We start from the raw sequence: 144,179 nt of genomic DNA on the forward strand, positions 1-144,179 counted from the left end.
TCCTCTCACTACCTCAAGCTAAATCTCTCCAAAACTGAGCTCCTCATTTTCCCCCCTTCTTCCAAAATCTCCACCCCCAATATCTCTATAACTGTCGACAACTCCATCATTACCCCTACCCCGCATGCCCGATGTCTCGGGGTCACATTTGACTCAGATCTTTCCTTCGCTCCTCACATTCAGTCCTTGGCTAAAGCCTGCCGCTTCCACCTTAAAAACATCTCCAAAACTAGACACTTCCTTACACAAGACACAACTAAGATTTTAATCCACTCTCTCATTCTTTCCCACCTTGATTACTGCAACTCTGTCCTCTCTGGTCTCCTCACCTGCCGCCTAGCTCCTTTACAATCCATAATGAATGCCTCTGCCAGACTCATCTTCCTTACATGTCACTCTCATCTGCTGCTCCTCTCTGCCAATCCCTTCACTGGCTTCCTCTTGCCTCTAGGATTAAACACACAATTCTCACTCTGACATACAAAGCCCTCAACTGCACTGCTCCCCCTACATCTCAGACCTTGTCTCCAGATACTCTCCCTCCCATCCCCTTCGCTCTGCTCATGACCTCCTACTCTCCTCCACTCTGGTTACCTCATTGCACTCCTGTTTACAGGACTTCTCCAGACTGGCTCCCATCTTGTGGAACTCTCTGCCTCGCCCCACAAGACTCTCCCCTAGTTTTGAAAGCTTCAAGCGCTCCCTAAAGACTCTACTGTTCAGGGATGCATACAACCTATGCTAACCTTACTTTATACCAGTTCCACTCCTCCATTGCTATCCCTTGAACCCCCTTAAGTCCAGCTGTCTGTAGATCACCTTCTTAAGAGCTAATTACAACAGTGCAAGTCTTGACAGGGCCCTCTATCCATTTGATCCCTTTAATTGTTTTGTTGTACTACCCTCTGTTTACAGCGCTGCGGAATCTGTTGGCGCTCTACAAATAACCGATAATAATAATAATAATAATAATTTTAGAGATATAAGATTCAAAGGTGTGTTTTTTAAAGCCGTGTTTGCACGCTTTGCACTTATGGCAGGGGAAGAAGCCTTTTAGTATATTACCCTGTATCCTTTTGGCTGTACCAATTTGTTTTATGGTTACAATACTTGGCACCAGGATCGTTTTTAGATTTCTGGTCTTTTTGTATATGAAGTGGGGTTTGTCAATTAGGGTTTCTCCTATAATGTTGTCCTCCTTCAAAATGTGCCAGTGTCTTTTGATCACTCTCTCTATTTTATATTTGTTTTGACTATACTCAGTTATGAAGGGGACATCCAGAATATTTTTATCAGTAGTTTTGTTTTTAATTTTATAACTAAGGAGAGTATTCCTATCTATATTGTCCACTTCTTCCACAATTTTATTGATGGCTGCCATATCGTAGCCTCTGTCTTGGAAAGATTCCAAGAGAATTTTGATTCTGCCAGTCCTTTTTGTCAGAACAATTTTTTCTGACTCTTAACAGTTGACCCTTGGGGATGTTTTTAATCCAGTTGACATGAGGCAACTCATCTGATGTAAATAGTTGCTACAATCTACTTGTTTGAAGTAGGTTGATATATTCATTTTGCCATACTTGGAATTAATGTTAAGATCTAGAAAATTCCCCTCACCATAGGAATATTGATAAGTAAACTTTAAATGTGTCAAGTTATTATTCATGACATAGATGGTGTGTTCTAGATCCTCAACACTGCCACTCCATATCATCAGAATGTTGTCTATGTACCTGCGATAGAGGACCAAGTCTGCACTTGCCGGGCATGATTCCCAGAATATGGATCCCACTTACCCATATATAAGTTGGCATAGCTGGGTGCGAACTTGGTCCCCATCGCAGTGCCACATAGTTGGTTGAAAAATTTGCCTTAAAAATTAAAATAGTTATGCTTTAATATATACTCAACCCCACTGAGAAAAAAACTCTTTCTGAGTCTGAGGTATGCTGGGATCTTTATCCAGAAAAGACTCAACTGCTTATATACCCTCTGTATGAGGGATACATATGTATAAAGATGTTATGTCACATGTTACCCAAATATATCCCTTTTTCCATGGGATTTTGCTCAATGTATTGAATGCTTCAGTTGAGTCTCTGAGATATGAGGGTAAAGTTTTAACATAGGGCCGGAGTAGTTTATCTATATACTCAGAGAGATTACTGATAAGCGACCCTATTCACAAGATAATCGGTCTACCAGGGGAATCGACTAGACTTTTGTGTATTTTGGGTAGCTGATAAAAAACAGGGATTTTAGGATAATCGATATTGAGGTAGCTATGTTCTTTTTGATTGATAATCCCCATGTTTTTTGCTTCCAAAAGTAATTTTTTTAGGTCTTTTTTGTAAATTTTTGTGGGATTAGAATTCAAGAGTTTGTATGTACTACTATCCTGTAAAATTCTGTTGGACTCTTTAATGTAGTCTTCCCTATTTATGATGACTAGGCCCCCACCTTTATCCGCAAGTTTAATGGTTAGATCCTGATTGTATTCTAGAATCTTAATAGTCTCAAGTTGTTTTCTAGTCAGATTTTGTTTACAGTTACTGGTGCAACTAAGTTTTTAATGTCATTGCACACTAATCTTTCAAAAGATTAAATGGCTGCATCTTTATTGGTGGTAGGATAAAAGGTGGATTTGGGTCTTAAAGTAGTGTGTACAAAATGATATCTATTACTAGAGTAAGAGCTCTTAGAGTTGTCTAGAGGTGATTTCAGAAAGAACCTTTTTAAGATTAATTTCCTTACGAGTGCCTTTGCACTTAAATATGTTTTAAATTTGTTTAATTTGGACGTGGGTGCAAAGGACAGTCCTAAACTCAGGACTTCTTTGTCCTTTTCTGACAACGACACCTTACTAAGGTTAAAAATCCCTTTATGTTTATCTGAAGGGAGTGCTGTCGAGCCCGAGGCCTTAGGGCTAGAGACTTCACTGGGCTTCATATTATTGACTTCAGGAGAGGGAGTGTTTAGTTTTTATTTGGTGTTGACTCTACTTCAACCTCTTCTTACTCTATGAGTCTTCTTTTTGGGCTGTCCATGTTTTCTAATCCTCTTTGAGGGTTGGGCACTACGGTTTAGACTTGGCCTTCCCCTAAAAAAGAGTTTCTGGAGGGAGTAGATATGCTATTGTTCTCCACTCCATTGGGTTTGGTAGTGCTGGTAGTGGCCTGAATATGAAAAAATCTATTAGGGGCTTTTTTAAAGGTCTCTTGCCAGTCTGTGTGGTTATATCTGGGGGTCTCTTGCCAGTCTGCGTGGTTATATCTGGGAGTACCGTCTTGTCTCAAATTTGGATTGAAAAAAGATGTACCCTCCTGTCACCAGTTTGTCTTATGCTGATGGTCAGAGTATGTGTTCTCATAAAGATCTGGATTGTTCCCACCTACTCTACCACCTCTGGGGGGATAGGAAGAAGTATAACCTCTATTTCACCGATAGTTATTACTATATGTGTTGTAATGATATATATAGTTATTGGTATTATCATTTCTATGATGGTTTCTAGGTGGAGAATAATTATGAGAGTTATAACGTGTGTTATCGTATGGATAATAAGTCTCAGATGGAGGCCGTTAGTGTCTTTTCCATATCGTGCCATTGGAACAGAAATGTTTAATTCTATACCCATGTGATCTATTGTGTGTATTAATTCTCTCCCAATTTTTGGTTCTGCTATATGGGATTCTTTGATTTTTCCCTTGATTATTCCCTTTAGTCATGGAATTATTTTCCTCAGCAGATGTATTATGCATTAGTCCCTCTGTGTTAGTGGTGTCATCTATGTGGTTTAAAGCAGCTAGATCTCTATTTAGCTTTCTAGTTTTTATAGAGATGACTCCTTCTTTAAATGTGTTAATTTTTTAAACAAATGAGCCATTTTTTCTTTAAAAGTTTTAGAGCTTTTAAAAGTTTCAGATCTCAGTTCTTCTGACACAACAAAACTCCAGTTAATGTTCCTTTTTATGGCCGCTTTAATATTAAGATTACAGATAGTGCTGTGCGCTAATGATAAACAGTCTATTTAAATCAAGCGAAACATTAGCATGAAAATTGATATTACAAGTCCCTGGTAAATCATTTACCAGAGAAGGGTTAGAGCAGTCAACATTGCTCTAGTCCACTCTATACTTTCAATGGATATTGCAACAACCCTAAATAGCGCTCATATAATAAGCTTAAAGTAATAGGTTGCGCTCGAGAGAAAACGGAAATTGCGCTAGAATATTTAGAGCGACTTGAGACCTGAAGTAAAGTGTAAGACTAAAAACAAGAAGTTTCATAAAACACATGCAAAACATATTAAAATAAAGTTTTATACTCAAATATTTACTTTTTTTTTTTTTTTAAATATCATTTTTATTAGGGAAAGCAAGAACAAAACGCACAGAGGTTACATAACATCAATGTATAGTTTACAATTAGTAGGCAAGGTTACAGTGAATAACATTAGCAGGAATGAACGCAATCATAAAGAGTACTATTCTCTGATACATATTGACAATTCTGCCAATCATTGACCTATGAGTGGGTATAAAAGTTACCTCTGTACGTGTCTATTATCCCCAAACATTTTAATGATTTTAAACCAAAACATTCCTAAATACACTAATTCAATAACTAAAAGATAGACTAAACTACTGCTAAACCAGGGGCCCTACTGTGGGGCCAGTCGAGGTCGAGGCCTGGCGGAGGAAAAAAAAAAAAAAAGGGGGGAAGGAAAGGGGGAAAGAGGAGGTAGGAGGAGGAAAGGGGCAAGCGCAGGGCGGTTAAAGATGAAATGTGGGTGTTTGTGGAGCACAATGTAGGGCCTAAAGCTAAGACATCAACCATGCTCCTAAAACAGGTGGGCCCAGTCACCCCTTAAAGTACTTTCCATAAAAATCACAGAGTCTTTAAATGGTTTAAGAATGAGCCTCTGTATTTCCAGTTCAAAGGTGAGGATTAATCTGCGCCACTTGCGTAAGAATAGGCTCAATCTGTTCTGTAAATCTATCCTGACGTCCATTTGCTCAATAAATAATTGGGATTGTAAAAGGTTCTTAAAACCTTTAAATGAGGGGCCAACTTTTTTTATCCAGTGTTTCAATATGTGTTTCCTAGCCACAAGCATGATTAAGCTCAGTACCGAATCATGTTGTTTGTGCCGGTCATCCCAGCACAGGAATATGATAGTTTTGGGTCGTATTTCAAGCTGTATCTGGAGTTTTTGTTTCAGCCAAAATTGGATTTTACCCCAATATTGCCTGATCGGAGGGCAATCCCATACATAGTGGAGGAGATTAGGGTTATCTAGTGTGCATTTAGAGCATTTATTTGTGTGGGTAGGGATCCATTTGGCCATGACTCTGGGCGTGAAGTACCCCCTGTGTAAGAAGCGTACTTGTGATTCTCTAAACATGGCTGATAGAGTTGCTTTCCTGGTTTTTTCCATACTATTCTTAATCTCCACCCACGTGATCTCCCCCAGTCCCTCTCTGACCCAGCCTGTCTGCATAGATGGTTGTAACTTTGGGAGATGATGTTGCAATAGGATTTGATATATTTCTGAGAGAGAAAACCTGCCCATGGCATATAGTGACTGAGTGAGATGGAAAGGGGATCATTCCCAGAAATCTGTTGTGTCTCTGACCAGTGTCCCAGCATAGTGACGTATCTGGAGGAATGCATAGAAGTGAGTTATTGGCAAGCCATAGTCCCTCTGTAGGGCCCCAAATGTCATGAAAGTTTTTGTTAGCGGATCAAAGAGGTGCTTGAGAGACTTTATTCCCTTCGCCTCCCAAACCCTGAAAGGCAAGGTATCAGACCCTGTCGGAAAGTCTGGGTTTCTCCTGATGGGGAGATAAGGCGAAGCGTGGCAGGTTTTGCCTAGATATTTGTGGGCGAGGTGCCAGGCCTTCAAGGGGTCCCTGAATAGAGCGTTGAGACCCAGGTTCTTCAAGGCCTTCGTGTTTGCAAGATGCGGAAGGTAGGCCAGGGAGATGTCTCCCAGCACTGCCTGCTCCAGATCTAGGTGACAAAAATTATGGGTGCCTACCTGCCAATCCACTACCAAACGGATCAGAGCGGCCCAGTTGTAAAGCCGATAATCAGGGAGTGCTAAGCCTCCATTAAGGAATGTCATATTAAGTTTTTCCCTCGAGATCCGTGATTTTTTCCCCTGCCAGATGAACTCTCGTGTTGCAGCGTTTAGAAGCTTGAGATCAGATTTGCTCAAGAGTAGGGGAAGCATTAGAAGTGGGTATAGAACACGGGGGAGCACCACCATTTTAAGTAGGGCAATTCTTCCCGTTAACGACAGTGGCAGAGATCTCCAACTGTTCATTTGGGCTTGTAATTTAGCACATATGGGGGTTAGATTGTCAGCGTATAGCCTATTGGGGTTGGCTGAGATCTTAATACCGAGATAGGTAATATTATGTTTGGCTATTGTGAAGGGATAGTTCACCTCAGAGGTAGTTTTTCTATTTAGCCAAAGGATCTCCGACTTTTGTACATTTATTCTATAACCCGAGAATAGGCCAAAATTCTTGAGATCATTCATGATATTAGGCAGGTGTCTTTGAGGGTCCTGCACAAAGAGCAACATATCATCAGCATATAGTGCCAGGTGCTGTGGAGATCCTGCTATATCAACACCCGGGAAGGTCTGCCGCAGTTTAATGGCCAGGGGTTCTAACGCTATATTAAAGAGCAGGGACAACAAGGGACACCCCTGTCTTGTGCCCCTGTGCAGTTGGAAATCAGGCGAGAAGACGTTGTTAACAATCACATTAGCCGTGGGCGAGTGGTAAAGATTTTTGATGAGCGTGAGAAAGGGACCCGAGAAGTTGGCTTGGGACATAGTGTGGAGAAGGTGGTCCCATTCCACCCGATCAAAGGCCTTCTCTGCGTCAAGCGACAGCAAGAAGGCCTCCGAGTCATCTGACTCCGCACGCCTCCTTGAGCCAGACCAGAAGAATTGGGCTATCTATAGGACCCTACGTACGTTTACTACTGAAGAGCGTGCATGCATGAAGCCCGTCTGATCTTCATGAATGATAGTGGGTAGAATGAACTTAAGTCTCTCGGCGAACAATTTAGTGAGGATCTTATAGTCCGCGTTTAGCAGGGATATCGGTCTATAAGATTCAGGCAACAGGCAGTCCTTCCCTTCTTTATGAATCAAAGTGATGGAGGCCGATAAAAATTCTGGGGAGGGTATTGACTCCTCTCTAAGATAGATAGAAAATAGATCTACGAGAGAGGGGGTAACCTGTGACTTAAGTAATCGATAAAATTCGATAGGCAGTCCATCCGGGCCTGGCGCCTTACCCAGAGACATGGCCATGATGGTTCTCTCAACCTCGTCCCTCTCTATCGGAGCATTCAGTTTGTTCAATTGCTCCTCCGAGATTTTTGGGAGCTCAACAGATTCCCAGAATTTGTCTCTCACTTCATTTCCCAAGGGGAGCTCACTTGCGTAAAGGGTAGAGTAGTAGGAGGCAAAAGCCTCCGCTATTTGATTGGAATCCTTAAGCACTCTGCCACCCGCTTTTAAAGCAGCAATGTGTCTGGATGAGTTATTGAGCTTCACTAGGGTAGCCAAAAGCTTCCCTGATTTATCCCCATAGCGATAATATTTACCGCGAGTCCGAAGGAGCGCCTGTGAGGCCTGGTGCACCAGAAGCGCATCATATTCTGTTTTGGTACCAACATATTTACGGTAGGAATCATTGGAGGGAGTAGAGCAATATTCACGGTAGGCCTCTGCAAGGTTGTTTCTTAAGTTAACAACCTTTTCTAAACATTGTTTCTTTCTCCGAGCTAGGTAAGCGATAATATCACCGGAAAGCACCGCTTTGGCCGCAGTCCAGAAAAGTTCTGGAGTATGTATGTGTTGGATATTATTTGCCTTATAATCATCCCAGCAATGCGTTAGGTAGGCTTGGAATTCCTGAGATGTTATAAGATATCTCGGGAAGCGCAGAGTGCGTCTGTTACCAACCCTGGGAGTTACATCAAGAAAAAGTGCTATGGGGGCGTGGTCAGAGACAATAACCTCGCCTATTTTGGTATCGATGACTCGGGTGATTAGAGAGTTTGAGATCATGAAGAGATCAATGCGTGACATAGAGGGTGTGGCTCAGGATACGCAGGTGTAGTCCCTACCATCCGGGTTAAGCTGTCGCCAGATGTCTGAGACATCAAGGGAGGTGGATAAGCCCCCAAACACATCTCTCTCAAATTTATCTGATACCCTAGGCAGGCTTCTCTCCGTGCATCTGTTGGGGTCTTTAAGCCTATCACAGTGAGGGTTTGGGGCCAAATTGAAATCCCCCCCTAAAATGATATGAGTACCTAGGAAGGGTGTGAGTGTCGTCAGTATGGAGTCCCAGAATTTCCTATCCTTTTGATTTGGGGCATAGATGTTGCATAGCGTATAAATGTTGTCTGAGGTGCGGATCTTTACGACAATGTATCTACCTTCAGGGTCTTTAAGCGTTTCTAGGACCTCATAGTTCAATTGTTTACCAAAAAGTATGGCTACTCCTCTACTGGCTGACTTGTATGAGGCATACTCTACTCTACCCACCCAATCAGTCCGTAGTTTACTGTGTTCCAAGTCCGAGAGGTGTGTCTCTTGTAGAAACACAATCTCCGCTCTTTTTTTCCTGAGGTGTGTCAGGATCGATTTTCTCTTGATGGGGGAATGAATTCCCTCTATGTTCCAAGAGTACAGATTAAATGTTTCCTAATATCAATGATCCTGAAGTGGAGGCTACATGGATGGCAAGGAAGTGTACAATGCATGCGGCATAGTAAGTGCAAAAGAGAGACATCAGAGAAAGGGTAAGAGCGTTGATAGTGGAGGGGGGAAGGGGGAGGAACGGGAAGAGAAGGGAGAGGAGAGGAAGGGGAAAAAAAAAGGGGGGGAGAGGGAGTTCACACCTCGTAGTTTGGTGACCTCCCATGGTGTGTGGCAAGACTCCCGGTTCAGCCTCACAGCACACCATTCCCTCGCCAGACCTCACCAGGAGGAATTTCTCAGTTAATGTGCCATGGTACAGGTTTGTCACGGAAAACCATTTCAAAACATAACCAATAAGAGGTAGCATGTTGCGACAAGGACATTTACCTTTAGATTTATGCATAAATAGCAGTAGTACAAACAAGGCAACTCTAACAAAGGACTCAAGGTGGTCCTCATAGAACAGTTTTACCATTGGATTCCATAGCAAAGATTTTTTTTTAACATAATTAAAAGTAAGTAATATATTGAGACAAAAACAGTGTTCTTTATGCTGGGATCTGAATGGAGGTGGTATCCAAGAGGTAATTATAACAAAAAGTTCAAAACATTTCATGCAAAACTGTGTAAGGGGGGAACACCTTAGTTGGTCCTCACTATTCCTCATCTGGGGCTTACATTGCGCTCCTCCCTCCCGTATCTCACTAGGGGAACCAGAACCAGGAATACCAGCCAGATCCAGGTTTATCCCCAGGGAGAGGCTCAGTAGCAATGTAATCAACTGGATCAGTGCCATTACCACTCCAGCCATAGCGTTAAATTGGTGATGAAGTAATTAGGTATAAGGGTTTAAATACGCTAAATATGAATCTACCAGACCCATTCAACCCTCACCTTCTCTCATCTGTCTCAGTGGGCTACGCGTGGGACTGCGTACAGGGGGCTCATAGTTATCAAGGAACTCCTGGGCGGCCGTTGGGGAGTCAAAGAATCTAAGGCCCCTGGGGGTGACCAGTTTGAGTCTGGCAGGATATAAAAGATACGCTTGTCTGCCCTCCCTATGCAGTCGAGAGCAGAGAGGCGCAAACTCCCTGTGGCGTCTCATGAGATCCGCAGAGTAATCCTGAAACAACAGCATCTCGCATTCTCAAACACCAGCTCATGCAATTTCCTGTAAGCTCTCAGGATGGCTGTTTTGGTCTGAAAATGCAAGAACTTTATCATTATGGGACGGGGTTGTGCCAGGTCCTGACCCACCCTGTCCGGACCCACTTTATGTGCCCTCTCCACTCCTCCGATTAAGTATTTGGGGGAAAGTTTTAACAGAGACGGCAGTGTATTTTCTACAAAATGAATTAAATCAGATTGTTTGATGGATTCGGGAAGGCCAAGGAGACGCATGTTATTGCGCCTCGATCTATTTTCTAGATCATCTATTTTTGATTGGAGGGTTGCGGTTTGCCTCTCTAGCTGCTCTATCTTATGAGTGGTGGTGACATTTGAATCCTCCAGGTCTGAAATTCTACCCTCTGCCTCCCCCATCCTGGTGGAAAACTGTTTAACCTCACCCACAAGGGTGTCTACTCCCCTTTGAAGGTTGTCAATTTTAGGCATAAAAAGCATGGTGATTTGTTTGACAATGGGGTGGGTATCTAACAGTTCGCCTTCTAGTGGAGAATCAGAGCTGTGGCCCTGTATAATAGGGTCATTTGTAGCCCTGTGACGGCGGTCATTAGCTTTATTGCGGCTTGCCATTGGTGTGTTAGTTAGGTATTTCTCCATAAACCAATGAAAGGTGTGAGATAGGTGAGTAGTGATAGAAAGGCAATATCAGGAAACAGTGTCAAATTTGGATGAGATTCAGTTATAAGCCTCGCTAACAGAGGTACTAAATCACAATCAGGCAGTCAAACCTCACAAGGAGCAGCATCCCTGAGTATGTCTAGACTAAGTGAGATACAGTATGTATGTATAAGTGCCAGTGTGAACAATGTCAATATCTAAAATATAAGATTCAAAATCCCACACAGTATATGCAGACAAATATTCACAAGGTCTGAATAAGCACAACAGTATACTCTGGCTGCTAGGGAGGAGAAAAGGTTATGAACAGAAATTATTAGCAGTGCAAGGTTTCAGGTTCTATACAGTGGGTTCCACAGAGAAACACGTGTGGTGATTTTGCAGCAAGGTGGCCACACATTCAGTACCCTAGAACTAGGAGACCAAGAACCCCTGTATGTACAGCTCAGTAAAACAGATGGCAGTAAGTTCCACAGCCAAGATTCTGGGGTCGCAGGGTCAGATCTGCCTCAAAGCAGCTGAAGGGTGACAGTAGTCTATGCGGTTTAAAGGAGGCACGGTAAGGTAGGTAGGCTCTGTTAGTTTAATAAGAGGCTCTGTAGGAGTTGGAATCAAGCCTAGATGTATTTGCAGTGTCCCGGAGGAGCGTGGGCTAATTGCACTGTCAATATAATCCCGGGGCCCCTCAACAGTCAGTGTCCCCAGAGGGAAGAAAAAGGAGAACTGTTCATATGTAAATGGGCCGTGAGCGGAGCGGGTATGCCCGGCAGTGAGTAGGGGGCCTCCAGATAGGGCAAAGTAAAATAATCTTACCCCCGATGGGTCCTGTGGCTCCTGTTTGACGTCTGATGCAAGATGGGACCCCCCGAGAAGGAGCCGTGTCGTTTCGCGCCAAAAGGGAAGTTCCGTGGCGGAGGTGATCTGCGGTGTGAGTCCCTTCACCAGACCGTGCTGGCCAGTCTGGGGGGTGATGCGAGATACCCCGGTGCTTGTGGCGGCAACTGCCGCAATCCCTGGTTGTTACCAAGTGCCCCGCTTCTGCTCGATTCAGGATGGGGGTATGCCACGTGGGGCCAAGATGGCTACTCGCCAGAAAGGAGGTAATCTCACCCGGTCCAGGGGGTGTCTGATCAGATGGATCTAGGCAGGGCTCTAGTGGTGTTCAGGGAGCCGTGTATTACTCCTTGGCTGTGATCCGTATCCCGGTGTTTGGCAGCTCAAACGGCGGATCTCAGTGGTGGAGCGATGTTAGCTCTCCTGAAAAGGACAGAGGGGGCCTTAGTTTTAGCGATCCCTCCATTCCGGGCAGCTGTATCTGCCAAGGATTTTTCAGTGGGCACCCGGTCAGCAGCAGGGCAGGCAAGAGGTAGTTTTAGGGTGAAAATAAGTGTTCCAGGCCACTTTTTAAGAGTTTTCAAGCAGAATTTAAGCGGAGCTCAATTCACCTGCTGCCGACCGCGGCGCCCGCCCCCCGGAAGTCCAAAATATTTACTTTTTAATAAAAAATATAATTTTAATATTGATAGAAAAATCTAAAATTGTTAAAATGGATATGGTATATGGCAAGGTGTTCGATTTGGAAGGGCTTCAATGTAATATATAGGTCTAAATATGTTTATCTGTGTATGTATACAGGTGTATAAAGGTGTATAAATGTGTATAAATGTCTATATATGTGTATGTATGTGTATTTATGTGTTTATGTAAATATGTATATACACCTATATACACCTATATACACATATACAGTATACACACTTGTTTGCTCTTTCCAGTCAAATACCTTGAAACATGCAATATCATTTTTAATATGTTTTCATGTGTTTTGAATAGAAATAGAATGTATATATTCATATGGATCTATAGGTATTGATATATATTTTACAAAAAATATTCATATATAAAAAAATATATATTTAAAAATAAAAATAATAATTTCTTCTAAGGGAAGAACATGGGAATTTGAAGTACTACTAATGCGCCTACAGCTTTAGCAAAGTTGATCTAGCTCAGTGTTGGGTCAGCTCACGTGTGATAAATAGAAAAGCCTTTCTTTAGTGCGCCTCATAGAAGTCTATGGGGAGAGGAAGTTAGCGCAGTTGCGATATCTGGAGTCCTAAAGTTATTGCACCAGAGTCTTTCTCTTGCATGCTAACTTTTTACTTTCAACTTGTAATACCAGTGCTAATCCAACTGTGCTAAATTCTTACCTTGAGCGCTCAAGTGCAAATAAAATGAGCTTGCCATTTGTAATATAGCCCTCAAATTGTCATGAAACAAATTGTTGTAACCAGACAAGGAAGTAAACATATATTGTTTTGTATTGCTTTATGTTAGTCTGCATGCTAATGAAACGGATGAAAATAAAAATCAGAAAACTAAAACATGCAGACATAATGCTTGCTACCCAAGAGTGATGCATATTGACTTTGTGTCCAATATATAAGGGTGTGAAGAAGTGATTAATGTGACAGATTTCTATTAGAAATCTGAGATTTTTGTGATCACTATTTACTGACAAGCAGCTCTGAGCAAATGTATGTTACACTGTCATGGAATAAAGTAACTTCTCACCTGTAGTACTGATCAAAGTAACAGCTTCTGGCATACGGCCTATGTTTGACATGTTGCTAGACAAAGTATGTAGCTGGGTTTGGGTCACTGAATCTACTGTTCACCATTTTCTCTTTGTGGTTGCAGACGGAGCATTACACTCTGAGCTGCTAGCAGACTGATTGCCTGTCTAACAGCAGCACACAAAGCACGTTTGCCTTTAGAAGATTTCATTCTTGTCCTTTTCCTTTCCCGCTAAAGATAATGAGGTTACTTTACTTTTTACACAGAGGGACACAATTTAAAAAAAAAGTAGAATGTTCTACAATCAATAAATCTGCATTTCCTTAAACACTTTCAAACAAAAACAATATACATAAAAAAAAAACTTTAACACAGAGAGACCTTTTTAAAAAGTGAGTTGTAAGTATGGATATACCAGAAACGACTAAGCTAAAGTTTAGAATAAATAAGATCAAATTGATTTCTCCAAATAATGACACTGAGACCTTAAAGGACCACTCAATGCAGTAGAATTACATAATAAACAAGTACATAATAAAAAGACAAAAAGTAGAATGTGCCTCATGCTATAGATCAGTTGAAAACAAAGTGGGGGTGAGGGGGTTAATCAGACCTACTCACATGTAGAAACGCACTATTATGTGCTTAATAGGCAAGCCGGATCCTCTGAGTCATCCAGCAGACTCACAAACAGCACCACAGCAGGAACAATCCTCATCTAACGATCCCAGGGTACAAGGGAAAGCCGATATACAGGACAATCAGTGGATCAATGGATCACAGGAGGGCTTCTACGGTACCGTTTCCAAACAGAATTTACTTAGCAGCAAGATAGGGTTAAAAGGTTTTATTAAAACACAGTTAAAACCATACAGCAATGCAAGTCTCTGTGTCACAGCACCGTTTCCTCAGGCTATACAAACAAACTATCAGCTGCTAAATTAAAAAAAACCACATAAGCAATCAGGAGGTGTGCCGGTTACACACCCATTCTTACGTCAAAGGGATAACTACCCAATAAGCTATCTATTTAAGGGGGGCGTGATTAGTACTTGTCTAAACAGAGCGCCATATTATAAACACAATAGTAAAAAATATTTTGCAGAATTAATCATGTAAACTGGGGGACATTAAATCTACCTGTAATATGTTAAAAAGTACTAATGTTTCCAATACCACCCAATATCGGGTAACAACAGAGTTCTTAAATCGTGGGAATGATACAGAATCCTAGCTTAAAGAGATATAATCAATGCAAAAATTGCACATTCGGGTCTATCCATTCAGAACTGCCGTATTAAAAACCGATGACAGAGAGTGGGGAAGATATATAGAAAAACAGCAATACTGAAGATAATATGTATATATACAAAAAGAGGTCAAAGGGACAAGTGGTATCAAGAGCTTAAAAAATAGTAATTAATATCAGAACATGGCCAGAAATGGAATAAAAAATGGTATTTGTAACTTACTAAAGATAAACAATTTGATGTCTTAACAATAGTAGATAGTGTCTAATATCAAATGTAAATAAATAATAAATATATGGGGATAAGCGTAAAAAATATTGAAAATAATTCCTGATCTAAATATATAAATAGGAAACAAATAAATGTGTACATATGCTTACAATTAATAGTGGATACATATATAACATTACAAGAGCCATCAGCTCAAGGACATATATGTGTAGTGGAAAGGGATAAAGGGATATACAATAATAAATAATGTGTTGAGACCTAAAAAGTGTATAAGTGGAGTGTGTGAAGCGAAAAATCTACAAATCTACAAATAGTCAGTGCTGAAAGGACATATATATATATATATATATATATATATATTCAGGTCAAACCAAATAGTCATATATAATAATAAGTCCTAATAGTGAATCAAAAAATCTAATTTAAATCTAATTAGAAGATACAGCTAAAAGATGTGACTAAAAAGTATGGTGTAGTGTGATACTAAATCGAATGCTAAAACTACAATAAATATGTGATAATGGAGATAATGTGTAGAAAAAATCAAATCAAAAAGCAGCTAAATTCATGTTCATGTTGAGTCCAAAGGGAAACAGAGTTTTCAACTTGTAAATCAAATATGTCTCCCTTTGTCTCAACCTATTATATCTATTATATAAATAAGTTTTCAGAATAGTCTTTATCGGACAAATAGAGAAAATATTCAAATTGCCATTGCGGGTCATATGACAGTGTTTGGGTACACTATGAAATTTATAGTTGTTCTCCATGTTTCTGTAGTGTTTATTCCACCTATTCCTGACCAATCTGCAGGTATGACCCACATATTGAATCCCACAAAGTTTACACGTTAAAAGATAAACTACAAAAGTGCTAGTGCATCTGAAGTGTTGAGAAATAGAATATTTTTTTAGTGGTATGTGAAGAAAATTGATTGCAACCAAGGCTAATATATTTACACATATTGCAGTTTCTTAGCTGACACTTAAAGATACCCTTAGTGGAAATCAATCATCTGGATACAAATGTGTTATCATTAATCCTTTGGTTGTTAGTATCAGTAGTAGCCTTCTCTTCTTGTTTCTGTCATTGTTTACAACAATTTTGCTAGGGGCTAAGTGATTTTTCAAAGTAGGTACTCATCTAAAAACACATCTTGATGCAGGGTCCAAGGATTTGCCCAATATCGAATCCCTAAGTAACAAACCCCAGTGTTTTTTTACAATGTTATTGATTTTCATGTGGTTTACATTATATTAAGTAATACACATTGGCCCTTTTTGATGATTACCATTGGGTTTCCTAATTTTATTGGGCAAAAAATATGATTCTCTATCATCGGTCTTTGCACGCTCATATCCAGCTTTGCTCAGAGTTTTGCCAATTTATTTATGGGCCTATTTGAACGCATTTACATCTATGGGTCGGCATAGATACTATGGACAGTATATAGATGATCTGTTGTTCTTATGGAAGGGGGACATATGCTCAGCAGCACATTCATTTGTGGAACATCTAAACTCCAATGATATTGGGCTAACCTTCTCTAGTAATGTGGATAGAGAATCTATAGTTTTTTTTAGATCTGTGTTTATCATTCTCTGTTGAGAATAAGATTAAATCCACTACTCATTTTAAGACCGTTGATTGCAATAGCTATTTAAACTACAAAAGCAATCACTTCATTCCTTGGAAAAATAATATCCCTTACGGACAATTTAAAAGGATACATAGGAACTGTAGCCTACTAGAAGATTATGAATCCCAAAGTACAGTCCTTAAAGAAAGATTTCTAAAAAAGATTATCCCAGAAAAATTTTTGAAGCTGGATATGAGCGTGCAAAGACCAAGGACAGACAGTCATATATTTTGCCCAATAAAATTAGGAAACCCAATGGGAATCATTAAGAAGAGCCAATGTTTATTACTCAATATAATGTAAACCACATGAAAATCAAAAACATTGTAAAAAAAACACTGGGGTTTGTTAATTAGGGATCCGATATTGTGCAAATTCTTAAACCACACACCAAGATGTGTTTTTAGACGAGCACCTACTTTGACAAATCACTTAACCCCTAGTAAAATTGTAAACAAAGACAAAAACCAGAAGAAAAAGGCTACTACTGATACTAACAACAAAAGGATTAATGATAAAACATTGGTATTCAGAGGATTGATTGCAGCTAAGAAACTAAAATATATTATAAATATAATATTAGCCCTGGTTGCAATCAATTTTCTTCACATACCACTAAAAACAATATTCTGTTTCTCAACACCTCACATTCACTAGCACTTTTTTGTTATTGAATTTTTTATAATACAGAAATAAGAGTTTGAAAAAGTACAGTATGAGTAATTTGAAGTGTACACATCAATATAATATTGTTTTACATACAAACTGGTTATAACGTTAATTCTTTGTTACCCAACTTTTAACATAGCATTATAGAATAAGATTATTTTGTTCTTTTAGTATTATATAATTTCTGTAGCTTAGGGGATGAGACCTTTATATGAGGAGTTTAGAGTGGATATCACTGAGTGATAGGCGTTTAACCATATCTACAAGTTTCCAATGAAAACAGCAACCAAAATGTCTAATAGTGTTGGTATAGAAGTAGGTAGCAAAAGCAATTGACAAAAAAAGCAGAGACAGATGTAAATATCTTCCCGCTGTTTTATTAAACATCATATAAGACTCCATGATCCCTTTGCACAAACAGCCTGTGCAAAGTAAGTCCCATTGGCAAACCCATTTATATTTCCATAAAGTATTGAATTCTCAGTGTCTCATACCCTAGTATGATTAATAGATGTTGATTTAGTTTATCTTTTATATGAATGTAAAATTATATATAATCAATATAAACTGTAAACTCAAATATATAGTAACCTTTTATAAATAAAAATGATCTGTTTTCGCCACTTCAGTGGTTTCTGTTAGAAGTTGATGTCTTTTAGACTATAAATTATGGTAATAAGCAAGAAACACAGATATATATACAGTAGTGACCAAATATAAGTAAAACTTATGTTCTGTTGTTTCCTTTTTCCCCCCACTATGATGGTTTCTATAGGTTGCATCCTTTAAGCTTAATCAAATAAAAAAAATAAAAAGATGATATGAAATGCGGTAATTACGAGATTTACCGCTCTACTTGACACCAGGTGTAATCAAAGGGCGCCCGGGTACATATAATGGTTAGCGCTGCGGCATCTGTTGGCACTCTACAAATAACCAATAATAATAATAATAATGGGGGGAAAAGACATCCGGGCAGGCAATTGGGTTATAAGATAAAATTATATATGATCTATTCAGGGCTGAGTTGAGGCTATGTTGTTCTGTGTAGAACAGATACAACTTAATTATATGAAATATCGAGTTGTAATGCTGACTGAGTTTCTCAAACTAGGGCAATCGGCCATTTAAATAAAACAAATAAGAATTGTTAAACCATTGGCTGTATTTCTCATAAATAAGATCCATAGTGGTGGTATAATAACTGAACTATATATCATATCCTTACACCTTAATTAGAGAGCCATACTGTCTCGGCCACAGACAGCACAGCATGGATTAAAGTAGTCTAAGGAAAAGGCTTACTATAGTAGTATAAGTAAATAACATGTTCCTATCTCATTAGTAAACCGTGAATTGTGCAGTAGTCTAAGAGCATATTTAAACAACAGTACAATACCAGCTTCTACAGAAAATTTACAAATGCAAGCACATATGGAAAAAAAAAAAGAATATCAGTCATTGAATGAAGAGGGAAACACATAAAATATTGCTATAAACATAGAGAGCAATACATCTTACATTGATAATATACCCAGGGTAAATGGCTACTTATGATGTAAGGCTATGGGTACATATATTAAATATTTTTATCCGTAATATATTTTTTGTTTTTCAACAGATGCGAGTGATTGCAACATGACTGCATAATGTCCTCAAGTCCATGGACCATCATATATTGACGGGGGAGTTAGAATAGCAGTGTTTATTAGTAATAAAGTACAGGACAGTTCATTGCAATATTGACAGCCCTAGATACTTAACTGCCCCACTCCGAGTTTGTGAGTAGCCTGAGAGAGTGAGTTGAGGCTTGGAGCATTTAGAGAGCAGAATCTTGCAGCATTCAGGAACAGAAACGTTTCCCCAAGTCCAAAGAGAGCTATTAAGGTTTTTAGCAGTCCTAGGGTCTGTAAATTGTAGAGCCTAGATGTACCATCATTATCTGCTGTGAAACCGGGAGAAGACACTGACATCATGTTTAGTGCCACGGTATAAGGAGAAAAATTCCCAGTAGGTGCTACCAGCGAAAGTTGATTTGTAGGCACTCTTTTGTTTGCGGCACTCAATAGATACTGCGTAACGACTGGGCCGTTGAAGGCCTTATCTTTAAAGTTTCTTCAGGCACGAATGACTGCAAGGTTTTTGGTGTTATTGAGCTCCTCAGCCCCAACTTCCTATGCAGAACTCAAATCTATTAATACTGTGCAAAGATGAATCCTCTGAAAGGTGATATTATATCTGTAGTTTATCTTTTAACATGTAAACTTTGTGGGATTCAATATGTAGGTCATACCTGCAGATTGGTCAGGAATAGGTGGAATGAACACTACAGAAACATGAAGAACAACTATAAAGTTCATAGTGTACCCAAACTCTGTCATATGACCCACAATGGCAATTTTAATATTTTCTCTATTTGTCCGATAAAGACTATTCCTCAATCTTATTTATATAATAGATATTATAGGTTGAGACAAAGGGAGACATATTGGATTTACAAGTTGAAAACTCTGTTTCCAAATGGACTCAACATGAATTTAGCTGCTTTTTAGTTTGATTTTTTCTACACATTATCTCCATTATAACATATTTATTGTAGTTTTAGCATTCGATTTAGTATCACACTACACCATACTTTTTAGTCACATCTTTTATCTGTATCTTCTAATTAGATTTAAATTAGATTCTTTGATTCACTATTAGGACTTATTATTATATATGACTATTTGGTTTGACCTGAATATATACATATTTATATATATGTAATTTCAGCACTGACTATTTGTAGATATATTTTCTTTTGCTTCACGCACTCCACTTATACACTTTTTAGGTCTTCACACATTATTTATTATTGAATATCACTTTATCCCTTTATACTACACTTATATGTCCCTTGAGCTGATGGCTCTTGTTATGTATTTATCCACTATTAATTGTAAGCATATGTACACATTTATTTGTTTCCTATTTATATATTTAGATCAGGAATTATTTTCAATATTTTTTACACTTATCCCCATATATTTATTATTTATTTACATTTGATATTAGACACTATCTACTATTGTTAAGACATCAAATTGTTTATCTTTAGTAAGTTACAAATACCATTTTTTATTCCATTTCTGGCCATGTTCTGATATTAATTACTATTTTTTAAGCTCTTCATACCACTTGTCCCTTTGACCTCTTTTTGTATATATACATATTATCTTCAGTATTGCTGTTTTTCTATATATCTTCCCCACTCTCTGTCATCGGTTTTTAATAAGGCAGTTCTGAATGTATAGACCCGAATGTGCAATTTTTGCACTGATTATCTCTTTAAGCTGGGATTCTGTATCATTCCCACAATTTAAGAACCCTGTTGTGACCCGATATTGGGTGGTATTGGAAACATTAGTACTTTTTAACATATATTACAGGTAGATTTAATGTCCCCCGGTTTACATGATTAATCCCGCAAAATATTTTTTACTATTGTGTTTATAATACAGCGCTCTGTTGAGACAAGTACTAATCACGCCCCCCTTAAATAGATAGCTTATTGGGTAGTTATCCCTTTGACGTCAGAATGGGCGTGTAGTTCTGTGTACCTCTTGTGAGTTTGCCGGATGACTCAGAGGATCCGGCTTGCCTGTTGAGCACTTAATAGTGCTTTTCTACATGTGAGTAGGACTGATTAACTCCCTCACCCCCGCTCTACTGTATTTTAACTGATCTATACCATAAGGCACATTCTACTTTTTGTATTATAGAGCTTTTTAATTGTCTGGTGGGACATTATAGAAGAGCAGCCTCATTTCTAGTATTTCATTATCTGCTGGGAATTTTTTCCTTTTTTCACCATAGGCCTGAGGAGAGATCTGGTGAATTATTGAACTGTGTCCCTATATACGCTTATGCTCTTTGGACTTACATATTGATTGTATAATTTATTATTGTATTTTAACATTGTTATTTTTTTATTTTTTTATTCTTATTTTGGATATATGTTTTGTATATTTTGTTAGATTTTTTTAACTATGGTAGGCGCCTCTAGGACATAGGAATTGCTGTGACCTGACATATCTGTGTTTTTATAAAAAAAAGACAATGCAATAACACTTACTTTGAATTTCAAAAAAGCAGTAGATTTTTTTCTGACAAATTTATTTTTTCTCCCATTTACAGACCCCTGTATCATGTGACAGACATCAGCCAATCACAGACTAGTATATGTATACCCTGTGAGCTAATGCACATGCTCAGCAGGATCTTGTTCCCCAGAAAGTGTGCATTTAAAAAGACTGTGCAAAATTTAATAATGAAAGTAAATTTAAAAGTGTCTTAAAACTGCATGATCTATCTGAATTATTAAAGTTTATTTTTTTTTCTACTTTATTAATGGAAGTCTAAAATACCATGGGAATTTAGTCTAAAAGGTGTGCATATCAATATTAATAATGGTAACAAATCTGATTACCTCACATATCGAACGTTGATTTGGTAGATTGTAATATCAAACTCCCATATATTGAAATGTGTTAGCTAGCAAGGCTAAGAAACCATTGTTCCCACCATATGTAATTCCCTGTATATAGCTATTTGTCCTGCCTTAAGTATAGAGATGAGGTAAGGTAAATAGGAGGAGCTCAAGCAGAAAAGTGTTGATAATTTTGTTGTTAAAACATTACTGTTGGTTATTGGATCAGCTGGGGATAGCAGTATGCATTTTTTTCTGCAATATTAGCCAAAGCTATCAAATGCCATGCTCCTTCCATCAATGCCACTAGATAGTCCTAGTCATAGCATAGTTCTGGAAGTCAACTGCTTGTTAGATAATTACTCACTCCATCACTATACAGATAAAAAACACCATATCAATGTTCTCTCAGTTTACAGTGTCTCCAGTTAGCTCCAAACTATGGCCTGTTGTCATTCTGGAAATTGCTGGGTGTATTAGTGTAGGGGATAAACAATTAGTAATTCCTCACACAACATACAGGGGCCTATTTACTATGGTGCGAGTGGACATGATCCGATATAGCGGATCATGTCCGCTGCGCATCGATAAATGTCAACAGCATACGCTGTCGGAATTTATCATTGCACCAGCAGTTCTTGTGAACTGCTGGTGCAATGCCACCCCTGTAGATTTGCGGTCACTATCAGGGGGTGTCAATCAACCCGATCTAATTCAATTGGGTTGATTTCTGTCCGCCGCCTTAGAGCAAGCGGACAAGTTATGAAGGCTCGCTGGAAACAAGGGGCCTCAAGCTCCATACGGAGCTTGATAAATTTGCCCCAAAGTGTGCAAATATATATATAGTGCAGCAGTGCTTAATAAATATGTTCAAAATCTAGGAGCCAGCCCAAAAATTTAGGAGCCAGGTATTTTTCATAGTTTATGTTTGTGTTATACATACAGGTGCCTTGAATAACATATCACATCTGACACATATATGCCTTTAAAAATTATGACTTTGAGAAATGTTACAATGGTATTTCACTCTATTGTTATGTTCACAAGCAGTGTTGTCATCTAGAAAGAGTGGCATGATACATTCCAAGAGAGAATGATGTAATGCTCTGCTGTGAGAATATTTGTTTGTTTTGAGAACACTCTCATTTTGCTAAATGCTTAAATAATATAATTGACATAACATTAGACATGGCAGCTAAACTGTTGTTTAATTATTAGAATTGCTTAGAGGAGAGTTTTTGGCAGGAGTTTTCAGGAAATATCTTCAAGAGAAGTCTTGGACATTAGCACCTGTGAAATCTGCTGCATGTGTCCCACTGAATGATGACGCTGTATGTAACTGCACTCCTCTGCCTGTCTACTCTTGTATGCTGATATTATTGCCTTATTCAAAACCAGAAGATAAGTAATGCGTTTATAGTTTAATTACCACATTGCTTTATAAGCTGATTACTGATTAATGTTAATGTAATCAGTTCATAATAAACAATGTTATTGTCATGCCACACCGCTCTAGCCATTGCTAGGGGTGCAGCGTTTCCTTCCCTGCCCATTTTCAGGGGCAGTGTCGACACTGGATGCGTGCGGTGCTGATGTCATTGACGCATGCTCCAGATGCCGGTCGGACCTCAGTGGCGCGAATCTGCGCCTATTTAAATCTTTGTAGAACGATCTGTCACTGCCCAAGTATAGGTGTTATTTTGTGTGCTCCTGGGTGTGACAGATTGTTCTTTCTTGTGCCTCATATTGTTACTGAACCTGCCTGCCAGACTACTCTACCTGCCTTAACCCTTAAACTGCTGGATTAATTGCTGTTGCTGAACCTGCCTGTCTGACTACTCTACCTGCCTTAACCCTTACCTTGCTGGATTGATCACTGTTGCTGAACCTGCCTGTTTGACTACTCTACCTGCCTTAACCCTTAATCTGCTGGACTGTTCTACTGTTGCCAAACCCTGCCTGCCTGACAATTCTAGTGGTGTGCCCTTGGACTGCTGTACTGTTGCCAAACCCTGCCTGCCTGACCATTCTAGTGGTGTGCCCTTGGATTGCTTTACTGTTGCCAAACCCTGTCTGCCTGACTATTCTAGTGGTTTATCCTTGTACTGTTTTACTGTTGCCAAACCCTGCCTGCCTGACTATTCTAGTGGTTCATCCTTGGACTGCTCTGTGGTTGCTGCTGGGGACTGTCCTGCCTGTGGTGAGTCCCGCCTTCCTCATCTCATTAACTTTCTCTGCTCTGGGATATTCCCTATCATTCCGGCTCGATGCCAGGATAACAAGACTACTGGCTGAGTTTGGTCTGAGGAGGAGTATCCCACAAGCGTTATATTATACTTGGGCCATGCAGCCAGATGAGGTGGCATGAGCTGTTTGTCTTCAGGGACAGATGTTGGGAACCCATACCACACAGTTGCAGAATATGGATTCCAAGCTAGAGGCTATTATCGCTCAACTCTCCTTACTAGTTGCAGCGAGGGATGCCGCTCCTGTTGCTACACCACCAGCCCCTACTCCTAGTGCTTTGACTTCTTCCTCTGCTTCTGGAAGTATACCATGGATACCCTTGCCTGACAAGTATGAAGGTACTACTGACTGCAGGGGCTTTCTAAACCAATGCAGGCTGCACTTCCGCAATGATCCTCACACCTTCCAGTCTCATCAGTCAAGGGTAACCTTTATCATTTCCTTGCTAAAGGACAAGGCTCTAGCCGGGGTCTCTCCCATTTTGGAACAGAATGCTACACTCCTGCATGATGCTGATGAGTTAATTTCTGCTTTGTCTTCTGGGTTTGGGACTTTTGGCCGTACCTCTGCTGCGGAATATTCTCTCCTGGATCTCCGCCAAGGCAATAAAACTGTGGCACAATTTGCCATCAAGTTCCGCACCTTGGCACTTGAAACCACTTGGGATGGCAGTGCTCTCAAGGCAGCCTTTAGGAGGGGTCTCCATGAACGCACCAAAGATTAACTCACTTATCGTGATACTCCTTTTTCTTTGGAAAAATTTATAGTGCTTTGTATCAATCTGGACTCTTGCTTTCAGGAAAGGCAAGCCGAGAGAGATAGAACTAGGAGGGTCCTTCCCTCGAGTCCTCCTGTTCGCCCAGTTTCGACAGCAACCGCTACCCCTTCAGCTATTTCAGTTACCTCAGTAGAGGAACTCATGGATCTCTCCTCCTCCAAACCTTCAGAGTCTGAAAGACAGAGAAGAAGGAGACTGAGACTATGTTTTTATTGTGGATCTAACACCCACCAACTGAAGGACTGTGATATTTGGCCGGGAAAAGCCAATGCTTAGGGGATAACACTGGGGTATCTCTAAGCATGGTCTCAACAAAATCCCCTCATTCCTCTCGGATCATGGTACCTGTTACCCTTACCTTCCTTCAGAATACTGTCCACACTCAAGCCTTCATTAATTCAGGGGCAGCTGGAAACTTCCTGGATCACTGTTTTATGATTCAAGCTGGTTTGCTTCTTCTGCAGAAAAGACATTGTCTCAAAATAACCACCCTGGTTGGCACTTTTGAGTCAGCACCCCTGACCCTGACTGTGGGAGTCCTTCACACTGAACAGCTGCAATTTGAGGTCATTCATTCCCCAGCACAGCCTGTCATCCTTGGTCTTCCTTGGCTTCAGGTACACAATCCACAGTTTGATTGGGCTGAGGGACAACTGGCCTCCTGGGGTACCTCCTGTTTCCACTCCTGCCTTGCTAAAGCCATTCCTCTGCCCTGTATTCCCATAGCCAGTATACAGACTCCTTCAAACCTTCCTTCAGTATACACAGACTTTGCGGATGTGTTTGAGAAAAAAGCAGCCGAAGTGCTGTCACCCCACCGTCATTATGACTGCAAGATCGACCTCTTTCCCGGAGCCCCACTTCCAAGAGGGAGGACTTATCCACTCTCCAAGGCTGAAACCAAATCCATGGAGGAGTACATCCAAGAGAAACTATCTAAAGGGTTCATTTGCCCTTCCTCCTCTCCTGCTGGGGCTGGCTTCTTTTTTGTCAGTAAGAAGGATGGTGGGCTCAGTCCCTGCATTGACTACAGGGCCTTGAACAACATAACATCAATAATTGCTATCCCATACCATTGATCACCAAACTGTATGACTCAATCCAGGATGCTTGCTTTTTCACCAAATTGGACTTACGTGGGGCATACAATCTGATTTGCATCCTTCCAGGCCACGAATGGAAGACCGCCTTTAACACAAGATCTGGACATTACGAATACCTTGTAATGCCCTTTGGGCTGTGTAACGCCCTTGCAGTCTTCTAGGCATTTGTCAACGATGTCTTCCATAACCTCCTCAACCGCACTGTCATCGTTTATATGGATGATATCCTTGTTTTTTCTTCAACTTTAGAGGAGCATCATAGGCATGTGAGGCAGGTGCTTCTTCACCTTAGAGAGAATTCCTTGGTAGCCAAGCTAGAAAAGTGTGAGTTTGATCAAGAACAAATCAAATTCCTTGGTTATGTCATCTTGAAGGAGGGTTTTAGCGATGGATCCTGCTAAACTCACCACAGTACTAGAATGGCCTCAACCTACCTCTTTAAAGGAATTGCAGAGGTTCTTGGGATTCTCCAATTATTACCGCAAGTTTATAAAGAACTTTTCTCAAACAGTAGCTCCTCTCACTGAATTGACAAAACTCTTGTCTGAAAAAGGCTTTTTGTTCAGCTCCTGTGCTTCGCCATCCTGATCCTGACTAATAGTTCACTCTAGAGGTTAATGTCTCCGAGATAGGGGCTGAAGCAGTTCTTACCCAGAGGGACCCTTTGACTTCCAAGTCACACCCTGTAGCCTTTCTCTTTAAACACTTTACTCCTGCTGAGAGGAACTACGATGTGTGTAATCGTGAACTCTTAGCCATTAAGATGGCCTTGAATGAATGGCGTCACTAGTTAGAGGGCACCACCAATCCTATTTAGATTCTCACAGTCCACAAGAATCTGACTTACCTAGAGACTGCTCATCGACTCAATCCTCAACAGGCCAGGTGGGCCTTATTCTTTTCCCGTTTTAACTTTGTGGTCTCTTATCTTCCTGGGACCAAAAACAAGAAGGCGGACGCCCTTTCCCGTCAGTTCCCTCACGCAAATGATTCCTCAGAAGCTTCTATCAAACACATCATACCCCCCTCCTGTGTGGTTGCTCAACTAATACCACCCTTCTGCAAAGATTGCAACATGCTCAGTCTAGTAAACTTCCTGGTTCCATTCTAGTGGAGTACCCTTGGACTGCTTTACTGTTGCCAAACCCTGCCTGCCTGACCATTCTAGTGGTGTGCCCTTGGATTGCTTTACTGTTGCCAACCCCTGCCTGCCTGACTATTCTAGTGGTGTGCCCTTGGATTGCTTTACTGTTGCCAAACCCTGCCTGCCTGACTATTCTAGTGGTTTATCATTGGACTGCTTTACTGTTGCCAAACCCTGCCTGACCATTCTAGTGGTTTATCCTTGGACTACTTTGCTGTTGCCAGCCCCTGCCTGCTTAACCATTCTAGTCGTTCATCCTTGGACCGCTCTGCTGTTGCCGCTGGGGACTGTCCTGCCTGTGGTGAGTGCCGCTTTCCTCATCTCATTAACTTTCTCTGCTCTGGGATATTCCCTATCATTCCGGCTCGATGCCGGGATAACAAGACTACTGGCCGAGTTTGGTCTGATAGAGGAGTATCCCACAAGCATTACAGTTATTATTATACTGAATTTTCCTGTCTGTTTCCCTTTTTCAGTACCATTGTGAGACCTAGCTTGCGTGCCCCAGCACCAGGGATAACATTCAGTTTGCATGAAAGCTTCACCTCTGAAAGAGGTCACGCATTGCTTTCTGGTGCTAAACTTTGTGTGCATGCTGATATACCATGGACAGCAAAGAAATGCTACACTGAGCATTGACTTATTCCTCATATAAGAAATATACATCTAGATTACGAGTTTTGCGTTATGAGTGAAAAAGCATTGTTATGCTTCAAAACACTGCTTTTTCCCTAACACCGCTATTACAAGTCTTGCAGGTATAGGTGTACCGCACACCATTTTGGCCATCACGCAACGTCAGTACCACACTTTTAAAAAGTCCTTTTTCAATGGGACTCCCATAGCGTTGGTATTACAAGCTTGCCTGGGAGGCCAAAAAGTGAGCGGTACACCCTATAACCGACAAGATCCGTACCGCCATCTAAACTCAGTAGTTATGAGTTTTACGTTACAAAGCTGTAGCATAAAACTCATAACTAAAGTGTTAAAAAGAACACTAACACCCATAACCTACCTATTAACCCCTAAACCGAGGCCCTCCCGCATCGCAAACACTGAAATAAAATTATTAACCCCTAATCTGCCACTCCTGACATCGCTGCCACTATTAAAATGCATTAACCCCTAAACTGCCACCCTCCCGCATCGCTATTTAAAGATTATTAACCCCTAATCTGCTGTCCACCCACACCACCGCTATAATAAACCTATTAACCACTAAAGCACAAGCCCCCACAACGAAATATACAGGGAGTGCAGAATTATTAGGCAAATGAGTATTTTGACCACATCATCCTCTTTATGCATGTTGTCTTACTCCAAGCTGTATAGGCTCGAAAGCCTACTACCAATTAAGCATATTAGGTGATGTGCATCTCTGTAATGAGAAGGGGTGTGGTCTAATGACATCAACACCCTATATCAGGTGTGCATAATTATTAGGCAACTTTCCTTTGGCAAAATGGGTCAAAAGAAGGACTTGACAGGCTCAGAAAAGTAAAAAATAGTGAGATATCTTGCAGAGGGATTCAGCACTCTTAAAATTGCAAAGCTTCTGAAGCGTGATCATCGAACAATCAAGCGTTTCATTCAAAATAGTCAACAGGGTCGCAAGAAGCGTGTGGAAAAACCAAGGCGCAAAATAACTGCCCATGAACTGAGAAAAGTCAAGCGTGCAGCTGCCAAGATGCCACTTGCCACCAGTTTGGCCATATTTCAGAGCTGCAACATCACTGGAGTGCCCAAAAGCACAAGGTGTGCAATACTCAGAGACATGGCCAAGGTAAGAAAGGCTGAAAGACGACCACCACTGAACAAGACACACAAGCTGAAACGTCAATATCTCAAGACTGATTTTTCTAAGGTTTTATGGACTGATGAAATGAGAGTGAGTCTTGATGGGCCAGATGGATGGGCCCGTGGCTGGATTGGTAAAGGGCAGAGAGCTCCAGTCCGACTCAGATGCCAGCAAGGTGGAGGTGGAGTACTGGTTTGGGCTGGTATCATCAAAGATGAGCTTGTGGGGCCTTTTCGGGTTGAGGATAGAGTCAAGCTCAACTGCCAGTTTCTGGAAGACACCTTCTTCAAGCAGTGGTACAGGAAGAAGTCTGCATCCTTCAAGAAAAACATGATTTTCATGCAGGACAATGCTCCATCACACGCGTCCAAGTACTCCACAGCGTGGGAAAGGGTATAAAAGAAGAAAATCTAATGACATGGCCTCCTTGTTCACCTGATCTGAACCCCATTGAGAACCTGTGGTCCATCATCAAATGTGAGATTTACAAGGAGGGAAAACAGTACACCTCTCTGAACAGTGTCTGGTAGGCTGTGGTTGCTGCTGCACGCAATGTTGATGGTGAACAGATCAAAACACTGACAGAATCCATGGATGGCAGGCTTTTGAGTGTCCTTGCAAAGAAAGGTGGCTATATTGGTCACTGATTTGTTTTTGTTTTGTTTTTGAATGTCAGAAATGTATATTTGTGAATGTTGAGATGTTATATTGGTTTCACTGGTAAAAATAAATAATTAAAATGGGTATATATTTGTTTTTTGTTAAGTTGCCTAATAATTATGCACAGTAATAGTCACCTGCACACACAGATATCCCCCTAAAATAGCTATAACTAAAAACAAACTAAAAACTACTTGCAAAACTATTCAGCTTTGATATTAATGAGTTTTTTGGGTTCATTGAGAACATGGTTTTTGTTCAATAATAAAATTAATCCTCAAAAATACAACTTGCCTAATAATTCTGCACTCCCTGTACTAAATTAAACTATTAACCCCTAAACCTCTGGCCTCCCACATCACTACATAAATATATTAACCCCTAAACCTAACCCTAACACCCCCTAACTTAAATATAATTAAAATAAATCTAAATAAACCTTACAATTATTAACTAAATAATTCCTATTTAAAACTAAACACATACTTACCTGTAAAATAAAACCTAAGCTAGCTACAATATAACTAATAATTATATTGTAGCTATCTTAGGTTTTATTTTTATTTCACAGGTAAGTTTGTATTTATTTTAACTAGGTAGAATAGTAAATAGTTATTAACTATTTACTAGCTACCTATTTAAAATAAATAAAAATGGCTAGATTACGAGTTGTGCGTTAGGGTAAAAAAGCAGCGTTAATAGGTCCTAACGCTGCTTTTCTACACCCGTTGGTATTACGAGTCTTGAAGGTTTAGGGTCAACGCACACTTCTTTGGCCTTACCGCAAAACGACTTACGTAAACTTCGTAAAGTCTTTTTTCTATGGGACTTCCATAGCGCCGGTATTATGAGTCTGTCCTGGGAGGCCAAAAAGTTAGCAGTACACCCTCTCCTGTCAAGAGTCCTACCGCATTAAAAAGGCAGTAGTTAACAGTTTTATGGTACAATGCCATAACATAAAACTCATAACTAAAGTGCTAAAAAGTACACTAACACCAATAAACTACCTATTAACCCCTAAACTGAGGCCCTCCCTCATCGCAAACACTAAAATTAAATTATTAACCCCTAATCTGCCGCTCCGGACATCGCTGCCACCTAAATTATATTTATAAACCCCTAATCTGCTGCCCCCAACATCACCGCCATCTACATTATATTTATTAACCCCTAATCTGCCTTCCCCAATGTCGCCGCAACCTACCTACACTTTTTAACCCCTAATCTGCTGTCCCCAACATCGCCGCCACTATAGTAAGGTTATTAACCCCTAAACCTAAGTCTAACCTTAAACCTAACACCCACTAACTTAAATATAATTTAAATAAATCTAAATAAATATTCCTATCATTACCTAAATTATTCCTATTTAAAACTAAATACTTAGCTATAAAATAAACCCTAAGATAGCTAAAATATAACTAATAGTTACATTGTAGCTATCTTAGGGTTTATTTTTATTTTACAGGCAAGTTTGTATTTATTTTAACTAGGTAGAATAGTTATTAAATAGTTAGTAACTATTTTATAACTACCTAGCTAAAATAAATACAAAAGTACCTGTAAAATAAAACCTAACCTAAGTTACACTAACACCTAACACTACTATATAATTAAATAAATTAACTAAATTAAATACAATTACCTAAATTAAATTAAATTAGCTAAAGTACAAAAAAAACACTAAATTACAGAAAATAATAAAAAATTACAGATATTTAAACTAATTACACCTAATCTAATAGCCCTATTAAAATAAAAAAGCCCCCCCCAAATAAAAAAAAAACCCTAGCCTAAACTAAACTACCAATAGCCCTTAAAAGGGCCTTTTGTGGGGCATTGCCCCAAAGTAATCAGCTCTTTTACCTGTAAAAAAAAATACAAACAACCCCCCCAACAGTAAAACCCACCACCCACACAACCAACCACCAAAATAAAAACCTATCTATAAAAACCTAAGCTCCCCATTACCCTGAAAAGGGCATTTGGATGGGCATTGCCTTTAAAAGGCCAGTTAGCTATTTTGCCGCCTAAACCCTAACCTGCAAATAAAACCCACCCAATACACCCTTAAAAAAAAACTAACACTAACCCCCTGAATATCGACTTACCGGGAGACGTCCAAGCTGGGCCGAAGTCCTCAGCGAAGCCGGGAGAAGTCTTCATCCAAGCCGGGCGAAGTGGTCCTCCAGACAGGCAGAAGTCTTCATACAGACGGCATCTTCTATCTTCATCCATCCGGCGCAGAGCGGGTCCATCTTCAAGACATCCGACACGCAGTCTCCTCTTCATCCGATGACTAAAGCTGAGTGAAGGTACCTTTAAGTGATGTCATCCAAGATGGCGTCCCTTAGATTCCGATTGGCTGATAGAATTCTATCAACCAATTGGAATTAAGGTGGAAAAAATCCTATTGGCTGATGCAATCAGCCAATAGGATTGAAGTTCAATCCTATTGGCTGATCCAATCAGCCAATAGGATTGAGCTTGCATTCTATTGGCTGATTGGAACAGCCAATAGAATGCAAGCTCAATCCTATTGGCTGATTGCCAGTAGGATTTTTTCTACCTTAATCAGCCAATCGGAATCTAAGGGATGCCATCTTGGATGACGTTACTTAAAGGTACCTTCATTCAGCTTTAGTCATCGGATGAAGAGGATGCTCCGCTTTGGATGTCTTGAAGATGGACCCGCTCCACGCCGGATGGATGAAGATAGAAGATGCCGTCTGGATGAAGACTTCTGCCCGTCTGGAGGACCACTTTGCCCGGCTTGGATGAAGACTTCTTCCGGCTTCGTTGAGGAATTCGGCCCGGCTTGGATGAAGACGTCTCCCAGTAAGTCGATCTTCAGAGGGTTATTGTTAGGTTTTTTAAGGGTATATTGGGTGGGTTTTATTTGTAGGTTAGGGTTTGGGCGGCAAAAGAGCTAACTGCCCTTTTAAGGGCAATGCCCATCCAAATGTCCTTTTCAGGGCAATGCGGAGCTTAGGTTTTTTTAGATAGGTTTTTATTTTGGGGGGTTGGTTGTGTGGGTGGTGGGTTTTACTGTTGGGAGGGTTGTTTGTATTTTTTTTACAGGTAAAAGTGCTGATTACTTTGGGGCAATGCCCCGCAAAAGGCCCTTTTAAGGGCTATTAGTAATTTAGTTTAGGCTAGGTTTTTTTTTTTATTTTGGGGGGGGCTTTTTTTATTTTAATAGGGCTATTAGATTAGGTATAATTAGTTTAAATATCTGTAATTTGTTTATTATTTTCTGTAATTTAGTGGGGGGGTTGTACTGTAGCTAATTTAATTTAATTTAGGTAATTGTATTCAATTTAGTTAATTTATTTAATTATATTGTAGTGTTAGGTGTTAGTGTAACTTAGGTTAGGTTTTATTTTACAGGTACTTTTGTATTTATTTTAGCTAGGTAGTTATTAAATAGTTAATAACTATTTAATAACTATTGTACCTAGTTAAAATAAATACAAACTTGCCTGTAAAATAAAAATAAATCCTAAAATAGATACAATGTAACTATTAGTTATATTGTAGCTATCTTAGGGTTTATTTTATAGCTAAGTATTTATTTTTAAATAGGAATAATGTACTTAATGATAGGAATATTTATTTAGATTTATTTAAATTATATTTAAGTAAGTGGGTGTTAAGTTTAGGGTTAGACTTAGTTTTAGGGGTTAATAACTTTAATATAGTGGCGGCGACGTTAGGGGCGGAAGATTAGGGGTTAAAAAGTGTAGGTAGGTTGCGGCGACATTCGGGAAGGCAGATTAGGGGTTAATAAATATAATGTAAGTGGCAGCGATGTTGGGGGCAGCAGATTAGGGGTTTATAAGTATAATGTTGGTGGCGGCGATGTCCAGAGTGGCAGATTAGGGGTTAATAATATAATATTGGTGTCGGCAATGTCAGGGGCAGCAGATTAGGGGTTAATAAGTGTAAGATTAGGGGTGTTTAGACTCGGGGTTCATGTTAGGGTGTTAGGTGTAAACATAACTTTTATTTCCCCATAGGAATCAATGGAGCTGCGTTACTGAGTTTTACGCTGCTTTTTTTTTTTCAGCCGGCTCTCCCCGTTGATTCCTGACTTAAGCAGCACTGGTATTGAAGTGAGATTTGGAGCAAAATTTTGCTCAATGCTCACTTCTTGTCTTTTAGCGACGGGTTTCTGAAAACTCGTAATACCAGTGCTGTATGTAAGTGAGCGGTTAGAGAAAACTGCTCGTTAGCACCGCATAGCCTCTAACACAAAACTCGTAATCTAGCCGAAAGTTACCTGTAAAATAAAACCTAACCTGCCTTACACTAAAACCTAACATTACAATAAAATAAAATAAATTAAATTATTAAAATACAATTTTCTAACTTAAAAACAAAATATACACTAAATTACAAAAAATAAAAAAACACATTATCAAAAATAAAAATGAATTACTCTAATCTAAGAGCCCTATCAAAATAAAAAAGCCCCCCCAAAATAAAAAAAACCCCTAGCCTACACTAAACTGCCAATGGCCCTTAAAAGGGCCCTTTGTGATGCATTGCCCCAAATAAATCAGCTCTTTTATCTTCATCCAAGCGGGCAGAAGTCTTCATCCAGACAGCATCTTCTATCTTTATCCATCCGGCGCGTAGCAGGTCCATCTTCAAGACATCCGGCCCGGAGCATCCTCTTCTTCCAGTCGTCGCTGGAAAATGAAGTTCCCTTTAAGTGACGTCATCCTAGATGGCGTCCCTTACATTCCAGGTTTTTTTTATTTGGGGGGGGGCTTTTTTATTTTGATAGGGCTATTAGATTAGGAGTAATTCGTTTTGTTTTTTTATAATTTCCTTTTTTTTTTAAGAACTTTTTATTGAGAAAGTGAGAAGGATACATACATAAGCATCAAGTGTATCCACGCAGGGATAAGAGAACAAAAAATAAACAAAAAGAAACAGAAACAACATGTATAAATAGTTACATGTGATGCATGACCCAGGGCAGACATATTAATTTGAGATAAAACAAGCATAAATGAAGACAAAAATACTAACTAGTAAAAGTTAACGAGCCAGAAATTACCCAGTTTACATGGTGAACAGTTTGTAAGAGTTAAAATGTGGTTACTGGTCTTCAAGTGGGAGCTAAGTAGGAATGCCCTGGGTTACGTAATTGTTTTCAATTTTACATTTTGTACCTCAGAATACAGTATCTCTCGTAGATTGTTAGGGAAAGAGAAATAAAAAAAAAAAGAGGGGAAGAGGAGGGAGAAAGAAAGTTGGGGTTATCTATGTGCCTCAACGGAAAATTTCTCTATCCAATGGTGCCCATATTTCGTGGTAGATGTCTACCCGATCTAAGACCGAGTAAGAGTATGATTCCAACCCCTGAAGGTAGTGTACCATTGCAATGATTTGAGAGATTGAGGGGGGTGATTTTTGCTTCCAAGCTTTTGCAATTTCGAGCGTAATGATCATTAGTAAATAAATGGTTAATGATTTTTAAACGGGGGATATTGCTGGAAAGTCTAAGTGAAGGAGACAAATTTGCGGACTGAGTGTAGGGGTAATGTTCAGAGAGCTAATAATGTCTAAGAGTTGTATCCAGAGAGGTTTAATTATTGGGCAGGACCACCAGATGTGACTCTGTGTTCCCAACTGGCCACAACCTCTCCAGCATGTAGGGGGTGAGTATTATAGATTTTATGTAGAGCTGTAGGGACTAAATGCCAGGGTACTGTAAGCTTGTAGTGAAGTTCCCATAAAGTTAGGGCCGTAGGCATTCACTAGGGTGACCTGTTTGTCATTTAGACTGCATATTAGAATAATGAATCTTGCTTGTGGGTCCCGCTCTATGTATATAGGTTCATATGTAAGAAGAGAGTTAATAAAAGCCACATCGATTTTGGAATGTTGGAGCATATTCAATAGGAGACTGCATTTAGTGGGGGAGTTAAGGCCTTGTGAGTTGAGAGTCAGGATGCGAAGTTGCGTCATAATGAACAAGAGATCTATTCTACGAGATTAACAAGTCTCTATACAAGTTTTTAGTATGTTATGTATAGGAGGAGCTGGGGTGGGGAAATCAGCGGGCAGGAGCCGCTCGAAGGTTGTTGGGGGATGTGGGGGGTGGTGCTCATGGAGGGGCACTGAGCAATATAGATATATGGCGGACCAGGTGCTCTGGGGGTCTCTGTTAAACCAGTGGTAGGGGATCAGTGGGGGTAAAAAAGTTGTCAAGGGATATTTCGGGTTCGAGTGGTTTAATAATTGAGGTTCTTAAAGAGATAGAGTGGGGGGGTGCCATGGGAAATGGAGAGGAAGGGAGGTCTCCACCTGTGGTGAGAATTATCTTGTGGTCATTTAGAGGATGGGGGGAATAGTAAACAAAGCATTTTAAGTTGGTATACATCAACAACAAAATTTGACAAAGTCAGAATAGCAGACAGAATCATATGACAAATATGATTATAAACCCCCCTGTTCAATAACCCCCATCAGGAGATATTAACCCTTGATTCCTAGATACAAAAAGGAGCCTCACTGAGACCCTATGTTAAAGTTATCCCCAAAATGTTGTAGCCCCTCTCGGATAAACAGTTGTAATTAAAATACATCCATGATGAAAGTAAAATGAAACGATCTTACTGGAATCTATGCCATGGAACAGCAACATGGTTCTTCAAGTGTGACAGATAGTAGCGTCGCTTCTGCCATGGACTAGAGAGAAAAAAGCAGGCAGTGAAACTCGTCAACGCTGATTGCTTGTGGAGCTGTTAATATGATTTGGGATGGTTTTGCAGAAAGACTCTCCCTGCATCTTCGGACTCTAACTTTCACCCTAGCTCTCACTGAGAAGCTGACAGGACTACTTAAAATTCCAGTCCCATGCCAAAGAGTACTTCCCTCCATAAGAGACTAAAGAAAACTTCTGACACTTCTCTGCCAACCTCCTGGGATGAAAGGCAAAGAATGACTGGGGGATGAGGGAAGTTGGAGAGGTATTTAAGCCTTTGGCTGGGGTGTTTTTGCCTCCTCTTGTTGGCCATGTTCTGAATTCCCAAAAGTAATGAATGCAGCTGTGGACTCTTTCCATTTATGAAGAAAAACGGTATGTTTAGCAAACCTAAGGTCATTTTTTCATCCGGCACCCCAAATTCATATAATACCACCATACATTTTGAAATAAGTTTTTTTGGCCCTCAATTTTTCAGGCCTGTGTTATTTATTTCTATCCATTCTTTGCTGCTGTTTGGAACTCAAAGGGACATGAAACTCACATTTTTTTCTTTCATGATTCAGACAGAGCATGAGAATTTTAAACAGCTTTCCAATTTACTTCTATCATCTAATTTGCTTTGTTCTCTTGGTATCCTGTGTGGAAAAAGGATAGCTAGGTTGGCTCAGGAGGAGCTGCTGATTGGTGGCTGCACATATATACCTCATGATATTGTCTCATTCAATGCATTCCGCTAGCTTCCAGTAGTGCATTGTTGCTTCAAGAAAAGGATACCAAAAGAATGAAGCAAATTAGATAATTCAAATAAATTGGAAAGCTGTTTAAAATTATATACTCTATCTGATTTATGAAAGAAACATTTTGAGTTTCATGTCACTTTAAAGGGACAGTCAACACCAGAATTTTTGTTGTTAAAAAAGATAGATAATCCCTTTATTACTCATTCCCCAGTTTTGCATAACCAATACTGTTATATTAATATACTTTTTACCTCTGTGATTAACTTGTATCTAAGCATCTTCTGACAGCCCCCTGATCAAATGACATTTTATTTATTATCTTTTGACTTTAATTTTAGCCAATTAGTGCAGTGTTTGCCACAAGCCACGGGCGTGATCACGTTATCTATATGGTTTACATACACTAGCTCTCCCCTATTGTGAAAAGCCAATAAAAAAGCATGTGATAAGAGGCAGCCCAGCTGTGAATGGCCGTAGGAGGTAAGCCAGCACGCCACTTAGGCATCCACCCTTGCCTTACTGAGCCGCTATTAGATAGCCCTCCACGGCCCCTAACCCATGCTATCATCCCTTCTTGGAGCTTACTGGGGCCTCTATAAGCCTGTCTAGACTGCGACCAAGCGTCTCTCTACCCCTCAGCCTCACATATATACAATTGGGGACCGTGTGAAGGCTTAACAGTTTCCCACCTGCACCCCTTTATTATAACCCCAGGGCCATACGGAGAACTAAGTAGTCTGGCTCATATATATAACCTGCCTACACTACTGTGGTGATCTGAAGTGCATGATTAGGGACAAAAAACAAAACGGAAAGGGGAAAAAAAACATCATCCTTCTACTAGAGCTATATTACACTCCCACTAACATACTCTTCGTGGTAATTCTCAGCACCTGTGACCTAGTTAGCCACAAGGCCCCTCAGTGCCAACCTAGCCCTCTGTATTTGGTTCTTTCTAGCCACACGTCTGGTGCTGTGACTCTCCCTTACATAGGCCAAAAATCTCTCTTACAAGACGACAGATACAGGGGATCAGCCTTTGGACTTTATTCCTTAAACCATCTGTTCCATCAACAAGCAAAATAGGGCAGTCCTGTATAGTAGCTCTCTGTTCTCTCTCCCCCCTTTCCCGTCGGCCCTCATTGCCTATGGGTCATACCCCACATCCCCTTTACTCTACTCGCTCAGAATAGAGCAACCACCCCTGGAGAGAGGCAGCCTACTAGCAACGTATGTGATCCTCCAACAGACTACCCCCCGGCAAACTAGAACTCAGTAGTAATCTTTTCCAAGATCTACCCATCTTCGGCACTATAATGTTCTAAGCCCATCATTTAGGGGGGTGCAGGATTTGATCTCTCCACCTGATAATCTCCTCAGAGGCCTTCTCACTTATCCACAGGAAGAAAGTTCAAAATTTTTGTTTCTACTTCTACTTTCCATAACATGCCTCACTCTCAGAAGAAGAAGCCAAAACATGGTGACGCTCCAAAAAGGACTCTCTCAGATAATTTCTCTAATAAAGCCCTCTATGAACAAGACATGTCAGATGAGAACTCTAGGGATTCAATAGCTTCCTCTAAAGGTCCCCATAGGGTCACAGCCCACCCAAGTGATTGGTCCCCCAATACCTACGCCTCTATACTAGACTCCATTAAGGAGTTATCAGACAAGATAAACTCCCATCATTCCTCTCTTAAACAGGAACTTAAAATGTCAGTTTCAGAATTTAAGAGAGACATCTCCTCCCTAGGTGACAGAACAGAAACCTTGTAAAAGAAACAGGAGGATCTTCACTTAGATCATTCCAATCTTCTCGCCTATACCCAATCTCTCGCTGAGATGATTTCAGACCTAGAATCCAAAATTGCAGACCAGGAGGACAGGTCTCGCCGTAACAACCTTCTTCTCTGGAATTGATACTCACGATTTTGTGGATGCACTGTTTACTTTTACAAAGGTTTGTTCAAGTGTGAGGACGTACTAGTCCTATGCTGTCTGACTGTTCTTTATCCCTCCATCTCAGGGGAGAATCTATGTGGCCTTGACAGTGCTAGGGCCCTTGGTTTCAGGCTGGTCCTGACTGGGTACAAATCCTTCTGTCTTTGAGGCCTAGTTCAGACATGTGGCGCCTTTTTATGTCCGGCTGGTCCGGTGAGGGCGCCTAGTGATCACAATATGATTTGTGTTGTTTACTTGTTTTATTTTACAAGCTTCAACTAGCATCCTGAGTGGAATTGATCCTTCCTGTTGTGGGTTGAAGGTTTGGAGGATTTAGGTCTTTCATACCGCCGTTCTTACAGTTTTGCCTTTCGTGGTCTCTTTGGAAGTGTCCTTTTAGGACTTGTTCCTTTTAGAGGTTCTCTTCCTTTTGGTCGAGACTTTCTGGACTTCGTCAATTTTTTCTGGCGTCTTTGACCACTTAATTAGGAAGTCAAGGCCGTGAGGCTCTGTCTTCCTTCGGGAGTTAGTCGTCTCCATATCAGGGGCAATAGGAGGTGGTGTCTCTTTTTCCAAGCTTTTTACTTAGGGGATGTTTTTCTGCCTGGGTTTGGGATGCTTTGCATTCTTCTCTCTTGGGTGTGGTCCTCTGGAACGTTAATCTGAAAGGATTATGGAGACTAGCCTTTCTTTTCTACTCTCTACTTCGGGTGACTCTATTCTCATTCTCATTTCCCTTAGTGTTGCCCTTGGGGCCTTCGGGCTCCAGAGAAATTTGGGGGGGTGTTGACCTCCGGCTAAGGGTGTTCTCTTCCCTTTGGGCTGGGAATTATGAGTGAGTCCTGTACCCGTTCCCTGGTTTTTATCCCCTGTGAGGTCTGATTGCTTCAGATGGGGTATCTTGTGTTCCCTGGGGTGTCATTCGTTCTAGGACGATTTTGGGTCCAGAGTTCTTGTCTTGGATGTCTGGAGACTTATGATCCTGTGGAATGATTGGGAATGACACAGTGTTTTCAGGGACCCTATGTTGCGACATAGGGGCTAGCTCATGGGGCTTGCAAGCAGGAAGGCCAGAGTTCACATCCACCTTCGGGTACTGGTTATACACTTTAAGGCCTGACTTGTCCTTTGGACGGAGTGTGCTCCTCTTCATTAGGAGTTTTTTCTCTGTTGGGTCAACAGTGGTGTCTGAATGATTTTTTCATTCAGTCCGTGTTCTGATCATACTATGGCTTCATGTCTTGTGGACATGTACACTGTTCTTATCTGTGCCCTTCTCTTTTGAGGGGATAGTTTGTCTTCCTTATGAGCTGGGGTTTTCTCTCTCTGGAGGGTCATTGTCCTGCCCTGTGTGTAGGAGGTTGGATCAGGTGGCTTATTTCTGTAAGGGGCAGCATCTGCTGCTCTGTGGGCTCTGTTCCACCTGTTGGAAATTGATCTCTCTACATAGATACTGTTTAAGAGAGTTGTGACAGGTCTTCCTACGGATTTACTGCACTTTTCTCTGTTCCAAGTCCTAGTGGTACTCCTTGAGAGTACCTTATTTTGGAGGAGCGGATTGGGTTGGCACCCAAGTTCTGTTGGGGTGGGTGAGTCCCCCTTTTTCTTTCCATCCCCTGGGAGCTTGGGGTTGGGGTCTTTCTGCCCCCCCCTGTCTATAAGACATGTCTGTCGTGTCCTCTGAGCATTCTAGGTACAGTAAGCCTCTTTGAGGTTTATCCTGTCTCCACGTTCAAGTTTGTGGGAAGGACTGGCGGCTCTTAGATAGCCTGCGATGTTATCTGCTGGTTAGTGGATTCTTAGCAATCTGAAGGATCCTATCTTCAGCTGCTTTCTACTTGCCATGCAAGTATTTAAGTTTCAGGGTCATTTTTAGATGACTGCAGAGTGCAGTGTTTTTGCTTCAGGTGTTGTTCGTCAGACCTATCTTAGCTTGCTACACGAGGTTTCATTTCTGAATATTTTGGTATTCTGAGCTACCTTTTGTGACTTGGGGACCTTCCTCTTCATTTGCTTTTTAGAGTGCGGTTGCACTGTGTTAGGGGAAGATCCTCTCTCTGTTTCAGACTCCCGGCCTTATCCCGTGGTTTCTGTATTTCTGGAGTCTGGGTGTTGCCTCCCCTTGTTTCTGTGAGACTGGTTAGGTCTCTGTTAGCCTGACCTGGTTTCTCTTTTTTGCTCTGTGTTTTTATTTAGGACTCGTAGCTGGACAAGCTAGCTCAGCATACTAATGCACTGTGGCTAGTCTGCACTGTAGCATACCGAGGGTAGCAAGGTAAGATCTACTCAGCCTTTTCTCCTTTCAGGGTTGATAAGATGAGTAGCGCCTTGAGTCCCTTAAGGGGGATTAGCCGCGCTTTACAAGTACAATTATGTTTTCTCTGTGTCTTTTCTTCTTTGTGGAAGAATACGGTAGCTTGTTCCCTTTCTTTAGTAAGGGATGTGTTGTTTGGAGACCGACTGCTGGGCGACAATGTTTCCTGGAGGCTGTTGACTCAGTTGAGTCTAGTTCCTGTGGTCTCTAGCAAGGCTTGTGGACTATCTGTGGGTCAGTGTCCTTGGGCTTTTTCCTTTTTTTTTCAAAGTTGTTCTCAGCTTTGGATGAAGCAGGATTTTGTTGCGTAGGGGTTTTCAGGCCTGGTGCCCTCAGAATAATTTGCCTCTTGTACCCTCCCGTTTCTGCACTCAGTGTCCTCTGTAGCTTGGGTATTGTTTTCCCAAAAGTAATGAATGCAGCTGTGGACTCTTTCCATTTATGAAGAAAAGCTTAAATTATGCTTACCTGATCATTTTCTTTTCTTTAGATGGAAAGAGTCCACAGCTCCCGGCCCATATTTTTTCTGTGGGGTGTCTGTATTTTTGTTCTTCTGGCACCTAGGAATATTGTTCAAAGTGCACGGCTTCTAGTTCTGTGCCCTGAAAAATCAATAATAGCTCATCTGTATACCTTTTTATAAAAAATAATATGTTGCCTGTGTTCTTTAATACAAAATGTTGGACTGCTCCCACCAACCCATATAGAGGTTGGCATAGGAGGGGCAAATGTTGCCCCCATCACAGTTCCACATTTCTGGAGGTAAAAGACTCCTTCAAACTGAAAGTAATTATGGGTCAGCAAACATTTAATGACCCGGATCACATATTGAATTAAATTGTTATTATACTCTGGCACTTTTTGTAAAAAAATAGGATATACTGCTATGATCCCCTCCTCGTGTGGAATAGAGGAGTGTAGTGCCTTAACATCTACCGTTAACCAATGGTAATGTGGCTCCAAAGTGCAATTTTTGGTCAGATTTGGGATATGTTTTGTGTCTAACAGAAAATTCTGAAGTCCCTGCACCAATGGCTGTAATATGGCATCTACCCATTGTGAGAGGTGCTCCAACAAGGAGCCAATACCACTCACAATGGGTCTGCCCTCAACCTGTTCCAGTGACTTGTGCACATTTGGTAGGTTATTTAAGATTGAAATCACTGGTTATTGGACCATTAAGAATTCACTGGTCGTCTGGTTAAAATAATCCTAGATCCCTGCCTTCATCTAATAAATGACTCAATTCCCTAAGATATTTGTTAGTCGGATCTGAACTTAGGACTACATAGTTATTACTGTCTCCTAAATGTCTTAATGATTCAGTTACAAATTTTTCTATATTTTGGACTACTACCATACCTCCTTTATCACCTTTATCACCAATTCCTTATTGCTTTGTAATTTGTACATTGCTAGCCTTTCTTCCCTGCTCAAATTGTCATGTTTCTCTTCGTCCGGAGTATTGTGCAACTCAATCAGGTTTCTTTCTACTCTTTTCTGACAAGTCTCTATGATGTTTCCCCTGCTCTGTATAGGATAACATTTCGATAGATTCTTAAAAATAGGCCATCTTGGGTTGACCCCTATGTATCCATCACTAGTTTGTCCTTCATCAAAAATACTTTGTAGACAAATCAAAGTCCAATTCTACTCTATTGTGTTGTTTGGTGTTGTTCATGCTTTCAGCACTGTCCCTTGTTCACATTCATTAAAATGATTTTTATGTTCCTGATTAATCTGTTTACATCCACAATTGACTGTAATAAATCACATTTTTCTTTAGGGACAAAGCCCAGGCCCAAACCTAATACCTTAGTCTCAATTGGGGAGAGGGGATAATCAGAAAGATTTATAACGCTATTCATTTGTATTTGGACTGCAGATAAGTTCTGCCCTGTTTCACTAGATATCTGTTTTGTTTTACTTTTTCCCACCACCCCCTTCTGGTTTGGCAATTGGCCTGTGAAAAACCTGTTCTACTTCTTCTCTCAAAGAAGTAATTTTCCAGCCTCCAGTAAGATTTAAAAGACCTTTATTATTCTCTTGCAGGATCCATCATATAAACAACGTTTCAAACCTATACTCGGTTCTTAATCATGTCTATTGAATAGTGTACAGGTGTGCCTTTTATACCTGTCCAACATATATCAGATTACACAATAGGGCCATCTTGTGGTTAAAATTTAAAATTACATGTGATAAAACAAAATAGAGTACTCAGTTTTTTTCAATTTTTGTGTTTAGGATTCTTTTAAATCTATTCCTCCAAATTTTTTTGTATTTATCACATGAATATTAAAACCAAAATGTTATACATATGCAAATAAACCTATACACGTAATTAAATCAGAATCAAAATTGCTGCTACAGATAATGCTACAACCATCAATCAGAAAAATAATGACCATTCAAATTCTTTGTTGAGACCATCAGGTATCATTGTATTTAATTTATTTATCCAAAACATCTCCCTTGGATCCATTACGAGTTGGAGCGTTATGGAGCCAAGACCGTGGGTGATGAGCAATGAGTGTTACCCACTCTAGATGTCAATGGAGCCTCTGAAGGTATGGTGTTTCGCTTATGTGGCAGAGGGGCATTAGCCGGAGAACTGCCAGGAATTGTACTGGGGAAATATGGACTGATGGAGGTAAGCCAGTCTGATATGGCTGATACATATAACTAAGTGTGAGTGACTTTGTGAACATCAGAACGAACATGGAAACATTCCACTAGTTTGCACTGTTGGCATTTTAAAATAGTGGATGGAGTGTTATCTTGTTTAAAAGGTTTCCCTGTACATTGACTGACCACTAAGAATTTAATAGCACAAGTATCAAGGTGCCCAAGCCTCCTCTTGTCCTGTGAGACGTTAGAAGTATTAACCTTTACAGCTCTGTAATACTACAAGATTCTCTATAGATCCAACCAGAGGTAAATCTTTGGCTTACTAGATACTTTACAGGGCAAAGGGAGTTTTTGTCAATTTCTTTTGTGTCTTTGAGGTTTCCAAGACACGTTTCCATCTATCCAGTGAGACTAATTTCTTTTGGCAACTTTACAAGCATCTATAAACTTTGCCCTTGTGCACGTTTCCAGAGAAAAATTGCAGTACCTGTCTATGTCTGTCTAGGTTTTATTATACAAATAAACCTATGTTATTCATTTGAACCTGTTGTGCAGCCTTACGTTTGTTCATGTTGCTTTGGGCGGATGGTTCTTGCACCCCTTGGTTTCGCACCTTGCATGGATACAGTTCTGAGGGCTGTGGCTTACCGCGTTTGCTGGGGGATGACGTCATCAACCTATGACACCGCATCCTTTGAGGGACCGTGAGCTGTAGCGGTTGTAATTTCACTAAAAATTGCAGTACCTAGACTTAAAAAAAAAGTATAGCATTTTTAATGTACATTAGTTACAAAATGAATTATACTATTCCATGTGTACGTTCCTTTAAATCAATCTTCTTTGGATGGATATTTTTTTCCGGGGTCTTGGAATATCTCTGGAAAAGTGTGAATTTATAATACATATTATCCATATACTAGACTAATTGCAGAAAATATCTTTATTTAATAAATAATTAGCAATTTGAAGGGTTACAATTTTTGTCTATATTCAGTAATTCAATTTCTTGGTAGATTCTATTTTTAATTGGACGTTGATATGCTGATAAAGTAAAAAAATTGATAGATTAAAAAATATATATCATATTGTTGCTTATTTATTTTATTTTTATGTATCTAACAGTTTATATGAATCTTTCGTTTCTTTACTATACAGGTCTTTAATCCATTGTCCTTGCAGTCTCTAGGGGAAGGCTTTGCAGCAGAAACAAAACTATGTAGGGAATGAAGCTGCAGACTGTGTGTGTTAACTTTCTGAACACATATATGAATGAGCAAAGCCATTATATTACTGATCCTATTGACCTTTTTGTTGACTGGAACTGAGACTGCCTCGGTTAAAGGAAGAAGTTGCTCACACTAAAAGCATTAGCAGACTGCTGCTGAGTGAGGAAAAAGACAAAGAGATGAAGTGCAGACTGTGTCGTCTGATGCCAGTTTCTTTTCATTTCCATTGAGCTACTTAATGAGATTTTTCATGCATAAAATTAAATTTTGCACTATTCTATTGGCTTCCAGCTCTAAAGAATGTACTTACAAATGTGTCAGATTTTATTTATACATGCTATAAATGGTTCAAAGTCATAATGAATCCTTTTATTGGTAATGGCTTTCACGACAAAAATTGTAGGCTAGGCAGCTGAACCGCTTCTGCAATGACTTTGTATGCATTTGTGATGGTGGCTGTGCCAGTCCCATTAACAAAGGCACAGTTTATCAACTAATAATACAATTATATATGATATAAGCTATATGCTCTTAAACACTCTGGCCTAGATTTAGAGTTCGGCGGTAGCCGTCAAAACCAGCGTTAGAGGCTCCTAACGCTGGTTTTGGCCGCCCGCTGGTATTTGGAGTCAGTGATTAAAGGGTCTAACGCTCACTTTTCAGCCGCGACTTTTCCATACCGCAGATCCCCCTACGCCATTTGCGTAGCCTATCTTTTCAATGGGATCTTCCTAACGCCGGTATTTAGAGTCGTTTCTGCAGTGAGCGTTAGAGCTCTAACGACAAGATTCCAGCCGCCTGAAAATAGCAGGAGTTAAGAGCTTTCTGGCTAACGCCGGTTTATAAAGCTCTTAACTACTGTACCCTAAAGTACACTAACACCCATAAACTACCTATGTACCCCTAAACCGAGCTCCCCCCACATCGCCGCCACTCGATTAAAATTTTTAACCCCTAATCTGCCGACCGCCACCTACGTTATACTTATGTACCCCTAATCTGCTGCCCCTAACACCGCCGACCCCTGTATTATATCTATTAACCCCTAACTTGCCCCCCACAACGTCGCCGCAAGCTACTTAAAATAATTAACCCCTAATCTTCCGACCGCAAATCGCCGCCACCTACGTTATCCCTATGTACCCCTAATCTGCTACCCCTAACATCGCCGACCCCTATGTTATATTTATTAACCCCTAATCTGCCCCCCTCAACGTCGCCGACACCTACCTACACTTATTAACCCCTAATCTGCCGAGCGGACCTGAGCGCTACTATAATAAAGTTATTAACCCCTAATCCGCCTCACTAACCCTATCATAAATAGTATTAACCCCTAATCTGCCCTCCCTAACATCGCCGACACCTACCTTCAATTATTAACCCCTAATCTGCCGACCGGAGCTCACCGCTATTCTAATAAATGTATTAACCCCTAAAGCTAAGTCTAACCCTAACACTAACACCCCCCTAAGTTAAATATAATTTTTATCTAACGAAATAAATTAACTCTTATTAAATAAATAATTCCTATTTAAAGCTAAATACTTACCTGTAAAATACATCCTAATATAGCTACAATATAAATTATAATTATATTATAGCTATTTTAGGATTAATATTTATTTTACAGGCAACTTTGTAATTATTTTAACCAGGTACAATAGCTATTAAATAGTTAAGAACTATTTAATAGTTACCTAGTTAAAATAATAACAAATTTACCTGTAAAATAAATCCTAACCTAAGATATAATTAAACCTAACACTACCCTATCAATAAAATAATTAAATAAACTACCTACAATTACCTACAATTAACCTAACACTACACTATCAATAAATTAATTAAACACAATTGCTACAAATAAATACAATTAAATAAACTAGCTAAAGTACAAAAAATAAAAAAGAACTAAGTTACAGAAAATAATAAAATATTTATAAACATAAGAAAAATATTACAACAATTTTAAACTAATTACACCTACTCTAAGCCCCCTAATAAAATAACAAAGCCCCCCAAAATAAAAAATTCCCTACCCTATTCTAAAATACAAATATTACAAGCTCTTTTACCTTACCAGCCCTGAACAGGGCCCTTTGCGGGGCATGCCCCAAGAATTTCAGCTCTTTTGCCTGTAAAAAAAAACATACAATACCCCCCCCCCAACATTACAACCCACCACCCACATACCCCTAATCTAACCCAAACCCCCCTTAAATAAACCTAACACTAATCCCCTGAAGATCTTCCTACCTTGTCTTCACCATACCAGGTTCACCGATCCGTCCTGGCTCCAAGATCTTCATCCAACCCAAGCAGGGGTTGGCGATCCATAATCCGGTGCTCCAAAGTCTTCCTCCTATCCGGCAAGAAGAGGACATCCGGACCGGCAAACATCTTCTCCAAGCGGCATCTTCTATCTTCTTCCATCCGATGACGACCGGCTCCATCTTGAAGACCTCCAGCGCGGATCCATCCTCTTCTTCCGACGACTAGACGACGAATGACGGTTCCTTTAAGGGACGTCATCCAAGATGGCGTCCCTCGAATTCCGATTGGCTGATAGGATTCTATCAGCCAATCGGAATTAAGGTAGGAATTTTCTGATTGGCTGATGGAATCAGCCAATCAGAATATAGTTCAATCCGATTGGCTGATCCAATCAGCCAATCAGATTGAGCTCGCATTCTATTGGCTGATCGGAACAGCCAATAGAATGCGAGCTCAATCTGATTGGCTGATTGGATCAGCCAATCGGATTGAACTATATTCTGATTGGCTGATTCCATCAGCCAATCAGAAAATTCCTACCTTAATTCCGATTGGCTGATAGAATCCTATCAGCCAATCGGAATTCGAGGGACGCCATCTTGGATGACGTCCCTTAAAGGAACCGTCATTCGTCGTCTAGTCGTCGGAAGAAGAGGATGGATCCGCGCTGGAGGTCTTCAAGATGGAGCCGGTCGTCATCGGATGGAAGAAGATAGAAGATGCCGCTTGGAGAAGATGTTTGCCGGTCCGGATGTCCTCTTCTTGCCGGATAGGAGGAAGACTTTGGAGCACCGGATTATGGATCGCCAACCCCTGCTTGGGTTGGATGAAGATCTTGGAGCCAGGACGGATCGGTGAACCTGGTATGGTGAAGACAAGGTAGGAAGATCTTCAGGGGATTAGTGTTAGGTTTATTTAAGGGGGGTTTGGGTTAGATTAGGGGTATGTGGGTGGTGGGTTGTAATGTTGGGGGGGGGGTATTGTATGTTTTTTTTTACAGGCAAAAGAGCTGAAATTCTTGGGGCATGCCCCGAAAAGTGCCCTGTTCAGGGCTGGTAAGGTAAAAGAGCTTGTAATATTTGTATTTTAGAATAGGGTAGGGAATTTTTTATTTTGGGGGGCTTTGTTATTTTATTAGGGGGCTTAGAGTAGGTGTAATTAGTTTAAAATTGTTGTAATATTTTTCTTATGTTTGTAAATATTTTATTATTTTCTGTAACTTAGTTCTTTTTTATTTTTTGTACTTTAGCTAGTTTATTTAATTGTATTTATTTGTAGCAATTGTGTTTAATTAATTTATTGATAGTGTAGTGTTAGGTTAATTGTAGGTAATTGTAGGTAGTTTATTTAATTATTTTATTGATAGGGTAGTGTTAGGTTTAATTATATCTTAGGTTAGGATTTATTTTACAGGTAAATTTGTTATTATTTTAACTAGGTAACTATTAAATAGTTCTTAACTATTTAATAGCTATTGTACCTGGTTAAAATAATTACAAAGTTGCCTGTAAAATAAATATTAATCCTAAAATAGCTATAATATAATTATAATTTATATTGTAGCTATATTAGGATGTATTTTACAGGTAAGTATTTAGCTTTAAATAGGAATTATTTATTTAATAAGAGTTAATTTATTTCGTTAGATAAAAATTATATTTAACTTAGGGGGGTGTTAGTGTTAGGGTTAGACTTAGCTTTAGGGGTTAATACATTTATTAGAATAGCGGTGAGCTCCGGTCGGCAGATTAGGGGTTAATAATTGAAGGTAGGTGTCGGCGATGTTAGGGAGGGCAGATTAGGGGTTAATACTATTTATGATAGGGTTAGTGAGGCGGATTAGGGGTTAATAACTTTATTATAGTAGCGCTCAGGTCCGCTCGGCAGATTAGGGGTTAATAAGTGTAGGCAGGTGTCGGCGACGTTGTGGGGGGCAGATTAGGGGTTAATAAATATAACATAGGGGTCGGCGATGTTAGGGCAGCAGATTAGGGGTACATAGGGATAACGTAGGTGGCGGCGGTTTACGGAGCGGCAGATTAGGGGTTAAAAGTGTAATGCAGGGGTCAGCGATAGCGGGGGCGGCAGATTAGGGGTTAATAAGTGTAAGGTTAGGGGTGTTTAGACTCGGGGTACATGTTAGAGTGTTAGGTGCAGACGTAGGAAGTGTTTCCCCATAGGAAACAATGGGGCTGCGTTAGGAGCTGAACGCTGCTTTTTTGCAGGTGTTAGGTTTTTTTTCAGCTCAAACAGCCCCATTGTTTCCTATGGGAGAATCGTGCACGAGCACGTTTTTGAGGCCGGCCGCGTCCGTAAGCAACTCTGGTATCGAGAGTTGCATTTGCGGTAAATATGCTCTACGCTCCTTTTTTGGAGCCTAACGCAGCATTTGTTTGAACTCTCGATACCAGAGTTAAATTTATGGTGCGGCCAGAAAAAAACCCGCGGAGCGTTAACAGCCCTTTTACCGCCGAACTCCAAATCTAGGCCTATCTGTTTCCTAATATGCTATGCAAGATACATATAAATACTATAAAAATAGGTCAACAGTTTTCTGACTCCAGCTATTGATAGTTAAATAAGTTTTATATACTGTCTGCTTTTTATGTTTCAACACATCACTGTGATAATCTATTCATTTTAATTCTTTCATGTCAGTGGTATTAGTTACAGTATGGTTATTATAATGCAAAATCAGTACCCATATATTTGTTATAATGTTAAATACAACCTAGCAATGGTGATTTTGAAGAGACTATTTTCTTGTATAAAATCATATCCAGACTCTAGAATTCTTTATATATACTACATGAAACTAATTTCAGAGTTCTTTAATATCTTTAAAACGCTGTCCATTCTACTATTGTCAAATGTACAAGAAAAAATGACAATAGACGCCAGGCGCTTTTTATGTTTAGTTAGACATGATAAAACAACTTTACAATTTATTTTACCTGATATTAATGTAATGTAGCTCAAAAAATTGAAATTTTTTTAATTCTCAGAACTTGAAATGCACCCTGGTTTCTCAAGGCTTTCCCTGCTACATATTTGTTTCTAACTGGCTTTATCAGATATCAACTACAAAACAATGTGTTCTATACTAACTTTTTGACCGTGGTTAACCTTGTTGTCTGTGGACTAAACCCCAGATTGGCTCCTTAAAATGAGGTAAATTGTGGGTGTAGTTTGGATATTGAAAAACAATTGCAGCAAAACAACTGTTAATTCTTATCAATGGTTAAACTTGTCTGATTTGTTCTTCTATATTAAAACAACAAAAAATTGTATAATTACATAGGGCGAGATTACATATGTGGCATATTTTTCAGCACAACTGTTGAAACCCACGTCACCCGTAAATTCACCTCGCACATCGGGTGAATCACATAACATGCGCCGCCATATGATAAACTGCCGTAAGTTTTGAAAACTGGCGAGGTTCAGAAATGTGCGCAACTACACATTTCTGGCGTCGCCAGTAACTTACGCCAGGATATCATATTGCACGCATAACCAAAAAATAAAAAACATTTTGAATTCACTCGTAAAAATCTAAACCGGAAAAAAAGTAAACTGACACGTCAAAACAATGCAAAGTATTAAAGAATTACTAAGCCCCCTAACCTAGCACCCCCTAACTTAACCCCAATTAAAAAAAAACTTAAACACAATTAAAAATATACTAACTCCATTAAAAATAAAGAAAATAACTAAAAATAAAAACCTAATTTACAAAAAACCTTAACATTACAGAAAATAATAAAAAACTACTATTACAGAAAATAACAAACAAACATCCAATATAAAAAAAGTTATTCCTATTCTAATACCCCCATTTAAAAAATTAAAAAACACATCAAAGTAAAAAAAAACTAATCTATAAATAAACTACCAATAGCCCTTAAAAGGGCCTTTTATAGAGCATTGCCCTAAAGTTAACAGCTCTTTTGCCAAAAAAAATAAACAAATTACCCCCTAACAATACAACCCCCTACCCCCCAACACAAAAAAAACCTAGGTAAATAAAATCTAATCTACCCATTGCCCCGAAAAGGCATTTGGATGGGCATTCAGCTCTTTTCAAGCCCATTAAAAAAAAAAAAAAAAATCTTATCTAATAAAAAGAACACCACCCAAAAAAAAATAACACTAACCCTAAAATTGGTACTCACCATTGATGAATTGCGGCGATCCATCTTCATCTTGGCAATGAAAAATCTTCATCCAGGTGGTTCCATCTTCATTCATCACAGGACCATCTTCCTCAATCTTCATCCCGGCCGAGGGTCCATCTTCAATCTTCATCCCGGTGGCGGAGGCGTGGAGCCGGAGGTCTTCTGCGACACAAAGGTCCTTTTCATGTGGTCTCTAGCCACACACTGAAGATTAAATGGAAGGTACCACTTTTATATGAAAGTACCCTTCAAATCAGCCAATAGGATAAGAGCTGCTTACATCCAATTGGCTGATTTGATCAAAGCACTTCAGAACTGACCTCTTCTGAAAGAAGAGACTTATCTGTGATTTCAATCAGACAATGTCACTGTAGTCAGTTATTTCAATCAGCAAGGGGAAAATTGTAGTTCCCTAGTGATGCAGGAAGTTTCTTCCTTGGTCGTTTAATCTTGCTTATATTTGTTCTCCAACTATTCTGCTACCATGTGTGATAGCCTGAATCACACAAGAGCTCTCATCAGTAGTTCTAACTGATTCAGCTTAGCTGCATAAAACTTGGTATATGGATCTGGTACAGGTGTCCAGTTGTCCTCCGTGGTCTCTTCTACTAAACCACAACCTACTGCCTCAAGTACTTTTTTCTCATCAAGATCTCGAGCCTCTCATCTTGAAGGCTTGTAGACTGAAAGCCTACATTTTTAGACAAAGTGATTTTTTCCTGACCTGTAGTTTATACTTTAATTCAAGCCGAAAGGCCTGTTATAAGAGCTATCTATCACAAGATTTAGAAAGTTGTTTTCTTTTGCCTGGGAAATTTTTTTTTTTTATTTGACATTCTTTTCAAAATCCTAAAATTCTTCATCTTTTACAAAAGGGTTTATAAAAGGGTTAACTTTGCTAGCTCTTTAATGAATATTACACAGAATATTGTTATTCTGACTTTAAGAGCTTTGTTCAAGATTTATTGATGATTAGTCCAGGGATTCATCCAATTTTCTCCTTCTTGGAACCTAAAGTTTGGAATCTATGCATAGTTTAGGCATCTAGTTTCTGTCCTAGAAGGTATTGTTTCTTTTACCAATATCTTCTGTTTAAAGGAGTTTCTCCATTGTCTGCTCTTCCTTGTGAACCTATTTAACTGTTTTTTTTTCTTTAGGATAAGGCTATTTTTAATACAAAACTTGATTCTTTTCCAAAAGTGGTCTCTTCGGATAACTTCAATTGGAATCTTGTTGTTCCTTCTTTTGTTCCAAGCTTCATAATTCTAAAGAAAGGCTTTTTCATAACGCAGATGGGGTGAGAGCTTTAATTGTATTTAAAAGTTACTATGCTTTTAGACAATCCTCTAATTTGTTTGTTAATGTCTTGGGTCCACACAAAGGACAATGGCTACAACAATTACTTTCTGTTCTTGGCTAAGTCTCTTGATTAACAATACTTACTTGGAGGCAGGAAAGTCTACCTCAAAAGATGCATTATAGCACTATATTAGATCAGTTTCCATTTCCTTGGATATTAAAAAAAGATTTCTGTTGAAAAGATTTGCTAGACAACAACATGGTCACCTTTACTAAATTCTACCACTTTGAGTTTTTTTTGTTTCTTCCGAAGTACCCTTTGGTAGGAAAATATTTCAAGCAGCAGTGTCTGGGAATTAGGTGCTTGTCTTTTTTCACACTTTTGTCCCACTCAACATTACTTGTGGACTCCACAACTTGGGTATTATTTCCCAGGAGTAATAGACCTTGGACTCTGACCACCTTATGAAAGAAAACAAAATGTATGCTTACCTGATAAATTCATTTAAAATTAATTTCATGGTGGTCAGAGTCCACAACCCATTTTTATTAATTAATTTTTTTTTCTGGTGGCAGTTGTAGTTTACACATTATTTTCCCTACTTTGTCCTTTCCTACCTTTTTTTCTCCTTCTCCTTGCTTGGCTATACATTAGACTAGCATACCAGAGAGGTGGGAGAGAGGAAGTGCTCTTGAAAGCTTTGGGAATCTTTATCGTTTCCTAATGTCCAGGAGTTGAATCCCAGGAGTAATGGATCATGGACTCTCACCACCATGAAAGAAATTAATTTATCAGGTTGGCATACATTTTCTTATTTCATGGTAGATTTATTACTTTACCTACCTCTTGTAATAATATTCATATTAATACTCTTCTAGGAAACGGCAAACACCCATGAGTGATTTATGCAGAATAATAAATAATTATAATTTCTTGCATGGGCGCATATGCAACTACAGAAAATAACAACATGTAACAACATGACACATGTGCAATTGCAACATATCTGATTGCTATCAGACCCTCAGCTACTATTTAAATCTGGATATTATGTCATGCGTAACTTAGATAAAGCTTAGAATAGAACTAGAGAAACTCGACAACCCTTCTTCATATATTGCCCTGCCCATTTCAGAGGTTTATAATTACATCACTGTGTTACATTACTATGTACTGAAAATTATAACATTACAACTTAGTTAATACTAACATTTAAATTTGCTACCATTACTAAAACAATATGAATGCGTAGAAGAGAATCAATATGGTAATCAACTGATGCAAATTAAAAATAAGTTCTTTATGCTAAAGTTCCACTTCGCTTAGTAGTTTAATTATAAAGTAGATGTTACTTAGAATAATAGTAAAATCAGTAATTAGTACTTAGAACAATTTCCTATTTTAATTATGTTTCAATGTGTAATAAAATCTATAAATCATGAGTATAATGAAGCATGCAAATAAGAACCACAATCTTACATCAAGCATGAAAGCTTTTTCATTCTTAGAGATTAATTCAACTTTTGAACGGCCATATGTATATTGCATACAAAATAATTTCAAAGATAAAACAAAAACATGTCAACATTAGCTATTCTACTACGAAATTAAAGCATAATATAATATGGTTATAGCTATAAGTATATTTTTACTGGAGATACCACACTTTATATAAAAAATATTTTAATGGGATAAATAAATATAATTGGACACAGAGGCATCTATTTATCAAGCTGTCAACTTACTTGCATTCGACAGCACCAATACGCTCGCCTAAGATCGCCTAACATCGATGCCGCTGACCTGAATACGTTCTCCAAAATTACCAAAAAAGCTGTCAAAAAGCCGCACACCAACATATGGGTTTCTAGTTATCAAGCCGTCAACCTCAAATACGCTGGAATTCCGCAGCGTATTTGTGGCGAGGCTGATTCGTCTTAGTTAGCAAGCCCTACACACCGGCAAAAGTAGAATTTAGTGACGTAAGCTTCGATCTGCCAGATCGATTCTTACATCACTCCAGATGTTCCGAACACAAGTTCGGCACAATCTGACTACTTTTGCTAGTTATCAAAAAACTAGCAGGTATGCTCGGCACTTTTCCGGCCAAGCGTACCTGGTTTTCAATCCGCCGCCCTGGAGGCGGCGGATCCCTTAGGAATCAATGGGAGTCTGACCATAGCGAAAGTTCATGTTCGCTGCTGCCCGACATCCCATTGATTCCTATGGGAGCTGTCTACACCTAACACCCTAACATGTACCCCGAGTCTAAACACCCCTAATCTGTCCCCCCCTACACCGCCACAACTAAATAAATGTATTACCCCCTAAACTGCAGCTCCCGGAGCCCACCGCCACGCTAATAAACTGATTAACCCCAAAACCGCCGCTCCCTGACCCCGCCGCCACTATAATAAATATGTTAACCCCTAAACCGCCGCTCCCGGACCCCGCCGCCTCCTACATAATACCTATTAACCCCTATCCTGCCCCCCCCTACACCGCCGCCACTATAATAAATTTATTAACCCCTATCCTGCCAATCCCGGACCCCGCCGCAACTAAATAAATTGTTTAACCCCTAAACCACCTCTCCCAGACCCCGCCGCCACCTATATTAAACTTATTAACCCCTAATCTGCCCCCCCTACACCGTCGCCACCTATAATACATTTATTAACCCCTATCCTGCCCCCCCTATACCGCCGCCACTATAATAAAATTATTAACCCCTAAACCTAAAAGTCTAACCCTAACCCTAACACCCCCCTAACTTAAATATTAATTAAATACAGTACATCTAAATATTATAACTCTTATTAACTAAATTAATCATATTTAAAACTAAATACTTACCTTTAAAATAAACCCTAATATAGCTACAATATAAATAATAATTATATTGTAGCTATCTTAGGATTTCTTTTTATTTTACAGGCAACTTTCAATTTATTTTAACTAGGTACAATAGCTATTAAATAGTTATTAACTATTTAATAGCTACCTAGTTAAAATAAAGAGAAATTTACCTGTAAAATAAAAACTAACCTAAGTTACAATTACACCTAACACTACACTATACTTAAATAAATTATTCCGGTAAAATAATCCCTAAGATAGCTACAATGTAATTAATAATTACATTGTAGCTATTTTAGGATTTATATATTTATTTTGCAGGTAACTTGATATTTATTTTAGCTAGTTAAAATAGTTATTAAATAGTTATTAACTATTTAATAACTAACTAGCTAAAAGAAATACAAAATTACCTGTAAAATAAATCATAATCTAAGTTACAATTAAACCTAACACTACACTATCATTAAATTAATTAAATAAATTACCTACAAATAACTACAATTAAATACAATTAAATAAACTAACTAAAGTACAAAAAGTAAAAAAAACAAAGGCCTAGATTTAGATTTGTGCGGTAGCCGTCAAAACCAGCGTTAGAGGCTCCTAACGCTGGTTTTGGGCTACCGATGGTATTTAGAGTCAGTCATTAAAGGGTCTAACGCTCACTTTCCAGCCGCGACTTTTCCATACCGCAGATCCACTTACGTCAATTGCGTATCCTATCTTTTCAATGGGATCTTTCTAACGCCGGTATTTAGAGTCTTGGCTGAAGTGAGCATTAGAAATCTAACGACAAAACTCCAGCCGCAGAAAAAAGTCAGTAGTTAAGAGCTTTCTGGGCTAACGCCGGTTCATAAAGCTCTTAACTACTGTGCTCTAAAGTACACTAACACCCATAAACTACCTATGTACCCCTAAACTGAGGTCCCCCCACATCGCCGCCACTCTATTAAAATTTTTTAACCCCTAATCTGCCGACCGCACGCCGCTGCCACCTACATTATCCCTATGAACCCCTAATCTGCTGCCCCTAACACCGCCGACCCCTATATTATATTTATTAACCCCTAATCTGCCGCCCCCGCTATCGCTGACCCCTGCATATTATTATTAACCCCTAATCTTCCGCTCCGTACACCGCTGCCACCTACATTATAGCTATGTACCCCTAATCTGCTGCGCCTAACACCGCCGACCCCTATATTATATTTATTAACCCCTAATCTGCCCCCCTCACCGTCGCCTCCACCTGCCTACACTTATTAACCCCTAATCTGCCGAGCGGACCGCACCGCTACTATAATAAAGTTATTAACCCCTAATCCGCCTCACTCCCGCCTCAAAAACCCTATAATAAATAGTATTAACCCCTAATCTGCCCTCCCTAACATCGCCGACACCTAACTTCAATTATTAACCCCTAATCTGCCGACCGAATCTCGCCGCTACTGTAATAAATGGATTAACCCCTAAAGCTAAGTCTAACCCTAAAACTAACAAAATAAATTAACTTATTAAATAAATTATTCCTATTTAAAGCTAAATACTTACCTGTAAAATAAACCCTAATATAGCTACAATATAAATTATAATTATATTGTAGCTATTTTAGGATTAATATTTATTTTACAGGCAACTTTGTAATTATTTTAACCAGGTGCAATAGCTATTAAATAGTTAGGGGTTAATAACTTTATTATAGTAGCGGTGCGGTCCGCTCGGCAGATTAGGGGTTAATAAGTGTAGGCAGGTGGAGGCGACATTGTGGGGGGCAGATTAGGGGTTAATAAATATAATATAGGGGTCGACGGTGTTAGGGGCAGCAGATTAGGGGTACACAGGGATAATGTAGGTAGCGGCGGTTTACGGAGCGGCAGATTAGGGGTTAAAAAAATATGCAGGTGTCAGCGATAGCGGGGGCGGCAGATTAGGGGTTAATAAGTGTAAGGTTAGGGGTGTTTCAACTCGGGGTACATGCTAGAGTGTTAGGTGCAGACGTAGGAAGTGTTTCCCCATAGAAAACAATGGGGCTGCGTTAAGAGCTGAACGCTGCTTTTTTGCAGGTGTTAAGTTTTTTTTCAGCTCAAACAGCCCCATTGTTTTCTATGGGGATATCGTGCACAAGCACGTTTTTGAAGCTGGCCGCGTCCGTAAGCACCGCTGGTATCTAGAGTTGCAGTGGCGTTAAATTATGCTCTACGCTCCCTTTTTGGAGCCTAACGCACTGAAAACCCAGCCATTCTGTGAACTCTAAATACCAGCGGTATTTAAAAGGTGCGGGGGAAAAAAAGCACGCGTAACTAACGCACCCCTTTGGCCGCCAAACTCTAAATCTAGGCGAAAGTGTGTTAGACATGTTTGAAACTTTCGGTTCAATTTCCGGCTATAAAATTAATGTATCAAAATCCGAACTTTTATGGATAAATAAAAGAGAGCAAGATAATAAATACCCTTTTAGAGAAACTTCGCAGATATCATATTTAGGAATTAAACTCAGTGTCAATCCGGAGGAATGGTATCATTTGAATTTTATTAAATGTTTTTTGGATTGTAAGAAGAAAATGGAAGATTGGATGAATTTACCTATTTCGTTAACAGCAAGAGTTACGCTTATAAAAACTATTATCTTTCCAAAATTGTTTTATCTTATCCAAAACATTCCAGTGCCCATAAACAAGGCGGATATAATTAAATATAATAAGGCCTGTGCTAAATTTTTATGGAAAGGTGCAAAGGCTCGTATTTCAGTCTTTAGATTAATGAATAATAAAGAAGCAGCAGGTCTCAAACTTCCTAATATACAGCTATATAGTTTGGCATCTAGAGTCAAAATTGCTGTAGATTGGTTAACAGAACAAGACCAAGTGGCTAAGGTTGCTTGGGAGACTTCGGTGATAGCCCCTTTTAGTTTAAGCGCTATCTTACACTGTGCAATTACTATGTTGCCTTCGACAATTTTTTCATTAATTACATTTAGATACATAATTTTAGCATGGCAAAACCTTTGTGGGACAATAGATTGTTCTCCTTATGTTTCCGGATATTTACCAATTATTGGTAACCCGTCTTTTCCACCAGGGCTGTCTGATAGAGTTTTCAAAGACTGGGCTTTTAAGGGGCTAGTCTATGTTAGTCAAATAGTAGATGTGGACCTTAAACCGGTTTCATTTCAGGAGTTAAGTAACCTATATGGGCTTTTGAACAAAGATTTTTATGCTTATCTACAGTTAAGACATTTGATATCTGAACTAAAACAAAAGTATGGGTCAGAATAGATATCTCGTGAGATACAAGCCAGGATTAATCTGTTTCGAATAGGGTTCTATTCAATTGGCCCATTTTACTCGTTATTCAATCAAAAATCCTGAGACGATCAAATAGCGTATATTGTGGGAAGATGGAGTAAGATATTTCCAGAGATAGACAGCTCAGTTATATTCCTTCAAAGTAATAGATAAAAGTTGGGTTTTGACCTCATGGAGAGAATCACAGATTAAACTATCATTAATGACCTATTTTACTCCGGATAGATTATCCAGATGGTATGGAAACTATGTTCACGATGCAGTGCTCCCAACGCAGATTTATTACACTGCTTTTGGGCTTGCCCAAAGATCACTCAGTTTTGGGCTAAAATTTTTTACTGGGTGAAAGTAACTTTGGAGTTGGAATATGAAATCCAACCGATGGAAATATTTTTTCTGGTGAAAGCACAGAATGTCCAACAGAGATCTAAATTAATTAACACGATTATTTTGGTGGGTCGTATTTTAATTTTAAGATCATGGAAGGCCAAATCCACACCCAGCCTGAAAGAATTAAAGAGAGCATTAGTCTCTCAATATACTTTTGAACAATATAATTTACAAAATCCAACTGATGAACGCCTTGCATCGTTTTTCAGACAGTGGAGGATGTTTATTTTATCATGCCCACTTGCGGTGCAAGCTACGTTAGTCAAACCTTTTAAGAAATCTTCGTACGTGCAGTTACAAGTACTGGCTGGACATTTCCCAAGGGCTTGGTTGGGGGGGACGGGGAGGAGGAGGATAGGAGGGAGTGAGGTCAGAGGATATTCCAGTATTTTTTGGTCGGCTGGGGGTCCCCCATATTGAGCTTGCATTCTATTGGCTGATCGGAACAGCCAATAGAATGCGAGCTCAATTTGATTGGCTGATTAAATCAGCCAATCAGATTTTTCCTACCTTAATTCCGATTGGCTGATAGAATCCTATCAGCCAATCGGAATTTGAGGGACGCCATCTTGGATGACGTCACTTAAAGGAACCGTCATTCATCGTTAGTCCGTCGGTAGAAGGATGGCTCCGCGTCGGCTCGTCTGAAGATGGCTCGGCTCGGCTCCGGATGGATGAAGATTGAAGACGCCACCTGGATGATGACTTCAATCGGATGGAAGACTTCTTCAGCGCCCCTTGGATGATGACTTCAATCGGATGGAAGACTTCTTCAGCGCCCCTTGGATGAAGACTTCGGCCGCTGCGGATGTCCTCTTTTGTTCCATCAGTGGTCGGCTGGCTGAAGACGGCTAAAGGTAGGATGATCTTCAGGGGGGTAGTGTTAGGTTTATTTAAGGGGGGTTTGGGTTAGAGTAGGGGTGTGTGGGTGGTGGGTTTTAATGTTGGGGGGTTGTATTTTTATTTTACAGGCAAAAGAGCTGATTTCTTTGGGGCATGCCCCGCAAAGGCCCTTTTAAGGGCTGGTAAGGTAATAGAGCTGTTAACTTTTTAATGTAGAATAGGGTAGGGCATTTTTTTTATTTTGGGGGGCTTTGTTATTTTATTAGGGGGCTTACATTAGGTGTAAGTAGCATAAAATTGTTGTAATATTTCTGAAATGTTTGTAACTTATTTTTTTTTATTTTTTGTAACTTATTTTTTTTATTTTTTGTACTTTAGTTAGTTTATTTAATTGTATTTAATTGTAGTTATTTGTAGGTAATTTATTTAATTAATTTAATGATAGTGTAGTGTTAGGTTTAATTGTAACTTAGGTTAGGATTTATTTTACAGGTAATTTTGTATTTCTTTTAGCTAGGTAGTTATTAAATAGTTAATAACTATTTAATAACTATTCTAACTAGCTAAAATAAATAAAAAAGTTTCCTGTAAAATAAATATAAATCCTAAAATAGCTACAATGTAATTATTAATTACATTGTAGCTATCTTAGGCCTAGATTTAGAGTTGGGCGGTAGCCGTCAAAACCAGCGTTAGAGGCTCCTAACGCTGGTTTTTACCGCCCTCTGGTATTTGGAGTCAGTCATTAAAGGGTCTAACGCTCACTTTTCAGCCGCGACTTTTCCATACCGCAGATCCCCTTACGTCAATTGCGTATCCTATCTTTTCAATGGGATCTTTCTAACTCCGGTATTTAGAGTCGTGGCTGAAGTGAGCGTTAGAAATCTAACGACAAAAATCCAGCCGCAGAAAAAAGTCAGTAGTTAAGAGCTTTCTGGGCTAACGCCGGTTTATAAAGCTCTTAACTACTGTGCTCTAAAGTACACTAACACCCATAAACTACCTATGTACCCCTAAACTGAGGTCCCCCCACATCGCCGCCACTCGATTAAATTTTTTTAACCCCTAATCTGACGACCGCCACCTACGTTATACTTATGTACCCCTAATCTGCTGCCCATAACACCGCCGACCCCTATATTATATTTATTAACCCCTAACCTGCCCCCCACAACGTTGCCGCCAGCTACCTACAATAATTAACCCCTAATCTGCCGACCACAAAGCGCCGCCACCTACATTATAGCTATGTACCCCTAATCTGCTGCCCCTAACACCGCCGACCCCTATATTATATTTATTAACCCCTAATCTGCCCCCCTCAACGTCGCCTCCACCTGCCTACACTTATTAACCCCTAATCTGCCAAGCGGATCTCACCGCTACTATAATAAAGTTATTAACCCCTAATCCGCCTCACTCCCGCCTCAATAACCCTATAATAAATAGTATTAACCCCTAATCTGTCGACCTAATCTCGCCGCTACTGTAATAAATGGATTAACCCCTAAAGCTAAGTCTAACCCTAACACTAACACCCCCCTAAGTTAAATATAATTTAAATCTAACGAAATAAATTAACTCTTATTAAATAAATTATTCCTATTTAAAGCTAAATACTTACCTGTAAAATAAATCCTAACCTAAGTTACAATTAAACCTAACACTACACTATCAATAAATTAATTAAATAAAATACCTACAATTACCTACAATTAAACCTAACACTACACTATCAATAAATGAATTAAATACAATTCCTACAAATAAATACAATGAAATAAACTAACTAAAGTACAAAAAATAAAAAAGAACTAAGTTACAAAAAATAAAAAAATATTTACAAACATTAGAAAAATATTACAACAATTTTAAACTAATTACACCTACTCTAAGCCCCCTAATAAAATAACAAAGCCCCCCAAAATAAAAAAATGCCCTACCCTATTCTAAATTACAAAAGTTCAAAGTTCTTTTACCTTACCAACCCTGAACAGGGCCCTTTGCGGGGCATGCCCCAAAGAATTCAGCTCTTTTGCCTGTAAAAAAAAAACATACAATACCCAAGCCCCCCAACATTACAACCCACCACCCACATACCCCTAATCTAACCCAAACCCCCCTTAAATAAACCTAACACTAAGCCCCTGAAGATCTTCCTACCTTATCTTCACCATACCAGGTTCACCGATCGATCCAGAAGAGCTCCTCCGATGTCTTGATCCAAGCCCAAGCGGGGGGCTGAAGATGTCCATGATCCGGCTGAAGTCTTCATCCAAGCGGGAGCTGAAGAGGTCCATGATCCGGCTGAAGTCTTCTATCAACGGCATCTTCTTTCTTCCGGAGCCATCATCTTCCAGCCGACGCGGAACATCCTCTTCTCCCGACGCCTACTCGCCGAATGACGGTTCCTTTAAATGACGTCATCCAAGATGGCGTCCGTCGAATTCCGATTGGCTGATAGGATTCTATCAGCCAATCGGAATTAAGGTAGGAAAATTCTGATTGGCTGATGGAATCAGCCAATCCGATTGAAGTTCAATCCGATTGGCTGATCCGATCAGCCAATCAGATTGAGCTCGCATTCTATTGGCTGTTCCGATCAGCCAATAGAATGCAAGCTCAATCTGATTGGCTGACGTTGTGGGGGGCAGATTAGGGTTTAATAAATATAATATAGGGGTCGGCGGTGTTAGGGGCAGCAGATTAGGGGTACATAGGGATAATGTAAGTAGCGGGGGTTTACGGAGCGGCAGATTAGGGGTTAATAATAATATGCAGGGTCAGCGATAGCGGGGGCGGCAGAATAGGGGTTAATAAGTGTAAGGTTAGGGGTGTTTAGACTCGGGGTACATGTTAGAGTGTTAGGTGCAGACGTAAGAAGTGTTTCCCCATAGCAAACAATGCGGCTGTGTTAGGAGCTGAACCCGGCTTTTTTGCAGGTGTTAGGTTTTTTTTCAGCTCAAACAGCCCCATTGTTTTCTAATGGGGAATTGTGCACGAGCACGTTTTTGAAGCTGGCCGCGTCCGTAAGCACCGCTGGTATCGAGAGTTGAAGTTGCGTTAAATATGCTATATGCTCCTTTTTTGGAGCCTAACGCAGCCATTCTGTGAACTCTCAATACCAGCGGTATTTAAAAGGTGCGGCCAGAAAAAAGCATGCGTAGCTAACTCACCCCTTTGGCCGCAGAACTCTAAATCTAGGCGTATGGGTTTATTTTACAGGTAAGTATTTAGTTTTAAATAGGAATAATTTATTTAAGTATAGTGTAGTGTTAGGTGTAATTGTAACTTAGGTTAGTTTTTATTTTACAGGTAAATTTCTCTTTATTTTAACTAGGTAGCTATTAAATAGTTAATAACTATTTAATAGCTATTGTACCTAGTTAAAATAAATTGAAATTTGCCTGTAAAATAAAAAGAAATCCTAAGATAGCTACAATATAATTATTATATATATTGTTGCTATTTTAGGGTTTATTTTAAAGGTAAGTATTTAGTTTTAAATAGGAATCATTTAGTTAATAAGAGTTATAATATTTAGATGTATTTAATTAATATTTAAGTTAGGGGGTGTTAGGGTTAGGGTTAGACTTAGGTTTAGGGATTAATAATTTTATTATAGTGGCAGTGGTATAGGGGGGGCAGGATAGGGGTTAATAAATGTATTATAGGTTGCGGCGGTATAGGGGGGGCAGGAAAGGAGTTAATACATTTATTATAGGTGGCGACAGTGTAGCGGGGCAGATTAGGGGTTAATAAGTTTAATATAGGTGGCGGCGGGGTCCAGGAGCAGGGATTTAGGGGTAAAACAATTTATTTTTTTTTGCGGCGGGGTCCGGGATCAGCAGGATAGGGGTTAATAAATTTATTATAGTTGCGGCGCTGTAGGGGGGGCAGGATAGGGGTTACTAGGTATAATGTAGGTGGCGGTGGGCTCCGGAAGCGGCGGTTTAGGGGTTAATACATTTATTATAGTTGCGGTGGGGTCCGGGAGCAGCGGTTTAGGGGGCGCCAGTATAAGGAGTAGAACAGTGTAGTTTAGTGTGGGTGCTTAGTGACAGCTTGTCAATAAAGCTGTAAAAAAGCCGAAGAGCAGCAAGATTGGATGAGTGATAACTATCACAGTCCGCTGCTCATCGCCCCGTACTTGGTGCGCGGCTTTTTGACAGATTTATTGATAACTTTGGAGAGCGTATTCAGGTCCGTGGCGGCGATGGTAGGCGAGCTTAGGCGGGCGTATTAGGGCCGCCGATGGCAGGTAAGTAGACACGTTGATAACTAGAGGCCATGGTGTGATGAGCAGCGGACTGTTGTTAACTAACAGTCATCGATCTCGCTACTCTTCGGCTTTTTCACAGCTTTATTGGTACCCTGTCACTAAACACCCACACTATACTATACTGTTTACCCCCTATACCGCCGCTCCAGGACCCCGCCGCAACTCTAATAAATGTATTAACCCCTAAACCGCCGCTCCAGGAGCCCACCGCCACCTACATTATACTTATTAACCCCTAATCTTCCACCCCCTACACCACTGCCACCTACATTGTACTTATTAGCCCCTAATCTGTTGCCCCCACACCGTCGCCACCTACATTATACTTATTAACCCCTAATCTGCCGCCCCCTACACCGCCACCATCTACATTATACTTATTAACCCCTAATCTGCCCCCCCTACACCACCGCCACCTACCTACATTTTTTAACCACTAATCTGCCAACCCCGTCGCCGCCACTATATTAAATTTATTAACCCCTAAACCTAAGTCTAACCCTAACACCCCCTAACTTAAATATAATATAAATAAATCTAAATAAATATTCCTATCAATAAATAAATTATTCCTATTTAAAACTAAATACTTACCTGTAAAATAAACCCTAAGATAGCAGCAATATAACTAATAGTTACATTGTAGCTATCTTAGGATTTATATTTATTTTACAGGCAAGTTTGTATTTATTTTAACTAGGTACAATAGTTATTAAATAGTTATTAACTATTTAATAACTTCATAGTTAAAATAAATACAAATATACCTGAAGAGATCAAGCAGATTTTGGACCAGAATACTAGTAGCGCTGCGCACTAAATTATTTTTTGCTTGTGAACTAACTGTGCTCAAAGTAAAAACCTATCACAGACACATTAGCGTATGTATTACAAGTTGAAAGTAAAAAGTTAGCACAAGAGAGAAAGACTGAGGAGCACTACCTTCAGGACTTCAGATACCACAACCTTGTTATCTTCTTCTCACCATACATTTCTATGGGGTGAGCTGTAAAAAACAAAAAGATTTAGGAATAGTTCCAATTTTTATATATATATATAAAGGAGTGTGTTTCAGCGCTCTTCTAGTGCATTTGACATATATAAATTTTCTCTTATGATATTTTTTTCAAATAAAAAAACAGGTTGCCTGTCCTCCAGAGTATCTCACCATCACCCTAGTTAGAAGTGGTTCAAATAAATCCGAAAAATGTATTTGTGTAGGTAGAACGGTGCTCCGTTTAGGTATGAAGTACATATAGAAAGTCAAAATTAACAAACAAGTGCATATAGCGTAATCCCGTTTGTATTCCTCTACTTCATTGTCTTAGTAGTAATTATACCTGCTCCCCTTATTATACTTCATCGGTATGAGGAATATGAAGTGCCTGGGGAGACAGACTGTCCCTATCTGTAGTAAAAATCGTAGAAATCCAAGAAGTATGGCAGCAATCAGTGGTTTAACAAATGGTTTTTATTTGGAGCACAGCAAATAAAGCAGCGACGTTTCGGGAGCTTCCTCCCTTTGTCAAGCATAAAACATTGTGGTAACAAACCTCTTAATATACCCACATCCACTAGGTGGCAGCAAAGAGTAATTTCCTCCTATATAGGATACATTTTAACTAATTCATGTACTAGGCACATTACAAAGAGTTTAACCACATCAATATATTACAAAGATACACTATACAAATTAAAAAGTATATATATTAAATTGTTTCAGAATACACAATCACAATTGATACATTATTTAACTATATATACACATGGTGCAAGAATCATTTCTTATAAACTAAGGTGCATAATTATTGGAGATGCAAAAATTACATTGCAAAAACAGTTACAAAAATAAATTTAGCAAAGAACATCTGTACAGAGAACAGATCCAAATTTATTTATTCTATAGAAACACTGACAGGTCCCAATCCTTGTTAAGCCCTATAGGTTGGAGGGTATTTAATTCAAAGATCCAAAATCTCTCAAACAATTTCATTGTTTGGTACCACTGTATTTTCGTGCACCTGTTGGGAAAATTATCCTGTTAAAATGGAGGAAGCACAGCAAAGTTGGAAAACTTTTTCATACTCTGATACAGAGGCTGCAAGGATCACTACCTTAACTAAAGGTTCTAGAGATTTTTTAAAAACAGCACCAACTGAATCTGTCTCTAAGGACTATGAGAAACTAGCAAAAAAGAAATTGGCTTATGATCTGCACGCTACCACTTTAAGTGAGTACCATAGGGTGAAGCGGATCCCCCGGGGTCTGAGAATGACTGCTCGCCCGACATTAATGAGGGACAACAAGTTCTATTGTGACGTGTTTGAACAAATACTGAATAAATGTTCAATGGACTTGTTGGTGCTCACTGTGGATTGTTTGAATAAAGAAACAGTGGAGCAACAAATGAAACTCAAAGAAATGGAGTCGGAAATTGTGAACAGCTTACCAATGGAAGAGTCATCCAAGCTACTCACTCAAGTTGAGACCAATGTGGGAGATTTGAAGAAAATCATAGAAACCCGTAAGCGCACCAAGTTTGCCCGAGATGAGCAGGATTATTCCCTAGGAAGGGTGTACAGATGGCGCTATGATCCGGAGGGCACTTCCAGGCGGGGCACTTCTGGCAGAGGTAGACGTCACTTCCGGGCGCCCGCGCACAGTAACAGTGGGTCCGCTTCTTCAGACATGTCGGCGGGGACTCTGATGCCGACTCCATCGTGGGGGGAGGAAACATCACCGAAGGAGGAAAGGAAAAAGCTCCACGCCCGCTTCGCACTGTCAGGAAGAAGCAGAAGTAAGGCCGGTAAGATTGGGGCCAATAATTGAGGAGAATGCTAACACGATTGGGCATGATGAACTCACATTATATGAAGGACTGGTCCATTTACCATCAGAGACTGTGTCCTCTTGCTGTGTATCCCAACCAGCAGTTAAGATTACTAAGAGAGGATCTTGGCGGATATAGCAAACTAAGTAATGCCTGCCTGTTCATCAGAACACCTTAGCTTACTTTACCAACAGCCTTGGAAACACTTAGGAGTAGATATTGCAGTAGATCACTATTATATGTATTGGTCCTCTCATTTTAAGACAGTGTTTTAGGACAGCACTTTGGAATCGCTTTTAGATGTCTATCCTTTATTTGTATGCTATGTTATGTTATATTTTTTACATTGGGAGATTGCATGTGTAGGGTTGGCCACAATTTATAGTAACTCTTTGATCTGCATAATATTAGGTGGAACCTTCACCAACTGAAATTAGATTTGTCATAACAACCCAAAACCCATCAGATCACGCAATGCACTTTGTTTGTCTGTCTTCTTAAATGTTCAGCCCATGCTCCTCTTATGTAATGGACATATGCCCCTCATATTGTATTCGCTGCGTTTGAAGATTGTCAAGTATCCTTGGCATTTGGGGGTTTACCCTCAATGCGGCAGTCTTTCCCATGTTGCTGAGGGAATTATAAATTATAAATTAAATCCATATCGCCCAATTATAGATTCATACTTGCTTATATTACATGTCTAACCTTGCAGGATCCCTGTATCTACACAATGTTGGTCTTTGTGAATGTATAATTAGTCGGCAATATACATAACATTAACTTGTCCTCTCAACTTGTGTGCAGGGATGAACCTCATATTGTGACTTCTCTAAAAGACATGCTGCATTTCTTACTCTATGGCCTAGAAAAAAAAATAGGGGCGAAACACCTACACAATGCTAGCACATGACCTACCATACCTCTTTTAAATGCCTCTATCACTTTAAATATAAACATTCTTATATAGCATCGTCTCCCTGCAAATATAGTCTTTTACTGGGATCCTCTGTACTGAGAATGTCAGTTGAACTAGGTCCCCACTTTGTAAGACCTATTAATGATGATACCTTTTATGACTCCCAGGGTACTGACACATTGTTACAGACCGGCCATTCTTAGTTAACATGGGCACCCACACCTGTTTTAGATGGTGTCACGTAGTTCAATAGGAATATGTATTAGTTCGTAGTTTTATTTTGTTTTTGGTTTATAGAGGTTTAGGTGGGTTATATTAGTTTACTTAAAAATAAAACCCCAACTCTGATGCCGACTCCATCGTGGGGGGAGGAAACATCACCGAAGGAGGAAAGGAAAAAGCTCCACGCCCGCTTCGCACTGTCAGGAAGAAGCAGAAGTAAGGCCGGTAAGATTGGGGCCAATAATTGAGGAGAATGCTAACACGATTGGGCATGATTAACTCACATTATATGAAGGACTTGTCCATTTACCATCAGAGACTGTGTCCTCTTGCTGTGTATCCCAACCAGCAGTTAAGATTACTAAGAATGATATAGTGCTAAATATTTCTAAAGCAGAAATTTCTGATATTGAGTTAGCTGTATTGAATAAAGGTTTGTCATACTGCCCTAAAAACAATTGTAACTTTTTTCAATTATCCAAAGATTTATTTAGATTTTTTAGGAACATCAGGCTTAAGATGTCTACCTTTGATAATAAATGTATATCCGGAAATGTGAACATGGCTAACAGATTAAGTCTTAAAAATGTTGGTTTGAGAAATAAAAGCACATTTTTACCAGCACAGAATCACCATGGGGTTGAAACCTTTATTAAATTGGTGACTCAAGATATAGATTGTTTGAAAGATAAAATCCTGAAAGAGAGAAATTCAAGAGGTGTTAATAATAAAGGTAAATATATACCTACTGCTGAAATTGTTGGCAACAACGAGGCTAAATTAAAATATTAACACCTCTTGAATAATTTTTCTAAACAGGATCGATTAGCCTTAAAATCTCTATCATCGGACTTCCGGTGGGCGGTTCTAGAAGATGGCGGTGAACTCTTCAAGCTCTGAAGAAAACTTTTAATAACAGCCGAAATTTCGCCACCCTTCTATGCCATCTGCATCTCCCTTGACAGATAAGCTGTCCGGGAAACTTTCGCAGATAGAAGCATTCTACCTACTTCTTCCCCGGAAGGCATTGTACTGAATTACACTTCGTAGGGAGTGACTGAGCAATGGAGCCGAAAAGTGACATTGCCGCACAGATAGCCACAACACTTCTGCCTTTTTTTGAGCGCCTTTTTCGGAGCTACCTAAATCTGCAAGAGGAGGTTCAAGCAATTAACAGAACTTGTCCCTCGGGGTCCGGTAAGACACCGACACTGTTATCTAACCCCCAACAGTCAAACAACGATTTCCCACGCAGTACCGGGGGGCTGGATGACATACAGCCTGGTTTGAGCAAAGATGGCAAGCTACCTTGTAACACCCGGAGACCCTCCTTGCTGAATGGGGCCAATTACTCCGCTCTGGGAGACAGGACTGCTGAAGCTCCACAACGCAGAAATCCCCCACCATTACCCATGTCAGCAGTGGATTGGCTTTACGTTTCATCAGGGCTATGGATGGGCGCGCATTGTCCGCATGGAGGAGAACGAATGGATCGGCACTTACTGACTTCAGCAGCGGGTCTTTCTGGAATGGTGCCAATACCTTTATGGCGGAGTCTGAGGCTGTTGAACATAGCTTGGCACATTTCGGACTACTTGATGAATAAAGATGGCCGCCGCGGTTCAGGCTTTGTGGATGCGAGTGCTCTGCCGAGGAGCGGAGTGGGGTGACTGCATATATCAGGACAATGTAAGCTGGCCCAGAGGTAGCCGTTACTTTCTCGGGGACACAACTTCCCAATCTCTACACTCTCTCCACTGCTAGGGCTAAGTGACTTTGTCAATTGCAAACTTTGGGCTGACGCCTGCACCTTGGGGCTGCATTGTTTTTGGATGATTTATGGTTCAGCATTTTTGACTATAGGTGCTTACTTACAACACTGAATTCTATATGATGATACTATGATCGCTGTGCTTTTGTCAGACATGTCTCCTGCACTACTTTTGTCATTTAAAAATACTATCCAGTCTGTTATATTGTCTAACTAAGGTTTTGTTATTGTGTTTTTAACATTCACTGTATATCTTTTTAGTGTTTACTTTTCATGCATGATACACATCTGGTTTAACCCTTTATTATTATGCCACTGCAATTAAATGCCCAATGTTCCATACCAACTTGGAAGTTTAGCAGAGAGGATCTTGGCGGATATAGCAAACTAAGTAATGCCTGCCTGTTCATCAGAACGCCTTAGCTTACTTTACCAACAGCCTTGGAAACACTTAGGAGTAGATATTGCAGTAGATCACTATTATATGTATTGGTCCTCTCATTTTAAGACAGTGTTTTAGGACAGCACTTTGGAATCGCTTTTAGATGTCTATCCTTTATTTGCATGCTATGTTATGTTATATTTTTTACATTGGGAGATTGCATGTGTAGGGTTGGCCACAATTTATAGTAACTCTTTGATCTGCATAATATTAGGTGGAACCTTCACCAACTGAAATTAGATTTGTCATAACAACCCAAAACCCATCAGATCACGCAATGCACTTTGTTTGTCTGTCTTCTTAAATGTTCAGCCCATGCTCCTCTTATGTAATGGACATATGCCCCTCATATTGTATTCGCTGCGTTTGAAGATTGTCAAGTATCCTTGGCATTTGGGGGTTTACCCTCAATGCGGCAGTCTTTCCCATGTTGCTGAGGGAATTATAAATTATAAATTAAATCCATATCGCCCAATTATAGATTCATACTTGCTTATATTACATGTCTAACCTTGCAGGATCCCTGTATCTACACAATGTTGGTCTTTGTGAATGTATAATTAGTCGGCAATATACATAACATTAACTTGTCCTCTCAACTTGTGTGCAGGGATGAACCTCATATTGTGACTTCTCTAAAAGACATGCTGCATTTCTTACTCTATGGCCTAGAAAAAAAAAATAGGGGCGAAACACCTACACAATGCTAGCACATGACCTACCATACCTCTTTTAAATGCCTCTATCACTTTAAATATAAACATTCTTATATAGCATCGTTTCCATGCAAATATAGTCTTTTACTGGGATCCTCTGTACTGAGAATGTCAGTTGAACTAGGTCCCCACTTTGTAAGACCTATTAATGATGATACCTTTTATGACTCCCAGGGTACTGACACATTGTTACAGACCGGCCATTCTTAGTTAACATGGGCACCCACACCTGTTTTAGATGGTGTCACGTAGTTCAATAGGAATATGTATTAGTTCGTAGTTTTATTTTGTTTTTGGTTTATAGAGGTTTAGGTGGGTTATATTAGTTTACTTAAAAATAAAACCCCAACATTTCGGTGCAGGGGAGTACATATGCGAGAATGTTTCCTAACCCATACAAATATGAACATGGTATTCTACTAAATTGGATAAAAATCTGTTGTTGCATGTTGTAATCTCTGGTTGTCTTATTAACTTCATATTATCTTATCACACCCTGCGTGGTGGGTTATTGACATGTAACTTCACACTGTACCATTTGTTGGTTATAAATAAAATTTAAAAAAAAAAAATCTCTATCATCTAAGGATAATGTAATTTTGAAAAGAGCAGATAAAGGCGGTGCCACTGTAATCATTGACAAAGACTTTTATATTGGAGAAATCAAAAGTCAATTGAATAGTGAACATGTGTACAGAAAACTTTTAAATAACCCTGTCTATCAAATACAAAATGAGCTTAGGAACACATTGACAATTGCCCAGAAAAATGGAATTATTGATAAAGATTTACTTAAATTTTTGGATGTACCCTATCCACGTACACCCGTACTTTATACGTTACCTAAGGTACACAAAAATCTTGAAACACCTCCTGGAAGTCCAATTGTGTCCTCTATTGGAGCGATTACATCTAATATCTCCATATATTTAGATAAAATCTTGAGACCTTATGTAGAGAAGACTAGATCTTTTTTAAGAGACACAAGTGATTTCTTACTTAAATTAGAAGCTCTAAATTTAGAGACTAGTAAGTTTATCATCTATAGTTTGGATGTAGAAAGTCTCTATACCTCTATCACTCATGTGAGTGGTATGGGTGCTGTTGAATCAATTTTGTATACCTATGGTGACTTCTCTAGTAGCCAGATTGAATTTTTTCTTAAATTATTGGAATTTGTTTTATATAATAATTATTTTCTGTTTGGGAATGATTATTATTTTCAGGGAACTGCCATGGGTTCCAGCGTCGCCCCTAATTATGCTAATTTGTTGATGGATGCTTTTGAAGAAAAATTTGTATATTCTAACAAGGATTTCATTCGATATGGCGCCTGTTGGTGGCGCTATATCGATGACATCTTCGGTATCTGGTTGGGCGACGCTGGAACCCTTAGGACCTTTATTAATGATTTGAATAGTTCAACAGTACATTTAAAATTTAAGTTATCTTTGAGTGAAGAAGAAATTGTATTTCTGGATACTAGAGTTGTCAATACAGGAGGATCTTTAACTATCGATTTATTTAGAAAACCCACTGACCGTAACAGTATCTTGCACTTTGATAGTGCTCATCCCCTTTCCTTGTTAAAAGCTTTACCCAGGAACCAATTATTAAGGGTTCGTAGGATTGTTACTGATCAAAAGCTGTTTGATTTGAGGCTAGGGGAAATGATGAATCGCTTCTTAGAACGTGGTTACCCCAAAACATTGTTGGAGAAAGAGGCTCAATCTGTTTCTCTTATTCCTAGGGCTTCATTGTTGTCTACTGAATCAAAAAACCATATACATCAAAAAAACAAAGAAAAAAGAAGGGGTGAATCCAAAAGAATGGTTTTTGTATCAGAATACAACTGTCAAAGCTATAGGATTAATAATATTATTAGGAAGCATTGGCCTTTATTGTCCAAATGTTATCCTAATATTTCTGAGTTTATAGAGAACCCAATGCCTGCATTTAAAAGAGGCCATAATCTTCAACAAAAATTGATTAGGGCTGACATTGGTAGCTCTAGGAGTGGGGATGGTCAGAGATTTTTGACTGACAGGAATAGGGGTTGTTTTCCATGCCTGGGATGTTCTTGTTGTGGTAATATGATTAAGGGATCTACCTTTTATCATCCCAACTCAGGCAAAAAATATCAAATTAAGAATTTCTACACCTGTCACTCAAAATTCGTTATCTATCTAATCAAGTGTCCCTGTGGGCGGAGCTATGTGGGCGAGACCACTAGGCCCATTAGGGATAGAATTGTGGAACATAAGAGCTCCATTAGAATAAAGAATGAAAAGTCCCCTGTTGCTTGTCACTTTAATTCAGCTGGACATGCCATTAACCAATTACGATTTCAAGTGATTGATTATGTCCCTATTCCCAGGAGAGGAGGTAATAGGGAGCTGTTGCTCCATCAAAGAGAGAGATTTTGGCTCTTTGAATTAAATACCCTCCAACCTATAGGGCTTAACAAGGATTGGGACCTGTCAGTGTTTCTATAGAATAAATAAATTTGGATCTGTTCTCTGTACAGATGTTCTTTGCTAAATTTATTTTTGTAACTGTTTTTGCAATGTAATTTTTGCATCTCCAATAATTATGCACCTTAGTTTATAAGGAATGATTCTTGCACCATGTGTATATATAGTTAAATAATGTATCAATTGTGATTGTGTATTCTGAAACAATTTAATATATATACTTTTTAATTTGTATAGTGTATCTTTGTAATATATTGATGTGGTTAAACTCTTTGTAATGTGCCTAGTACATGAATTAGTTAAAATGTATCCTATATAGGAGGAAATTACTCTTTGCTGCCACCTAGCGGATGTGGGTATATTAAGAGGTTTGTTACCACAATGTTTTATGCTTGACAAAGGGAGGAAGCTCCCGAAACGTCGCTGCTTTATTTGCTGTGCTCCAAATAAAAACCATTTGTTAAACCACTGATTGCTGCCATACTTCTTGGATTTCTACTATATTGTGAGTAGGGTTTGGTGGTACCCCTACATGGCGTGCAAGTGGTTCAGGTGCTGACTGATATTCTCTGGACCTATCTGTAGTAATGAAGTCAAGTTTTTGTAATAATGGTGACTATTTACTGTAATCTGTTTTTTTAAAGTGCAAGAGTTTTTCATTAACAGTATATGTACATCATTAAAAAATCATATGTTTATTAGAATATAGCGTTAAAATTATAAATATATATTAAAAGATGTGATAACAAAAATAAATATTGGTTAAATAAAGTCCATTTGTAATTGTGTTGTGAGTATAAAAAGTATACCACAAATATCAAACCAGATTGTCAGCATTTAAAATCAGTTCTAGTACAGCTTCATCATGTTACCCTGAAAAATCATCTAAATACATAAATAAATACTAGAGTACTGCAAAATATATTAAGCATTGTAAATAACTTTGAGGACATCTAATTAAGCTTTTCCAACCTCAGGTCCTGGGATCGCATTGCGGCTATACAACATTTTTGTTTTGTTTTGTTTTTTATCCTTGGTAGGCATTATCTTATAACCAGGGGGATCACTTGACACTTAGCAGTATTCTACACCTTCACCTGGAACTGAGGGGGTCCTAACGCTGGTTTTGGCCTACCACTGGTATTTAGAGTCTTGTAGGTAAGGATCTAACGCTCACTTTCCAGCCGCAACTTTTCCATACCGCAGATCCCCTTACGTCAATTGCGTATCCTATCTTTTCAATGGGATCTTTCTAACGCCGACTCCAGCCACAGAAAAAAGTCAGGAGTTAAGAGCTTTATGGGCTCATAAAGCTCTTAACTACTGTGCTCTAAAGCAGTGATTTTTAACCTTTTTTTTGCCGTGGCACACTTTTTTACATTAAAAAATCCTGTGGCACACCACCATCCCAAAATTTAAAAAAAATCACACATTGTAGCCTAATACAGCATACATATATATACACATACACACAAACACATACATACTGTATGTATTGTGCTGTTATGCCATGCCTCCTACAAACTACCCCTGCACTGGGAGTAAAAAACAAGCAAGTTTAAAAAATATGTCACACTGTTGTCAGTCTGCCGTGGCACACCTGAGGATCTCTCAAGGCACACTAGTGTGCCACGGCACACTGGTTGAAAAACACTGCTCTAAAGTACACTAACACCCATAAACTACCTATGTACCCCTAAACCGAGGTCCCCCCACATCGCCGCCACTCTAATAAAAAATTTTAACCCCTAAACTGCCGACTGCACACCACCGCAACCTACATTATCCCTATGTACCCCTAATCTGCTGCCCCTAACATCGCCGACACCTACATAATATTTATTACCCCTAATCTGCCCCCCCCAACGTCGCCGCTACCTACCTACACTTTTTAACCCCTAATCTGCCGACCGGACACCGCCGCTACTCTAATAAATGTATTAACCCCTAAAGCTAAGTCTAACCCTAACACCCCCTAAATTAAATATAATTTTAATCTAACAAAATAAAATAAATCTTATTAAATAAATTAATCCTATTTAAAGCTAAATACTTACCTGTAAAATAAATCCTAATATAGCTACAATATAAATAATAATTATATTGTAGCTATTTTAGGATTAATATTTATTTTACAGGCAACTTTGTATTTATTTTAACTAGGTACAATAGATATTAAATAGTTAATAACTATTTAATAGCTACCTAGTTATAAAAAAATACAAAATTACCTGTAAAATAAATCCTAACCTAACCTAACCAATCAGCCAATAGAATGCGAGCTCAATCTGATTGGATCAGCCAATCCGATTGAACTTGAATCTGATTGGCTGATTCAATCAGCCAATCAGATTTTTCCTACCTTAATTCCGATTGGCTGATAGAATCCTATCAGCCAATCGGAATTCAAGGGACGCCATCTTGGATGACGTCACTTAAAGGAACCTTCATTCGTCGGGAGTCCCCGGAAGAAGAGGATGGATCCGCGTCGGCTGCTTCAAGATGGTCCCGCTCCGCGCCGGATGGAAGAAGATTGAAGATGCCGCCTGGATGAAGATGTCTACCGGTCCGGATGCGCTCTTCTTGCCGGATTGGATGAAGACTTCGGACCCTCTTCTGGACCTCTTCTTGCCGGATAGGATGAAGACTTCGGACCCTCTTCTGGACGGATCGGTGATACCCGGCGTGGTGAAGATAAGGTAGGAAGATCTTCAGGGGCTTAGTGTTAGGTTTTTTTAAGGGGGGTTTGGGTTAGATTAGGGGTATGTGGGTGCTGGGTTGTAATGTTGGGGGGGGGGTATTGTATGTTTAAATGCAAAAGAGCTGTTTTCTTTGGGGCATGCCCCGCAAAAGGCCCTTTTAAGCTGGGGGGCTTTGTTATTTTTTTAGGGGGCTTAGAGTAGGTGTAATTAGTTTAAAATTCATGTAATCTTTTTTTTTTTGTAATTTAGTGTTTGTTTTTTTTGTAATTTAGTGTTTGTTTTTTTGTGTAATTTAGTTTAGTTGATTTAATTGTAGATAATTGTAGGTAGTTTATATAATTAATTTATTGATAGTGTAGTGTTAGGTTTAATTGTAACTTAGGTTAGGATTTATTTTACAGGTAATTTTGTATTTATTTTAACTAGGTAGCTATTAAATAGTTATTAACTATTTAATAGCTATTGTACCTAGTTAAAATAAATACAAAGTTGCCTGTAAAATAAATATTAATCCTAAAATAGCTACAATATAATTATTATTTATATTGTAGCTATATTAGGGTTTATTTTACAGGTAAGTATTTAGCTTTAAATAGGATTAATTTATTTAATACGATTTATTTTATTTAGTTAGATTCAAATTATATTTAATTTAGGGGGGTGTTAGGGTTAGGGTTAGACTTAGCTTTAGGGGTTAATACATTTATTAGAGTAGCGGCGAGGTCCGGTCTGCAGATTAGGGGTTAATACTTGAAGTTAGGTGTCGGCGATGTTAGGGAGGGCAGATTAGGGGTTAATACTATTTATTATAGAGTTTTTGAGGCGGGAGTGCGGCGGTTTAGGGGTTAATACATATATTATAGTGGCGGCGAGGTCCGGTCGGCAGATTAGGGGTTAATAAGTGTAGGTAGGTAGCGGCGACATTGGGGGGGCAGATTAAGGGGTAATAAATATAATATAGGGGTCGGAGGTGTTAGGGGCAGCAGATTAGGGGTACATAGGGATAACGTAGGTTGCGGCGGTGTACGGAGCGGCAGATTAGGGGTTAAAAATAATGTGCAGGGGTCAGCGATAGCGGGGGCGACAGATTAAGGGTTAATAAGTGTAAGGTTAGGGGTGTTTAGACTCGGGGTTCATGTTAGGGTGTTAGGTGCAGACTTAGGAAGTGTTTCCCCATAGGAAACAATGGGGCTGAGTTAGGAGCTGAACGCTGCTTTTTTTGCAGGTGTTAGGTTTTTTTCCAGCTCAAACTGCCCCATTGTTTCCTATGGGGATATCGTGCACGAGCACGTTTTTTAAGCTGGCCGCGTCCATAAGCAACGCTGGTATTGAGAGTTGCAGTGGCGGTAAATATGCCTGTACGCTCCCTTTGTGGAGCCTAACGCGGTCCTTCTGTGAACTCTAAATACCAGCGTCGTTTAAAAGGTGCGGGGGGAAAAAAACATGCGTAGCTAACGCACCCCTTCTAACGCAAAACTCTAAATCTAGGCGTTAGTAAATCTATTAACAACAATGTAAGCCTAATACTGCGGTATAGCGTGAATCTATGTGAGAATACTGTAGAGAAATGCATTCACATTTACTGCTATAATAGTTAACTATAATAAAATGCTGAATATGCCAATAGGGCACAATATGTCACTGCACATGAGTACAGTCCAATACTCTCTGTCTACCTCCCAGAATCCCCAAACTACTGGTCTAACTGCACAAAGACCCAACCAGCCCCCCTTTCTACCCCCAAACAATACTGCTTTTTTATTTCTCAACCTGCAACCCAAATAGCATCAACATGTCCCTACTCTGCACACTCTCCACAGTGAAGCATAACATGGGAACAGCACAAGTATCTCTGGGTGGCCTCTGATCACTTTAAGAACAGTCTTTGTCCTCTTAGAGCTCCACCTTCCTCAGACACTCTGCTACAATACCATAGTCCATTTGCAGTAGGGGCGCCCTGCACATGAGAAAGAGTCTATCTGCAGATACATGCTGGAAGTACGATGGTTTGTTCATGGGGTAGACAAGGGAAACAGGTGGATCCTCATAGCAACAGACACTCGAGTCAGAAGGAGTCTAAGAAGGAAACAAAACAGCACAAGATGAGCATGCACCCTGATACAATCACAAATATGCCCAACAAAACCTCTTTTACTTTTTTCCTTTAATAGCTTTAAGTATCATATGTCATTTAAAACCAGGAAAACATTGTGGATATATAATACAAGTTAAATAAATGTATTATACTTTTACCAAAAATAACTCACAGCTACTCTATACAATTTAAATGATACCTTAAACATGAATACTAAGCAAGTAAAAACTGCAAGACTTCATCAAGAGACTGTATTGATATGTTAAGTAACTTGTGCTAAGGCCTGCCCTGTAACAAAAATGAAAACTATAAAAAAAGCTATATGACTTCTTATAACTAATATGATCAATAAAAATAACACCATTACAAGAGAATACAAAACAAGCAATTTGAGTAAACAAGTTAAAACTATACTCCCCTAATTTAGCTGTGGATGACTGTAACAGCGTAACAGGTCCTCAACTCCAACAGTCAAGGCACAGGCAAGAGAAGGATAGTCTTTATGTTCTGAAGACACATATCATAGGAAACAGTCCTAGATTACCCAGAGTCCAGTTCTGGGGCTGATACCAGCTTCCAATGCAAAGAATGGATCCAAAAGATATTTCAGCAACTTTTACTGCAGTATGGTGGTTAAACAAACTTGACAAAGGTCTTTTTATCTTCCCTTTCTTTCCTTCACCTAGGCGCCAGACATCTTTTTATTTAAAAGGTTTACTAGCATTCAGTCTTCAATATTTTGGAGAGTGCACTATAGAATTTTATCTGTACAGATTTACCTAAATATGAAACACTTAAAAATAATTTAGTTAGTGTTTGTTTTTTTTGTTTTTTCTTCTGGATACAGGTCCATGATCTCATCATGCAAATACAAATATTTTGTTAACAACTTGTCTAAATATTTTAGGTTCATGTTCTTATTTAAAAACTCTCACCCAAATCACATAAATAAAGAAAATCATCCATACATAAAGATACTCATCAATACTCCCCCCTTTGTTCGCGTGAAACACCCTATGTGTCACGCAAACACAATATGGCCTAGATTTAGAGTTTGGCGGTAGCCGTGAAAACCAGCGTTAGAGTCTCCTAACGCTGGTTTTAGGCTACCGCCGGTATTTGGAGTCAGTCAGGAAAGGGTCTAACGCTCACTTTTCAGCCGCGACTTTTCCATACCGCAGATCCCCTTACGTCAATTGCGTATCCTATCTTTTCAATGGGATCTTTCTAACTCCGGTATTTAGAGTCGTGGCTGAAGTGAGCGTTAGAAATCTAACGACAAAACTCCAGCCGCAGAAAAAAGTCAGTAAAGAGCTTTCTGGGCTAACGCCGGTTTATAAAGCTCTTAACTACTGTACACTAACACCCATAAACTACCTATGTACCCCTAAACCGAGGTCCCCCCACATTGCCGCCACTCGATTAAATTTTTTTAACCCCTAATCTGCCGACCGCCACCTACGTTATACTTATGTACCCCTAATCTGCTGCCCCTAACACCGCCGACCCCTATATTATATTTATTAACCCCTAACCTGCCCCCCACAACGTCGCAGCCAGCTACCTACAATAATTAACCCCTAATCTGCCGACCGCAAAGCGCCGCTACTTACGTTATCCTTATATACCCCTAATCTGCTGCCCCTAACATTGCCGACCCCTATATTATATTTATTAACCCCTAACCTGCCCCCCTCAACGTCGCCTCCACCTGCCTACACTTATTAACCCCTAATCTGCCGAGCGGATCTCACCGCTACTATAATAAAGTTATTAACCCCTAATCCGCCTCACTCCCGCCTCAATAACCCTATAATAAATAGTATTAACCCCTAATCTGCCCTCCCTAACATCGCCGACACCTAACTTCAAGTATTAACCCCTAATCTGCCGATCGGAGCTCACCGCTACTCTAATAAATTTTTTAACCCCTAAAGCTAATTTTAACCCTAACCCTAACACCCCCCTAAGTTAAATATAATTTTATTCTTATTAAATAAATTATTCCTATTTAAAGCTAAATATTTACCTGTAAAATAAACCCTAATATAGCTACAACATAAATTATAATTATATTATAGCTATTTAAGGATTTATATTTATTTTACAGGTAACTTTGTATTTATTTTAACCAGGTACAATAGCTATTAAATAGTTAATAACTATTTAATAGCTAAAATAGTTAAAATAATTACAAAATTACCTGTAAAATAAATCCTAACCTAAGTTACAATTAAACCTAACACTACACTATCAATAAATTAATTAAATAAACTACCTACAATTATCTACAATTAAACCTAACACTACACTATCAATAAATTATTCAAATAAAATATCTACAAATAACTACAATGAAATAAACTAACTAAAGTACAAAAAAAAACCAGAACTAAGTTACAAAAAATAAAAAAATATTTACAAACATTAGAAAAATATTACAACAATTTTAAACTAATTACACCTTCTCTAAGCCCCCTAATAAAATAACAAAGCCCCCCAAAATAAAAAATGCCCTACCCTATTGATAGTTTATTGATAGTGTAGTGTTAGGTTTAATTGTATTTAATTGTAGGTATTTTATTTAATTAATTTATTGATAGTGTAGTGTTAGGTTTAATTGTAACTTAGGTTAGGATTTATTTTACAGGTAATTTTGTAATTATTTTAACTATTTTAGCTATTAAATAGTTCTTAACTATTTAATAGCTATTGTACCTGGTTAAAATAAATACAAAGTTACCTGTAAAATAAATATAAATCCTAAAATAGCTATAATATAATTATAATTTATATTGTAGCTATATTAGCATTTATTTTACAGGTAAGTATTTAGCTTTAAATAGGAATAATTTATTTAATAAGAGTTAATTTATTTTGTTAGATTTAAATTATATTTAATTTAGGGGGGTGTTAGTGTTAGGGTTAGACTTAGCTTTAGGGGTTAATACATTTATTAGAATAGCGGTGAGCTCCAGTCGGCAGATTAGGGGTTAATGTTTGAAGTTAGGTATCGGCGATGTTAGGGAGGGCAGATTAGGGGTTAATACTATTTATGATAGGGTTATTGAGGCGGGAGTGAGGCGGGTTAGGGGTTAATAACTTTATTATAATAGTGGTGCGGTCCGGTCGGCAGATTAGGGGTTAATAAGTGTAGGCAGGTGGAGGCGACATTGTGGGGGGCATATTAGGGGTTAATAAATATAATATAGGGGTCGGCAGTGTTAGGGCCAGCAGATTAAGGGTACATAGGGATAATGTAAGTAGCGGCGGTTTACGGAGCGGCAGATTAGGGGTTAAAAAAATATGCAGGGGTCAGCGATAGCGGGGACGGCAGATTAGTGGTTAATAAGTGTAAGGTTAGGGGTGTTTAGACTCGGGGTACATGTTAGAGTGTTAGGTGCAAACGTAGGAAGTGTTTCCCCATAGCAAACAATGGGGCTGCGTTAGGAGCTGAACGCGGCTTTTTTGCAGGTGTTAGGTTTTTTTTCAGCTCAAACAGCCCCATTGTTTTCTATGGGGGAATCGTGCACGAGCACGTTTTTGAAGCTGGCCGCGTCCGTAAGCAACTCTGGTATCGAGAGTTGAAGTTGCGTTAAATATGCGCTACGCTCCTTTTTTGGAGCCTAACGCAGCCATTCTGTGAACTCTCAATACCAGAGTTATTTAAAAGGTGCGGCCAGAAAAAAGCCAGCGTTAGCTACGCGGGTCGTTACCGACAAAACTCTAAATCTAGCCGTTAGACAATAAACTAAAAGACAATCCATACACTCCTAAAAGAAGTAGTATCCTTAAAATCAGGAAAAATCAAATACATCTCAATATTCAATATTCCATTCCATTCCTACAGCTCCCTTCCACACACATTCTCTAAAATTTAACAAACACAATCAACCTGAAAACAAGTACATATTCTTACACTCACTGAAACACAGCACTGAAAAATACCACATTCTAACAAAAGACTGCAAATAATTCTAATTCTATAACAACCTTTAGCTATGGTTTTGCAAATTCTACCCTGCCCAATACTATGAAATAATGCTAATAATGCAATAACTTTAGAAAACGAATAAACTCTAGTTGCACATTTACAAATAAAATCCCTAACCATAAATTGACAAAGAGAACACATAATACTACATTCTGGGAAAGGTCAGATAATAATGGCATTGCCACTGCTCTATGGTTTCTGTTTGCATGAATAGGGCAAACCCACTGTTTGGGAAAAGCTTTAGAACCCAGTCTATTGGCGGCAGTAACCAGCCATGTAGCCATTATATGCTATGCTATACTTTAATATAATCAGGATTTTATTAAATACACAATTATTTTACAGCTAGATTATGAGTTTTGCGGTATGAGTAGAGCGGTAATAACTTGTACGTTATTGTCACCGCTCACTTTCCTACAGCGCTGGTATTACAGGTTTCCATAAACCCAGCGTTAAGAGGCAAGAAGTGAGCGTAGAGCAAAATTGAGCTCCATACCGCACTCCAATACCAAAGCTGCTGAAAGTTGCGGTAAGCTGGTTTTACGTGCTCGTGCACAATTACCCCATAGACATCAATGGGGAGAGCCGGCTGAAAAAAGTCTAACACATTCAGAAATGCAGCGTAAAGATCTGTAACGCAGCCCTATTGATTCCTATGGGGAAACAAATGTTATGTTTACACCTAACACCCTAACATGAACCCCAAGTCTAAACACCCCTAATCTTACACTTATTAACCCCTAATCTGCCGCCCCCGACATCGCCGACACCTACATTATACTTATTAACCCCCTAATCTGCCGCTCCGGACATCACTGCCACTATAATAAACATATTAACCCCTAAACCGCCGCACTCCCGCCTCGCAAACACTAGTTAAATATTATTAACCCCTAATCTGCTGCCCCTAACATCGCCGCCACCTACTTACATTTATTAACCCCTAATCTGCTGCCCCCAACGTTGCCACCATCCCTAAACCTAAATCTAACCCTAACACCCCGTAACTTTAATATAATTAAAATAAATCTAAATCAAACCAACTATCATTACCTAAATAATTCCTATTTAAAACTAAATACTTACCTGTAAAATAAACATTGTAGCTAGCTTAGGGTTTATTTTTATTTTACAGGCAAGTTTGTACAGGTAGCCCTCAGTTTACGCCGGAATGGTTGTAAATCGAAATCATTGTAAGTTGAAACCCAGATTATAATGTAAGTCAATGGGAAGTGAGGGAGTTAGGTTCCAGGCCACTCTCAAAATTGGCATAAGTAACACCTAATACATTATTTTTAAAGCTTTGAAATGAAGACTTTAAATGCTAAACAGCATTATAAACCTAATAAAATAATCACACAACACAGAATATATAATTAAACTAAGTTAAATGAACAAAAACATTTGCTAAACAGCATTATAAACCTAATAAAATAATCACACAACACAGACTTTACTTGCATTTTTCTGCAAACAGTTATTTCTATGCATTCCAACCTGGACTGATTTATAGACAGGAAGATCTTGTTCCTTTGCAAGCTGCTCGATAGCTCAGGTCTGGTTAAACTGATTAATTTCAGCTTGCTTGACTTGCATATCTTTGCTGCAACACAAGTGGACAGCTCCACCTACTGGCTATTTTAATCAATGCACTGCTTCACAATAGCAGTCACATGACTGAAAAAAAAGGTTGTTATTCTGAAACAGTGCAAATTGAAAGGTTGTAAACCGAGGGCCACCTGTATTTATTTTAACTAGGTAGAATAGTTACTAAATAGTTATTTACTAACTACCTAGTTAATATAAATACAAATTTACCTGTAAAATAAAACCTAACCTGTCTTACACTAACACCTAACATTACACTACAATTAAATACATTAAATTCATTAAATACAATTACCTAAATTACAAAAAAACACTGTTACACAAAATAAAAAAGAAATCAGATATTTAAACTAATTACGCCTAATCTAATAGCCCTATCAAAATAAAAAAGCCCCCCCCAAAATAAAAAAAAACCCTAGCCTAAACTACCAATAGCCCTTAAAAGGGCCTTTTGCCGGGCATTGCCCAAAGAAATCAGCTCTTTTACCTGTAAAAAAAAATACAAACAACCCCCCAACAGTAAAGTCCACCACCCACACAACCAACCCCCCAAATAAAATCCTAACTAAAAAAACCTAAGCTCCCCATTGCCCTGAAAAGGGCATTTGTATGGGCATTGCCCTTAAAAGGGCATTTAGCTCTTTTTCAGCCCAAAAGCCCTAATCTAAAAATAAAACCCACCCAAAAAAAACCTTAAAAAACCTAACACTAACCCCTGAAGATCCACTTACAGTTTTGAAGACCGGACATCCATCCTCAATGAAGCCGGGAGAAGTCTTCATTCAAGCGGCAAGAAGTCCTCAACGAAGCCGGGAGAAGTCTTCATCCAAGCCGGCAGAAGTGGTCCTCCAGACGGGCAGATGTCTTCATCCAGACAGCATCTTCTATCTTCATCCATCCGACGTGGAGCGGCTCCATCTTCAAGACATCCGACGCGGAGCATCCTCTTCTTCCGCCAACTAACAATGAATGAAGGTTACTTTAAATGACGTCCCTTTAATTCCAATTGGCTGATAGAATTCTATCAGCCAATCGGAATTAAAGGTGAAAAAATCCTATCCAATCAGCCAATAGGATTGAGCTTGCATTCTATTGGCTGTTCCAATCAGCCAATAGAATGCAAGCTCAATCCTATCAACCAATCGGAATTCAAGGGATGCCATCTTGGATGATGTCATTTAATGGAACCTTCATTCGTCGTTAGTCTGCCGGATATCTTGAAGATGGACCCGCATGTGTGGGTGGTGGTTTTACTGTTGAGGGGTTGTTTGTATTTTTTTTTTTACAGGTAAAAGAGCTGATTTCTTTGGGGCAATGCCCAGCAAAAGGCCCTTTTAAGGGCTATTGGTAGTTTAGTTTAGGCTAGGGTTTTTTTTATTATGGGGGGGGTATTTTGATAGGGCTATTAGATTAGGTGTAATTAGTTTAAATATCTGATAATTTCTTTTTTATTTTGTGTAATTTAGTGTTTTTATTTTTTTTGTAATTTAGGTAATTGTATTTAATTAATTTAATTTATTTAATTGTAGTGTAATGTTTGGTGTTAGTGTAAGACAGGTTAGGTTTTATTTACAGGTAAATTTGTATTTATTTAACTAGGTAGTTAGTAAATAGTTAATAACGATTTAGTAACTATTCTACTTAGTTAAAATAAATACAAACTTGCCTGTAAAATAAAAATAAACCTTAAGATAGCTACAATGTAACTATTGGTTATATTGTAGCTAGCTTAGGGTTTATTTTACAGGTAATATTTAGTTTTAAATAGGAATAACTTAGGTAATGATAGTAATTTGTATTTAGATGTATTTTAATTATATTTAAGTTAGGGGGTGTTAGGGTTAGGCTTAGACTTAGGTTTAGGAGTTAATAAATTTAGTATAGTCGCGGCGACGTTGGGGGCAGCAGATTAGGGGTTAATAAATGTAGGAAGGTGGTGGCGATGTTAGGGGTGGCAGATTAGGGGTTAATAATATTTAACTAGTGTTTGTGAGGCAGGAGTGCGGCGGTTTCGGGGGTTAATATGTTTATTATAGTGGTGGTGATGTCTGGAGCGGCAGATTAGGGTTTAATCATTGTATATTAGTGTTTGCAATGCGGGAGGGCCTCGGTTTAGGGGTTAATAGGTAGTTTATGGGTGTTAGTGTACTTTTTAGCACTTTAGTTATGAGTTTTATGCTACAGCTTTGTAGCGTAAAACTCATAACTACTGACTTTAGATTACGTTACGAATCTTGTGGGATAGGCTGTACAGCTCACTTTTTGGCCTCCCAGAAAAAGCTTATAATACCGGCGCTATGGAAGTCCCATTGAAAAAAGACTTTACGCAAATTGCGTAAGTTAATTTGCAGTACAGCCAAAAAAGTGTGCGGTGCCCCTAAACCTGCAAGTCTCATAATACCAGCGGGAGTGAAAAAGCAGCATTAGGAGACAATGCAGTTTTTTTATTCATACCGCAAAACTCGTAATCTAGCCATAAGTTTGTTTATTTTTTATACAATTTGATATTCAACATTGTTGCAGCTCTCTGACTATATCCCATTTTACCTGATGGAGTGTATTTCATTTTTTAGTAGCTCCTTCACCCCTATTTATAGTAAAAGTTTGTATACCGGAGTCTCATCTATTGAATAGCCAAAGTGAACACAGCCAGAAGAAGAAATTACACTCTCAGTGTGGTACAGGATAGTTAAGTAATAAAATGATAATTTTCCATTGCTCTGTCTAAACACTCCAGTTTTCCAGACAGATGTCAGATAAGGACAATGAGATATGATAATACCTGAAAATCAACCCATTGTAATAGGATGTGGTTTACAGGCACACAATCAGATACTTCATATATACAAATAAACCTGCAAATACAATTTCTCCTAAATTTAATACTATACAACTGGTGTAACAAATCATTGAAAACACATCAACATAAAAACAATTTTACAGGGTACTGTCCCTTTAAGGGCTGACCATTTATAGTATGTATATTACATATAAAACCTAGCCATGATTAGGAAACTTGTACTATTTACCATTGAAATTCTACTTCTTTACTGTATGATAACCTGCATATATTTAAATGATAGCCATCACAGCATAAATAATAATACACAGTAATATGTTACCAGTTTATATTAAAACTCTACTGAATTACTCTACTTGCAAAAGAAACAGACCCAAATACTTTAGATACATTTAATAACATACAACTTATAGTCTCTCTTTTTTCACAAACTCCTTGCATAAATCTTGGACATACCTATTAGTCACTTGCCAGAAAAACTCTCTTATTTACTAGACCTAAAATCACACACATAATCGTACTTACAAATTGCTTAGTTAGTTCACTTGCAAAAACAATATATTTATATGCCCTAGAAACATCAAATCTCTCATCAATCATATTATTGGCACACAGAATTAAGCATTGTACACATTTTTATTATTACATGACTTTAAAATCAAGTTACAGCAATAACACTTTAAGCAAATAATTACAGCGTCAGATTTCTTAGCTACACTGACACACTGATTCACACAGTTAAAATAATTACCAGTCAGAAAACACAGATAAAAAAAGAAGCACCAAGGTCAGCTTTTGCAGCGATTGTAAGAAATACACGCTCATCTCAACTTGCATACTGTAAATATTTCACTCACTGAATTCACTCCCCAACATTTATGCTTTATTTTTAATCATAATTTTTCTTTATTGAGGCGTTCAAAATCAAAAACAGATTATACATTAGACTTCAAAAAACAATATGTATAACATCATTACGTAGATCATAATCTTATATTCTCAAGAGACAATAGGCATAACATCATTACATTAGTCATAATCTTGAATTCTTAAACGAGATCTGCACCTCTATTTTCTGGATTTTCATACAAGCATACTATCATAAAAGGAAAGAAAAAAAAAAAAAAAAAAGGAGGAAAGGAGAAAGAAGAAGGAAACAGCAAAAAGAAGAATCTATCCTGGCTCACTCTCCCTCGCCCGGGCCCCCTCACCCCCCCCAACTAAAAAAAAAAACTGTCTCCAGAAGTCGTGGTAACTATCTGATAGAATTAGTTTTAGGAATACCGGTGAGTTACAGAAGTTTTTTAGTATCTGTAGCTGGACCTCTCTAGGTCTGCTCAGAATTACCTTGTCCCATTTAGCAAGATATTTTCTTAATTTGTTTTCCTCAAATATTAACAGATCATATTATTCTAACAACATTTGATATTGTACGTTATTTATGACTGATGCTATACTGGGGGCACTTTTCTCCTTCCATGCTTTTAATACCATCTGTCTGACTAGAAGGATTAAAGTATTAATCAAAGACTTATTATGGGTTTTTTCTGAAACCAAAAAGAAGATTACTTGAGGCTTTAGTGAAATCCTACCTGGCAGAAATCTATTCAGACAATATTCCACTTGTTTCCACAATTTGATCATTTTTGGGCAGGCATAAAATACATGAAATATGTCGGCAGCTGGAAAGCTACATCTATAACAAGTCATGTCCCCCTTCCATTTAGCCATTCTGCTGGGAGTCAAATAGGCCCTATTAAGGAGTTTTAAATGAGATTCCCTAATTGCCATACTACTTGAAAATTTTCTTACCCTATTAAAGCTCCCCTGGAAGTATTCCCTGTCCATTTCAGGGAAATCTGATTTCCAAATAAAAAAGAGGTTATTTACCTTCATCTCTGCCTCCTTCGATATTAACAATCTGTAAATATATGATATAGAATGGTTTCCCCGTGAGAATCTACTAATAACAGGATCTAATGGACCCAAAGTCCAGGGGTCCTCATCCGTAGGTTTCTGACTATAGTAAAAATGTCTTATTTGTAAATAAGCAAAAAAGGATCTCTAAAAACGGACATCATGAATATAATTCTATCTGATCATGCTATTATATCTCTGTCTATCCAGCTGAGGAGCAAGGGGAATGGCCTTTGTGCCAAATTTTTCTATCCTAGTTTTTTATACTCTAATATCCCTTTCAGAAATTGGTTGATACAGAAATGGAGGGACTATGTACAGCAGAATAAGGAATATATTCCCAAAACAGAAATATTTTGGGAGGCCGCAAAGGCTTGTCTAAGGGGGGAAATAAAGACGTACATGGTCAAAAGGAAAAGGAAGATAAGAGCGAGGGAACTTTAGTTAACCAACCATCTTAAAAATAAATTTGTAAAATATATTGATAGCCCTAATAGGGATAATTGGGACTGCTATCAAAGGGCTAAGATTGAGAGAGAGATTTTTTTAACTAAAAATCAGATACAGGAAGATATGAAAAACAAAGCCACATGTGACATTTGGCACTTTTTCCCCAAAAACTGCTAAAATGCTCTCAAATATCTCCAAAAGTAAGAGGAAAAAAATTACATAAGAACAATTATATCAGAGGGTAAAAAATATAATACTCTGAAAGATATTACTAAACAATTTCAATTATTCTATCAGAAAATATACTCCCCTGTAGAAGTCGATCAAGAGGCAAAAAAGTATTTTTGGGAAAGTATTAAACTACCAAAAATCTCCTCAGAACATCTAAATATACTAAATAAAGAGATTACAACCGAGGAAACGCTTAATGCTATTAAAGAAGCAGTCTTAGGGAAGGCACCTGGGCCCGATCAATTGCCGATCGAATTCTATAAAATGTTATCAGAAGAGATAGTTGCTACTTTGACAGAATTATTTAATAATTATTTTTTGTTGCATTCTAGACCGTCTCGGTACTTCACCGCCTCAAACATCACTCTTATTCTAAAGAAGGAGAAAGATCCCAATTCAATGGACTCATATAGACCAATCTCGCTTCTTAATAGCGATTATAAGCTATTAGCCAATATTCTAGCCAACCTTCTCAAAAAGATTATAGGAGACGTTATTCATACGGATCAAACTGGATTTATTCCTGGCAGGTCAGCACAGAAAAATATTAGGAAGGCTATGACCATAATCGAATATATAGTAGCATCCCATAGGACAGGGTCAGGGCCAAAGCAAGATTTTGCGCTGTTAACGGTCGATGCAGAAAAAGCCTTTGACTCTGTCCTATGGGATCATTTGTTAACGGCTCTAAGTAATTTTGGCTTTTCAGGTCATTTTTATAACTATATCTCACTCCTCTATCAGATTCCAATTTCATATCTCAGTATTAATAACATTCTATCTACCCCAATAACACTGCATAAGGGAACAAGACAGGGTTGCCCTCTTTCACCATTATTATTTGATATAGCCATCGAACCTTTGGCGGTGAAGAGTCGAAAGGTCTTGGAAGGTATAAGAATAAAACAGCACAAAGTCACGCTTTCATTATATGCGGATGATATCCTCTTCTATATAAGAAATTCAACTAAAAATATTCCAATTCTAATTGATATTCTATCGGAGTTCAGTAAATTTGCTGGATACAGAATAAATCTTGCTAAGTCAAAGATTCTATGGGTCATAAAGAATAGAAACAGTTACATACAGAATCCTTTCAAATTAACTGATAAATTTATTAAGTATTTGGGAATAAACCTTTCAGGAAATCCAGAGGAATGGTATGACATTAATTTTACTCCTATCTGGAGAAATTGTTTAGCAGAAATCCAGAAATAGAGCAAACTTCCTCTGTCACTCTCAGCAAAAATAGCACTAATTAAAATGCGAATACTTCCAAAAATATTGTTTTTTATACAAAATATCCCTTCATTTTTGCGTAGGGTAGATATTAAAAAATGTAATTCTGGCTGTTCCTCTTTTCTTTGGGCCCCAAAGAAACCTCGTATTTCATTGTCAAGCTTAATGCACCCGAAAGATCTGGGTGGATTCGCCTTTCCTTATCTAGCAAATTATAATCTGGCATGTCTTGTTCGAATTGCCCTGGATTGGCTTACAGGGGCAAACTTTATTGCTAGTTCTGAGGTGGAAGAGGGTATCATGACGCCATATGCTCTTAAGGCACTGCTGCATATTTCCCATCCCATAAAGGTTCGGGATCTCTCACTAAAATTCACAATATACAATGTTATCCTAGCGTGGCATAAAATCTGTAAACTATTAGAAGTAGAAAACACACTTTCTCGCTTTCTACCTATTAGGGGAAATCCTGATTTTAAGGGTGGTTGTGAATCATCAGCTTTTAGGAAATGGTCTGCTAATGAGCTGACTCTTGTGAGCCAGGTAGTAGATCCGGTCACAAATCCCAACATTCATGCTTAAGCAATTTTAACATACATCAAACTTTTAAAGACACAGGAAACACATTTAATTAACGTTCTATCTCTTTAAGGAAAACATATATTTGAAACATATCAGGGACATTAGTAACACAAGATAAACTTTCCACCAATTTTAAAATGTATCTAAAATTGACAGAATTTGCTAAGAATGGCCATTTCCCAGCAAATTGAGACGGAAACAAATTATTTTTAGACAGCATAATAATTCCTCAGATATTTAGTGGGGAGTAAACCTTTTACATGTAACATGAGGCACAGTGAAACATTGGACAGACACTTCTTACCCATAAAGAAACAGAATCTCTGTTACACAGAATCTCCGTTTGGTTACTGCAAAGGCCATAAAACAAAAAGAAAGGGTTTCCACATACCAAGCTATTTTTCAAGATACATCCTGTCATGTCAGATTACAACATTATGTACAAGGAGTAAGGAACTTTTCTCCATAAGCACAGTATGCAACAAACAGCTACAGCACTTATCACTAAGACATTTCAACAGTCCCCACATTCGCAACACAATAAGATTAGCAATGAAATAAGCAATTAAGCAACAAGCTTCAAGTGACCATTCAGCTCCAGTGATATTTACACTAAACTATACTATATGCTTATATAAGGGGCTTTAACTCTTTAAAACCCTTAAAACAAAAGACTTTAACTTCCATTATCGAAAGACCCTAACTTGCAAACAAATAAGGTGAGACTTTAACTCACCCTATAACTTGCGCTAGGACTCAAACCTACACAAACCCCAAACATAACGGTAGGACTCAAACTGAATGGATTACTTGGCCAGATCTCGGGAACAACAATCAGACAGGCAGCAAACAAAGTCTAAACACTGTTTTGTTTATTATAAGGCATCACATACTTTTATAGACAATGATTACAGTATACAGGGTTAAACAAATGACATATCATAATCGCACCATTCTACACAGCATAAGTTAGAGCAAAGAAGCACAGTAAAAATATAGAAAAAAAAGGAATTATACTGAGACAGTTTTAGATAAAGGTGTATCCAGGCACATAGCCAGGACAAAGCATATGTTCTCACAGCATAAGAAAACACATTATGAAGAACTATAATAAACTCATCTTAAAATGGAGTCTAAAACAAAATGTATGAGTAGATACAAAATGTTGTCAGTATTGTTATTATATATATGTATTCAATCCTTTTATTTTCCATGATACTTTTTTGAAGCACCTTCACCTGTACAGCACATTATAGCATACTAGTAAAGTGCAGAAATTGACTTTGATCCACACATTTATTTTACCTCTTTTCAGGACACTGAGTATCCATGACTCATATATACAGATGATTGCTAAAGCAGATATTGTCTGTTTCAGCAGCTGGTTCATTTCTGTCTTTTCTAATAGCATCCAAAGTTCTGCATCTTTATACAAATGTAGAGTTTCAGAAACAGAACCAACATACACAACATCGTATGCTGTACAACGTCTGCTTAGACTGAATTACTGTATATCATTTTATTTTCATCCATAGAAATTATTTATTTACACACAATACAAGTAAAGAATATGTTCCAAAGTGCCTCTCTTTTACAGGTGCAATAAATAGAAACAACTTGCACAATATTGGACACTTACATATAATAATTAGTAACTATTCATTGTTTGACAGCAACTACATTTAGGCTTAGGCTAATAAATAACAAGAAGTTGATGAAAGCTTACTAGCAATAGGAAATACAAAAGTAACTATATATATTCATGATAGTCTCCAGGTTTTATAAAACCAAATTAGTCTGCAGGAAAGGAAATGTTAGCTGTATATGACAATATAAAACAGATATATTGCTCAATTCACAGGACAAACTAGTGGTAGACTGGATGACATAAATGATTTCATTACTACTTCTTACAAGGAAAAAAAAAACAGTTATTGAACTTAAAATAAACAGTAAAGAGAACTTCAGAGAATCAAAAACTGGTAAATATTTTCTTTCTTTCATTTGTTACTGACTTGTTTGATCATTTCTATTCTGCTCAATCAAGTATACTGCTAATAACATTTTGGTAGATATTCATGTCTCTCAACAGTGGAAACCCCTAGAGCGGCTATATTTATGTTTCAAAGTCATTTTGTGCTTCAGTTTAATAGCTTTGTGTATTGAATTGCAAAATGTGGCCAAGTACACTAAAGAAATGTTGTTTCATTGTCAACAAGTAATTAATCCTTTGCTGCTAGCCAGATTGGCATTACTATGTTAAAAGCTCTGTAAAAAATAGCTTATCAGACTGTCATGTGGTACCATCCATGTAATGCAGTGGTTTTCAAAATGGAAGATGACCTCCCCAGGGAGTATATAAGTGGAGGCGTGGAAGCAGTAATACTTCACACTATCCGATGGAAACCACAAGCAGCAGATGACTTTGGCAAAACATTGAACATTTTTAAGCCAACAATTTCATTTTTCATGTTGTGGTCGATGATCAAAAGTGCTAGGAGGCAGCTAAATATTCCAAGGGATCTGCTGCTATGTAGAGTAAAGTTTAATATTTTCAAATAAAGTTTGTATTTTTTACTTTTTACTCCAATTGTGCAGCCTCCATCTTTCCTATTTTTTGGATTTTTTTGCTATGTAGAGTGAGTCTGTCAAACTATTCCAAGCTCCGGAAATAGCAGCATCGCCGAGAGGTGTTTACTTTGCATGCGATTGGTCGGCGATGCTGGCTATGTTTAGTAATGGATCCCTGGAAATATAACTGTCATATGACAAACCACTAATCCTAATACCCCTAAAAAGAAGTACCCCACAATCGCAAATTAACACTACAATAATAAATATCTAAACCGCCTCTAGCCCACCACAAAAACTATTCTATTAACCCATATACTGCCACATACCCACCGCAAGTACTATCCTATTAAGCCCTAAACTGCCACTAGCTCATGATCTAATGATTGATTTAAAAACAGTAAATAGGGATGAAGTGGAACCCCTATATAAAGGGGTTCTGCTCTTCCGGGAATTCAGTGTGCAACGGCGACCCCATGAAGAGCAGGGCTCGAGGAAGACAGATGCCTCCGTGAAGATGGGTCCCCGGCCCAGGAGCCGGGATGAAGATGGCCCAACATCGGATCAAGAGGAGCCATATTTTTGAATAGCGAGTGCAACCCTTGGGGTTAGGACTTTTTAGGGGTGGGTTTTTTATTTTTCAGAATAGGCTTTTTTACTTTAACTTTCATTTTCTAGGATAGTTTTCTTAGGTAGATTCTATTATTTTGGGGGGGTGGGGTTACTTGTATTGAGAGGGGGTTTTGTATTTGTTTTTCATTTTAAAAGAGCTGAAACGTCTATAGGCCAATGCCCTACAAAAGGCTCTTTTAATCGTAATTTATTTTAGTTTTAGTTTTTTTTGTTTTGGGTGGATTTGTTATTTTATGGGGCAGGTAGATTAGTGTTAGGTATAATGGTGGGTTTTTTTTATTTTGAATACGGTATTTTATTATTTTTTGTGACTGTTTTATTTTCCTGTAACTTAGCGTGTTTAGTTTAGAGAGGGGTAAGGTGTGTATTTCTAGCTTGGGTTGGGAGGCGGCAGTTTAGTTTTTAATCACCTAACCACCCCCATACCTGTATGGGGTTGATTAGGTGATTATTGATGTTTAGAATTTAATAGGCCTTAATCTCCTAACTAACCCCCCCCCCCAGCTGTAATGGGGGGTGATTAGGTGATTATTGATGTTAAGCATACAGTAGACCTTAAAGGGACGTAAAACCCAATTGTTTTCTTTTATGATTTAGATAGAACATAACATTTTAAACAACTTTCTAATTTACTTCTATTATCATATGTTCTTCGTTTCCTTGTTATCCTTATTTGAAAAGCAGAAATGTAAGATCAAGAGTGTGCACGTGTCTGCAGCACTATATAGCAGCAGTTTTGCAACAATGTCATACATTAGCAGTAGCACTAGATGGCAGCACTATGTCCTGTCCTGTAGTGCTTCAGGATTGTGCACGCTACCTACCTAGGTATCTCTATAACAAAGAATAGCATGAGAATGAAACATTTTTGATAATAGAAGTAAATAGGAAACTTTTAAAAAATTGTAGTCTCTATCTGAATAATGAAAGAAATTTTTTGGGTTTAATGTCTTTTTAATTTTCTAACTACCCCCAGACCTGTTTGGGGGTTGATTAGGTGATTAGATTAGGGCAGCTTAGGGTTTAATAGTGCATTTATCAACAATGTTTAAAATATTATGCATTCTTATGTATGATGCATATTCTTTTAACTATTGTCTATAAATGAATAAGTATTTATATTTTCTTGTGGTTTTAATTGTAAACTATATAACGGAAGACCTAGCGCCAAGATATAACACCTATAGCTCCGAATGAATGGTACCTAGCTGGCCAGTAGAGAGAGAGAGAATGAAATAGTGGTGTTCAGAGCGCCTAACGAAGGAAGGCTAAGGTGAAGGGTTACTTAATTAGTGTGGATCTGTCTAATGAGATGCCATAAGAATAAATCCATGTTCAAATATACATTTAATAGATTAAATACAAATTAAAAACATGGGTTCATGTGCACATGAAACCTACAATCACTAACCAATAAAACAATAAAACAATAAAAACAATTCTGGCAGAATATCGAAATATGCAGGCCTAATACAGGGAGTGCAGAATCATTAGGCAAATGAGTATTTTGACCACATCATCCTCTTTATGCATGTTGTCTTACTCCAAGCTGTATAGGCTCGAAAGCCTACTACCAATTAAGCATATTAGGTGATGTGCATCTCTGCAATGAGAAGGCGTGTGGTCTAATGACATCAACACCCTATATCAGGTGTGCATAATTATTAGGCAACTTCCTTTCCTTTGGCAAAATGGGTCAAAAGAAGGACTTGACAGGCTCAGAAAAGTCAAAAATAGTGAGATATCTTGCAGAGGGATGCAGCACTCTTAAAATTGCAAAGCTTCTGAAGCGTGATCATCGAACAATCAAGCGTTTCATTCAAAATAGTCAACAGGGTCGCAAGAAGCGTGTGGAAAAACCAAGGCGCAAAATAACTGCCCATGAACTGAGAAAAGTCAAGCGTGCAGCTGACAAGATGCCACTTGCCACCATTTTGGCCATATTTCAGAGCTGCAACATCACTGGAGTGCCCAAAAGCACAAGGTGTGCAATACTCAGAGACATGGCCAAGGTAAGAAAGGCTGAAAGACGACCACCACTGAACAAGACACACAAGCTGAAACGTCAAGACTGGGCCAAGAAATATCTCAAGACTGATTTTTCTAAGGTTTTATGGACTGATGAAATGAGAGTGAGTCTTGATGGGCCAGATGGATGGGCCCGTGGCTGGATTGGTAAAGGGCAGAGAGCTCCAGTCCGACTCAGACGCCAACAAGGTGGAGGTGGAGTACTGGTTTGGGCTGGTATCATCAAAGATGAGCTTGTGGGGCCTTTTCAGGTTGAGGATGGAGTCAAGCTCAACTCCCAGTCCTACTGCCAGTTTCTGGAAGACACCTTCTTCAAGCAGTGGTACAGGAAGAAGTCTGCATCCTTCAAGAAAAACAGGATTTTCATGCAGGACAATGCTCCATCACACGCGTCCAAGTACTCCACAGCGTGGCTGGCAAGAAAGGGTATAAAAGAAGAAAATCTAATGACATGGCCTCCTTGTTCACCTGATCTGAACCCCATTGAGAACCTGTGGTCCATCATCAAATGTGAGATTTACAAGGAGGGAAAACAGTACACCTCTCTGAACAGTGTCTGGGAGGCTGTGGTTGCTGCTGCACGCAATGTTGATGGTGAACAGATCAAAACACTGACAGAATCCATGGATGGCAGGCTTTTGAGTGTCCTTGCAAAGAAAGGTGGCTATATTGGTCACTGATTTGTTTTTGTTTTGTTTTTGAATGTCAGAAATGTATATTTGTGAATGTTGAGATGTTATATTGGTTTCACTAGTAAAAATAAATAATTGAAATGGGTATATATTTGTTTTTTGTTAAGTTGCCTAATAATTATGCACAGTAATAGTCACCTGCACACACAGATATCCCCCTAAAATAGCTATAACTAAAAACAAACTAAAAACTACTTCCAAAACTATTCAGCTTTGATATTAATGAGTTTTTTGGGTTCATTGAGAACATGGTTGTTGTTCAATAATAAAATTAATCCTCAAAAATACAACTTGCCTAATAATTCTGCACTCCCTGTATACTTGCTCCTAAATGTGGTCTCACAGACTCACTTAAGAGCAGAAGGATGTGCAAAAATAACTAAGAACTTGGGAAAGTCTTGTAAGTCTTGAGAAAGGCCTGTATAGAGAGGCCGAAACGCGTTGACTTTAAACTGGTAAGCCTATTTCTAATTTCTATATATTTTTAGAAACAATCAGCTCTATTTTGTTCCATTTTTTACAGGAGATTTCAGCGATTTCTTAAAAAGTTCTAAAAGGACTTCTGGGATATTGGAGACACTACACAGATTCACACCAGCAGGATAAAAGTTTGATTAGATTTTATTTTTTATACAGCATTTTTCACAGTGTCTACACTGATACACTTTTAACTTAAGTTTTGTTTTTTACAATTGCTTTTTTATTTTTGTTTTTGCTCTCTTTCTGTGTACACATTTTTCACCTACTTAGAGACTTTTATTTTTTGGACACTAATAGTATAACCTTTGGACACCACTAGAATTTTTTGACATTCCACAGAATTTTTTGACATTTCACTGAATTTGCTGACATTTAACTGGATCTGGTTCTTAGTTATATTCGCAAATCCTGCTACTGTTAAGTGAGTCTGTGAGACCACATTTAGAAGAAAGTATATTAGGCCTGCATATTTAGATATTCCGCCAGAATTGTTTTTATTATTTTATTGATTTATTGGTTAGTGATTGTAGGTTTCTATTAAATGTATATTTAAACACTGATTTATTCTTATGGCATCTCATTAGACAGATCCACGCTAATTAAGTAACCCTTTACCTTAGCCTTCCTTTGTTAGGTCTTCTGAACACCACTATTTCGTTTTAATTGTAAACCTCAATATATTTTTCAAATGCATTAGTTCAAAGTCATTAGTTTTAAAATGGTATTATTACATAACAGGCATGCAGGTATGTAATACTATAATTATAATGCAACTGTCTTTTATAACATAAATATATATTTTAAAAATATTTTTATATTTAAATTAATAAACACATGAAGAAAGATTATCTACAGTTTAATTTATATCCAATACTAATATACATTTTAAAAGACCATGCATTTTTTTTTAAACATTGTAGATATAATGTAGTAAGGCCTTGTACTGATATTCAATATTTAAAATATTATGCATGTACATTTTTGCCTAACGCCTAAGACTTTGAAAACCTCTGATGTAATGTTAAAGCTTAAAGGGACACTAAACTAAAACATTTTCTCTTTCATAAGTCTGGTAGAGAATACAATTTTAAACAACATTCCAATTGTTTTTTTATGATCTAATTTGTTTCATTCTTTAGATATACTTTGTTGAAAAAAAAAGCAATGCACATGGGTGAGCCAATCACACAAGGCATCTATGTGCAGCCACCAATCAGCAGCTACTTGAGCCTATCTAGATATGCTTTTCAGCAAAAAATATCAAGAGAATTAAGCAAATTAGATAATAGAAGAAAATTAGAAATTTGTTTAAAACTATATGCTCTTTCTAAATCATGAAATAAAAAAATTTGGATTTCATGTCGATTTAATTATTAACACATACTGACAATGTAAGCCAATTAATATTCTTCTAATCTAATTTGCTATATTTTTAGATTAGGAACAAAGCTTTCTTACGGCTAGATTTAGAGTTTTGTCGGTAAGGACCCGCGTAGCTAACGCTGGCTTTTTTCTGGCCGCACCTTTAAAATAACTCTGGTATTGAGAGTCCACAGAATGGCTGCGTTAGGCTCCAAAAAAGGAGCGTAGAGCATATTTAACGCCACTGCAACTCTCGATACCAAAGTTGCTTACGGACGCGGCCAGCCTCAAAAACGTGCTCGTGCACGATTCCCCCATAGGAAACAATGGGGCTGTTTGAGCTGGAAAAAAACCTAACACCTGCAAAAAAGCCGCGTTCAGCTCCTAACGCAGCCCCATTGTTTGCTATGGGGAAACACTTCCTACGTCTGCACCTAACACTCTAACATGTACCCCGAGTCTAAACACCCCTAGCCTTACACTTATTAACCCCTAATCTGCCGCCCCCGCTATCGTTGAACCCTGCATATTATTATTAACCCCTAATCTGCCGCTCCGTAAACCGCCGCTACTTACATTATCCCTATGTACCCCTAATCTGCTGCCCCTAACACCGCCGACCCCTATATTATATTTATTAACCCCTAATCTGCCCCCCACAACGTCGCCTCCACCTGCCTACACTTATTAACCCCTAATCTGCCGACCGGACCTGAGCGCTACTATAATAAAGTTATTAACCCCTAATCCGCCTCACTCCCGCCTCAATAACCCTATAATAAATAGTATTAACCCCTAATCTGCCCTCCCTAACATCGCCGACACCTAACTTCAATTATTAACCCCTAATCTGCCGACTGGAGCTCAGCGCTATTCTAATAAATGTATTAACCCCTAAAGCTAAGTCTAACCCTAACACTAACACCCCCCTAATTTAAATATAATTTTAATCTAACGAAATTAATTAACTCTTATTAAATAAATTATTCCTATTTAAAGATAAATACTTACCTGGAAAATAAATCCTAATATAGCTACAATATAAATTATAATTATATTATAGCTATTTTAGGATTAATATTTATTTTACAGGTAACTTTGTAATTATTTTAACCAGGTACAATAGCTATTAAATAGTTAAGAACTATTTAATAGCTAAAATAGTTAAAATAATTAAAAATTTACCTGTAAAATAAATAAAATAAATAAAATAAATAAAATAAATAAATTAATTAAATAAAATACCTATAATTATCTACAATTAAACCTAACACTACACTATCAATAAATTAATTAAATACAATTCCTACAAATAAATACAATGAATTAAACTAACTAAAGTACAAAAAATAAAAAAGAACTAAGCTACAAAAAATAAAAAAATATTTACAAACATTAGAAATATATTACAACAATTTTAAACTAATTACACCTACTCTAAGCCCCCTAATAAAATAACAAAGCCCCCCAAAATAAAAAAATGCCCTACCCTATTCTAAATTACTAAAGTTCAAAGCTCTTTTACCTTACCAGCCCTGAACAGGGCCCTTTGCGGGGCATGCCCCAAGAAGTTCAGCTCTTTTGCCTGTAAAAAAAAACATACAATACCCCCCCCCAACATTACAACCCACCACCCACATACCCCTAATCTAACCCAAACCCCCCTTAAATAAACCTAACACTAAGCCCCTGAAGATTTCCCTACCTTGAGTCGTCTTCACCCAGCCGAGCCAAGTTCTTCATCCAAGCGGAGCAAGAAGAGGTCCTCCATCCGGTAGAAGTCTTCATCCAAGCGGGGCAGAAGAGGTCTTCCATCCGATTGAAGTCTTCATCCAAGAGGCATCTTCTATCGTCATCCATCCGGAGCGGAGCGGCAGCATCCTGAAGACCTCCGACGCGGAACATCCATCCTGGCCGACGACTGAACGACGAATGACGGTTCCTTTAAATATCGTCATCCAAGATGGCGTCCCTCGAATTCCGATTGGCTGATAGGATTCTATCAGCCAATAGGAATTAAGGTAGGAAAAATCTGATTGGCTGATTGAATCAGCCAATCAGATTGAGCTCACATTCTATTGGCTGATCGGAACAGCCAATAGAATGTGAGCTCAATCTGATTGGCTGATTGGATCAGCCAATCGGATTGAACTAGATTCTGATTGGCTGATTCCATCAGCCAATCAGACTATTCCTACCTTAATTCCGATTGGCTGATAGAATCCTATCAGCCAATCAGAATTCGAGGGACGCCATCTTGGATGACGTCATTTAAAGGAACCGTCATTCGTCGTTCAGTCGTCGGCCAGGATGGATGTTCCGCGTCGGAGGTCTTCAGGATGCTGCCGCTCCACTCCGGATGGATGACGATAGAAGATGCCTCTTGGATGAAGACTTCAATCGGATGGTAGACCTCTTCTGCCCCGCTTGGATGAAGACTTCTACCGGATGGAGGACCTCTTCTTGCTCCGCTTGGATGAAGAATTTGGCTCGGCTGGGTGAAGACGACTCAAGGTAGGGAGATCTTCAGGGGCTTAGTGTTAGGTTTATTTAAGGGGGGTTTGGGTTAGATTAGGGGTATGTGGGTGGTGGGTTGTAATGTTGGGGGGGGTATTGTATGTTTTTTTTTACAGGCAAAAGAGCTGAACTTCTTGGGGCATGCCCCGCAAAGGGCCCTGTTCAGGGCTGGTAAGGTAAAAGAGCTTTGAACTTTAGTAATTTAGAATAGGGTAGGGCATTTTTTTATTTTGGGGGGCTTTGTTATTTTATTAGGGGGCTTAGAGTAGGTGTAATTAGTTTAAAATTGTTGTAATATATTTCTAATGTTTGTAAATATTTTTTTATTTTTTGTAGCTTAGTTCTTTTTTATTTTTTGTACTTTAGTTAGTTTAATTCATTGTATTTATTTGTAGGAATTGTATTTAATTTATTTATTGATAGTGTAGTGTTAGGTTTAATTGTAGATAATTATAGGTATTTTATTTAATTAATTTATTGATAGTGTAGTGTTAGGTTTAATTGTAACTTAGGTTAGGATTTATTTTACAGGTAAATTTTTAATTATTTTAACTATTTTAGCTATTAAATAGTTCTTAACTATTTAATAGCTATTGTACCTGGTTAAAATAATTACAAAGTTACCTCTAAAATAAATATTAATCCTAAAATAGCTATAATATAAATATAATTTATATTGTAGCTATATTAGGGTTTATTTTACAGGTAAGTATTTATCTTTAAATAGGAATAATTTATTTAATAAGAGTTAATTTATTTCGTTAGATTAAAATTATATTTAACTTAGGGGGGTGTTAGTGTTAGGGTTAGACTTAGCTTTAGGGGTTAATACATTTATTAGAATAGCGGTGAGCTCCAGTCGGCAGATTAGGGGTTAATAATTGAAGTTAGGTGTCGGCGATGTTAGGGAGGGCAGATTAGGGGTTAATACTATTTATTATAGGGTTAGTGAGGCGGATTAGGGGTTAATAACTTTATTATAGTAGCGCTCAGGTCCGCTCGGCAGATTAGGGGTTAATAAGTGTAGGCAGGTGGAGGCGACGTTGAGGGGGGCAGATTAGGGGTTAATAAATATAATATAGGGGTCGACGGTGTTAGGGGCAGCAGATTAGGGGTACATAGCTATAATGTAGGTGGCGGCTCTTTGCGGTCGGCAGATTAGGGGTTAATTATTGTAGGTAGCTGGCTGCGACGTTGTGGGGGGCAGGTTAGGGGTTAATAAATATAATATAGGGGTCGGCGGTGTTAGGGGCAGCAGATTAGGGGTACATAAGGATAACGTAGGTGGCGGTCGGCAGATTAGGGGTTAAAAAAATTAAATCGAGTGGCGGCGATGTGGGGGGGTCTCGGTTTAGGGGTACATAGGTAGTTTATGGGTGTTAGTGTACTTTAGAGTACAGTAGTTAAGAGCTTTATGAACCGGCGTTAGCCCAGAAAGCTCTTAACTACTGACTTTTTTCTGCGGCTGGAGTTTTGTCATTAGAATTCTACCACTCACTTCAGACTCTAAATACCGGAGTTAGAAAAATCCCATTGAAAAGAAAGGATACGCAATTGACGTAAGGGGATCTGCGGTATGGAAAAGTCGCGGCTGAAAAGTGAGCGTTAGACCCTTTTTTGAGTGACTCCAAATACCGGCGGTAGCCTAAAACCAGCGTTAGGAGCCTCTAACGCTGGTTTTCACGGCTACCGCCATACTCCAAATCTAGGCCTTAGCTAGACATAGATACAAACAAAAAAATAGTTTCTTACAAATCGTTAATCCCCCAAAAAATTCTACTGCTACAAACCAGCTTCAGCACAAAAATAGAATATTTTTTTAATAAAATCCAGAGTGTCTGAATCTTACATTAGTCATTAGTGCCTTAAAATTAGGCCCTGGTGCACTGGTTAGGACTGACCACTACTGCCAGCTGCCCTTTCTAGGCCACACAGCTGGGAACTACAAATTGGAGGGGTATGGAGGGGCTTCCAACCCTCTGAGCAGCACATTGAGACTAGGAAGAAAGCGGCTCCCAGAGAGCTGAGAGCTTGTAAGTGACTGCTGGACTTCCTCTGTGTGTTGTATTAATTTGTTTTGTAATAGTCCCTATGGTTCTTGCACCCAGACCTGTCTGGCGTTAACTGCCTGTGACTCTGGGAACAGCACAGCTTACTGTGAGTGTCAGTGAGCAGCCAGGGCTGAGCATTTTGCAGGGTCATGGGATGTGTAACCAGTCCAGTCTGAGAGTGCTGTCCCCTTCCGTGTTTTGCATATGTCTAGGGTGATTACATAAACCTGTGCACCCTTTACTTGCTCCCAGTTTGTTGGATTAAGAGCTTGCATTGTCTGGCTGTTTTAGGCTCCCAGGTTTGGGAAGGGACCTTGACGTGGTTCTTGGGCTTGTCCCATTTAGCCAGATGCGGTAATTAATCCTTCCATTTTTGCCTTTAATCTTAGCTGAGAGCTTGTAAGTGAGTGCTGGACTTTCTCTGTGTGTTGTATTAATTTGTTTTGTAATTTCCCCTATGGTTCTTGCACCCAGACCTGCCTGGGGTTAACTGCATGTTACTATGGTGACAGCACAGCTTCATGTGAGTGTCAGTGAGCACCCAGGACTGAGCATGTTGCAGGGTCATGGAATGTGTACCCAGTCCATTCTGAGAGTGCAGTGCCCTTCCGTGTTTTGTATATGTCTAGGGGGATAACATAAGCCTGTGCACCCTTCACTTGTTCCCAGGTTGTTGGATTGAGAGCTTGCATTGTGTGGCTGTTTTAGGCTCCCAGGATTTGGAAGGGACCTTGACATGGTACCTGGGCTTATCCCATTGGCCAAATGCGGTAACTAACCCTTACATTTTTGCTTTTAATCTTATCTGTTAGCTTGTAAATGAGTGCTGGACTTTCTCTGTGTGTTGTATTAATTTGTTTTGTCATTTTCCCTATGGTTCTTGCACCCAGACCTGTCTGGTGTTAACTGCCTGTGACTCTGGTGACGGCACAGCTTCCTGTGAGTGCCAGTGAGCACCCAGGGCTGAGCATGTTGCAGGGTCATGTCATGTGTACCTAGTCCAGTCTTAGAGTGCAATCCCCTTCCGTGTTTTGTATATGTCTAGGGTGATTACATAAGCCTGTGCACCCTTCACTTGTTCCCAATTTGATGAATTGAGACCTTGCATTGTGTGGCTGTTTTAGGCTCCCAGGTTTTGAAAGAGACCTTGAGGTGGTACCTGGGCTTGTCCCTTTTGGCCAAATGCGGTAACTAACCCTTCCATTTTTGCTTTTAATCTTAGCTGTGAGCTTGTGAGTGCTGAACTTTCTTTCTGTGTTGTATTAATTTGTTTTGTAATTTTCCCTAAAGTTCTTGCACCCAGACCTGTCTGGGGTTAACTGCCTGTGACTCTGGGGATTGCACAGCTCCCTTTGAGTGTCAGTGAGCACCCAGGGCTGAGCATGTTGCAGGGTTATGGGATGTGTAACCAGTCCAGTCTGAGAGTGCAGTCCTCTTCCGTGTTTTGTATATCTCTAGGGTGATTACATAAGCCTGTGCACCCTTTACTTGTTCCTAGTTTGTTGGATTAAGAGCTTGCATTGTGTGGTTGTTTAAGGGTCCCAGGTTTTAGAAGGGACCTTGACGTGGTACCTGGGCTTGTCCCATTTTGCCAGATGCGGTAACTAACCCTTCCATTTTTGCATTTAATCTTAGCTGAGAGCTTGTAAGCGAGTGCTGGACTTTCTCTGTGTGTTGCATTAATTTGTGTTGTAATTTATCCTATGGTTCTTGCACCCAGACCTGTCTGGGGTTAACTGTCTGTAACTCTGGGGACAGCACAGCTTCCTGTGAGTGCCAGTGAGCACCCAGGGCTGAGCATGTTGCAGGGTCATGGGATGTTTACCCAGTCCAGTATGAGAGTGCAGTAACCTTCTGTGTTTTGTATATGTCTAGGGTGACTAAATAAGTCTGTGCACCCTTCACTTGTTCCCAGTTTGTTGGATTGAGAGTTTGCATTGTGTGGCTGTTATAGGGTCCAAGGTTTTGGAAGGGACCTTGACGTGGTACCTGGGCTTGTCCCATTTGGCCAGATGTGGTAACTAACCCTTCCATTTTTGCTTTTCATTTTAGCTGAAAGCTTGTAAGTGAGTGCTGGACTTTCTCTGTGTGTTGTATTAATTTGTTTTGTAATTTTCCCTATGGTTCTTGCATCCAGACCTGTTTGGGGTTAACTGCTTGTGACTCATGGGACAGCACAGCTTCCTGTGAGTGCCAGTGAGCACCCAGGGCTGAGCATGTTGCAGGGTCATGGGATGTGTACCCAGTCTGAGAGTGCAGTCCCCTTCCATGTTTTGTATTTGTCTAGGGTGATTACATAAGTCTGTGCACCCTTAACTTGTTCCTAGATTGTTGGATTGAGAGCTTGCAAAGTGTGGCTGTTTTAGGGTCCCAGGTTTTGGAAGGGATCTTGACGTGGTACCTGGGCTTATCACTTTTGGACAAATGTGGTAACTAACCCTTCCATTTTTGCTTTTAATCTTAGCTGTGAGCTTGTAAGTGGTGGATTTTCTCTGTGTGTTGTATTGATTTGTTTTGTAATTTTCCCTATGGTTCTTGCACCCAAAACTGTCTGGGGTTAACTGCCTGTGACTCTGGTGACAGCAAAGCTTCCTGTGAATGCAAGTGAGCACCCAGGGCTGAGCATGTTGCATGTTGTTTTGTATATGTCTAGGGTGATTAAATAAGCCTGTGCACCCTTCACTTGTTCCCAGTTTGTTGGATTGAGAGCTTGCATTGTGTGGCTGTTTTAGGCTCCCAGGTTTTGGAAGGGACCTTGATGTGGTACCTGGGCTTGTACGATTTGGCCAAATGTGGTAACTAACCCTTCCATTTTTGCTTTTAATCTTAGCTGAGAGCTTGTAAGTGAATGCGGGACTTTCTCTGTGTGTTGTATTAATTTGTTTTGTAATTTTCCCTATGGTTCTTGCACCCATATCTGTCTCGGGTTAACTGCCTGGGAATCTGGTGACAGCACAGCTTCCTATTAATGCCACTGAGCACCCAGGGGCTGAGCATGTTGCAGGGTCATGGGATGTGTACCCAGTCCAGTCTGAAAGTGCAGTCCCCTTCCGTGTTTTGTATATGTCTAGGCTGATTACATCCCAGTTTGTTGGATTGAGAGCTTGGATTGTGTGGCTGTTTTAGGCTCCCAGGTTTTGGAAGGGACCTTGACGTGGTACCTGGGATTGTCGCATTTGGCCAAATGCAGTAACTAACCCTTCCATTTTTGCTTTTAATCTTAGCTGTGAGCTTGTAAGTGAGTGCTGGACTTTCTCTGTTTGTTGTATTAATTTGTTTTGTAATTTTCCCTATGGTTCTTGCACCCAGACCTGTCTGGGGTTAACTGTCTGTGACTCTGGTGACAGCACAGCTTTCTGTTAGTGCCAGTGAGCATCCAGGGCTGAGCATGTTGTAGGGTCATGGGATGTGTACCCAGTCCAGTCTGAGAGTGCAGTCCCCTTCCGTGTTTTGTATATGTCTAGAGTGATTGTGCACTCTTCACTTGTTCCCAGTTTGTTGGATTGAGAGCTTGCATTATGTGGCTGTTTTAGGGTCCGAGGTTTTGGAAGGGACCTTGACGTGGTACCTGGGCTTGTCCCATTTGGCCAAATGCGGTAACTAACCATTCCATTTCTGCTTTTAATCTTAGCTGTGAGCTTGTAAGGGAATGCTGGACTTTCTATTTGTGTTGTATAAATTTGTTTTGTAATTTTCCCTATGGTTCTTGCACCCATACCTGTCTCGGGTTAACTGCCTGTGACTCTGGTGACAGCACAGCTTCCTGTGAGTGCCAGTGCTGAGCATGTTGCATGTTGTTTTGCATATGTCGTGGGTGATTAAATAAGCCTGTGCACCCTTCACTTGTCCCCAGTTTGTTGGATTGTCTAGGCTGATTACATCCCAGTTTGTTGGATTGAGAGCTTGCATTGTGTGGCTGTTTTAGGCTCCCAGGTTTTGGAAGGGACCTTGACGTGGTACCTGGGATTGTCCCATTTGGCCAAAACGCAGTAACTAACCCTTCCATTTTTGCTTTTAATCTTAGCTGTGAGTTTGTGAGTGCTGGACTTTCTTTGTGTGTTGTATAAATTTGTTTTGTAATTTTCTCTATGGTTCTTGCACCCAGACCTGTCTGGGGTTAACTGCCTGTGACTCTGGTGACAGCACAGCTTCCTGTGAGTGCCAGTGAGCACCCAGGGCTGAGCATGTTGCAGGGTCATTGAATGTGTACTGTTACGGTTACCCTTAGTCTCGCTGAGAGATGGACCGCTTAGTAGCCTGGATCCCTATTGCTGAAGAGGGGAGAAGCTGCTTTCCATAGTATTCTATATGAGTCTCGCAAATGTAGAATAATCCCCCTTAGCTGTAGTACAGCTAGGATACCCTTCTGCCCACAAAAACGAGTCAACGCTGCGATTGAGGGTCAACCCAGAACTCAGGACTGGGATGCCCAGCCTGCTTTTTATTGAGGTTACATGCACACAGGGCACTCCCAGGGGGGGAAGCATAAAATCCCCCATCACACATTTAGATAGAGAGACAATGTCCTTTGACAGGCCACAATAGGATTACAGTACTTCAGATAACAAGTTACACATAAGAAAACAATGCAGTCCATCTTATCAATTAGCAGTCTGACTCCGGAGGTGATTAGACAATAGGAATGTTTTATCACTAAACTTAATTAGAGCTGAGGCCAGCAAACTTGTATTTAGAAAATAGTTTCTAAAAGCTGAAAAAAAAGTTAACTCTTTATGAAATGATACTTGTTACGGTTTTCTTGGAGCCCTTCTTAGGCGCTGGCTTGGCTGGTTCAGGCATTGCTGCTGGGAAATAAGCTCTTCACAACAAAATAACTAATGCTTCTGTAACAGTGCTCCCTTTCTGTGGAACACTCTGGCAGACACGGTCTGACCCCTTTTCGGGGCAGACTAAGGCTGTCCAGACCGCTGGTTATGCGGGCTGAGGTCGGTTTGTCTGGACAACCCGTCGGCGTTGCCATTCTGTTTCCCAGGTCTGTAAGTAATGGTGAAATTGAAGGGTTGCAACGATAAACTCCAACGTAATAGCCTGCCGTTATCTCCAGAGACCAGGTTCAGCCACACCAACGGGTTATGGTCGGTGACCAGAGTGAACTCCTGCCCATATAAATAGGGAGTCAATTTCTTTAATGCCCACACCAAAGCCAAACACTCCTTTTCGACCGCTGCATAGCAGGAGTTTCCGGCTGATGCATAGCAGGAGTTTCCGGCTGATGTAGGCAACTGGATGCTCCCCTCCATCTTCGCCTACTTGGCTGAGGACGGCTCCCAGCCCGAACATGGAAGCATCTGTATGGACGATAAAACGTTTGTTAAGGGCTGGGGCCGCCAAGACAGGAGCGTTAATTAGAGCATTTTTGAGAGCCTGGAAAGCTGTTTCACAGTGGGGAGACCACAGGACCTGTCGAGGTAAGTTCTTCTTGGTCAAGTCAGTCAGGGGTTTGGCAAGTGTGCTGTAGTCTGGTACGAACCGTCTATAGTACCCTGCCATGCCCAGGAAGGCTAGGACCTGAGTCTTAGTGATGGGGGTGGGCCAATTGGCGACAGCTTCTATCTTGGCCGGCTCTGGTCACTGCTTTCCACACCCCACCCGGTGACCCAGGTACTGTACCTCGGCCATCCCAAAGTGGCATTTTTCTGGCTTCAGAGTCAGGCCAGCAGCCCAGATCTGATCCAGAACCATTCCTACGTGAGCTAAGTGGTCCTCCCAGGATTCACTGTGGATCGCTATGTCGTCCAGGTAGGCGCAAGAAAAACTCTGGAAACCATCCAGGAGCCTATCCACCAAGCGCTGGAATGTAGCTGGGGCATTCTTCATCCCAAACAGCATTACCCTAAACTGATATAAGCCGAATGGGGTGACGAATGCCGACTTGGGGATAGCCTCCGGGGCCAGGGGAATCTGCCAGTAACCTTTGCAGAGGTCAATAGTGGTCAGGTAATTTCCCCTGGCTATGCGATCGAGTAGCTCGTCTACCCTGGGCATAGGGTAAGCGTCCGTCACAGTTTTTTTATTGAGCCTCCGATAGTCTACGCAGAACCGGGTGGTCCCATCTTTCTTGGGCACCAAGACAACTGGGGAGGCCCAGGGACTATCGGAGGGCTCAATTACCCTGAGTTGGAGCATCTCATCGATCTCCTTCTTCATTCTTGTCCTAACTGCTTCGGGGATTCGGTACGGAGCCTGGCGCAAGGGAGCTTGTCCCAGAGTATCTACCTGGTGGGTTGTTAAAGTAGTGTACCCTGGCTTCGGGGAGAAGGTGAGGTGTTTGGACTGTAGGAGTTGGTTGAGCTGCTCCCTTTCAGTGGGGCTAAGTTGGTCTCCTATCTGAACCTGAGCCACTATACCTGTGGGGAGACTCTTTTCTAATAGGTCTGGAATGGGTAGACTGTCGGGGTCTTCCTGAGGGGAACAACATACGGCTGTCACGTTCTCTGGTCGCTCAAAATATTCCTTGAGCATGTTTACATGGAATGTCTTTCTAAGATTGTTGTTGTGGTAGCTAGCTATCACATAAGTGGTGTCTCCCCTTTTCTCTACGATCTGGTAGGGACCCTGCCAGGACGCCTGCAATTTGTCTGTCTTCACCGGCTTAAGTACTAACACCTTTTGTCCTATGGTGAAAATTCTCTTTCGGGCCCCCCGATCATACCATACTTTCTGTCTTCTCTGGGCTGACTGGAGATTAGCCCGCACGGATTTGGCTAATTGCTCCATTCGGTCCCTGAGTTCCAGCACGTATGGCACAATGGGGACACCGTCAGTGTCCATCTCTCCCTCCCAGTGCTCCCGGATCAGGTTTAGGGGTCCCCGTACCTTTCTTCCATAGAGCAACTCGAAGGGAGAGAACCCTGTCGTTTCCTGGGGCACCTCCCGATAAGCAAATAGGAGGTGCGGCAGGAAGCGTTCCCAGTCTCGGTATTCCTGAGTGAACGTCTTGAGCATTTGCTTGAGGGTCCCATTGAACCTCTCACACAGCCCGTTCGTCTGGGGGTGGTATGGGGAGCTCAAGAGGGACTTAATTTTGCAAACCTGCCAGAGTTGTTGGGTCAATTCAGCCGTAAATTGGGTGCCTCGGTTGGATAGGATTTCTTTTGGAGAACACCTGTACTAGTGCATTCGCTACCGTATCCGCTTGTATGTTGGATAGGGCGACAGCCTCTGGGTACCTGGTAGCGTAGTCCACTACGGTAAGAATGTAGCGCTTACCGGAGGGACTAGGGGTAGCCAGTGGTCCCACTAGGTCAATAGCAACCCGGCTGAAGGGTTCCTCTACAATGGGCATATTTACTAGATGGGCTTTAGGGTGATCGCCTCGCCTTCCTACTCGTTGACACACATCGCAGGTGTTACAATAAGTTCTAACGTCAGCGTGTACCCCTGGCCAAAAGAACGTGTGAGTAATGCGGTGTAGGGTACGGGTTACGGCTAGGTGGCCTGCTAAGGGGATGTCGTGGCCTATCTTGAGGATTTCTTGATGGTATTTGTGGGGCACTACCAGCTGTCGCCTACGCTGTCCCCTTTTCTCTGTCCAGCGGTATAGTTTCCCTTTTTCCCATAAGAATGTTTCGTTATCTGCCCCGCCCCCTCTGGTCTCTGCTCGTTCCCGGTACTTTTGTAAGGTCGGGTCAGTCTTAGACTCTGTCTTGAAAGCATCTGGGGTGTCCCAGGGTATGGGGCCTAACATGTCAGGCAAGGTCGGGGTAGGTCTTACCTGTGTCTCCCGCACTGGTGAGAGCTCTCGCTCCATCTGGGCTTGGGCCCATGTAGTCACTGGGTCCGCCTCGTTGTTGCATACTGGAGCATAGGCAGAAGTCATGGGGCCCAAATCGTTGCCCAGTAGTACTTCGGCAGGTAAATTATCCATTATGCCCACGTTCACAGCCCCCTTTCCCGCTCCCCAATCAAGATGCACTTTAGCTGTTGGAACTTTGTACACATCCCCCCCCCCACCACTCTAATGGCCACAGTCTGTCCGGATTGCTTGTGCTCCGGCACCAAATGACTCTGTACCAGCGTGATAGTAGCCCCCGATCGGTAGATCGCCCCTCGAGCCATACCTTCTGCCGATGGTACTGGCGGTTATCTGAGGCAGCATATACAGGGTCCGCCTCGTGAAGCGGCCCCAAATATTCCTCCATAGGGGCCTCTTGGTTAACACAGAGGGCCCGGGCCGGACGATATGACCCAGAGGGGTAATTGTAATTCCTGGGTGTCTGGTGCGTATTAAGGGGGCAGCTAGCCATGGTTGCTTGCATCGGTGGAAAGTCGGTCTGGGATGCTCAGAGCTGTTATTGGGTGGTCCTGAGTGTCGGGCGGGCCCTGCGGGCACCGGGGCTCGGAATTCAGCACGAGGGGGTGCACGGTAAACCTCTCTGGGTTCGACCCGTGCTGGAGCTCGGTAGTTCGTGGGTTTGTGAAGACGGGAGTCATAATGTTCATCGGCCAATTTGGCTGCTTCTTCTAAGGTAGAAGGCCGCCTGTCTCGCAGCCATTCCTTCCCTTGCTGTTCCATGCCATTATAAAAATGTTCTAAGAGAAACAATTGTAAAATTTCCTCACCAGTCACCGATTTACTTCCGCTCATCCAGTGATTTGCCGCTCTCCGCATTCGGTGCGCCCATTCCATATGGGTATCGTTAGGCTTCTTTTTCATGCCCCGAAACTGTCGGCGATACGTGTCCAGAGTTACCGCGTACTGTCGCAACAGTGTCTCCTTAACTAGCTCATACTGTGTCACTTCCTCAGCACCCAGAGTACGAAAGGCTTCCAGGGCTCGCCCGGATAGTTTCCCAGACAAAATCGTGGGCCACTCTCTGTTGGGAATCTGGTGCAGGGCACATTGCCTTTCGAAGTCCGCCAAATATTCATCAATCCCTGTCTCGCTCTCTAGGAAGGGTCGAAATGCCGCATAGGGTATCTTGGGCCTCCCAGCATTTTCAACAGGGATGATTACCTGCGGGGCTTCAGCATTGCGGTGTGCGTTCGCTAGGTTGAGTTTGTGGGCTCGAGTCTCTCGTATATCCTTGTCCGCTTCCGCCATCAACTGCTGTACCAATTCCATGGAGGGGTTCGGCCCGTACAGTGAGAGCCTCTCCCGAACAATCCTGTTTTTTTCGTCACTAATCGTGGTCTGTGTTTCCGCCATTGTGAAGCTCTGATCCAGTTCGGTCAATTCTGCGATCAGCTCTCTCCTCGGCCGGTTGCTGGCGTACCCCCCTCTGCTTTCAAGTAAATCCTTTAGGGTTGTACGCTTCAATTTTTCGTAAGCGCTCTCCATCCGTTCTGTACCTCTCCTAGGAAATCCAGGAAAATCCCCCCGCTGCCGCCAAATGTTACTGTTACCCTTAGTCTCGCTGAGAGATGGACCGCTTAGTAGCCTGGATCCCTATTGCTGAAAAGGGGAGAAGTTGCTTTCCATAGTATTCTATATGAGTCTCGCAAATGTAGAATAATCCCCCTTAGCTGTAGTACAGCTAGGATACCCTTCTGCCCACAAAAACGAGTCAACGCTGTGATTGAAGGTCAACCCAGAACTCAGGACTGGGATGCCCAGCCTGCTTTTTATTGAGGTTACATGCACACAGGGCACTCCCAGGGGGGGGAGCATAAAATCCCCCATCACACATTTAGATAGAGAGACAATGTCCTTTGACAGGCTACAATAGGATTACAGTACTTCAGATAACAAGTTACACATAAGAAAACAATGCAGTCCATCTTATCAATTAGCAGTCTGACTCCGGAGGTGATTAGACAATGGGAATGTTTTATCACTAAACTTAATTAGAGCTGAGGCCAGCAAACTTGTATTTAGAAAATAGTTTCTAAAAGCTGAAAAAAAAGTTAACTCTTTATGAAATGATACTTGTTACGGTTTTCTTGGAGCCCTTCTTAGGCACTGGCTTGGCTGGTTCAGGCATTGCTGCTGGGAAATAAGCTCTTCACAACAAAATAACTAATGCTTCTGTAACATGTACCCAGTCCAGTCTGAGAGTGCAGTCCCCTTATGTGTTTTGTATATGTCTAGGGTGATTACATAAGCCTGTGCACCCTTCACTTGTCCCCAGTTTGTTGGATTGAGATCTTGCATTGTGTGGCTGTTTTAGGCTCCCAGTTTTTGGAAGGGACCTTGACGTGGTACCTGGGCTTGTCCCATTTGGCCAAATGTAGTAACTAACTCTTCCTTCCATTTTTGCTTTTAATCTTAGCTGTGAGCTTGTGAGTGCTGGATTTTCTCTGTGTGTTGTATTAATTTGTTTTGTAATTTACCCTATGGTTCTTGCATCCAGACCTGTCTGGGGTTAACTGCCTGTGACTCTGGTGAGAGCACAGCTTCCTGTGAGTGCCAGTGAGCACCCAGGGCTGAGCAAGTTGCAGGGTCATGGGAGGTGTACCCAGTCCAGTCTTAGAGTACAGTCCCCTTCTATGTTTTGTATATGTCTAGGGTGGTTACATAAGCCTGTGCACCCTTCACTTTTTCCCAGTTTTTTTTTATTGAGAGCTTGCATTGTATGGCTGTTTTAGGCTCCCAGGTTTTTGGAAGGGACCTTGATGTGGTACCTGGGCTTGTCCCATTTGGTCAAATGCGGTAACAAACCTTCCATTTTTGCTTTTAATCTTAGCTGTGAGCTTTTAAGTGAGTGGTGGACTTTCTCTGTGTTTTGTATTGATTTGTTTTGTAATTTTCCCTATGGTTCTTGCACCCAGACCTGTCTGGGGTTAACTGCCTGTGACTCTGGTGACAGCCCAGCTTCCTGTGAGTGCCAGTGAGCACCCAGGGCTGAGCATGTTGCACGTTGTTTTGTATATCTCGAGGGTGATTAAATAAGCCTGTGCACCCTTCACTTGTTCCCAGTTTGTTGGATTGAGAGCTTGCATTGTGTGGCAGTTTTAGGCTCCCAGGTTTAGGAAGAGACCTTGACGTGGTCACTGGGCTTGTCCCTTTTGGCCAAATGCGGTAACTAACCCTTCCATTTTTGCTTTTAATTTTAGCTGTGAGCTTGTATGTGACTGCTGGACTTTCTCTGTGTATTGTATTAATTTGTTTTGTAATTTTCCCTATGGTTGTTGCACCCAGACCTGTCTGGGGTTAACTGTCTGTGACTCTGGTGACAGCACAGCTTCCTGTTAGTGCCAATGAGCACCCAAGGCTGAGCATGTTGCAGGGTCATGGGATGTGTACCCAGTCCAGTCTGAGAGTGCAGTCCCCTTCCGTGCTTTGTATATGTCTAGGGGGATAACATAAGCCTGTGCACCCTTCACTTGTTCCCAGGTTGTTGGATTGAGAGCTTGCATTGTGTGGCTGTTTTAGGCTCCCAGGATTTGGAAAGGACCTTGACATGGTACCTGGGCTTATCCCATTGGCCAAATGCGGTAACTAACCCTTACATTTTTGCTTTTAATCTTATCTGTTAGCTTGTAAATGAGTGCTGGACTTTCTCTGTGTGTTGTATTAATTTGTTTTGTAATTTTCCCTATGGTTGTTGCACCCAGACCTGTCTGGGGTTAACTGTCTGTGACTCTGGTGACAGCACAGCTTCATGTGAGTGCCAGTGAGCACCCAGGACTGAGCATGTTGCAGGGTCATGGAATGTGTACCCAGTCCAGTCTGAGAGTGCAGTGCCCTTCCGTGTTTTGTATATGTCTAGGGTGATTACATAAGTCTGTGCACCCTTCACTTGTTCCCAGTTTGTTGGATTGAGAGCTTGCATTGTGTGGCTGTTTTAGGGTCCCAGGTTTTGGAAGGGACCTTGACGTGGTACCTGGGCTTGTCCCATTTGGCCAAATGCAGTAACTAACCCTTCCATTTTTGCTTTTAATCTTAGCTGAGAGCTTGTAAGTGAGTGCTGGACTTTCTCTGTGTGTTGTATTAATTTGTTTTGTAATTTTCCCTATGGTTCTTGCACCCAGACCTGTCTTGGGTTAACTGCCTGTGACTCTAGTGACATCACAGCTTCCTGTGAGTGCCAGTGAGCACCCAGGGCTGAGAATTTTGCTGGGTCATGGAATGTGTACCCATTCCAGTCTCAGAGTGCAGTCCCCTTCCGTATTTTGTATATATCTAAGGTGTTTATATGTCTGTGCACCCATCACTTGTTCCTAATTTGTTGGATTGATAGCTGGCATTGTGTGGCTATTTTAGGGTCCCAAGTTTTGGAAGGGACCTTGACATGGAACCTGGGATTGTCCCATTTGAGAGTGCAGTCCCCTTCCATGTTTTGTATATATATAAGAACATTTTCTTCTTTCTGAAGAACAATAAAATGTAAAAAATTCATAACCACCTTTAGGTTTATAGTGCTGTAGGTCCAACATGGTGTCAGGTTAGTGAGCGAGCTATGTTTTTTATTTTTAACATGCCCTCCATTAAAGTCTATGGGGAGAAGGAGCTAGTCTCAATATCTGAAGTAAGCATGCATTGGGTTTCAAACATTTTACTTTCAAATCGTAATACGAGTGCTAACCTGTGTGTGTTATCAGTATACTTCCTGCAGTATTTGCACGTGAGCAAAAGCACTGAATAGTGAACCACTTGTAATCTGGCCCTCAATAGGCAACACTTGAGTAAAAATGTAGATAAGTACAAGATGTAAATAGTAAAATGTATATCTGTCTGCTGGATAGTATTTATATACTTCTTAGAAAATAGGGGCTCCCTAGTGGTGATTTAATTAACTTATCTGTTGAAGTTTCAGATGATTGATATTTCAAAGCAATTTTAAAAATTGCACCAGTTAGCATAAGGTGAGATAACAGATATTGTGTGGTTAAATAAAAAGAGAGACGCACTCAACCTGGGAACTAACAATAGCACAATAGCTTGTTCTATGGCTAGTAACCACCCTAGAAGCAACCTCTTTTTGCTTAATATGTGCCTTTCACAGAGAAAAACTTATCAGTCTGATCCTGACTTAACAGTACAGTCCAGCACCGAAATACCGGGCAATCCCTCTCTGAACGAGTTAAATGGCAAAACCCCAGACATACGTTTTGGCCTATTGTGGGCCTCGTCAGTGAGGTGCAGCCACCATATCCCTCTAGGCACACTGAGGAATGGGTCCACGTCTGGATTCCCGCATCACACTTAGGGAGACTTTCCTAAGAGTCATAATTTGCATAAATAAAAAGAGAGAAGCGCTCAACCTGGGAACGAACAATAGCATAATAGCTTGTTCTATGGCTAGTTACCACCCTAGAAGCAGCCTCTTTTTGTGACTTTCACAGAGAAGAACTTTCCTGTAGAATATCAGTCTGATCCTGACTTAACAGTACAGTCCAGCACCAAAATACCAGAAAATCCCTCTCTGAACGAGAGGAACAGCAAAACAGCAGACGTATGTTTCGTAATTCTTTTATTAGAAAAATAATCATATATGCATATATACAAAATAAAATCATAATAACAAATGCAAACAAAATATCTCTTTTTACAAAACAACTGAAATATTGACCCAAACTTTTGTTATCAGAAAAAATTCAAAATGCAAACATAAAACTTAAATAGTCACACAGAATAAATTAAACATATTTCAAATACAGACAAAAACAAACGGGAGGAGAAAAAAAAATAAGAAAAACGAAATAATCCAATCCTTCCACTTCTTTGTCTTCCAGATGCCTTCAGAATCGAATTCCTCATATTGCCTCCTATCAAAAGAAAAATACAAAAACAACTTCCCACGGATTATACCCACACAATTACCTACAGTAACTACCTCTTTCTTAAAAATCTAAATATTACGCACATCCCACAACACTTCCTTCACACAACATGCCAACAACCATATCAATCTTGCTTTCTTCTTTTCCACACCACTTCCACACAAACCATACATCATCATATTAAAGGTAAAAAACTGCACTCCAGTCAGACCCTTAATCATCCTATTCAAACTTCTCCAAACATCCCTAGCATACTCACAATTCCAAAACAAATGAATAACACTCTCGCTTTGACAACAACCATCTCTAGGACACATTTCTTAAGCCAGTAAATGATGCACTCTTTAAAAATCCCTTGTCAGCAAACACTTATGCACACTCATTCAACTAATATATTTCTGCCTATTCATCAAATGCTTATTACACACATTTTCCATACCAACACACATTCATTCTCATTCAAACCCCCAATCAACTCAAGACCTTCCTTTTTCTAAAACATTTTCAACACCATTCTCCCTACTAACATTCTCCAAACCATATTTTTTAATCCAACATTCCACCCTTACATAAAACCACGGAAAAGCAAAACATACCGGTTTCTTTCTATCAATCTCAAACAAACATTTCCACAAGCATACTTTACCATACAACCAGCTATGCTATCCTTACCACTCAGAACCACACACCTACTAACATATTTTACAGCCAAGTATCTCTCCACATTTGGAAATACCTTTACCACCAACATTCTTACTCTTAACAACAACATCTCTTTTCAAACACTCCATACCAGAACTCCAGAAAAAAGAAAACAACACTCTCCAAATTCTCCGAAAAATCCTCTCAGGAGGCGGAAAAACTAACTATAAATATAACATAATAGGGATCAAAACCGATTTAATAACTAACATTTTTCCTTCCAAAGATAAAGTTCTTACTCACTTTATCAAAAATATTCTCCAAAATTCCCAAGCCTTTCAAATACACATCAAATTTCACACCTAACACCTCAATTGCACCGTCAGTCACAGGCCATCCACAGGAATCAATCTCCCTATCATTACCAAAAACTTTAACTTTACATTTATTCCAATTAACTCTGAAACCACTTGCCATACAAAAACATTCAACCAAAGTTTTCACCCTCCTCAAACCAGCCTGAGTCTCACATACCACACTCACATCATCCCCCTACCGAATCACTTTCAAACACCTTATATTAATGCCAGGAACACTCACACCTCTAACTAACTTATCCTTCCTCAAACTAGTTAGCAATGGCTCAATGACACATACAAATAACACAGGAGACAAAGGACAACCTTGACGCACTCCAAATTTAACACAATATTCCTCAGTCAAAAAACCATTAACCTGAACTTGACTCACAATATCACAATACAAACATTTAAACCATCCAATAATCTTACCAGAAAAACCTAAACGTTCTAAAACATGAAACATAAAATCATGCACTACCCTATCATACGCCTTTTCAAAATCCACAATAGCAACAGCAACAGACCTCATCCTCTCCCTCACATACCACAGAACATCATGTAGTAACAACAAAATTTCAGAAATCTGATGCTCAGAAACAGCACACACTTGCTTTTCACCCACAACCTTACCAATCACTCCCCGTATTCTATTTGCCAGCACCTTTGCAATAACCTTGTAGTCCACATTCAACAACGTAATCAGCCTTCAATTCCTCAAATCTCTCTTATCACCCTTTTTAAATAAAAAAAAACAATCAAACCTTTCCTCATTGAAAAAGGCAAAACATTAATTCTCAAAACAAACTTACAAACATCCAACATATCCACCCCAATCAAATTCCAAAAATAAGTATAAAATTCAACAGGCAAACCATCACAACCAGGTACCTACCCCATTCTTAAAACTCCTAACAACCTCTGCAATCTCATCAAAATTTAGATCCCTTTCTAAAAAATCATTATCATATTTTTCCAAATTAACCTCAATGTCTTCCAACAACTCATTTTCCAGTAAAATATCTCTTGTCTTTTCTTTATACAACTCACTATAAAGCTCATGAACTTCACGCAAAACATCATCCGTACCATTAATTTCACACTCAAAAACACTAACAAAACCAGTATTTCCTTCAAAAGTTTTCTTAAAAAAATATTTACTACAAAACTCATCCTTTTCCATTTTCTCCAATCTTGCCATAAAATCAATTTTCTTTCCTTTTTCATGCATACACTTTTTAATTATCTTTCTTGCTTTAGCAATTTCCTTGTGCACATCAATACCACAATTTCTCAATTCATACAAATACATCAACCTCAGATACCATTTATCATACAACTCCCTTTCCATTCTAGCTTTCTTACAGCCTTTCTTAATAAAAAAAACTCTTTATTTCCACCTTCAACCATTCCCACCACACAAGCACATTACTAAAATCACACTTTCTTTAACGCCACCTTTCATACATCCAAACAACCTGACGCTTAATCTTCTCATCTTCTAAAAAATACACATTCAGTTTCCAAACATCCTTAGCATACTTGATCTTCAAATCAAAATTCCCCTTACACATCAAAAGGGCATTATCCGTAAAGGGCATCCGCTTTAAAGAAAAAGAAAAATCATCAACACATAGAAATTTAGATAAAAAACAAAAATCAATTCGAGATTTTATCCCACCACTATCACTAAAGAAAGTAAAACCCTCCCCTGAAAATGAAACAGACCCAAAGGCATCCTTCAAACCAAAAGATTTAAGCAGATCAACTATAAACTTCCCTGAGCTATCCACCCAACAATCTCTCCCACCCTCTCTGTCTCCTTCTTAATAATATAATTAAAATACCCAACCAAAAAAGTTGGATCTCGACCTGGCAGAAAAAAATGTAATGTTTCAAAATTAAGTAAACATTCTACCCTATTTGGAGAAGCATATACATTAAACAAACGAAAAAAAAATCCAACAAAAACTAAAACTAACCAAAAGAACCCGACCTGGGACAATATGAACTACATTAAGGATAGAAAAACAAAACCCCTTAAACAAAACCCCCACCTTCCCCCCCATTCCTATCAGAAGAACAAGACCATACTTTAGGACCATATTCCCAGTCAGCACATTTAGGATGTTCAGACAGACCAGACAGACCACATTCCTGCAAAAAAAATATTCGCAGAACATACAGATAATACCTTAAAAATTGCAGCTCCCCTTGCTATAGTTTTCATACACCTGACTTTAAGGGAAGAAATGGTCAGAAACATCACAAAAATAAATTAAAGAATTAACATCAGGACTTTCCTTTCTTTTTTTTAGGACTCAAAGGATCCTTTAAATCTGCCTCTGTGACGTTCCGACCTCCTAGGCTCCCCCTTGCCAGCCTCATAACCAGTAACTTCAGCAAGTTGGTTCACATCTCTTTTATCTAGAAAACCAACAGAAGAGGCATCAGAAAAGTCAACAAATACACTGACTTGAGTCAGAGGGAATGACTTTAGTAGAGACAGAAGGAAACTAAAGAGGCAGCATCACTTGCAGTATCTGGAACTGCACTCTTAACAACTGGAAGATTCAAATCAGGACTCTCCCATCCATCAGAATCCACATCTTTTTTTCCGCTTGGAGGCAGATTTTTTCCTTGCATTGTCCATATCCTCCTCAGAACCAGAGGACACAAGAGCAAACCAATCAATGTTCTCCCCTTCACCAAGAACAGCATCAGGAGCAGGATCACAAGATGACTCAGTGAAGGATAAATTATCCGTCCCAGGATCAGCAACAGTATCATCCACAGAATTGGGCAACAGGGCTTCAAGAACATCTGAAGCAGCTATTACATTAGATGTAGCAAGATCTACCTGTTGAAGATTAGATTGGGCTTCCTCTACCTTCTCAGCCACAGGAACCACAACAGGAGCATCAGACACCTCTCTGACAGGGACCCCAACTGCAGATTTCTTACACAAAGTAGGTAATATAGAGTTCAATGCCTCATCAGAGACCTCCTCCTCATTCACAGATGGCTCAACCGCAACTGAAGATGTTTTTTTGCAACATCAGCGTAGGAAGGCTTCACTCTATCCAGCCCCTGCAACATCATCAAAGGACACATCCTGCACAGATGACTTGTAGAATAACACAGGTCACAGGTCCGGCATTTACTACACTGGGCAACAAGATGATCCTCCTCACTGCAATTTCGACACCTGGCACCTGGGCAATTTTCAGCAATGTGACCAAACAGGTTGCAACTACGGCAAAAAAGAGGCATGTCATCATAGTATAGGAAACCTCTATTTTCACCAATGGCCAAAGTCTGTGGAGGGTGTTTCTTTTCACCAATACCTAATTCATCTGGCACAATCCTCATCCAGAACCTGCGCTTTCCATTGAAAGTCCCAAACTGATTCTTCACATTTCCACATCAGTGACCCAAGGGTTGTACATATGTACTGTCACCGGTATTCTTCTCTACCTCTGCACACAGGCAACAAATCTCATGCCCACCAACTCTGGAGCAGCAGCCATATCAATAGTCTATTGATAGCAGGTCTGTAAATAATGCCACATCAAAAATTCCACTTGCAGGGAAAGACTAGACACAATGAAAAATTGCTATTGGCATCTTCAAAGCACCCTTCAAAACAACCTGCTGGACATGAGCCAAACCAATCTTCTCGCTGAAGTTCTCAGAAATCAACACACGAAGTGAATGGGGAACGTTTGGCACATTGGTAGCCATAATCCCCCTATCGCCTCTTTAGGCTGGATTTCAGAGTGCCCCCTCCAAAAGCAGCATGTGGCTGAAGTCCAGGGACGATGCCACAAGGCCAAGGGGTCGGCCCTACTACCCAGCTGCTCTACGCCTAAGGAGTAGCCTCCCCCCCAATAGCAGCAGGAGCCCAAACCCTGAAGGGAAAGGACCCCAGGCCGAAGAAGCAGGTCTCCAGGCAACAAATCTTTTAACCAAGACCAAGCACAGAAAACTGCACTTGATCCCAGCCAAAGGCCAGAGAAGCAACCCCAGATGATCGTTTTGGCCTATTGTGAGCCTCGTCAGTGAGGTGCAGCCATATCCCTCTAGGCACACTGAGCAATGGATCTACGTCTGGATTCCTGCATCACACTTAGGGAGACTTCCCTAAGAGTCATAATTTGCATATATAAAACAACAATAGCATAATAGCTTGTTCTATAGCTAGTTACCACCCTAGAAGCAGCCTCTTGTTGCTCAATATGTGCCTTTTACAGAGAAGAACTGTCCTGTAGCATATCAGTCTGATCCTAACTTAACAATACAGTCCAGCACTGAAATACCAGGCAATCCCTCTTTGAACGAGAGAAACGCCAAAACCCCAGACGTACGTTTCGTAATTCTTTTATTAGAAAAATAATCATATATTTATATATACAAAATAAAATCATAATAACAAATGCAAACAAAATATCTCGTTACAAAACAACTGAAATATTGACCCAAACTTTTGTCATCAGAAAAAACAAACAAAATGCAAACATAAAGCTTAAATAGTCACACAGAATAAAAATAAATAAATAAATAAATAATGCAATCCTTCTTGTTTTCCAGATGCCTTCAGAATCTAATTCCCCATATCTCCTCCTATCAAAAGAAAAATACAAAAACAACTTCCCACGAATCATACCCACACAATTACCTACAGTAACTACCTCTTTCTTAAAAATCTAAATATTACGCACATCCCAAAACACCTCCTTCACACAACATGCCAACAACCATATCAATCTTGCTTTCTCCTTTTCCACACTACTTCCACACAAAACATACATCATAATATTAAAAGTAAAAAACTGCACTCCAGTCAGACCCTTAATCATCATTTTCAAACTTCTCCAAACATCCCTAGCATACTCACAATTCCAAAACAAATGAATAACACTCTCACTTTGACAACAACCATCCCTAGGACACACTTCTGAAGCCACTAAATGACGCACTCTCTGAAAATCCCTTGTCGGCAAGCACTTATGCACACTCATCCAACTAATATCTTTCTGCCTATTCATCAAATACTTATTACACACATTTTTCCATACCAACACACATTCATTCTCATTCAAACCTGCAATCAACTCAAGACCTTCCTTCTTCTCCAACATTGTCAACACCATTCTATTTGCACACCACATCTCCCTACTAACATTCTCCAAACCATATTTTTTAATCCAACATTCCACCCTTACATAAAACCACGGAACAGAAAAACATACTGGTTTCTTTCTATCAATTTCAAACAAACCATATCGTCTTAAAACATTTCCACAAGCATACTTTACCATACAACCAGCCAAGCTATCCTTACCACTCAGAACCACACATCTACTAACATATTTCACAGCCAAAAATCTCTCCACATTTGGAAAACCCTTACCACCAACATTCTTACTCTTAGCAACAACATCTCTTTTCAAACGCTCCATACCAGAACTCCAGAAAAAAGAAAACAACACTCTCAAAATTCTCCGAAAAATCCTCTCAGGAGGTGGAAAAACTAAAGCCAAATATAACATAATAGGGATCAAAACCAATTTAATAACTAACATTTTTCCTTCCAAAGATAAAGTCCTTAAAGACCAAAACTGAAGTTTTCTACTCACTTTATCAAAAACATTCTCCCAACTTTCCAAGCCTTTCAAATCCACATCAAACTTCACACCCAACACCTCAATTGCACCGTCAGTCACAGGCCATCCATAGGAATCAATCTCCCTATCATTACCAAAAACTTTAACTTTACACTTATTCCAATTAACTCTGAAACCACTTGCCATACAAAAACATTCAACCAAAGTTTTCACCCTCATCAAACCAGCCTGAGTCTCACATACCACACTCCCATTATCCATATACCCAATCACTTTTAAACACCTTCCATTACTGCCAGGAACACTCACACCTCTAACTAATTTATCCTTCCTCAAACTAGTTAACAATGGCTCAATGACACACACAAATAACACAGGAGACATAGGACATCCTTGACACACTCCAGATTTAACACAAAATTCCTCAGTCAAAAAAACATTAACCTGAACTTGACTCACAATATCACAATACAAACATTTAAACCATCCAATAATCTTACCAGAAAAATCTAAACATTCTAAAACATGAAACATAAAATCATGCACTACCCCATCATACGCTTTTTCAAAATCCACAATAGCAACAGCAACAGACCTCATCCTCTCCCTCACATACCACAGTACATCATGTAGTAACAACAAAATTTCAGAAATCTGACGCTCAGAAACAGCACACACTTGCTTTTCACCCACAACCTTACCAATCACTCCCCGTATTCTATTTGCCAGCACCTTTGCAATAACCTTATAGTCAACATTCAACAACGTAATCGGCCTCCAATTCCTCAAATCTCTCTTATCACCCTTTTTAAATAACAAAACAATCAAACCTTTCCTCATTGAAACAGGCAAAACAGTCATTCTCAAAACAAACTTACAAACATCCAACATATCCACCCCAATCAAATTCCAAAAACATGTATAAAATTCAACAGGCAAACCATTACAACCAGGCACCTTCCCATTCTTAAAACTCCTAACAACCTCTGCAATCTCATCCAAACTTAGATCCCTTTCTAACAAATCATTATGATATTTTTCCAACTTAAACTCAATGTCTTCCAACAACTCCTTTTCCAATAAAACATCTCTTGTCTTTTTTTTATACAACTCACTATAAAGCTCATGAACTTCACGCAAAACATCATCCGTACCATTAATTTCACAATCATCCTTATCAAAAACACTAAGAAAACCAGTATTTCCTTCAAAAGTTTTCTTATAAAAATACTTACTACAAGACTCATCATTTTCCATTTTCTCCAATCTTGCCATAAAATCAATTTTCTTTCCTTTTTCATGCATACACTTTTCAATTATCTTTCTTGCTTCAGCAATTTCCTCATGCACATCAATACCACAATTTCTCAATTCATACAAATACAACAACCTCAGATACCATTTATCATACAACTCCCTTTCCATTCTAGCTTTCTCACAGCCTTTCTTAATAAAAAAACCTCTTTATTTCCTCCTTCAACCATTCCCACCACATAAGCACATTACTAAAATCACATTTTCTTTCACGCCACCTTTCATACATCCAAACAAACTGACGCTTAATCTTCTCATCTTCTAACAAATCCACATTCAGTTTCCAAACACCCTTACCATACTTGATCTTCAAATCACAATTCACCTTACACATCAAAAGGGCATGATCCGTAAAGGGCATCCGCCTTAAAGAAAAATCATCAACACATAAAAATTTAGATAAAAAACAAAAATCAATTCGAAATTTTATCCCACCACTATCACTAAAGAAAGTATAACCCTTCCCTGAAAAAGAAACAGACCCGAAGGCATCCTTCAAACCGAAAGATTTAAGCAAATCAAGTAAAAACTTCCCTGAGCTATCCACCCTACAATCACTCCCACCCTCTCTGTCCCCCTTCTTAATAATACAATTAAAATCCAACCAAAAAAGTTGTCTCTCGACCTGGCAGAAAAAACTTTAAAGTTTCAAAATTAAGCAAACGTTCTACCCTATTTGGAGAAGCATATACATTAAACAAACAAAAAACAGTCCCACAAAAACTAAAACTAACCAAAAGAATCCGACCTGGGACAATATGAACTACATTAAGGATAGAACAACAAAACCCCTTAAACAAAACTCCTACCCCCCATTCCTATCAGAAGAACAAGACCATACTTTAGGACCATATTCCCAGTCAGCACATTCCTGCAAACAAAAAATATTAGCAGAACATAAAGATAATAACTTAAAAATTACAGCTCTCCTTGCTATAGTTTTCATACACCTGACATTAAGGGAAGAAATGGTCAGAAATATCACAAAAATAAATTAAAGAAAAACAAAAAAAGAAATAACATCAGGACTTCTTCTTTCCTTTCTTTTTCTTAGGACTCAAAGGAGATCCTTTAAATCTGCCTCTGTGACGTTCTGACCTCCTAGGCTCCCCCTTGCCAGCCTCATAACCAGTAACTTCAGCAAGTTGGTTCACATCTCTTTTATCTAGATAACCAACAGAAGAGGCATCAGAAAAGTCACCTATACACTGGCTTGAGTCAGAAGGAATGTCTTTAGTAGAGACAGAAGGAAACTCTGAAATTAAAGAGTCAGCATCACTTGTAGTATTTGGATCTGCACCCTTAACTACTGGAAGATCCAAATCAGGACTCTCCCATCCATCAGAATCCGCATCTTTTTTTCACTTGGAGGCAGATTTTTTCCCTTCAGTGTCCATATCCTCCTCAGAACTAGAGGACACAACAGCAGACCAATCAATGTTCTCCCCTTCACCAAGAAAAGAAACATCAGGAGCAGGATCACAAGATTACTCAGTGAAGGAAAAATTCTCTGTCCCAGGAACAGCAACAGTATCATCCACAGAATTGGGCAACAGGGCTTCAAGAACATCTGAAGCAGCTATCACATTAGATGTAGCAAGATCCACCTCCTGAAGATGAGATTGGGTTTCCTCCACCTTCTCAGCCACAGGAAGCACCACAGGAGCATCAGACACCTCCCCGACAGGGACCCCAACTGCAGATTTCTTACACAAAATAGGTAATATAGAGATCAATGCCTAATCAGAGACCTCCTCCTCATTCACAGATGGCTCAACCGCAACTGAAGATGCTTTTTTTGCAACATCAGCATAGGAAGGCTTCACTCTATCAAACCCCTGCAACATCATCAAAGGACACATCCTGCACAGATGACTTGAAGAACAACACAGGTCACAAGTTCGGGGTTTACTACAGTGGGCAACAAGATGATCCTCCTCACCGCAATTTTGACATCTGGCACCTGGGCAATTTTCAGCAATGTGACCAAACAGGTTGCAACTACGGCAAAAAAGAGGCATGTCATCATAGTATAGGAAACCTCTATTTCCACCAATGGTGAAAGTCTGTGGAGGGTGTTTCCACCAATACCTAATTCATCCGGCACAAACCGTACCCAGAACCTGCGCTTTCCATTGAAAGTCCCAAACTGATTCTTCAGCTTGCTACCTCCTTGAACATCATCAAAGTAGCGACAAAGAAACAGACAAATTTCCACATCAGTGACCCAAGGGTTGTACATATGTACTGTCACCGGGATTCTTCTCTCCCTCTGCACACAGGCAACAAATTTCATGCAAACCAACTCTGGAGCAGCAGCCATATCAATAGTCCGTTGATAGCACGTCTGTAAATAATGCTCATCGGTGAAAGCCACAACAAAAATCCCTCTTGAAGGGAATGACTGAACACAATGCAAACTTGCTCTTGGCATCTTCAAAACACCCTCCAAAACCACCTGCTGGACATGAGCCAAACCAATCTTCTCTCGAAAGTCCTCAGAAATCAACATCCGAAGTGTATGGGGAACATTTGGCACATTGGTAGCCATATTTGCTCTATTGCCTCTTTAGGCTGGATTTCAGAGCGCCCCCCAAAAAGCAGCATGTGGCTGAAGTCCAGGGACGATGCCACAAGGCCAAGTGGATGGCCCCACTACCCAGTTGCTCTACACCTAAGGAGTAACCACCCCCCAATAGCAGCAGGAGCCCAAACCCCAATGGGAAAGGACCCCAGACCGAAGGAGCAGGTCTCCAGGCAGCAAATCTTACAACCAAGACCAAGCACAGAAAACTGCACTTGATTCAAGCCAAAGGCCCGAGAAGCAATCTCAGCTGAACATTTCGGCCTATTGTGGGCCTCGTCAGTGAGGTGCAGCCATATCCCTCTAGGCACACTGAGCAACGGGTCCACGTCTGGAATCCCACATCACACTTAGGGAGACTTCCCTAAGAGTCAACATTTGCATAAATAAAAAGAGAGAAGCACAAAAAGAGGCTGCTTCTTGGGTGATAACTAGCCATAGAACAAGCTATTATGCTATTGTTCATTCCCAGGTTGAGCGCTTCTCTCTTTTTATTTATGCAGATATTGTGTGGTGTTTAGAGGCTGGAAAAGTTTGCAAAGGGGTAGAGATAGCAGTTAGATTTATATTTGGATCTTTTCATTATGTGTTGTAATATGTGAGGAGAGAGCTAAATCAAGGTGATCCCCAGAATAAGTTCTTAAGTGAAAGCTACTCCTGTTTCTTAGATACAGCTCCTATGTCTAATATTATGGAGCAGTAAACAAAGACATAACACTGTATCATATGTAAAACTCACAGGGTCTTTAGATGAAGATTTATTAGGATCATTATACTAAGCTCAAAGAGAGACATTTTAATAATTGTATTATATAATGAATTGCTCATTTGAAAAGTAGGTTATATCCATTTTTTTAACTTGCATACTGAGAAGACAAAATTACTTATTCTGAGGCCTGTCTCATGTTATCTACTTCTTTTGAGGAAACAGAAGCAATAAAATACTCACAGCTTTTTAAATAAGATATGCAAACTATTGGGATTATTATTAATACTTGTCTAAGACTAAGGATCATATTTATCAGATACCAGGCAGATAAGTTTACCTGCCAAGGAACCTGTCCAACTAAAGTCTAGCAAGGTGGCATCTTTCATTTGCATTTAAAATTACACACAGAATCGGTCAGGAGTAATTTAAAGGGCCACTAAACCCAAAATCTTTCTTTCATGATTCAGATAGAGAATAGAAATTTAAACAACATTACAATTTACTTCTATTATTTATTTTGCTTAATTTTTAAGATATCCTTAGTTGAAGAAAAAGCAATGCACATGGTGAGCCAATCGCACAAGGCTTCTATGTGCAGCAACCAATCCGCAGCTACTGAGCATATCTAGATATGCTTTTTTAGCAAAGAATAGCAAGAGAATAAAACAAATTAGATAATATGAGTAAATAAGAAAGATTTTTAAAATTGCATTCTCTTTCTAAATTATGAAAGAAAAAATGTGGGTTTCATGGCCCTTTAACTCCATATCAAGCCTGCTGCTTCTTAGCTTGTGGTTGCAGGTTTCCCTGAGCAAGTCTAAACTGCATGGGCTCCAAATAGGGTTGCCACCTTTTGCCCAGCCGATTCCTGGACACTTTGAATGTGGGCGTGGTTGGGGGCATGGTGGGGTGTGTGACTGGGGGGCGTGGTTGGGGTGTGGCTTCACACAGCTTAATAAAATATATTTTACCATTTTTGCTGCCTCTCAGTGTGTGTGTGTGTGTGTGTGTGTGTGTGAAGTGTCAGTGAGCTGCCTGTCAGTGTGTGTGTGTGTGTGTGTGTGTGTGTGAAGTGTCAGTGAGCTGCCTGTGAGCTGCCTGTCAGTGTGTGTGTGTGTGTGTGAATTGTCAGTGAGCTGCCTGTCAGTTTGTTTGTGTGTGTGTCAGTGAGCTTACTGTCATTGTGTGTGTGAAGTGCCAGTGATCTGCCTGTCAGTGTGTGTGTGTGTGTGTGTGTGTGTGTGTGTGTGTGAAGTGTCAGTGAGCTGCTGGTCAATGTGTGTGTGTGTGTATGTGTGAAGTGTCAGTGAGCTGCCTGTCAGTGTGTGTGTGAAGTGTCAGTGAGCTGCCTGTCAGTGTGTGTGTGTGTGAAGTGTCAGTGAGTTGCCTGTCAGTGTGTGTGTGTGAAGTGTCAGTGAGCTGCCTGTCAGTGTGTGTGTGTGAAGTTTCAGTGAGCTGCCTGTCAGTTTGTGTGTGTGTGTGTGTGTGTGAAGTGTCAGTGAGCTGCCTGTCTTTGTGTGTGTGTGTGTGTGTGTGTGTGAAGTGTCAGTGAGCTGCCTTTCAGAGTGTGTGTGTGTGTGTGTGTGTGAAGTGTCAGTGAGCTGCCTGTCAGTGTGTGTGTGTGTGTGTGAAGTGTCAGTGAGCTGCCTGTCAGTGTGTGTGTGTTATGCAGCACAAATGACAAAAGCTGCCAAAAAAGGGGAAGTATTATTGGCAATAATTTACTACTATGTGAGATAGTAAGTAAATAAATGCAGCTTTGAAGTAGGGCATCAGGGAAAAAAAAAACCTTTACAAAACCTTTTAAAAATTCAACAGTGTTGTTATGTGTGACAGGAGGACTGACAGGGGAGCTGGGCAGGCCAGGGCACTGGAGCCTAGTTCCAGGACACGGGACATACAGTCCCAGACTGGGACTGTCCCGGGGAAACCGGGACAGGCGGCAACCCTAGCTCCAAAAGCTTCATACACAGCTTGCTAAATGGATAAATAGAGCCAGAAGATATTGAGTGCAATTGAGTGTATTTATTTTGCTTAATTTTTAAGATATCCTTAGTTGAAGAAAAAGCAATGCACATGGTGAGCCAATCGCACAAGGCTTCTATGTGCAGCAACCAATCCGCAGCTACTGAGCATATCTAGATATGCTTTTTTAGCAAAGAATAGCAAGATAATAAAACAAATTAGATAATATGAGTAAATAAGAAAGATTTTTAAAATTGCATTCTCTTTCTAAATTATGAAAGAAAAAATGTGGGTTTCATGGCCCTTTAACTCCATATCAAGCCTGCTGCTTCTTAGCTTGTGGTTGCAGGTTTCCCTGAGCAAGTCTAAACTGCATGGGCTCCAAATAGGGTTGCCACCTTTTGCCCAGCCGATTCCTGGACACTTTGAATGTGGGCGTGGTTGGGGGCATGGTGGGGTGTGTGACTGGGGGGCGTGGTTGGGGTGTGGCTTCACACAGCTTAATAAAATATATTTTACCATTTTTGCTGCCTCTCAGTGTGTGTGTGTGTGTGTGTGTGTGTGTGAAGTGTCAGTGAGCTGCCTGTCAGTGTGTGTGTGTGTGTGTGTGTGTGAAGTGTCAGTGAGCTGCCTGTGAGCTGCCTGTCAGTGTGTGTGTGTGTGTGAATTGTCAGTGAGCTGCCTGTCAGTTTGTTTGTGTGTGTGTCAGTGAGCTTACTGTCATTGTGTGTGTGAAGTGCCAGTGATCTGCCTGTCAGTGTGTGTGTGTGTGTGTGTGTGTGTGTGTGTGTGTGTGAAGTGTCAGTGAGCTGCTGGTCAATGTGTGTGTGTATGTGTGAAGTGTCAGTGAGCTGCCTGTCAGTGTGTGTGTGAAGTGTCAGTGAGCTGCCTGTCAGTGTGTGTGTGTGTGAAGTGTCAGTGAGTTGCCTGTCAGTGTGTGTGTGTGAAGTGTCAGTGAGCTGCCTGTCAGTGTGTGTGTGTGAAGTTTCAGTGAGCTGCCTGTCAGTTTGTGTGTGTGTGTGTGTGTGAAGTGTCAGTGAGCTGCCTGTCTTTGTGTGTGTGTGTGTGTGTGTGTGTGTGTGTGAAGTGTCAGTGAGCTGCCTTTCAGAGTGTGTGTGTGTGTGTGTGTGTGTGTGTGTGTGTGTGTGTGTGTGTGTGTGTGTGTGTGTGTGTGTGAAGTGTCAGTGAGCTGCCTGTCAGTGTGTGTGTGTGTGTGTGAAGTGTCAGTGAGCTGCCTGTCAGTGTGTGTGTGCTATGCAGCACAAATGACAAAAGCTGCCAAAAAAGGGGAAGTATTATTGGCAATAATTTACTACTATGTGAGATAGTAAGTAAATAAATGCAGCTTTGAAGTAGGGCATCAGGGAAAAAAAAAACCTTTACAAAACCTTTTAAAAATTCAACAGTGTTGTTATGTGTGACAGGAGGACTGACAGGGGAGCTGGGCAGGCCAGGGCACTGGAGCCTAGTTCCAGGACACGGGACATACAGTCCCAGACTGGGACTGTCCCGGGGAAACCGGGACAGGCGGCAACCCTAGCTCCAAAAGCTTCATACACAGCTTGCTAAATGGATAAATAGAGCCAGAAGATATTGAGTGCAAGTTATGACCACATCTTCATTAGTGTTTAATCTTAAAGCATAGCCTGAAAAAAGCACCACAAAATCTACTCTTGATTATTCCTTTATAACCTCACCACTGGATTACAGAAAATACCTTCATATAGGATTTTAATATAAAGAGCTAGAACACTTAGGGCTGGCTCAGGGTTATGTAAAAAGGCAATGAACAACTGTTCAATAAATATGGCATGTAACACCTGGTAATGCGGTAAGCTGACTCCCTATTAAATACAACATATGTTTCAAACTCATTAATCTAACTTACAAAGCTTTGCTTAATCAGAGCGTCAGTTACAAGAAGGAGATCATAATTCTCTATACATCAAAATTCCCACTGACATCTGCAAGTAAAAATTCCTAATATTTACTTTTTGGGGGTTTGATCTTTCATGATTTTACACTAAATTATTGGAACCTACTGCATGGTACAATCACAGATATCCCTTTCTTAGAAAAAGGAAGGGAAGTTAATTCCTATGGCACTTTGCTTACAATCCTGGAAGCTTTAGACTTTTAACCTCCTCCCAAATCTAAAGTGATTTGGGTAATTTTAAGAGAAAAAAATAATAATTATTATTATTAGCACTATTAGAAATAATTATAAATAACAATAATAATAATAATAACAACAATAATAATACTATGGTCCAATCCCCTTTGTTTATAGCGCTGTACTCCCCTTTGTTTATAGTGCTGCAGAATCTGTTGGCGCTCTACAAATAACCAATAATAATCAAACTTTCATTAAAATGTGCATGGCAATAAATAAAGGAAGTCAGTGGTCCTCATATGCTCATGGACACATACATATCCCTCTCCCTGAAAAGCCATATGAAGTGTTTTATACAGGTTTGTTTTTTATTATTCCAATCTATGAGAAAACCTATTTTTTTTGCTGGGTTTTCATTTTTTCTGTTCATCCTGCGAAAACTCTCATATTTGCTTGCAGTGACAACCATTATCAATGGTTTTACAGTATCAGAATCAATTTTCATACAGATTTTTTCATTATTTTTTTTAATGTATTTATGGATAGATTACACGTGGTGCACTAACATAAGCTCGTACACAATATTTAAATATTACATCTAAGTCAACTTGTGCATGCATTACAAGTTAAAAGTAAACATGGCCACATGAGAGCAAACGGAATTTGCACTCGTCGGGTTAGCGCAACTGAAATCTTTGCATAAAAGGGTTAGGGCTAAATAAAAAGTTGCACCAAACACAAAATAAATACGTTACAATAAACTGTTGCACTCATAAATACACTATCTAATAAAATTATTCATATAAATATTTTAAAAAAGTTATAAGGGTTAAAAGGTATATGGTATATGACAAGGTATTTGAATGGATATAATGTATATATACACAGACATACATGTCTAAATATGTTTATGTATGTATATATACCTATGTATATATGTGTATACATGTGTATTTATGTTTGTATGTGTATATATGTATATACATACATATATACACATATAAACACATATATACATATGTATATATACCTTCAAGCCCTTTCCACTCAAATACCTGAAAAAAAGAAAAATTATGTTTATTCAATATTAATAATTAATAATGTTTTTTATTGTGTACAGTATGTACTGTAAATATTTTGCATTCCAATGTTTTTCACATAGGGGAAAATGTTCTATGTATTGTTAAATATATATTCCTATATATATCTGTGTATTTATATATATATATATATATATATATATATATATATATATATATATATATATATATAATCTGTATATAGAAATATATATCTAAAATAAAAATATTTGCGATCACCATCATAAGTCTATAGGAAGAAGAATTTAGCGTGGTCGCGATATCCGTAGTCCTGAAGCTAGCATGGATTAGTTTTCGCATAATTAAAATGCTATCTATAGAATATCCATTTATAATTGCAATTAAATAAATATTTCAAATATTAGTTAAAAATGCCACTAATTGTACATATGTGATGAATTGATACTATTGGTAAACTGTGTGTGGGGGGGCTTGTGTTCAAACACTATAGGCAGTCATCATCAAAATCTGACCAATTAGTCACTATGCTTCACTTTTTCTATTTACTGGTGATGTAACTTTTGATTTTCCAAATGTATTGTTAGTTTAACTTATTTGAATGGCAATGCTACTAGCCATTTGATAACCATAGAAAACAAAAAACCTGATTGTATTACATTTTTTGCATAGCAGACTGTAATGGACTGAAATATCGACAAATAGAAAGAAAATTCAAGAATCCCTACTCCATAATTTGTAAGTATTAAAATATTTCTTATAATTCTTATTTCCTTAAAATAGCTAAATATTGGTAAAGCTGTTTTTTCCTGAAAGGGAATGTAGTCTTTTTATATTCTTGATCTCACCCCAAATAAACCTTTATCTTTAATTTCTATAAACATTTCTATAATCTGAATAATATAAAGGATAGAGGAAGAGCTTTTCTAAAGGTACTAATAAACATTTAAAAAAGTAGCTTCAAATATGACCATAATGTATACAAGTGTAATCTTCCTGAAATACAGGTTAAAGATTAATATAATCACGTGCTTGATATCAACTTAAGGTAACAGTGTAATATCTGCTTCCTAAAACTGGTCACCCTAGGGAGCACACAGCCTGATATCCCTATGCTGTGTTCTAAAGGGGTACATTTTACCCATCATGCACTTTTCTTTACATTCGTTAACATGTTATATCTTCAAAATATTAATAAATATTACATATTTCAATGTAAAAAATGAGTCCTTCTATAACTGTATCTGCTTTTTTCTTTTAACTTGTTTCCTTTAAGTATTCAATCTTTTCATTAAGTCCTATATTTTTCATCTCTATTAGAAATGTCACAATTAGCCTGGTGTACACTAATAGGCCCATAGGAATGATGATTAATAAGGTTTGTTTAAGCCAGGCTTTCATGATGTCAGTGAATAATGGCCGTGTGCTCCAATTGTTTGCGTGTTTGAGTGTCAGCAATAATAAAACAAAAAACTGTGTAGTTTGCCTTTGTCTCTAAATTAATGTGATTTAATGAGCCCTTAATTATTATTCATAGTAGAGTATGTAGCAAAGGATACTGCAATATGAATTCTGTCTTATCAATGTTTTTTCTTATTAGGAATATTTGACCTTTTAAATTACTTATATGTTATCATGATAGTAAAAAATGCTACATACGCCTAGGGTTGCCACCCTTAAAATACAGAACACGTATAAGTTACACATGCTGCAGGGTGTGCAGAGAGGAATATGAATAGTGCTGTCCAGAAACACATGTTCCTCCCTGCACACCCTGCAGCATGTGTAACTCATAAGTGCCCAGTAAAACATGGCTGAGGTAGCAACCCTACGATACGCCTCACATCAAACCCAAGTCCATACAGTTACAAGTTTGAATAGGTCAGTTTACTATAGTAGGGAATATAAACGTGAAAGCCTGCATCTAGCCATTTCTCTCAGTACTATGATACCCCAATTCCCTTTGCTGTAGACTAAATACTTCACTGCCATTTTGATTCTTGATAATACCTTTAAAAAATGGATTAAAATCTTAAAAAGAATAATAATGATTTAAAAGTAAAAATAAATATGACACAGAAATTGTTATTTTTCACAAACCTCCCCTGCTTCATTAACTTATAATAAAATAAAGGAAAAAATATAAAGACCTACAGAAAAGTAGTTACCAGACCCACCCTATAATAAGATATCATTATCACCTTCAGCAGGAGACACTAATTGGCTAATTTGCTTCTTTTTTTTTTAACTTTTAATTATCAGTATAAGGTAGTTTATTATTTTTATTTAGTTTTGTTATTGTCTATATAAATAAGAAAGTCTATAATATATAGATGAATCATTAAACAACAGCACTTTTCAATTAGATGATTGCAGAAAAATAATGTAGTATTTGCTCTTAAAACTTATTATGCAAATAATGCTCTTTCCTGATACAAAACCTGAAATCATTTTTTTTTTTTTAAATTATAGTAATGTATTATAATGTGCAGTAGCTTTTCATATTTGTTTTTTTTATAATGCACACAATCTTCTGTAAATTATTACGTATCTGCTTTTATCCTAGCTGAAATTTTAGGTTGCATTTATTTTGTCAGCAAACTGATCTCTTAGACTAGAACCTTGAAATGTTCCTATTTATAGTAACACCTCGTTGAGTATGAACACTTGTATACAGCTAACAGCTAAATAACATTTCAAATCATTTATTTCCTTCATAGTGTGTCTTTTTTATAGATTATAAACACAAGCTTAACCCCAGTGGAAATTTTATGATTCTAAAATTGGTGCTCCAGCAGAGTCGCAGAGTCAGCATCAGCTTAGCTTTAAATACACCCAGAAGTGTCATACTGTGGCACAAAAAATGAATTTCCACTGAGACTAGGAAAAAAGTTTAACTCAATATTTAGCCACATGGACAGAATTTTTATTAACTGAACCCTTAACAAATGTCTATATATAGAGGATGCAATACAACATTTGTAGCAGATGTGTATGTATATTATTTCTCATTAAAAAATAGCCTTTTTATGACATCAAACCAGTTTTATTTGCCCCTTGTTTTGTAGCATGTTACAGGAGTGGTTTGGTAATTGAGGCTAAGAAACAAAAGAAAATTCCCTCTTTGGAGTTTTTTTATTTAATATTTATGAATTGAATATATTACATTTTGTTTATACTGCCCCCCCCCCAAGTAACATTAATTAAAGGGATAGTAAAGTAAACAATAAACTTTAATAATTCAGATAGAGCATGTCATTTTAAGACATTTTAAATTAACTTCTATTTTCAAATGTGCTTCTTCTCTTGGTATGCCTTGGTGAAAAAGAATACGCACATATCCTACACTAGTGGGAGCTAGCTGCTGATTGGTGGCAGCAGACATTTGTCCCTTTTGATTGGCTAACTAGATATATTCAGCTAGCTGCCAGTAGTGCTATTAGGGATGCCACCTCAGCCATGTTCTCCTGGACACTTATGAGTTACACATACTACAGGGTGTGCAGGAAGGAACATGTATTGTGTTTCTGGACAGCTCTATTCATATTCCTCCTTGCACACCCTGCAGCATGTGTAACTCATAAGTATCCAGGAAAACATGGCTGAAGCAGCAACCATAAGTGCAATGCTGTTCCTTCAGAAAACAATAACATATTCAGTGCAAGGACTTACGCTGCGAAAAATGCAGAAATGTTACTCCATTTTAACCTCGCAACACATAGGCAGACGCAGCAAGACTTGCGCTGAGTATGTGAGTATCATAACCCCCTGAAAATAGTAACTAACACCTAACGCATGCGCAATAGGTATCTACCTGTAACTAATAAACTATATTAACCCCTAATCCCCAACCTCCACATCGCAAAACATCTAATTAACCTATTAACCCCTAATCCACCAACACCACACAACGCTATACACCTAATAAAGTGATTAACCCCTAAACCACCATTACTCCACAACGCAATATACCTTAATAAACTATTAACCCCTAATCCGCCATTCACCCATATCGCAAAATACCTATTAAAACTATTAACCCCAAAACCGTCATCCCCCACTAACGCAATAAACGTAATTAACCTATTAACCCCTAATCCACCATTAGCCCACATTGCCACAAACCTAATAAATCTATTAACCCCTAATCCGCCAAACCTTCACAACAAAAATAACTAATTCAATTACTAAACCCCTTAACCTAACACCTCCTAACCTAACACCCCCTAAATTATACCCTAATAACCTAAACTATAAAATACTAAGTTACAAACAATTATAATAAAAATGCTAACATTACTTAAAAAACAAAAACAAAATTAAATTATTCTAAGATTACAAAAAATTAAAAAAGAACATTACATAAAATAATAACTAAATTATCAAAACTAAAAAAATTAAACCTAATCCCTATGAAAATAAAAAGTCCCCCAAAATAAAAAACACCCCCTAATATAATTCTAAACTACTAATAACCCTTAAAAGGGCCTTTTGTAGGGCATTGCCCTAAGTTAAACAGCTCTTTTACCTTAAAAAATACTAAGTCCCCCCTCTATTAGTAAAACCCCCCATACACCAAACCCCCCAAAATAAAAAATCTAACACTAAAAAATCCTAAACTACCTATTGCCCCTAAAGGCGAATTTGTATGGGCATTGCCCTTAAAATGGCATTCAGCTCTTTTACTGCCCTTTAAAGGGCATTCAGCTCTTTTTCAAAGATAGGAGGGGTGATAGGTTAGGGGGCTTAGTAATTTAATTAGTTATTTTTGTTGTGGGGGTTTGGCAGATTAGGGGTTAATAGATTTATAAGGTTTGTTGCAATGTGGGTGAATGGCAGATTAGGGGTTAATAGGTTCATCAAGTTTATTGTGTTGGTGGGGGTGGCTGTTTAGGGGTTAATAATTTGAATAGGTACTTTGTGATATGGGTGAATGGCAGATTAGGGGTTAATAGTTTATTAAGGTATATTGCGTTGAGGGGTGATGGCAGTTTAGGGGTTTATCACTTTATTAAGTATATAGCGTTGTGGGGGGTTGGCGGTTTAGGGATTAATAGTTTTATTAGGATTATTGTGTTGTGTTGATTTGGCGGATTAGGGGTTTATAGATTTATAAGGTTTGTTGCGATGTGGGTTAATGGCGGATTAGGGTTTAATAGTTTTAAAAGGTACTTTGTGATGTAGGTTAATGGTAGATTAGGGGTTAATAGTTTTAATAGGTAATTTGTGATTTAGATGAATGATTAGGGGTTAATACATTTATTAGGTAGTTTGCGATGTCAGGGTTGGCAGATTTAGTGGTTAATACTTTTATTAGGTAGATTGTGATGTGGGTGAATGGCGGATTAGGGGTTAATAGTTTAATTAGGCATTTTGCTTGTGGGGAGTTGTCAGTTTAGGGGTTAATACTTTTATTATTAGTTCCGATGTGTGTTTGATGGCGGATATAGGGGTTTTACGTGTTGGCTTTATGTTTGAGAGGTGGGCTAGACTTTTACGGGAGATTTTACATTTTTTTATTTTCTTAGGCGCCGGCAGTTTTTAAAGTCTTGTAAGTCACTGGCAACTCCAGAAATTTGTATTTACTCTCATTTCTGGACATCGCTAGTTTATCTGACTTACGGCACTTTATGAACTGCCGGCGGGGTTTATGTGATACCCCGATGTGCAAGGTGAAATTACGGGCGGCGCTGGTTTCAGAAGTTGCGCTGAAGCTTACGCCGCATATGTATTCTCACCCAAATATGGCAGAAAAATTATACTTTCTAGACATTAAAGTTTTAACTAAATCCCTGTCTATAAACAATTAAATAATTGGATTGAAATAATTATTAATGATGAAAGTTTGAAGAATCTTAAAATCTTAACAAATGTATACTTGACATGTCTCTAATTTTAAGTGTTTGTAGGTAGGCAAAATGCTATAGGGGTATCAAAATGTGCCAAGTTAGCAAGACTTTGAACTTTTACAATATAAGAAAAAAATATATAGAAAGTATAGAGTTTACAAATAGAGGACAGTTTTTTTTTTTTTTAGGCATATGTAATAATATACAGCTAGATTACGAGTTTTGAGCGCTATAGGGAAATTAACGACCGTTACAAAAGCAGTGATATTTAACCTCCCTATAGTGCTGCTATTACAGGTTTTGTAAAACCCAGCTTGCGCGGGCAATATGGTTGCGTTAAGCTCCATACCTCACCCAAATACAAGCGGTGTTTTGACGTGCTCGTGCACAATTTCCCCATAGAAAAAAAAACACCCTAACATAAAAACCACATCTAAACACCCCTAATCTGCTGCCCCTAACATCACTGAAGCCTACATAATGTAATTAACCCCTAATCTGCTGCCCCTAACATCGCCACCACCTAAATAAAACTATTAACCCCTAATCTGCTGCTGCCGATATCGCCGCCACCTACATTACAGTTATTAACCCCTAATCTGCCGCACCCAATGTCGCCGCCACTATACTAAAGTTATTAACCCCTAAACCTCTGGCCTCCCACATCACTAACACTAAATACATATATTAACCCCCTAAACCTAACCCTAACGTAACCTTAACCCTAAGCATAACCCTAACGTAACCCGAAGTCTAAGTCTAACCCTAACCCCCCAACTTAAATATAATTAAAATAAATCTAAATTAAACTTACAATTATAACCTAAATAATTCCCATTAAAAACTACTTACCTGTAAAAAAAAAACTAAGCTAGCCACAATATAACTAATAGTTATACTGTAGCTAGCTTAGGTTTTATTTTTATTTTTATTTCACAGGTAGGTTTGTATTTATTTTAACTAGGTAGACTAGTTAGTAAATAGTTATTACCTATTTAATAACTACCTAGTTAAAATAAATACCTGTAAAATAAAACATAACCTGCCTTACACTAAAACCTAACGTAAAATAAAATAAATTAATTTAATAAAATAATATTATCTAAATTACAAAAAATAAACACTTAATAACACAAAATAAAAAACAAAATTATCAAAAATAAAAATGAATTACTCCTAATCTAATAGCCAATATCAAAATAAAAAAGCCCACCCAAAATAAAAAAAAACCCTAGTCTACTCTAAACTGCCAATGGCCCTTAAAATGGCCTTTTGCGGGGCATTGCCCCAAAGAAATCAGCTCTTTTACCTGTAAAATAAAATACAAACAACCCCCCAACAGTAAAAAAAAAACTCACCCAACCAAAACCCCCAAATAAAAACCTAAAAGGGCATTTGGATGGGACCGGAAAATCCATCCTCATCCAAGCGGCAAAAGTCTTCATCCCCATGGCATCTTCTATCTTCATCCATCCGGCGCTGAGCGTGTCCATCTTCAAGACATCCGGAGCGGAGCATCCTCTTTTTACGATCGTCGCTGAAGAATGAAGTTTCCTTTTAAGTGACGTCATCCAAGATGGCGTCCCTTACATTCCGATTGGCTGATAGAATTCTATCAGTCAATAGAAATTAAAGGTGAAAAAATCCTATTGGAACAGCCAATGGAATGAATGCCCAATCCTATTGGCTGATAGCAACAGAAGATAGAAGATGCCGTCTTGATGAAGACTTCTGCCGGCTTCAATGAGGACGTCTGCCGCATGGATGAGGATGGATGTCTGGTCTTCGAAAACTGTAAGTGGATTGTCGGGGCTTAGGGTTTTTTTTTAAAGGGTTTATTGGGTGGGTTTTAATTTTAGCTTAGGGTTTGGGCAATGTAAAAGAGTTAAATGCCCTTTTAAGGGCAATGCCCATTCAAATGCCCTTTTCAGGGCAATGGTTAGCTTAGGTTTATTTAGATAGGTTTTTATTTGGGGGGTTTGGTTGGGTGGGTGGTGGGTTTTACTGTTGGGGTTTTTTTTTTGTTTTTTTTACAGGTAAAAGAGCTGATTTCTTTGGGGGCCATTGGCAGTTTAGTGTAGGCTAGGTTTTTTATTTTGGGTGGGCTTTTTTATTTTGATAGGGCTATTAGATTAGGAGCAATTCGTTTTTATTTTTGATAATTTCATTTTTTTTTGTGTTATTTAGTGTTTATTTATTTTTTTGTAATTTAGATAATTGTATTTTATTAATTTAATTTATGTTATTGTAATGTTAGGTTTTAGTGTAAGGCAGGTTAGGTTTTATTTTACAGGTAAATTTGTATTTATTTTAACTAGGTAGTTAGTAAATAGTTAATAACTATTTACTAACTAGTCTACCTAGTTTAAATAAATACAAACTTAGCTGTGAAATAGAAATACAACCTAAGCTAGCTACAATATAACTATGAGTTATTTTGTAGCTAGCTTAGGTTTTATTTTATAGGTAAGTATTTAGTTTTAAATAGGAATTATTTAGGTTATAATTTTAAGTTTTATTTAGATTTATTTTAATTATATTTAAGTTAGGGGGTGTTAGGGTTAGGGTTAGACTTAGTCTTAGAGTTACGTTAGGGTTAGGTTTAGGGGTTAATAGTTTATTTTAGTATATTTTGTTGTGGTGGGCTTGCAGTTTAATGGTTAATAGCTTTATTATAGCGGCGGTGTGGGAGGATGGCAGATTAGTGGTTAATAATATTTAAATAGTGTTTATGATGCAGGAGTGTGGCAATTTATGGGTTAATAGGTTTATTATAGTGACAACGATGTCGGGGAGCGGCGGAATAGGGGTTAATACATTTTTTAAGTGGCAGCGATGTCCGAAGCGGCAGATTAGGGTTTAATATTTTTATTTTAGTATTTGCGATGCGGGAGGGCCTCGGTTTAGGGGTTAATAGGTAGTTTATGGGTGTTAGTGTACTTTTTAACACTTTAGTTATGAGTTTTATGGTACAGCTTTGTAGCATAAAACTCATAACTACTGACTTTAGATGGCGGTAAAGATCTTGTCATTTTAGGCTGTACAGCTCACTTTTTGGGTAATACCAGCGCTATGGGAGTCCCATTGAAAAAGGACTTTTTTAAAAATGCGGTACTGACGTTGCGTGACGGCTAAAAAAGGTGTGCGGTACACCTATTCTGACAAGACTTATAATAGCAGCGATAGGGAAAAAGCATCCTTATGAAGCATAATGATGCTTTTTCACTCATAACGCAAAACTCGTAATCTAGCTGATAGTATTTTAAAGAATTTTAAAACTCATTTTTTTCTGGTGCAGTTAAGGTACTGGTGAAACAAGACATAGAGAAATGAAAATAGTTACCCCTGAATATGAAAGGGATATTTCCATACATGAAAAGTTTGCAATAAAATATGGTAATCTAGCGGGACTCACAAACACCTACACACATACACACGCTTATAAACATACATACATGCTTACACACACACCTATACACATACATACATGCTTACACACACACACATACACCCATGCTTGAACACGCACACACCTATACACATACATATATGCTTACACACATACAAACACACACACACGCTTATAAACATACATACATGCTTATACACACACCTATACACATACATACATGCTTACACACACACACACACATACAGCCATGCTTGAACACACACACACACCTATACACATACATATATGCTTACACACATACATACAAACACACACACACCTACTCCTACACACAGACAAACACCTATACACTTACAACTATGCTTGAACACACTCACACTTATACACATACATACATTCTTACACACGCTTATACACATACATACAAGCTTACACACACACACTTATAAACAAACATACACTACACGCATACACACACACACCTACACAGAGACAACTATACACATACATACACACTTACACACACACCTAGTCCTATACACATACATACATGCTTACACACACACCTACACACTCACATACCTACACACACACCTACACACACACCTACACACACACCTATACACATACATGCTTACACACACACATACCTACACACACACAAACCTACACACACCTACACATCTATACCTACACACACACCTATACACATACATACATGCTTACACACACACCTACACACACACATAACTACACACACACCTACACATCTATACCTACACGTACATCTATACACATACATACATGCTTACACACACATCTACACACACACATACCTACACACATACACCTATACTTTTATACCTGCATACATACCTATACACATTCATACATGCTTACACACCTACACACATACACCAACACATACACCTACACACACACCTAGACATCTATACCTACACACACACCTATACACATACATACATGCTTACACACCTACACACATACACCAACACATACACACACACCTACACACACACCTATACACATACATACATGCTTACACACCTACACACATACACCAACACATACACACACACCTACACACACCTATACACATACATACATGCTTACACACCTACACACATACACCAACACATACACACACCTACACACACACCTACACATCTATACCTACACACACACCTATACACATACATACATGCTACACACACACACACACATACACCAACACACACACACACCTACACACAGACACCTAAACACGTACAAATGAACTAAATAATGTGTGTGACTATGGAGCTCAGACAAGAAGAGCTGCTCCGCTGAATAATTGAATAAACTGTCACTTAGAAATAGTACATGTGACTTGCCATCTCAGCAAATAATACTGACAA

The sequence above is a fragment of the Bombina bombina genome, chromosome 2 (assembly GCF_027579735.1).
Source record: "Bombina bombina isolate aBomBom1 chromosome 2, aBomBom1.pri, whole genome shotgun sequence".
In the NCBI taxonomy this organism is placed as follows: domain Eukaryota; kingdom Metazoa; phylum Chordata; class Amphibia; order Anura; family Bombinatoridae; genus Bombina; species Bombina bombina.